This window comes from Mirounga leonina, unplaced genomic scaffold (assembly GCF_011800145.1).
Source record: "Mirounga leonina isolate KUSES-001 unplaced genomic scaffold, KU_Mleo_1.0 Mir_114, whole genome shotgun sequence".
Taxonomy (NCBI): domain Eukaryota; kingdom Metazoa; phylum Chordata; class Mammalia; order Carnivora; family Phocidae; genus Mirounga; species Mirounga leonina.
The window spans coordinates 15,819,054-15,961,065 of NW_023270265.1; the positions used below are offsets into that span (position 1 = coordinate 15,819,054).

Genomic DNA, 142,012 nt, shown 5'->3' on the forward strand with positions numbered 1-142,012 from the left:
GCAGAAGTGGCTTCAGAGTTAGATAGTGGTAATTGTTGATAGAGCATTATCAGGGAATTCTCCAGGGCTGCATGGTACCCTTGTCATCCCTGCACACCATGAGTAAGTAGCTACCACACAGAAATTCTCTGTGCACTTGGACTTATAATAAGAAGTAACAAATTCATTCCTAGCCTACCAGTGACTCCAGTGGGGATAAATTAGCTGATAATTAATTCTTCAGGGAGTACTTTTTTCATTGTTTAGTTCAACTTGAAAATATTCTTCTGTGAAACTTACATGCCTGTGGGAAATCATAAAATATTGCTTTCCTTGGGTGCCTGGGTGGCTCAGTTGGTTGGGTGACTGCCTTTGGCTCAGGTCATGATCCTGGAGTCCCAGGATCGAGTCCCGCATTGGGCTCCCTGCTCGGTGGGGAGTCTGCTTCTCCCTCTGACCCTCCCCCGTCTCATGCTCTATCTCATTCTCTCTCTCAAATAAATAAAATCTTTAAAAAAAAATATATTGTTTTCCTTGTCTCGCTGATGCTCTAAGTAATTAATACAAGATAGTAGTTATCAGGCATTTTCCCCTCCCCCAAACCTCAGTGATTCTGCCCTTTGAACTCAGAATGGGCCTAGGCAAGGTAGTTACAACACAAAAGGTATGCAAATAATTTAATAATACAGTGACTGAGTATTGGGCTTTGGTTGGTGAAGAAGGAAAATGAGTCAAGACCAGAAGGTGTTCAAACACTGGAGGTCAAAGATGGATGTGGGTAATATGCAGAAAAAAAATAAGTAAATAAATAACTATAGGAACCAGTTCCAAGTAAGTGGAGAAAACATGTTCTACCTTGTCTCCCTCACTGAAGGTGGATGGGGCAGCCATGAGAGGATTCTGCACTGTGGATCACAGCAGGACGACTGGAAAGAAGACCAGAATTTGAAGTACCACCAAATCAGTGGTATGTTTACCATGTTTTCTATCCTCTGGTTCTCTTGCTCCTTGGTCCAGTCACAAAAGTGAGCAGCAGAGAAGAGTAACTAAGGCCCCATGCTTCTGGCCACAGAACCTAAAAGAGGCACTTTGGAGACATGAGATGTACTGGGGAGATTATGGTGAGGGGGAACCAGAGGAAAGAAATCCCATTAACTTGTTCAATAACTCAAAGATGTACTCTCAAACTGTGCATGACTAGATCTGATCTTAGTCGGCACAATCAAGACTTTGAAAACTGAATTACCAGAAAGATTTCTGGCCCAATGCAGACTACCACTGGGTGGTGCACACGTGGGACAGATCTGAATAGCTTTGCAAAGGTTTTGTTTTTGTTTTTTTAATTTTATTATGTTATGTTAATCACCATACAATACATCATAGTTTTTTGATGTGGTGATCCACGATCCATTGTTTTCGTATAACACCCAGTGCTCCATGCAGTATGTGCCCTCCTTAATACCCATCACTGGGCTAACCAATCCCCCCTCCCCTCTAAAACCCTGTTTGTTTCTCAGAGTCCATAGTCTCTCATGGTTCATCTCTCCCTCCAATTCCCCGCCCCCCATTTTCCCCTTCCTTCTCCTAATGTCCTCCATGCTATTCTTTATGTTCCACAAATAACTGAAACCATATGATAATTGACTTTCTCTGCTTGACTTATTTGAAAACTGCACCAGCATTGAAACTGCAGCCTATTGGAGATGGGAGGGAATGTATGGCGTGAACCGAATCAGGTCCATTTCTTGCCAAAATAAAGAAATCAACGTTTTCAAAAGGATGTTTAAAAAGACTCAGAGTCTGAAAACATGATATCCCAATTCAAAATTACTCAGCATATGAAGAACCAGGAAAATCTTGATTCTCTTGGGAAAAGATAGTTAAGACACATCAACTTTACATGACAAAGATGTTGAAATTATCTGACACTTTAAATAAATTATTTAAAAATATTCCAACAAGAAATTACAAGCACTTGTAAAATTAGTAGAGTAATAGGACTCAGCAGTGATGTTTAAAGAAGTCAGTGGAAATGTTAGAGCTGAAAAATACAATGACTAAAATGCACCACTCACTGCCTGAGCTCAAAAGCATAAGTGGAGATGACATAAAATTGTGGGTGAAATTGAAAACAGATCTGTAGAAATGATCCCACCTGGAAAAGAAAGAGAAAAAAAAAAGACTTAAAACAAATTAACAGAGCCTCAGGGACCCGTGAAAGAATAAAAGGTAAAACTTCTTTTCATCAGAAGGACAAGCACAAAGTGTTCAGTGCTGAAAAATGTATTTCAAGAGTTAATTGCCAAAAGCTTCCTAAATTTGGCAAACCACATAAATCTACAGATTCAAAAAGCTGAACAAACCCTAAACAGGATAGACCCAAAGAAATTTTATGCTCAGACCAAACATAATTAAACTGTTGAAAACTAAAGACAAAAGAACATATTGAAACCAACCAGAAAAATAAAGGCGTATTACCTGTAGGGGATTATCAATTTGAATGACTGTGGATTTCTAACCAGAAATTACATAAGGAAGTGGCATGATAATTTTCAGTTGCTGAAAGGAAAGACCTACTGTCAACTTGAAATTTCATATTTAGCAAAAAACACCCTTAGGGGGGCGCCTGGGTGGCTCAGTCTGTTGAGCGGCTGCCTTCGGCTCGGGTCGTGATCCCAGAGTCCTGGGATCGAGCCCCACATCGGGCTCCCTGCTTGGTGGAGAGCCTGCTTCTCCCTCTCCCCCTGCCTGCCTCTCTGCCTACTTGTGCTTCCTCTCTCTCTCTGTCAAATAAATAAATAAAATCTAAAAAAAAAAAAAAAAAAAAAAACCCTTAGGAAATAAGGTAAAGGAAAGGTATTCTGAGACAAAGGAAAGCTAAGAGAAATTTGTTGCCACCAGATCTGCTGCAAAAGAATTGCTAAAGGAAATTCTTTTCATTTTTTAAAAATTTTATATATTTATTTAATCATTTATTTTATTTATTTCAATTTTAATTTAATTTAATTTTGTTATTTTAGCTAAAGGAAGTACTTAATGATAGAAGGAAAATGATACCAGAAGAAAATGGTACATTGGGGATAATAAGCAAGAGAAATGGTAAATATCTTGGTACATATTCTGTTTTTGAGTTCTTGAAAAATATATTTGATGGTTAAAAGGAAAAATAATAACATTACCTTCAGGGGTTTTTCAGTGCATACAGATATATAAGATAATTGTAACAGGGGTGCTGGGGTGGCTCAGTCATTAAGCATCTGCCTTTGGCTCAGGTCATGATCCCAGGGTCCTGGGATCAAGCCCCACATTGGGCTACCTGCTCAGCTGGGAGCCTGCTTCTCCCTTTGCTGCTCCCCCTGCTTGTGCTCTCTCTCTCTCTGTCAAATAAATAAATAAAATCTTTTAAAAAATGATAATTATAACAAACAAGAGGAGGAGAAAGGGATCCATGAGGTTGAAAGATTTCTAAATTCCACTTAAGTGTTGATTCTAATTAGACAATGGAAAGTTAAATATGTAAATTGTAATTTTCTTAGTAACCACTAAAACAATCTATACAAATAGATATTGTATTTAAAAACCTGATAAATTAAAGTGGGATAATAGCAATATTCAAAGAAGTCAAACGAAGACAGGATTTGGGGACATAAAGGAAGGAAAAACAGAGGAAAAAAACACATAAAACAAGTAACAAAATTGTACACCTAAATCCAAACATAACAATAATTTCATTAAGTGGAAATGACTTAAACTCACCCCAAAAAAGACAGAGATTGGCATAAAAAACACTGCAAGATTCCATTAATATGGGGTGTCTAAACTAGTCATACTCTTAGAAAGTAGGATGGTGGTTGACAGGGATGGGAGGAGGGGGAAAGGGGAGTTGTTTGATAGTTTGAGTTTTACAAGGTGAGAAAGCTCAAGAGATCTGTTACACAGCAATGTGGATATATTTAATGCTACTGTACTGTATACTGAAAAATGGTTCAGATGGTAAATTTTATGTTATGTGCTTTTTACCACAGTAAAAAGTCAGAGAACTGTCAGATTAAAAACATACAAATGAACAACTAAAACATGACTGAACTACATGTGTTTTACAAGAAACTAATTTGATATATAATGATACAGGGGGCGCCTGGGTGGCTCAGTCAGATAAGCGTCCAACTCTTGATTTTGACTCAAGTCATGATCTCACCAGTGTCGTGGGATCACATCCCATGTCGGGCTTTGTGCTGGGGGTACAGCGTGCTTAAGATTCTCTCTCCCCCCCGCCCCTCCCCATCGTGTTCATGCTCTCTCTCTCTCTCTCTCAAAAAACAAGAGATACAATGATACAGGTAGTTAACAAATAAAAGGATGGAAAATGACATAGCATGAAAACACTAATCAAAATAATGCTAGAGTAGCTATATTTATATAGATAAAATATACTTCAGGGCAAAGAGAATTACCATGAATTAAAGAGAAAAATTATATAATGAAAAAATTGTCATTTCCCCAAGAAGTTACAAAATTCCTAACTGTATAAGTACCTAAAAAAGACCCTCAAAATACTTGGAACAAAAAAATGGCAGAATTAGGAAAAAATAAATCTACAAATATCATTGGAGACTTTAACACTCCTTATTGGTAATGGATTTAACTGGAGGAAAGAAAATCAGCAAATATGTGGAGGAACTGAACACCACCCTTAACTAAATAGATATAATTGACACAGAATGCTTTATTGAACAATAGCAGAATCTACATTATTTTCAAGTGCACATGAACATTCACCAATATAGACTTTTTCCTGCATCATAACATACATTTTAACAAATTTACACTAATTTAAATCATACAAATCATATATATTCTCTGACCATAATTATATAAAACTAGAGATTAGTAACAGAAAGCCAGAAAATCTTCAGGTACTTAGAAATTAAATAGTACATTTCAAAATAATTTTTTGGCTAAAAAAAGAATTATTTATTCCAATCTATTATTTATTTATCACCAATAGAAGATAGGAAGTATGAAGGAAAATATTGTCATATTTTGAACAGAATGAAAAATGAAAACATAACATCTAAATCTGTGGGATGGAGCTAAAGTGGTGTTTCCAGGGAAATTTATAGTGTTACATGATGATAAGTAAGTTGCAAGTCTTGCCCATACTCAGTGGAAGGATATTACACAAGAGTGTGAAAACCAGGAGGTGGGGATAATTGGAGGCCACCTGAGAGTTTATATGCCACACCACCTTTGTAAGATTTCCATTGGAACAGAGTTGGAAAGTTAGTCCAAAGTAAATCTGTCCTTAGAGAAGGAGAATGGATTTTATTAGTCCTTTACTCAGAAAGTGTTTAGAGAAAAAGTGACTAATCTCTCCTTTCCTTCCCATCTCCTCTCTCTGTCTCCATCCGAACACAGTCCCTTCATGAAGCTAGTGTTAATGGTGGAGTTTGTAGTCTCCTTAAATACTCATGTGCTTGAATACTCATGTGTTAACTATACTCAAGTATATTTAATGGGTATTGGTATTTTCTCTTTATAAAAGTCAGATCATATGGATTACATTATTTTTAAACTTGCTTTATTCTCTTAAACTTTTTAACTTTTCACTTTGAAATAACTTCAGACTTACCAAAAAAAGTTGCAAACTGAACCCAGGGAATTCTCATATACCCTTCATACAGCGTCCTAAAATATTAACATATAACTAGAGAGTAATGATCAAAACCAGGAAATTAACATTTAATTTGCAGATCTTATTCATATTTTGTCAGTTGTCCTACTAAATGTCCTTCTACTGGTCCAAGATCCAATCCAGGGCATGTGTTGCATCTGTGCATAATTTCTTGCTTCCTAGACCTTCTCTGATCTGGGATAGTTTCTTCCATATTTCATTGCCTTTCATGACTTTGATACTCTTGAAGAGTGCTATTTATTCTATACAATGATGTTCAATGTGGGTTGTCTGATTAAAGTTAGATTGTGCAATTTTGTAAAAATACTATAGAAATCATATTGTGCCTTTCTCGGGCACCTAATGTTGCCATATCTTATTACTGGTGATGTTAGTTTACTGTTATTTATAGTAATAGTTATTGGCTAAAGTCATGTCTGTTTAAAATTAATAAAGTTACTATTTTTTCCCATTGTAATTAGTTTCTTATTGGAAGATGCTTTGAGACGATATATATATTCCATCCTTGTACTTTGCCCACTCATTTAGTATCCAGTAATGATTCTTGCCTGAAACAATTATTACTGGGGTATTTTTCAAATGGTGATGTTCTATTTCCATCATTCCATCTACACTTATTAGAATTATTTTTTTTTAAAAGATTTTATTATTTAGTTGACAGAGAGAGGGAGAGAGACAGCGAGAGAGGGAACACAAGCAGGGGGAGTGGGAGAGGGAGAAGCAGACTTCCCGCTGAGCAAGGAGCCTGATGTAGGGCTCAATCCCAGGATCCTGGGACCATGACCTGAGCTGAAGGCAGACGCTTAACGACTGAGCCACCCAGGCGCCCCTACACTTATTAGAATTCTACTGTAAGGAAGTAATTTTCCTTCTCCCACTGTTTATTAATTCAATTCTTTACCCATATCAGCATGGATGGACTCATGGATATTTGTTTTATTTAAGGTCTCTATCTATTAGTACCACTCTTCCTTGTGTTGCTCTAACTGTTCCATATATGGCCACTGGGAGTCCCTTCAAGTTAGCTCCTGTGCCTTTTGACATATCTCCATTATTCTGGGGGCACCTCCTAACATCACGCAGGAGCTCCAACCTCATTTGTTCTTTCCTGTAGCAACGTTGTAATCAGCCATTTTCCAAAGAGCTCTGGTTCCTTTTATTGGATTGACTTGGGCCATTTCAGCCCAATCACAATTGATGTGTGTCCCCATTGGTCATCTGAAGTTTTCAGTTCTTTAATAGAGCTTCTTACCAGTGAATCGAGCTGCATTTATTTTGTCTTCCTAGGACTGGTGGTGTGTAAGTCCTCACGCACTCCCACATGCTTTATTGGATTATTTAGTTTTTGAAAATTATAAATAGGAATTTGTGATAGAAACTCTCCTCCTGGGAAAAGTACTACCTTTCTATACTGTCATTTCCTTTCACTGTTATTAACCAAGTTCTGACATTATCTCTCCTTTTTCTTGCCTATTTTGTTTGACCCTAGCTTGAATGTTAAAAGGAAAGCTTTTTTGAGCCCTCAGTGATAGGGATTTTCTTACTCACCATTCAGCTGGCTTTGGGGAAGTTGCTGTTAGGCCAGTTTTTGCTTTTGTTTATTGTTGGAACAATAAACCCTTCCTCTAAAAAACACTCAGTGGGAAGTTTCTGTCTTATCTGTTTAGAAGAGAAAGCACTTTAACATAGGAGGTCTTCATTCTTAGTTTTCCTACACAAGAGCTAATGATTTCTAGGCTATTAACTGTGTAGTTTTGAAATCAAAAGCCTGACACACCATTTCATAAGGATCCACACCCCTGGATGTTGGCTATTGAGACTTGCTCTTTTTTTGTGCCACAAGGAGTCTCTCTGTACCCACATCAAACCTTCTTCAAGCAGAGCTCATATGTATTCTCACTATAATAATAATTCTTGTGCTTAAATTCTAAAATAGCACAATTTCACTATGTGTGATTTAGAACTGCAAAGGCCATTATGGGGAACTTTTCAAATGGCAAAGACAAAGCATTTTGGAGTAGCTTCTGGAAAGAAGGAAACATACCAAATATTCAGAAGGCAGTTTTTTGAATTGGTATGCTGGGGACTCAAAACAGAATTTTGACTCCATTACAGCCTTCCTCAAAAATTCTCTGGGAAAAGCTAGAGTTAAGAACACACTTTATTCATATCATCATAAACTGGTCCTCACTGTGATTTTACAACTTAGACTACTCTCCTCAAGGTCTTACCCAGAAGACTACTGATGAGTGGGTCATTCCTCATTCCAGATTGCCAGAAGGTAAAACAGTGGATGATGAATATAAGCTGAATCCTATCAGAGCCATAAAGACTTCCAAAACCTCAGAAAAAACAAAATATTGCTATGGGTTTTTGAATTCTATAATCATTTATGGACATTTAATCTTTCTCAGATAAAGACAAAATTTTTTGAAAACTATCATGTGGGAAAGTTAAAACAATTTTTAAAATTTCATCATGGAACACACTTACCAAGGCCTAGAAACAGGAAGAAAAGTGGGTCATTTTTGAAGTCTTTCCTTAAGACTAATAGCTACTGTTATAAGCAAAGAAAAGACAACACTAGAGAGGATTCTAGAATTCTGTTTCAAGAAATTTTAAACAATATTCTCGGGTGGACTCCCAGCTAATGTAAAAGGATCCCTGTCCTCTCTGTATAAATGTGCTAAAACCTGAAATAGGGAACTTGGTCAGAAAATTGTATGAGAAATTGTAGATCTAGGGAATTTCCAATATCTGGCTGAACATTTTCAGATGGACCTAGAAAAATTGATAAGCTTAGGGCCAACAACAAATTTATGCCATTGAGATAAAAGCACTGGCCCCTGAAACAGAAACTGAATTGAAAGGCCCTCTATCATCTAAGAATTATAGAACTATTAATGAGGACATGTGCAGCTATATAAGCGAATAAGTAATGGGAAGAGTCAATGTCCCTCATTATTTAAAAGCAAAACTAATCATCCCTTTCACTGGTCATTGTAATACTTCTGTTTTATCTACAAGGACCAAATAGACAAGACTGTGGCTCTGTTCAATATTTTGTGCAATTAATGCAATAGAATACTTTGTTTTTTGATATAGCCTAGTCCAAACAGCATAGTCTCTTTCCTTAGTTCTACCTGAGGATAATTTTTCTGTAACAGACTTGTGCTCAGCATTCTTTACTATCCCAGTAGATGAAGACAGTCAATATTTATTTGCTTCACTGGGGGGAAGTTACAAAGCACTTGGACAATGATGACTCCAGGATGTGTTACTGAGGCTCCATCTTATATCTCCTGAATTTTAGATCAGGATATCTAAAAAAGTGTCCATATTGATCTACGTTGATACAACATGTCGATGATCTCCTTCTGTGCTTCACTGATAGAGTCTTCTAAAACTGATTCTAAATATCTATTGACTAAATTGGTTTAAAAAGGATGCAGAGGGCGCCTGGGTGGCTCAGTTGGTTAAGCGACTGCCTTCAGCTCAGGTCATGATCCTGGAGTCCCTGGATTGAGTCCTGCATTGGGCTTCCTGCTCGGCAGGGAGTCTGCTTCGTCCTCTGACCCTATCCCCTCTCAGGTGTTCTCTCTCTCTCAAATAAATAAATAAAATCTTTAAAAAAAAAAAAAGGATGCAGAGTTTTTAAGGAAAAGCTTGTGTCAGCCAAAGGTAGAAGTTGTCTGGGGAAAGATTGCTGACTATTCGAAATCATCCAAAACTATTTTCTAAAAAACAACTGAGAGAATTTCTTGGATTGACTGTTTATTGCAGATGATGGGGTCCCAGTTTTTCTGAACTGTTAAGGCCTTTACATGAGCTTCACTCCTGTGGAACTCAGAAGTTAAAGATGCTTTTCGTAGTATCAGAATATTCCTTCAACAACCACCTTTGCTGGGTCTTCCAGATGATGATAAACCTTTCTTCCTGTATGTCCAGGAAAGTTCAGGTCATGGTCTAGAGGCCGAATGTAAATACACCCATTAAGGACACATTGTGTAAAGCCTGTCCCTTGACCCAGTAGCTAAGGTTTATTTTTCCTGCCTCTGAACAATTGCAGCTTCAGCTAAATTTTTCTACTAGTGAAACTGGCCACTCTTTTCCCCTTACCCAATGACTGGGCATGTTGTGTTTTTAATAGGATTATCTATGCCCACAGCTGGTCATCTGGATACCCCCTCTAAAATCTTGGTGTGATATTATTTGCTGACGGGTTTTATCTTAAAAGTGAAAAAGTCAATACCATATGTGGTTTCTCCTTTGCCCAAGCAAGAATTTTTGAAGTAACGTTGTTTAGGTTTGAGACAACTGTGATTTCCTTTAATAAACAGCTGCATAATAGCCCATCATATGACTGTGCCATACAGTTAAATATTAACTGAAGCCATAAAGTTAATTATTAGAAAAGAATGAAACTAGAAGCTTCATATTCAACTACAGAAATGATTATTAAGATTCTATATAGCAAAATATATTTTATATTTATATATAAATATATATAAACAAATAAGGTACAAAATGATAGATTGAAAGAAAAATATTTACATCATACCTGACAAGATAAAGGTTGGTATGCTTTTTTTTTTTTTTTTTTTGAGAGAGAGTGCGAGCAGAGGAGAGGGGCAGTGGGAGAGGGCAATGGAGAGAGAATCCCAAGCAGGCTCCATGCCTGCTGCAGAGCCCAATACAGGGCTCAATCCCATGACCCCAAGATCATGACCTGAGCCAAAATCAAGATTTGGATGCTTAAACAACTGAGCCACCCAGGTGCCCCAGGTTAGTATTCTTAATATATTAATCACTCCTAAGAGAAAGACAAACCATTCAATAGACAAATTAACAATATAAAGGACAATTCTCAGAAGAGGAAATGTGCATGTTAAATATACTAATAATCAAGAAAATGAGAAGTAAAATAATAGTTAATAGTGGAATAACATTTTATCTGTCATATTGGCCAACACTTAAAAGAACTACAACAGTTAGTGCAAGCTAAGGGCACTGGAAAAAGGCCCCATTCCTCTGCTGTGGTTGTGTGAATTGCTACAACCTTCATGGAATAGAACTTGGCAGTACCTAGTGACATTTAGAACACGCATACCCTTTGATCCAGCAATCACACTTGGGGGATCCATCCTACAGAACTTAAAGTCCCAGTACATAAGAATCTATGTGCAAAGAGCTGTATCCCAGACTCAGCATCCATGCTAGTAAGTTGATGATGATGTGTTCTTTTTGAGGCCATTGCGGGGATTAAAGATAATATGTAGGAAATGTATCTTGCAAATTAGTTATCAGTATTAAAATATGTGGCAATGTGGAAATAGTATGGGATTTCCCAAAGAGGACACCACCTTTCCAGTCTAACTCCTCATACATCATCCTCTGTACTTGGTGTTTCCCATAGCACAGCACCCAGCAAAAGCAGCAAGGAAAGAACAGAAGGAAATAACAGCATGGAACAGCAGAAATAAATTCAACAGTCACGGAGAGAAGCCTGTGCTTCCTCCGCCCAGGATGGAGACACCCTGGAGGCCCACCTCCTGGAACTCTGGTTGCTAGTCAATGTTTCTCTTGAGTATTAATTACTCCCAGAAAGTTTGGGGTAAGGGTGAAAAGCCACCTCAGGATCTTGGAGGCAGAGGCTGAGCCCTGGTCATGTCTGCAGGGATCCTGGAGTCTGGCCATTATCTGCTTGTCTCTGATGGCTTTGTTATCTCATGGAGGTAGGTATCCCAGTGGGTACTTCCAGAGAACCTGGAGGCTCTGGGGCAAGTTCTCAGGGACCATTTCTAGCCATAGGAGACTCTGGGAGCCTTTGTTAAATCTCCCCTAGTAGATTAGAGACATCACATTGGGCATTAGGCTTCAGCATATGAATTTTCGGAGGACATATTCATTCATTCTATAGCAACTGTCCCAAGGGCCTGCCTTCCACTTTCGGAGATTTCCTCCAGTAAATCCCCATAAATATGTTCTTGCTTAGGCTCTGTTTTTGGTGGTATCAGAAGCCAGAGTAAGTTTATTTTTCCTTTTTAATTCCAGGAGAGTATTTCCTTTCCATTATTCGGCACTATGTGCCAACGACCTGAATGACTTCGAAACAGATTCCTGTCCAGAGCCTCCAGATAATAACTCAGACTGGATGACACTTTGATTTTGGTTTTGTGAAACCCTAAGCAAAAAACCCAGTCAAGCCTATCCAGACTGCTGACCAAGAGAACTGTGTTGTTTAAGCTACTAAATTTGTGGCGCCTCGTTTTCTCACTGATCTTGAGTCAAGGAGCAGGTTGAGAGATAGAACCTGTGCTTTTTCAGTGTCTTTCCAAAACTCATATTCTTCTTGGAACCTCAGAATGTGACCTTATTTGGAAATAGGGTCACTGTGGGTATATAATTGGTTACAATGAGGTCATGCTGAAGCAAAGTGGCCCTTTCATCCATTATGATTGGTATCCTTTCAAGAAGAGACACAGACACAAACAAAAAAGGGAGAAGGCCATGTGAAGGTAGAGGCAGAGTTTGGGGTGATACTAAGGAGCACCAAGGATGAGTAGCAACACTGGAAGCTAAGAGGAAGGCATGGAGCAGATTCTCCCCTAGAGCTCTCTGAGCAAGAGCATGGCCCTGTCTACATCTTAATTTCAGACAGCTAGCCTCCAGAAATGTGAAAGAATCTAGTTCCATGGTTGAAAGTCACCCGGTTCGTGGTACTTTGTTATGGCAGCCCTGGGAACTCATACAGGACCTAAGTGTCTTCCTGCCATTTTAGGTGGTCTCTGTTTCATCAATCAAAGCCTGAACTTTCTATGAAATGAAGCCTGCGCTGTGGTTTCCTTAATTCAGCCTCATTTGCTAGCCGGTAGGTTGTCTATCCTTCTCAGGTGTTAGTGAGACTGGGTTTTTACCTGCACGGTGTGTTCATGAAGATGTCAGTGGGACGTTGTGGGAAGCAGCTAGAGCCTGCTAGGCAGCACAGCTGTCCTCCTTACTGTTCTGTTGATGCTGCAGAATTTTGAAAACCACCATAAATCTGTTCTGGAATCAGGTGAGTGTTAATTAATTATCAAGATAATAAATATTCCTAGAAGGTAAGAGAGCACTTCAATTCAATACGTAAACTTTGCCTTGGCTATGGGGCTTTGAAGGGTTAGAAGGCCAGCTCCAGAAAGGAAAGGCATAAGCCAGTCAATTTCCCTTCAGTCTCAAAAAGGGAGTAAAAGGATTTATGATTGTCAAGTGGTATCATTTGGAATAACACACCTTCAGCATCAGAAAGCGGGTAAGGAGAGGAAATTGAAAAGAATCTGAAACATACATCAGGCCACATCCTTGAGACATTCTTCTACGCGGCTGCCAGAAAAAGTCCATCAAAATGCAAATCTGATTCTGCCTTGTCCCTAGTATGGTACCAAACGGCCTTCAGGACATCAGGCCACACTTCTTAGCTAGGCATTCGAGCCTCTCCACGATCTGTGCCCTCCCTACCTCGCCATCCTCATCTCCTCTACTCCCCAGCAAACTCCCCAGCTCTCAGCAGCGGCCATGCTGGGCTGTGCACACCCCCCTGAATATCCATGTTCCTTTACCCCTCTGCCTTCACAGATGTTTCCACATGGGCATGCCTTCTCCTCCTCCATCCCTCTCCCACTCTACTGGCAAATCCTTCCCTGGCCCTCCCAACCCAGGTGGGCCCCCCTCCCCGGCCCCCACCCATAGTGCCTGCTGGAGCCAGCTCAGATCTCTGTTTGCACACATCCCTGTCCTATGCAGTACCTCATCTTATGGTTGACTTTTCGACTATGCAGAGAGCTCTGAGCAGGGGCTATGGCCCAGTGAACTCCCCCCTGGCACCACTGGTACAGTGCCCATCAGTGTCGGCTGGCTAAAAGACATAAAGTGGAGCACTGACTGCACTTTCAGAGTCACATCAGAGGTGAGCAGCAGCTTGGTGTCTATGTAGCGGAAAGCCATAGAGGCAGATACAACCTCCTAATACATGTTGAGCAGGCCGTGGCTACCTAACTTTTTAAGCCGAAAGAGCACACAGCCTTAAAAGGCATGCCTTTTCCATCTTTGTGACTCATGGGCCCCACAGCAACCAGATTTTATCTCCAGTATTATTTCCCAGTAAGAGAAGCCAAGATCCCTTAGAGAAAACTGATTCCATGGCTCAGAAAAATCAGTGGGTCTGGACGTAATGATAACATAAGGTCAGGATGCTTTCAAGATGTCAGGGGGATGGGCTCCCACGAGGGAGGATGAAAAATCAGAATAATAATTATAATGAATTAGAACAAGGTAAGCCAGTGAAAGGCCATGAGTTAATAAAATATTTAAAAGAGTTGATATGATGTGATAAAACAGTAGTTGTAATGTCAAAACAGATGAGTGTAATAGGATAAAAACAAATTTTTTATTTCAGTTAAGTATCAGAATATTAATATAAGGAATTTTTTCCCTCCTAATTATATGTTAGTAAAAGGGTTTTGTGTGTATATATACAAATATGTATTTTTTATCTAAGTAAACAGGAAAGAACAAAATAATGTGTTCAGGGTAGTAATATGCAATCTGAAGGGCAAGTTACAAAATATGTCTTTAATAATTCTGCCACAGAGAAGAAAGTTTAAAACTAGTACTTGAGTTAGCTTCAGATGTTTTAAGGGAAAATTGTCTTGATGAACATTTCTCAAGGTTAAAAACAAATTTAAATAAATTTACTCTTATTACTTCTGAGTAGACAATGATTTACTTACTGGAAGTCCTCAGAAGACCTGAGTCAATAAATGTGAATATTTAGTAGTATTTTTCTGTGCGAATGGATATAAACATAATACAAAAACAGAGATCAATTATTGTTTCTTTTAAAGTAGTCACATCAGAAAGTATGTGTTCATTGCAATGTTCCCATTACTTCAACTATTGTTAGATCACTAATTTAGAAATTTGGATATTGTTTTCAGAGCTAATTTATAAGTTTTAAGAATATAAATCCTATTCCTTTACTCATTTTTTCTTTTCTTGTGTCTTTTCTCTCTCTCCTCTTCTCAACTCCCTCCCTCCCTCCAGTTGCTAGAAATGGTATTACTCCTTCCCCTTGCAAAACACATCCAGTGGGGCCCTGTCATCACAGCCAGCAGGGAGATGGTGGCTAGACCTGAGAACTTCCAATGGCAGCCTCTTAAAGATCTACCCATGGCCCTGAGATCCCTAGGGCTGCCCTGGCTGACCTTCCTTCCTAAGGCCTAGTGGTTCAATTCTTTCTTTAACCATCTTTCTTTACTTCTCTTTGTGTTGTTTTAGCTAGCCAAAGTTGGCTTTTGCAGCTTGCAGCTATAGAATCATGACTGAGACAACAGGTTTACTTTTGACTTCATTTGACAGATGGGAAGACTTAGGACCAGAGAGGAAAATGAATTTCCTAAGGGCACATGGCTATTCCACAGCAGAGCTGGATCTGGAACTCAGGACTAATCACTCCAACTCAGAGATATTTCTCTTATACACACTACCTCTCACATTCAACACCCTTCTTCCCCTCTACCCCCACCCTAGGTGTACCCAACCACTGAACACAAAGATGTTCCCATACATGGGCTCTGTGATAGAATTCAGCCTTTTGGAAGTGAGAGAAAGAAAAGCACCAGGAAAACGACTAGAGAAGTAAGTACCAGATGAGATGGTAAGTTCATGAAATGCAGTGCTACTTAGGACTCCTCACCCACCAGGCAAAGGTGACAAAGCACCTAGGCATTGCTCTGGGACCCCCTTCTGTTTCCCCAGACTGTTCCCGTCACTGCCTTGCTACAGGAATGTAATTGGCTTTACGTTTATATTTTAATTGTAAGTATAATGCATGCACATTCTCAAAAGTCCAACCTCTGGAAAGCAAACTTCTCTCCCAGCTCTCAAGCTCTGGTGGCAGTCTCTACAACTGCATTCTGTTCCCCATGGGGTCTAGCCTTGCCTTTGAACCTTCTTCTCAGTGGCCCGTGCTGCACACATTTTCATGGCGAATCCTTGAAAAGAGTGTTTCTGAGCAGAGGGGCAGGGGAAAGCATGATGACTGAGGGGAGAATGCCAGGTAAGGAAAGGGGGAAAACAAGCACAGGCAGATCTTTCAAGAAGCAGAGAAAACAGCTATGGTTTGCTTAGCCTACACTTCAGAAGATTTTTTTTCCTCTTCTACCAGGATAAGAAAGGGACTTACTTATCCCTCTGTGCCTTAGAAGTTATTTAATATCCAAGTTACTGCAGAAATGGAAATGACAATCAGGTAATTTGACTGAAATGTGCTTAATTTTAAAAAGTATGCTTGCATTCCCAAAGACATTCTACTGAATCCCAGCTGACTGTGAAGAGTGGCCCCAAGTTTTCAACATTTTGAGTATGGTTTTTTCAAAGGAAAATACAAGTTGAATGTGGATCAACTACAGTCTGGTTCCTATTATATCTCCTTTGCTGCCATGCAGTGACAGTTCTAGGAAATACAAGAATCCCAATGTCCTAGAACAATGAAAACTTTTGTGACTGAGTACTTTCTATTTTCTTTGCCCATGCAGTGCCTTCATTGGGTGGAGATATTTCTGAGCCTGAGGATTTAACCTGCTGATTTGCATCAGTGGTGACAATCTCCTTGAGAGTACTTACTAAACATGTTTCTGGGTCCTGTACAAAGCAAGGGCAAGCCGACCCTTGAAAATGACATGTGGTCCATCTCTAGCTCAAATGAAAAGCCATGAGGCCATCATGAAAAATAAGCCCATCACTGAATACTTGGATTGCTTCCATATCTTAGCGATTGCAAATAATACTCACCCTTGCCCCTTTGTTCCAGAACACTCTCCAGGGCATACAGGCTTTAACTTGCATTAATAAACTATACAGCTTTCAGCATCAGAGAAAACAAGGGAGGGTTCAGGGAATGAAACGAGGAAAGAGGATTGGTATCCGTAATCCTGTCCCTTTGCTGGCTGGTCTCCTGTTGGCCTGTGAGGAGACCCAGCCAATAGGGGGCAGCAACAGCATTTTATTTTATCCTCACTTCAGAGTGAATGCTGTGTCTACTACCAAGAGTAAGGCCAGACCTGATCAGACCTTTGGTCCCTGAAATACTTTCCTACAGATGACGTCACCAGGCTCTTCCCACTTATGAGCAGATAGAGGGCAGCCTTTTGCCTCTCCCCAGACACCATTCATTTTTATCGAGTCTTCAGGAAAAACCATAGGTCAAGACTTGTAAAATTGTCCCTGGAGTAGCAGTGTTGAACCACCATGGTTTACATGTAAAACAGAACCTAGGCTTAGATCCCTTTGGTTCTCAAGGGGCAAATAAATCCAAATTTATGGGTGTCTATACTAAGATAGACCCAGGCACGGAACCAGGAAAGCTGGAAGCTGTGTGTAGTAGAGTCAACACTCATTCTGGCATTCTCTATTCTGGCAAGTCTCCTCTCTGTTTGAGGTCAAGGAGGTGGGGACTGTTACTTTTATTTTTGATAGCCATCTTTATAGATGCATTCATCTCACATGATCTAGGATGGGGTAACAAGATTTTTAAAAGAGACATCCAAAAGGCCATGGACCTTTTTGTCCTGTTTGACCTTGAGTAAGTTACTTGAACTCTCTCGGTCTGTTTCTTTATCCAGACAATGGGAATAATATCTATTGTGAACTGAACTCTGTCCTCCCAAAATTCATTATGTTTAAGCCCTAACCCCCAATGTGAATGTTATTAGTAGAAAGGGCTTTTAAGGAGGGAATTAAAGTTAAATGAGGTCATAAGGGTGACACCCTAATCCAATAGGACTAGTGTCCTTATAAGAAGAGGAAGAGACCCAGGGAGCATTCTCTTCTCAATCTCTCTTTCTCCATGCATAAGGGAGAGGTCATCAAAGAACACAGTGAGAAGGTGGCTGCCTGGAAGCAAGAAGAGTAAAACAAAAACAACCCAGCCAGGACCTTGATCATGGGCTTCTTGCCTCCAAAATAGTGAGAAAACATCTATTGTTTAATATACTCAGGCTAGTATCTCATATGGCAGCCCAAGCATACTAATACAATATCTAATGTTGGCACAGGATGGTGCAAGTATTAATTTCCTTCTTGAATATCTTCCATGCTTAGACACACATATTCAATTTCCTGTTACACTTGTTCACCCAGATACTACCACAAACATCTCAAGATCAACATTTCTTAAAACAAATTCATCAACTTCTCCCCCAAACCTCCTTGTTACCTAGGCTGGAAACCATTGTGTTTCCTCTCTTGCTTGCACCTTAAATCTGATGTGTCTCCAGGCCTGTCCATTCTGTCACCACAGTACCTCTTACTTCTCTCCTCCTCAGCATTCCCCACTCCAGAACCCCCCTTTAACTTCTTCCTTCATGGACTATTCTAAGAGTCCTCTTGACTCTCAGTGACAGCAAGTGGTCTCCTTGACCCACATCTCTACCTTTTAAATAATCTAGACAATATTCTTTCCAAATTAGCAATTTGAAATCTCTTTCAAAAACTTTTCAGACTTTCTAATTTTGGAGGGTCTGGTATTGCTTGGCCACAAAACCAATATTAAGAAAATGTGTGTGGGGGGGGGAGGGGGGGTGGGTTTGTTTTAAAGTCTGCAAGGTCCTTAAAATGCTCTAGATCTGGCTTTAAGGTGAAAAACACAGAGTGTTAGGTCATTTAAAAGTTGGAAATGGCAGTCTTCTAAAATGATATAGATTCTATGTATGTATATTTCACAATTCAAAGAGCATAAAAGAAGAATTGGGTCATTAAAAAATAATCGTCCAAGTTAGGGGCAGGTGAGGTAAGTGGCCTTCCATGTCCCTTCAGACCATGAGAACCTCTGATTCTTTAAAGGTTGATGCCATTTGATACATTTGTTTTTTCATTCATTCCTCATTCATTCACTCAACAAATACAAGTGTGTACCTTGTGCAAGGCTAAAGAATGAATTACACAATGGGCAAGGACCTCCAAAAGAATAGAAAGATTGAAGAAGAGGGATAAGGAGGCAGATGAGGGAAGAAAAGTTCTAGGTGGTACTCTCCAGCTAGGGTAGGTATGGTAGCTGACAGCCAGGCTAGAAACTCCCCAGAACGAACTCCTTACCTCTTTCTTTAACCTTCTTTCTGTACTTCCCTCTTGGTCATTCTTCATTAAAACTTTGACTTGAATGACTACTATAAACCAGGAGCTCATAGTCTAGTAGGAGAGAGGAAGAATTAGAGAGGCTGAAATGTGGATCATTACAATTCAGTTTAAAGGAAGATTTAAGGCTGACTTCTTGGAGGTCTCTCAGAGTAGGTATTGGTCAAAGCAGGATAAGCAAAGTTACAGAGCAGTTTGGAGTTGCTGTCACTTAGTGTGGAGCAGGGAATGAAAGGAGATGAGACTTGAGGCCCAAGGCAGGAAGTGAAGCCCTGTAGGTCCAGCTAGCCAAGTGGGTCTCTTCTGGGGGAGTTTCTCTTCTAGCAACTTGGTTGTTCTCTTTCATGGGATCATTGCCTTCCAAACTATGCCCTAAAAACCTTTATGCAACTCATCTTAACAAACTGTTTCACCCCTAAGGTGATTTTTAAGGCTCTCCTGGAGGCCCATTCCAGCCGTATCTTCCACATCTCTTGGATGAAACTGCACTGTCAATAAAGCAGCTACTTGCTGTTCCCTGAGCATTCTGTGCGTTGCAGCTTCCACTCCGTCATGTAGCTCTGCCTCTGCCCTCCTTGCTCCCCCTAATCCCCGTCATACACAGAGCCTTTACCTCCTTAAAATTCTAGTCCAAGTATGGCCAACTGGAAGGGTTGTGACTTAAAATCTGGATTTTTGGTTTCTCTTGGAAAATCAGGAGCTGGTATGCCTGGGCCCGAACCTCTGCATGGCAACAAGTGTCTGAAACGCAGTTTACAGTGCGGGTCACTCTGGCTTAGCTGCCTGGCCTCTATAGCCTTTTGGGTTTCCATTTCCTAACCTAGTAAATGTCATCCCTTTCGCGATCCCTTCCTTCCTGCCTTCCTGTACTAGATGTAAATTCTCCCAATTTGAATGGCAATCACCACCATGGTCATCACCTGTTTCAATATTACTTTAAAAAACAATGTAACTTACCTTTTTTTCTCCCAGTCTTTTATACATGGCCAGTTCTCAACAAATTTTTATTTCCACAACAAAATGAAAGCACTCTGCCTCCCTAATATGGAGTATAAATACTGTTTGTGGTTATGTGCTTCTATTTTGAAGAGGGACTCCTATTACCTGTCAAAAAATTCATAGATTCTTAAATTTCCCTTAGAAACTTACTACATGGTTCTTGCCCTTTATAGGCATCCCTTTCTCTGTGAGAGTCTTGACTCAACTGAAGTAAGAGAACTCACCTTTAAATTTATGGGAGTAATACCTTTGTCACTGACAATTTTAGGTTCTATGTATTAGCTTTTCTGCCTCTGGCAACCTAAGAAGCTAATCAGTAAATTCTTTTTTTTTTTTTTTTAATTATTTTTTAAAGATTATTTTATTTGACAGAGAGAGACACAGCAAGAGAGGGAACACAAGCAGGAGGAGTAGGAGAGGGAGAAGCAGGCTCCCAAGGAGCAGGGAGCCTGATGTGGGGCTCAATCCCAGGACTCTGGGATCATGACCTGAGCCGAAGGCAGACGCTTAATGACTGAGCCACCCAGGCGCCCCCTACTCAGTAAATTCTAAACAATGTCCCAGGCTCCATGCTAAGCTCTCTACCTGCATTAGTTCATTTAATACCCTCCACAACTCAACCATAGGTATCTTCTTGAATTTACTCAAGGGCAATTTTTCAAATTGCCCAGTTGCAAGGTAATTAAGATGTAAACCTAAGTGGCTGACCCCAGAGCTGTCTTCATCATTAAATCCTGCCCACCCTTAGCAAGGAATAGTATTCTGTATCTGACGTAGACACCATTTTATGCAAGCACATCCCTACCCTCCAGTAATGGGTTATAGCAGCGGTTCTCAAGTGTGTCCTGGACCAGCACGTCAGCATCACCTAGGAGCCTGTTAGAAATGTAAATTATTTGGCTACAGCCCAGACCTGATGAATCAGCAATTCTGGGAATGGGCCCAGAAATGTGTTAACAAGCCCTCCGGGGGATTCTGAAGCACCCTGAAATTGGGAACCACTGGGCAGAGGGTCCCGTCTCTGTGCTTGCTTGCACAGCACCCTGTACTTGCTTTCCTGGTTTCTCAGTTCCTCTACTTGACTACTCATTTAACCAAAGTTCCTTAAACTAGGGCTGCCTTGGTCAGTTTTATTTCTACCATACTTACAAAATGACTGAATGAATGAATGTGGCAGGCAAAGAAATTTAACAACACCCCTTATTCATTAGTGTAGGGTGAATGAAATTTCAGCGATACTTAAAAAAAACAACCTTGGAGCTTTTTTCCTTCCCAAGTAAAACATCCAGATTGTGTAAGAAAGGAGGCTGCCAGAGGAATAAAAGGATTCAGTTTAGTAAACCTGAGTGATGATGGAAATTCAGCAGAGTATTGAGGGGCAGCGTATTTTCATAGGAGACTGTATTCAGAGGCTGTGCCTATCAGATTCACATTCTCCTGTAACTCAATTTCTAGTAGGGGAACACATCCTTTGATTCATTAACTTAAAGCAGCTGTGGTATTTTCCTCTCATAAGACGGTCATAAAAGATGAAGGTTGCTGCAGTGCACGTTAGTTACTACAGAAGGCTACCATGGACTGACCTAGTTTTAGGGCTCTGAGAAGAAATGCACACCACAAACTGGGAATACATAAAAATCTGGAGTATTTGCTTTACTTCTATACAGAATATGGAAGTCATTCAGGGTAAAAACATAAATTATGAAATCTAACAATATACAGAGGTCTTTCTGTTGCAAGTTGCTGTCAAAATTGGCAAATTCTTAAAGTGGTGTTGGTCCCAGTCAGAAGTTATTCCAGACACAAAACTTCTATAAAACTGATGACAGATCCTCAAAATGGCCCTACAGCCATGTCCCTGCTACAAAGTGACTTGGCTGTGATTAATAGGACACTTGCTAAGTGGTCAAAGATCAAGTCTTTTGTAAAAGATAATTGCAATCACCTCATACTCACAAAACACTTTGTGGATACTTTGTTGGATGAAACTATTGTCAGTGAGACCATCTTCTATGACTTGCACTCAATGCAAAGCCAGGAGGGAGGCAAAGTTCAAGCTTGAGGAAATAAAAAACGGGCAAATCAAGTGATTCTTCCAAAAGCCGTGATTTTAGGTGTTATGTCATTAAAACCATTTTCCAGGAGCAAAATAAACAGAGGGTAGTAGTATGCAAAATATTCCATTTTGTTTTATTTTTATAGATAACTGTCATTAATACAGCAGGAACTGGTATGATTATAAAAGATACAAAAAAATCAGAAGAATGTTAGCATTCAATAGAAATTAAAACCTGAGCTGAAGGCTGATCAGAAAGTCTGACACTTGGCACTGTTCTGATAAAAGTTAAGAAACGTGTATGCTAGACTTCATAAATAATTCGTATTAACTCAGAGAAAGTTAGCGTACATTTCAAAATCTACACATGGAGCTACAAATGCACCAACACTTGAATTAAATGACTTTCACTGTTGACAAACATTTAAGATAACCAGTGTTACCTAAAACTCCCCAAGGGGGAAAGCAGGGAAGTGCGTAAATTGTAGATTTCTAATTAACAAGTTGAGGTGTGTTGGTATATGGTTTAATTATTTATTCATGTAGATCTAAAAGGCTAGCTCAGTTTGTCAGAGTATAAGAGAATACCAAAATACAAATGGGGATGGATCAACATAAGCCCACCCCAACTTCTGGAAAACAAGTGACACAGTGTAACACCACCTCAAAGAACTGTGCTTCTAAGAATAGGAGACTTGTGGTCTAATTCAGTTCTCACTTTGGCTTCTAGACTCTCTAAGAATTTGGTGTAAAAGAGGGAAATTCAATTCCTTTAATTAATAACTATCCATAAGCAGAAGGGGGGGAAAAAAAGCTAACAGAGTGATGGGGCTTTGTTGATTAAAAATCTTCGAACATGAATACATGTTAATATGTTGAATCTTGAGTCATACTTACAAACCAATGGTTAATATACTACAAAACTTTACAAACATAAAATCTCCTCATCGGTTGCAGAACTTCCAAACTAATGGGATTAATTTCTTCTCCCTTTTAATTACTCCTTCCACAGGAAGTCCTAAAGCTGAGGAGTCATCAGAATACCTGCACTTTTACATCTGTCATCAAAACATGGTTGTTTTTGTCAAAATGATGCAGGAAGCAGTATCACATGAGGTCAAGGGTCTTATATTCTCTCAAAACATAGTTTCAGTTTTTTGTACTCCAAGTTACATCAAAAAAAAAAAAGGATGAGAACAGCTGGACTCATAGTTTCTTTCAGCCCAATGTCATTACAATGTCTCCATGCTAGGAAAGGATATAGTATTTAAGTGCTCTATTACAAAATATCTCCAGTTCTAAAAGAGATAGCTTTTATTTATTTATTTTTTAAAGGCCAAAGCAGTGCCCTTTCCTTAGCGGAGACCAGCCACTGACTTCCTACCTGTACCAGCTTTCCAGGATGACACTAAGTGAGTTTTTGACCTAATATTTTTGCCCCGGGTTTTACGAGGTTTCTCTTCTTTGTGCACCTTCATGTGCTGCCTAAGATGAGAGCTCTGGCTGAAGCATTTGCCACATTCACTGCACTGGTAGGGCTTCTCCCCTGTGTGGGTTCTCTGATGTTGAATAAGGTGGGAACTCTGGCTGAAACATCGGCCACACTCATCACACTGATAGGGTTTTTCTCCAGTATGAATTCTCTGGTGCTGAATGAGATTTGAGCTCTGTTTAAACCTTTCTCCACACTCATCACATTTATAGGGTTTTTCCCCGGTATGGATCCGCCGATGCTGAATGAGGTTAGAGCTCTGAAAGAAACTTTTCCCACAATCGGTACATTTATGGGATTTCTTTCCAGTGTGAATCTTCTGGTGTTGAAAAAGAGTTGAGCTCTGACTGAAACTCTTTTCACATTCAGTACATTTATAAGGCTTCTCATCCAGGCTTCTTCTCAGTCTACTCAAGCTTGAGTCAAATCGAACAGTCATTCCCCATTTTTGCCGCTGCCGGCCTGTTTTGCGTGGGTTCTCATAGGCTTTTCCTTGGCTTGAGCTCCGAGAAATACTTCCCTTTGGTTTTCCTAGCCGCATGGTTATGAGCCAAATGTATTCTTAAAAGTCTGCTCTCTTCTTCTGAAGTTTCACTTCCTAGAGCTACACAGCTCAATTTTCTGTGCAGAAGAAAAAAATAAAAGCCAAAGTCAATCACTCATTATTGTTATTATTCAACTTTAACCCATATTATTCAGTCTTCAACCCACTGAAACTGCATCCATGTGTAAATTAAAAATGTATCCAATACATATGAAAACAAAGATAATTCTGGGGGGGAAATACTTGCAAAATAAATCTAATAATTCCCAGGGTTTCAACTTAATAAATATACCCAAATTTTGACCAAATTTACCTATGGAGTTTTTGTCTGTTGGGACAGGATAAAAGTGATAATGTGAAGTATAAGTTTTTATTAAGCATTATCAAATGATATAACTGAAGGATTAAAAGGTGGAGACAACATAATATCCTAATGGGAATAGAAGAAATAACTGAAAAGACAATCAAAATTTGGGTAATAGACTATCATTACATTTTAATATTTACTCCCCTGTTAAAATTCTACTTACTTACTGGTGACTATTTAAGGCATCCGAATTAGAAAGAATGACAAATCATACTACTTTATTAAATTATTTTTGTTTATCCTTACTTGTTTCGCCATTCTACTTTCACAGCATGGATACAACTTGGCTCTAACTTTGTAGCATTAATCGTTTAGAAAGTAAGAACTACCCTATAAGGAGTGGCAAGTTTCTGTGAGTCAATTCAGTAACACTGGATAAGAAAAATGTAAATGAAAAGATGCTTTTTTTTCTCCCCTAGATTCTAATAACCCAAGAAAGAGGACAATTCTCTGAAAACTTGAAACAAGTGAATTGTTTCTGGGGAAGAAAAAAAATTCAGAAGAACTTTTACTGTAAAGTGGAATGAAACTGAGTAGAAACAAAGGGTAGTGAGTAGAACACAAGAAGAGGAGGAGAAAGTAAGTTTACATGCAAAAACAGAAGTTTTAAAATACCCAAATGCTGCAAAAATTCAAAAAAAATTTTTCATTTATTTACTTATAAGGTTATTTAAAATAATGGCCATAAACAAACAAGCCACAAACTCTAAATAGGTGATAATGTGGGATAAGCTAGGTTGAAAAAGTAATTAAATTATTGAAACTATCTTCCACACCCTGTGTCAGGAAGTAGACTTTAAAATGGGAATAATTACCCTGAGTCTCTGCATAAAAGCTTATAAAGCAAATAACTGAAAATACAGATTACATCATTGTTCTTGCCTTTCCTTCATCTTTTTGTATAATTCAGACTCCAAACCTGGTAGTGCTGAGGACCTTATTTGGATATTTAATAATTATCTCTGTTGTAATTATGGTTAAGTATCAGAAAGAGCAAACTGCATACAATACCAATCACCGAGAGAGCACCGCTCATTAGCTTTAGTCAATATTTGCAGAGTATAATTACAGAATATTTATCTATTTACAGAATATCTGTTTCAAGGAGACATTTGTTAGGTACGTGGTGTTGATGTTCAAAAAACAGCTATAACGGGAATTATACATCGAAAAAAACATTTATTTTTTAATACTATGTAAGTCAGACCTGGTAGGAAACTCTGAGACTATGTAATCCACCTAGAACACTACAGATGAGGGAATCATACTAAGAGGCAGCCTTCGTGGTATGCCAGACACTGTTCTAGGATATTTAATTCTCATAGCAGCTTCACGCGATGCTCTTCATTTTACAGCTAAGGAAAGGCAGGCGGACTTCGGCCAGGCCCCCAACCCCTAGCAGCTCGATCCTAGAGCCTGTCCTCTCGGCGGCAGAACTGACGTGCAGCCACAACTTTCAACACCAAGTCCTGCGCCGTGACCCGGGCTCAGCATAATTTCTCGGCAGGTGCGGGTATTACGGTAGACCTGAGCGATGGGAGCTGCAGTCGTGCGAGCACGCGTACCCGGAATGAACCTGCTTTCTCCTACATAAAATCGGGAGGACAATAAAGCTGCGACATCCTCGGGGTGTCAGAGGTGTAAAGGAGTCAGGATCTGCAGCTCGCTCCTAACAGCCCTGTGCTACCCAAGCATTTGTTCGAAGTACTTAGTCCTGAAAAGAGGCGGCGACGGCCGGCGTGGGCACTGCGGCCCGACTCGCAGCAGCCCCCGCGCAGGCCTCCGCCCTCCCCAGGCCTCCGACGGCCGCTCCTCGCAGGCCGGGCCCGCCCAGCTCCCTCCGCCCCCGCCCCCGCCCGGCGCCGAGGCTTCCTAGCGGCTCGGGGAGCGGGGGCGCAGGTCTGCCCCGCCCCGAGACGGCCAACCGGCGCCCGAGCCGCCTCCGAGCACCGGGCCGCGCACCCCCGGCCCACTCACCGCGCAGCGGGCCGCCCGCCGCCGCCTTGGCTCGCTCGCTGGCTGGGCGCCCCTCGCGCCGCCGGAAGTGCGGGCCTCGCCGTCAGTCGGCGCCGCGCGGCCGCTCTAGGAACGTGGCGGGGCCGACCCTCTATGGTGCTGGGCCCACCGGAAAGAAGAAACCCTTCGTTTCTTCTTTTTGTTTCGCTCGCCCGCCGCGCCGGGGGCATCCCGAGGTTCCGCAGCATCACAAGACCTGTGGCCCGGTCCCTTTGTGCGCGCGCCATGGCCTCCGGGGCCAGCCGACTGCAGCCTGGTCAGTCGGGGCTTTTGAAAGGCAGTACCGGCCTGCCCAACCCCAAACGTCATTCTCTCTAAAGTATTGAGCACTTATTAATTATATAGAGGTACTCTGGAGAGCTGAAACTGTTATGATACAGTCACCTGTGTTAAAAAAAAGTTTTTTTTTTTTTAAGATCTCAGTTGGCTTTGTTAAGCCATCATGAATGGGCAGCATCCCGTCTAGGAAGTGGAGATGTTCCAAGGAGTTGTATAAAATGGAAGTTTAAAAAAAAATTTTTTTATTGTTATGTTAATCACCATACATTACATCATTAGTTTTAGATGAAGTGTTCCATGATTCATTGTTTGTGCATAACACCCAGTGCTCCATGCAGAACGTGCCCTCCTCAATACCCACCACCAGGTTAACCCATCCTCCCACCCCCCTCCCCTCTAGAACCCTGTTTGTTTTTCAGAATCCATCGTCTCTCATGGTTCGTCTCCCCCTCCGATTTCCCCCGCTTCATTCTTCCCCTCCCGCTACCTTCTTCTTCTTTTTTTTTCTTAACATATATTGCATTATTTGTTTCAGAGGTACAGATCTGAGATTCAACAGTCTTGCACAATTCACAGCGCTTACCAGAGCACATAACCTCCCCAGTGTCTATCACCCAGTCACCCCATCCCTCCCACCCCACCCCCCACTCCAGCAACCCTCAGTTTGTTTCCTGAGATTAAGAATTCTTCATACCAGTGAGGTCATATGATACATGTCTTTCTCTGATTGACTTATTTTGCTCAGCATAACACCCTCCAGTTCCATCCACATCGTTGCAAATGGCAAGAGCTCATTCCTTTTGATGGCTGCATAATATTCCATAAAATGGAAGGTTTTTATAGGAAGGAGGGTGGGACAAAGAGTTATTAGCAAAAGAAAAAAAATTGTTACATTTTGGTGGGGAGGGAGGGAAAGGCAGTTTTTGTCATAAGGATGAACTCATTAGTGCCCTAAGGAAATTTCAGATGTTACAAGGCCACATTCCTGGGATAGGTTGAAACTAACTAAGTCTTGGTTTCCTATGGGGGGGTGGTGAGTGGCGGGGGCAAATGACTCCATTTTGGGCTTCTTTAACACCTTAATTTTCACCAAAAAGCCTCTGGAAGAGGGAAATGATCATACTCTACAGATAAGGAAACCGAGGCTTAGAGAAGTTTGCTCAAATTCCCACAGTGTGTTAAAACGTGAAAGATCAAGGATGAGGTGGAGGGGGGCTTTTCGGAACCAGAGTCTCCTGATTTTCAGCGTACCCCCCTCGTTTCTCTTTAATAATGATCTCTCCTGGTTCTCCTCTCTTACAAGCTCCTCTTCCACCAGCCTGGCAGGTGCTGGGTCATCTGACCTCTCTTGCGTTCTCTGTGCCCTCGTTATCCTGTAGAGCTGCTCCAGTCTGACGGCTTCAAATACCAACAGTATATGCTGAAGACTCCTGACTTGGTAACTCTAGTCCGACCCTCGGATGCAAATATTATTGAACCCCAGAGCTGTGTATCCAGTTGTTTACTCAGCTGCCATTTGCATGCGTGATGGACATCCTGCACCTCACCTGCGCCAGCACAAAGGAACTTCTGACATTCACCCAACCTGTTCCTTCAACAGTCTTCATCCCAGCAGTTGATAGCAACTCCTTCTTTCTAGTTGCTCAGGCGAAAAATCTGTATGTCATTGTTGTGTCTTTTTTCACCCAAAACCCAAACCCAATCCAGTCCTGGATTCTGGTGTCTCTGTCTTCAAAATATATCCAGAATTGAGCTGCTTTCAATACCTTCACTGCTATAACCTCCACCAAGCTGCTGTCATCTCCTTGTTGGCTGGGGCTTCTCTGGGAAACCACCCAGCAGGGACCAGTGTGCCCTTGAGCCTGGTTGTATTTGAAGAGCTCATTCTAGGAAGAAGGGCGTACACACGTGACATGGAAAAGCCCCGTCTCAGCAGGGAGCCCTGCTGCACTTGGCAAGAACGCGAGCGAGGCTGGTCACATGTGTGGTCCAAGTGCAGTAACAGCAGTGGTCCATCTCCCACAAAGGGACCCCGAACAATGGTTCTGTCCACCAAGCCTGAGACTTTGCTTTCTGTTTCCTTTGGGTTCCATGGGAAAGGAAACTCTGGGGATTCCCATTCCTGGGTTTGCAGAAAACATCTTTGTTAAAAGCGTGACCAGGACCATGCCCCACCCTGCATGCTGTGAGTCCAGGGGCAGGTCAACAGCTGGCTTTCTTCCAGGCAGTCTCAGCTTGTGGGGCCGAAACACAGCACGTGTACATTTGCTGTTTTTATACTTAAACGGCTTGGCTCTCACTGCATTTCCTGCTTGATCACGGCTGAGGGACTGAGGCAGGGGGGCTGTTGCCCACCCGGGCACCTGAGAAGGATATCCCGCTCCTTCTCCACAGCTGCAGGGTGCCTGCGTCCTGCTCACCCTGGCACACGTTGTGCCTTGCTGGCTCCTCCGCAAATCACCTGGTCAGGCTGGATAAGCCTTGTGCTTTGTTTCCCTGGGACTAAAGGACCAGATGTATCCTGGGTGAGCACAGAGGGAAGGCCTTTAATCCATTTTCTGGTAAACATTCCTGCAGGTGGCATATGGCTATCACATGAGAAAAACAAGCTGTTTTTTTGGTTCTTTCTGATAATTTGTTCTGGGCAAACCACCCTGTTTTTCCCGAGTCCAGTCCTTCTTTTGCAATCATGTAGATTTCATCCTGTGTTTATTATTTTCTCTGGTTCCTGAGACCTGGCCTGGGAAGACAGTCCTGTTTTAGGAGAGGACATTGACTCACAGGAATCTGCACTTTGTTTTTGGATGCTTTTATTGCCTGAGATACTAGTTAGTGAGGGAGCATATGAGAAATACTGTCAGCTCTGTAGAGAGAGGAAAATAGAGCTCCCACATAAACCAGCAGAAAACCACAGAGCCTAGCAGAGAAAGTCTGCAATTGTGGTGGCACGGTGAGCTGAATTAGCAGCTTTTCAAATTGCCTCTGAAAAGCAAATATACTGTTGATAAAAAGATTGGCTAACTAACCCCTAGGATGACTGTAGAAGTGTACATTTCTCTCTTTCCTGTGTAACTTACTTGTGATTTTTCTTAGCTATGATATTCAGAAGTTAGTTTTGATAATATCTATTTCAAAAGTGATGCTTATCTAGGCAGGCCCTAAATAATATTGAAACAGTTGCAAAAAAGAAAAAAAATCCTAAACATGAAACAACTGTAAAACAAAACCAATGAGTGCTTTTAGAGGGGCTCCTGATCTGATAGCTTCCCATGTGCAGGGCCCCATCCTGCTCCTAAGCTGGCAGGTGTTTCTCAGGCTAGAAAGCCACCTATTCCAATCTGGGCTCAGCCTTCAGGCCTCCTTCCAGGGACCTACACCATCTCTATCCTCTGTTGGTCCCCTGACCCTCCCAGGTATCCAGCCTGCTTCTCCAATTGAGGATAACGCTGAACACCTCCTATTGAGGTGAACCGTGGCTCTGTCTTTGTCTGGCAAAGGACTGAGCACCAGCCTAGCAAGATTACTGCCGAATAATGGATTGGCAGTTGAACTAGACCTGAGCTTATAAATATGGGTTGGGGAGTAGAACAACCTGGGGAAGCCTGTTTGATTTGTTTTCTACCCTCTCTGAGGTGCTATTGCTGTCCCATCTGAGCCCCTGCCTGGAAGATTCCTATGGCCCTCCTGATGCTGAGATTCTGTGAATCAGGGTGATCCTATTGCTCATCCTCCAGGCTGCCCACAGACCCCACCAATGATTCTTCCTCTGTGCCCTTTGGCTGCCTTTGTCCTCAGACCCCACACTAGTCCTCAGGACAGGAGTCATGTTGGGGTCCAGAGCAGCAGGCTGTGGCTCAGCTTTGGCCCTTTTGCTAAATGTGGCCACACATGTTGTAGGATAAAAGTTTTGCAGGTTAGAGCTGGGAGTCAGGGTGGACACATAGGCAAAAAGAAGGCTTGGTCCGAACTCCTTCAGTTCAATACAGCGCACCTTTATTGAGCTCCTAGGAAACTAGGAAAGGGAGGGAGAGCAGAGATGACAGATACTGCCGGGGATCTCCCTGGGGCACTGCTGCATGTCTCTGTGACAATGGAGCTAGGCCAGGGAAATCCTGGCATGAAGTTCACCTGGAACAGTGGCTCCACACAGCATGGCTGCTCCCAGGCTCTGCTCTTTATGGGTGCCAGGAAGGAGCCATTGCATGGAGCAGAGCTGGACTGTCTTTTATATTTGGAAGACTTTACAGTTCTTCTCATTAAATCCACTATCCACAGGCCCCAGTGGGAAAAGAATTTGGTCTTTAACTTGCTCTGTTTTGGACAAACACTTCACATGACCAATGTAAACTGTTGCATAGTTTTGCAAAGGCCTTCCCGTTCATTCCAGAAATTCTCCATCAGCTGACAAATCCAAACTGTTCTGGCCGCAGGGAATTCAAAGCCCTTTCTCCTCAAATAGATATTTCTCCTCATTGTGCCCCCTTGACGGGAAGTGTAGAGAGTGAAGGAATAAGCCCAGGAAGAGCAAGAGGCACATGGGCATCCAAGGGACAGCTGTGATGGGGACTGAGCATTGCCTTCCTGAGCCACTGCCTGAGCCACGGACTCTGCTGCGCATGGGCTGGCACCCTTCCAGTGCCATGTGGGCCTCCTCCTCTATGTGATCGAAGTGCCATGTTACCTGCAGCAAGCTCCTTATAAGAATTCTTCAGGTCCCAAGAGAAAGTTAGAAGCCAGTGCTGCAGAGAGACGACAGGAGGCTCATGGTCTTATCCTGGGTCTGACCTCTGCTGCCAGGGTGCTAGGCTGCGTGATGCTCACAGGGTGGCATCAAAGGCTTGGAGGCCAGGGATGCCACGGGGAAGTGAAGGCCAGAAGCAGGGCACATCCCATACCTGCTGGCAGCCCCTGTTTTTCCCAGCACAGTCTTGAGTAGCAGCATGAGGGGAGGCCGGACACGGATCTCACGGTTCACGTGGATGAGGAGGTCAGGGGTTCCTGGCCAGGCAGAAACTCTGGGCCCAGGCACTGGGAAAGCAGATAGGGCGCACACCCCATGGGCGCGATCAGGTACTGCTCTCCTGAGCAAGAGAGGTGTGGCACGAACAGGACTGGCCGCGCCATCCAGCCACATAATGTGGCCAGTGCCCCAGCTTCAGGGCTGCTTACTGCCCAGGCAAGCCTCACACATAGACCCCACCGAGCAAATTTGTGGCTCCTCAGGCCTGGCTCTGGGCCCGGTGAGTGCTCAGCTTGGAGCCAAGAGCCAGGGACACGGGGCGCATGGTACTCAGGCAGATAGACAGGTAGAAGCGCGGGGGCTTGATTCCCCAGCCGGTGGCTCTCAGTCCGTGTGACCAGTCAGGGCCCGGCCCCCCACACTCAGTGCGCACTGGCGGTTGGGGGGCTTCCGAAGAGGCCGGCGCTGGCTGGCTACTTGGCCTCCACCAGCTGCTCCAGGCGCTGCAGCATCGTCAGACGCAGGGCTTGGAACCTGGAGGGAGACACAGCCAAGAGGACTCACTGACCCCGGAGGACACAAGGAGAGGGCGACAGAGCGAGGGAGCACATAGATGGCTGGGCCAGTAGGCCCAAGGCTGATTAGCGGCCACCATCTCTCCTCCGCCAAGGAGAGGGAAGAGCCAGGCCTGCACCCTGCAAGACCAGCGGCTTCGAGGAGCAGTCAGGGCTGCAGACCCTGTCAAGCTTCAAATGCGGAATGTGCTGTTTCTCTTCCCAAGGTTCTTCGGTACAGAGAGGAGCATGCTGGAGGGGACAGGGTGGCCGAGCAGGGATCGGGAAGCCTGCGTTCAGGCTCAGGCTCTTCAGTGACCTGTGCCGCAACCTTCCTTGCCTCAGGCCTCGGTTTCCCCTCTGTGCCCCGAATGGACTGGCCCGGTGACCCCCAGGTCCCCTTCCAGCTCCCAGACCCTACAGCCAACTGCATGGTGGACTGTCCCCTCTGACTGGGGACACTCTGCTGACTTCCCGAATGGGGCCTCACTGCACATTTGGAAGGCTGGGGTGGGGACCGGAGGGAGGGCTGTGGCTTTCCAAAACTCATTCAGCCAGAAACCGGAAACCAAACCAGTCCCTCGACGGCAGGCCCTCTCACAGTGAGCAGACTGCCTCCTTCCCTTCCTGGGGGGGACTCCGCCCCTGGCCCCGGCTGAGTGCCCCACGTGTTCCCCCTACCCCGTCCTTCACTCTGCAGAGGGGCAGGCCAATCATTGGCAGGTACAGCTTGGCTAGCCTCACCCAGCCAGGCCTGGCTGGAGCTTCCCCAGGAGCCCGGAGCTGACACCTGCTCACCTTTCCATTGAACACGTCCCCTGCACCTGAAACGACCAGCTGACATAGAAGGTTCCAACAGCCACTGCTTTTTGGCAGGCTGAGAATTCCCACTAGCAGGAAAGGCCCAGACCAGGCTGAATGTGCCCTGAGCAGGCCCTCTCCTCGGTTGCTCCTCCAGGGCTGTGTCACCAGCAGTGCTCATGACCCTGGTCCAGCGCCCACCCGCGCTCCTGCCTGACTCGCCCGAGCTCAGTTGCAACAGCGGCGCCCCTCCCGTGCTGCTGAGGTGCTGAAGCCAGAGGGGCGGTGTGCCCTGCCTCCTGACCTTTCTGCAGGCTGTCACCCCAGCTTGCCCTCACTACCGGGGGCAGGCCTCCCTGAGCCGGGCCAAGCGCCGTGGCCTGGAGGAGGGGAGAGCTTGCCCAGCCCCGGCCCGGGGCTCTGCCCTGCGCACTGGCCCTGGCGTTCAGGACCCCCGACTGGCTCTTTGTGCTGCTTACTTCGTGGTCAGTTTGATTATTTCTCTTTCCTCCTCTTCTTTTAATTTTTCAACAAAACTGTCCAGCACCGGCATTTCAAATTTAATGTACTGAGCGACCTAGAAAATCCAAGAACATTTTAATGTGCTTTAAATTAGAATCCAAAAATGTGTTTTCTTTTCCTCGGGGCCTCCACAAGCAGCCGATTCAGCCATGTCTTAGAGCCAAGGAAATGGCTGCCCTTCCCCCCACCCACGCCCAACTCTCGCTCTGTACTAGGACGGAGGACAGAAAAGCCCATTCTCGCCTCACAGCCTATTATCCCTGGGAGGAAAGCCGAAGCTGGAGATTAGGAAAAGTATTCAGTAGAGAGCAGAACCACACTGGGTCTTCTCCGGGGTGGGGGAGGGGAGCGCTGGGAACGCCATTGTTTCCAACCGTGGAATGAAGCCGCGCTAGTCTGTGAATGGTCCGAGGGGTGCAGGGTCACTGGCCTTCACCTTGGGTCCCAACCCTAGAGGCCTTTTCCGTGCAAGGGAGCTCGGCAACATGCTCCTTCCTAGCCCAGGACGCAGGCTGTTGTGGGACTTAGCCACGTTTCCCTTCCACAGGCCCGGGGAAGGCCCTAGTTAAGGGGCCCTGGTGTGGGTCTTTAGTGTAATGACAGCCGAACACACTCTAACAAAGGAAAAGTTTCTACGTGCCTGAGGGGGAAGGCACAGGCAATGGTTTTTTACGACTCAACTTCCTTTTTCCCCTAGGCGGGTGGCTGGGGCTGGTGGTCCTTGACAGGAGGAAGGAGGGCCGGAGCCATCCCTGTGCTGGGCCTGGGGCCCTTTAGGACAGCTGTGTGAGCCGCCACTCCACACGGCTCTGGCCAAGCTCATCTTCAGAGCTCTTGGGAGTCCCCCATGCTGTCGTCCAGCCCCTCCCTCAGGAGCAGGCCTCCCTGAGCCTCAGCCCAGACTCACATCGTGGGGAACTTCCTCGCCCAGGTCGGCTTCCATCAGGAATATCCTGGCGATCTTTTCACATGGCCCGTGCAGGATTCTGGAAATCAGTGGGTACTCACAGTCTTTTAATTTTGTTCGCTCTGAAAAAGAAGGCCATTTATAAAAGTCATGGGCAGTAGGATTGCCCCTCTCTGTTCCAGGATGGGAATGTGGTGGAAAATGGATGTCCAGGGGGCCCGGGAACCTTCTCCAGACCTTGAAGAGAAGGTTGCCCTGAATGATGTGTGATTGTGGCATTCAGCAAAGACAGGTCAGAGAGGAACGGGAGCCCAGGGAGTAGGAGAGAGGGGAGGGTGGACACGGGGAGGCCGGGCTGCTCAGTTACCATGGAGCGGAACCCTGCACAGAGGGACATGTGGGTTCTGCAACCGTTCTCAGGGGGTGAGGGGCTTCAGCTCCAGCTCACAGCCCCTGACATGCACCCCCAACCCTTCCCAACTGAGTGCGGTTGAAGACAGTGGCCTCCCTTGTGAGTTTCGCGGGATTCTGGAAGGGGCAGCGACTGTGCCTGGGTTTGGGCCTGGCAGAGCATTCACGGTGGCCCTCAGAGAAGGAGCATGGTCAGTGAGCTTGCCACATGGACAGAGACTTTGGTCTTTATGATCCGGGAGCACAGGCAGACACTTACCCCCAGACTCGTGAACAATGTAGAGCGCAAACTCACTGGGGCCGTTTTCCACCTGTACAGACAGGAACAGGAAGTCAGACCAGGGCTTTATGAGACAAGACAGGAAGGGATCCCTGGCAAGAACCACACCCCAGTGCTGTGCGCACAAGTCCCCAAAGATCCTCCCCTCTCTCTGCTTAAGATCCCAGAGATGCCGCATCAGCAGAGGAAACTTTTGCTAGACCTTCTAACCCAGGAACCACCAGCAGCTTCCCTGGCCTTTGCCAGCTTCCCCAACAAGACAGCAAACTGCCAGCATCCCGGAGCAGGGCCGCTCATAGCCAGACTTACTCGGAACTTGTTCAGCAGCAGGGTGAGCACGTGCACAGTTGTCATGGTGCTGTTGACCCTCACGTTGGTCACGGACCCATAGGCAGGAGTAAACACCGAGGTCTGCAGAGGGAGGTGGGCTGTTCAGGGCAGGGCCAGAGGGACACGGAGCTGACATCACGCAGGGTCTGGGCACACTGTCAGCCAGACAGTCTGGGGTGACAGGTGACCCTGGGCTCTGGAAGCACCTGTGCCTGTCCAACACAGATCGCACACAGCTGTGCCCACATCTGGTGCACTTGGAGAAGCCATAGCAACTCCTGTCTTACAGAGGCCTGTGAGAAAGATGCCTCCAAAGCTATCAGGGTCAGTTCTCTGACCCTAGGAGCCAATCCCATGGAAGTACTTCACAGGGCGTGTGGGGACCAGTCTCCTTCTCACTCTTTCTTTGGCTCAAATTGCCAAGTGTCTGTTGATTCTAAGACCAAAAGTTCTGGAATCTGTCTGCTCCTCCCTATTCTCCCAGCAGTAGAGGTTCTCAGTTTACACTGCATCAGCGTCCCACCTCTCCCCTTCCAATCTCAGCGCTTTAGTCTTGGTTCCCAGGCCCAGACTCCTGAATCAGAATCTGCATTTTGAGGAAACCACCAGATGATGCTCTCCATATAGTACAATTTGAGAAGCACTGTCTTCTGGCATAGTTCTAGTTAGAAGTATCTGAAGGCATCCCATAGCCTCAACAGTACCACTGCTTCCTCTTCTCACTGCACACGTGATACAATGATTCTCTCCCCAGTGCCCTGGGGTCCAACCACACAAGCTCTTCACTGTTTGGGGGGAGGGGGCATTATACTCCTGCAGGTATCTTGCCTTTGCCTGTGAGACCCATATAGACAGTCAACCAGGGCATCATCTGAGGCTTAATAAGTCCTCAGTGAGCACTGGCCAGGTTATAGACCTGCTAAGCACTTCACCTAAAATCTTTGACTTAATCCTTCCAACAGCTTTTTGAAGGACCCTTTTAAGAAAGGACATAGAGTCTTGGAGAGGTCAAGTAGCTTGTCACGGTCACCCATCTAGGAAGGGCAGAGCCATTGGAAACCCCATGCTTTAGCCCCGTGGCACTGAGATCTCCCTGTGATTCTCACTTCCCTAAGGTGAGCTCTTCCTCACTTTCCAAAACTAAATTCAGATTTACACATTCCTCCTCTATGGTCCTAGCTCTCCTTTCCCCAGGATATAACTGGGGCTCAAGAACATGAAGGACTCGCTCAGTGTCCCCAAGTACCGGAGTCAGACTCAAACCCAGACCTGCCTCTTCCATAGTCGCCATGCCGAATGACTCCGGATTACACAGAAAGCCAGACTAGGCTTTCAGTCCCCAAGAAATATGGAATAGAGGAGTCAGGCTGTTTCAAGGACAAGAAAGGTCTTGTCAACAAGACATTATTAGTGTTGCTTCTGGCTGGAGCCTTTTTTTCAAGATGATGCTGACCAGCTCCAAGTACGAACAAAGGCCCCCTGGCTGCTATGCCATCTCTAACCACAGTGGTTTCTCCCTGGTAGAACACATTTGAATCTAACAGCCCAGGACAAAGCAATGGGACAGGTACCAAGGTTTACTGAGTCTGGAAATCACATCAACACTACTGTGAATCAGAATAGTTTTGGAAAATGGTTGAGTGAAGTAATAGTGCGCAGTTCTAAGAAATAAAATCCAGAATAACAACCTCAGGAAGCCAATTCTAGGTATTTTTTTTTTAACTCGTTGCCTGTGATTCAAGTACCTTGTTACCTGATTTCTCAGGACACGGATTCCGAATGCACTGCCAAGTAAGAGGGAGAAGGAGCCCTTTACTCAGCCAGGAGATGGGAATCAGCTGTCCAACATGCCTAAGATACTAGTTCACATCCTGGATGTCAGTCAGTTTGCCTGGAGGAATGAACCCACCTTCTGTAGGTAAATCTGTCACTGGGAGAAAGAGCCGCTCTGACTGGATTACAGGCTAGTGGGTTGAGTGTCGAGCTGGCTGAGGAGCCCTTCTTGCCAGAGTGGCTCCCATGGATAAAAAGCTGTGACAAAAGTCCTCATTGTTCATTTCTGTTCATTCAAAAGTCTACAGAGTGCTCAGACATCTCCATGTCTCTAGGGCATTTGCAATGACTACAGTAAGGTTGAATGTGCTTAGAGATGAATGATTCCCTTAGAGGAGGGGGTAAATGCGCTGGAGATAAGCTCCGCTATTTGTTACCTTGAGTCATGGATCAAAAGCTTCCTTTTTTAGGATCACAGAAATACGAAGAACCTAAACTCATGCAAATATTCTTTTAAAATGTTTGAATAATTCCTCAAAATAGCATATACATAGCTAATATACTTACTGAACACTTTACAGACGAAACCCCTTTGGAACAAGTTTTAAAGAATATCCAAGTCAGATTGTGGGTCCTTTGGCTAATCTAAACGATTCTTAATCTCTACTTAACTTCAACCCTGCCCCCTCTAGGGAAACTACTCTCAAATAGTCCTGGGTTTCCCTGCACTTAGCAAGGATAACCTAGTGTCACCCGTGAACATTCACTGCAAACCCAGCCCAGAGTGGAAGGCGGCGGTGGGGAGGGGGGGGTGCCCTCTTAGTAAGGCAGGGTCCCTTCTGCTTGCCTTGCTGAATTCTTCACCCCAAAGTCCAGGGTACTCCCCAGAGCACTTGAATGGCCCCTGGCAGGCCGAACCTGGGTAACTGTTCTTCAGGTCTGACCCTGAGAGCTGCCTTTGCCAGGCCCCCTCCCCCTCCCGTGAGTCATCGCCTATCAAGATGGGCATCTGCTTCAACTGGAAACCTCTGCTTCCATTTCCCAGTGCTGCAGGATGTGGCCCTGTTACAGGACACTCCATCCAGGGCCTCACCCAAATTGCCACTCCTGCCATTTATAGAAACAATCAACTTCTCTTTTACAGTTTGGTTTGTTTAGGGACTGAAGTCATCTGGGGAAGGAGATCTTTTCCTCAGGTCAGTACAATACATACTCGGACAAAAGGCTAAGTGCTGGGAACCAGGAGTAGTGCGGGTTCTCTGGGGCCCAGAAACACGTGCCCCTGGGCACACCATAACCTAGGGCTTGCTCTATCCAGGGAGAAGGCCAGCAGCACATCACGTTCCCATGAAACCATCTGTCGAGCTCGGGTGGAAACCTCAGAGAAAATTGCCTAATTAGACATAAACTTGGCATTACTTTCCAAAAATCCATGCAACTTGTGAAAATGGATTGACAGTGAGTATGTGTTAAAAAACAAAACAAAGCAAAAAAACAAACCCAACAACAGGCTTTGGGGTCACCAGCTGGAATGTGTTGTGGGGTTTTTTGTTACTTTGATGTGACTTTGGGCAAGCTATTTCTCCTCCTGAGCCCATTTATCGGTGAGGACGCAGATATGACACACCAGCACACAGGGCCACGGTGAGGGTGACCTCTGACAAGACTCTGGTGGGGCCTGGCCTTCAGAAGGTCAACAGCTGCACCCATGCTTGGGGCCGCCTTCCTGTGGCCTCAACGTCGGGGCCCAGGGAGGAGGCCAGGCTGGAACATCACCTTGTGGTTGTAAAAGTGCCCATTGATGGAGAAGCGATGTCGCCGGATCCTCTGGGCCTCGCCGGGTGCGCGGGCCCGGGGCCTCCTCTGGATCACACAAGCTGCGTCACTCTTGGTCCGCATCAGCTGGGGCGTCTCCTCGTCCTCCTCCAGGGGCTCTGTAGTGAGGAACAGGTGAGAAGGTCAGTCCGGGGCGGAGCAAAGGGGCCAGAGAACTGCCATGCTGCGGCGCGTGGGGCTTGGTTCCCTGGAGCTTTGTGGTCACACCCCACTGCGGCAGACGGTGATGTGAAGGCTGTTTCCGGGACAGAGCTTGGGTGATGCCCACTTCGCAGACAGGAAAGGGGGCCCCAGACAGGACCACCTGTGTCTCCATGCCGTATGGCCACGGCCTGGGCCTCCGTCTCTGGGCGCCCTGGGCAGCTCCTCGGCAGCCCCACCCCTGTCCTCTGAGCCCCCACTGAGTGTGAGGGGAGGACATAAAGAGGACAGATGAGTAGTCTGGACTCCAGAGTGTGAGGAAGATGCATCCTAGAGGCCCACAGGGCCAGGAGGGTGCCATGCTTGCTGTTGCTGTTCTCTCCTTTCTATAAAGCAGGCGACTCAGGCAAATTACGTCAAACAATGTCACCTCTGCAAGCTTCTGCTTCCTTTTTCTGTAAGGGGGCAGCTGAGGAGAACGCCTTGTACTGAGGAGGTATTTAGCAAGTGTTGCTCCTGAAGACAAATAAAGCCACTCTGCGCTCCTCCACATAGCTGGTCTTTCTTTTTTCTTTTTTAGAGAGGGGAAGAGAGAAAAAGAGGGGGTGGGGCAAAGGGAGAGGGAGAGAGAAAGAATCCCAAGCAGGCTCCACATCCAGCAGGGAGTCCAGCCCGGGGCTCGATCTCACAATCCTGAGGATCGTGACCTGAGCTGAAATCAAGCATTGGACGCTTTAACCATCTGAGCCAGCCAGGTGCCCCAACACAAAGCTGTTCTTCAGAGATAGTGGTCATGAGCCAAGCCCCTTACCCCGGCTGAGAGAGACGGGGTCCCAGGTAGCTTGAGGCCCCGCTTACCTGAGCTATGTCTGGAACTCTCGGCTCTGGGTGCTGTCTGAGTACTTGGCTCCTGGGCAGGGACCCTGCCATCCTGAAGAAGTGGCTCCTTTCTGAAAAGACAGTCAAGGTGCTCATGCAGGGACAGAAAAAAGTAGCTCAAGTCACAGAGAAGAGGCTGGTGGCCTCTGAGGACGGGACACAGGCAAGAAGCAGGGCCGACCGAGGTAAGGCTCTACTTCACACCGAGTTAATGGAAAACACTGAAAGAAAAGCAAAGGATTGCCGGGGTGTCTGCCGGAAGGAGAGGGAGTGTACCCCGCAGACCTGAGTGGCATTGTCCCTGCTGCACAGACACACGGACATACGCCATGTGCCCATGCACTCCTGGGCACCAGGCTGAGGGAGGCGGTGTGTGCGGCTGAGTGCTGAGCGGGCTCTCCGGGCTTCCCTCAGGCCTGATGGAGAGTCAGGCAGGGGCAACCTCGAGGGGCCAACCTCTGGGCCTCTGGGCCGGGCGGAGTCCAAGCCAGGGAAGCTGGCGCCGGGCCGGGGAAGGGGATGTGTGTGATGGGAAGTAGCCCACAGCGTGAGGGAGCCAGGGAGGGGCAGGCGAAGAGCTGAACCCAGGCTGGGAGGCCTCTGAGGGTCCTGCTGTCTGGCCACTTCTGTGGCTGCTGCCCCCCTGGGGAGTGGGACCCTGAGTCCCACTCGTCGCCTTTCTACGAAGCCCGTCCAAACGTTATACTCTAAGTCTGTATGGGGCGCACGGGGGGTGTCAAGCTGCCCTAAGTGCCCTCAGAACAGCAACTTTGCTTGAATTTTTGAAGGGGAAAAGGTTTCACATTTTCGCCTCTTGGAAGGATTCATTACATGCAGAAGCGAGCAAAATTCAGCAGCTCACTGCCCTTTGTTGTGGGGGAGGCGCTGGGAGGAGGCAGATGTTCATTAAGCGGTAAGGTAGGAAACGGTTTCATCACGATTAAAACATATTTCTGATACTAAAATAAACCTGATATTAAGCTCTAATAAATTTATAAAACCAAATTCTGATATTAAAATGAAAGTAGAGCAGTAGGAGGTTAAATTTGTGTGAATTTTTAAGGTAGAACAGGAGATGCCAAGAAATGTTTGTTTTGCCCAGGATGTTGGGAGTCCCCCGGCCACAGCTCCTTTCCTTGCAGATAAGGCAGCTCCTGTGAATGTATGAGAAACACAACTGGTGTTGGGAGTCTGGAAAATCCTCTAAGAGTGAGATGATTCGGTCATCATCTAGAAAGACCACTGTTGGCAGGTGAGGCCACGGGCTTAGCAGTCACGGGGTGACAAGGATAGGGCGGGCTTGTGCTCTCATGTGCCCCATTCGGGAGCAGGGCTTTGCCCTGAGACTGAGGACACCACCCCCTGGACACTCCAAACAGTAAGCACGGGTTCAACAGGTGTCAAGGAGGGCACCTGGCCCTGCCTCAGCCAGCCCAGCACTCACAGGGGGCAGCCGGGCTGTCCGGGTGTCCAGGAGGCTGAGGAGAGGTGCACTCGCTCCCTGTCGTCCTGTATCTGGAGCCGGATAGGCCGCCTCAGTCCCCAGGCAATGTTGAGAAGTCCCTCGATGATCAAAGCGCCTTCTTCCTGTGGGGAACCCACACAGGTTAACCTCTTTCCCCACAGCAGCCCTTCTCAGGGGTCACTGCCCACCCTCCCTGAGCCCCCCTTAAGGCCCAGCCCCTCCCCCAGGGCACTCCCCTGAACACTCTGGCCCCAAACACACCTCTCCTCCTTGGGGTCCCGTCCTCCCCTGGGGGAAGGCACACGAGCCTCTATGTGCTCAAGGCGGGAGGCCATGGGGCTGACCAGAGGAAGCCTGAGGCATGCCCTTCCACCGCTCAGTTCACGTCGGGTCAGGGGCATGGCCTGGGACGGAGCGGCTGAGTCAGGCGTCCCACAGGAACCCAGCTGTTCTCCAGCAAGCACACCCACACGGGTGAGGAAACACGTTCCAGAGGAGCCAGGCCACATGGACACTGGTGCCAGGTAGGGGTGCCTTCCCGTACCTGGGGAGGGGGCCCCACGGTCACCAGGTCCCACTGCGAATGTGCTCAGGGCACTGGGTTCCATGCCCACCAGAGCAGGGGTGGCTACTCCTCAGAGCTGTGTCTCAGCCTCGCCCTTCTCCCCTCACTGCTCCCCATTGCCACAGGAACCACTCGAGTGGGCTGGTCCACCCCGATTTCTAAGCTGCCTTCTTTCCTGAGGGCCAGTCTTGCTTTTCTCACCACCTGCATGTTACCAGCCTCCACATCCCACGACTCGCGTGAACACTCCGAATAGCTACAACAGCTCTCGTTCTGAGTCCCCAACCAGCCTTGATCTCCCAAGGTCTGCAGATGGCCCAGCTACCACCCTCCTGCCAAGCCCTGAGGTCCTAATTGACGGAACTCTCCAGAGGCACCCTCAGCCAGTTTCCCCTCCCCCCCCTCCAGTCTCTGATTCTGTTTCTGACCTCTTTCAGGCTCTTGTGTATGCGTGACCACAGCCAGGCTCTCTGCGCGCAGCCGAATCGCCCCATGCGTGTGCCTGGCCAGGCTGCTTTCAGAACAGCTCTCAGCCCCACTTTCCCCAGATCCTTCCAGCTACCTGCTCCTAAGCTGCTTTGATACTAGCCTTTTGGCAATGAACGTTAAACATCATTCTCCCGTTGTTATGTATATATGTATGTATTTTTTGAGCACTGGGTGTTATACTCCCATTGCTATCTTGTGCACCACTTTAGATTTACAAATTGCATTTCTTTCTCCTTATAGGCTTTGAAAGCCTTGTGAGAATAAGGGACCTTGTAGAAACGTCTTCGTATCCCCAGAAGGGCTTACCCAGAAGGGTATCCTGCAGCATTGATTTCATGGTAAGTTAGTAATCGCTTAAAACATCCTGCTATCTACAGAGAAAATAGTTCCACTCTGTTCAAGGTTATCAAAAATACACATAGCTTTCTGGAATGACCTTGTACTGTTTGTTAAAAAAGAAAATGACAACAGTAAAAGCAGAGCACGTTTTGATGACCACTGAGGTTACACGGCCACAGACATGTAACTAACACTCCCTACAAAGTTAAGACTGGATTGATTCCCTGGAGTTAAAGGGCAGTAAGAAACCCCAAAGTGGGGTTCGGTTCTTTGTTTTCTGTCTTGGCCTCAGATGCCTCTGTCAGAGGTCAACATGCGGGGCGCCTGGGTGCCTCAGTTGTTAAGCACCTGCCTTCAGCTCAGGTCATGATCCCAGGTCCTGGGATCGAGCCCCACATCGGGCTCCCTGCTCGGCGGGAAGCCTGCTTCTCCCTCTCCCACTCCCCCTGCTTGGTTCTCTCTCTTGCTGTGTCTCTCTCTGTCAAATAAATTAAAAAAAAAAAATCTTAAAAAAAAAAAAATCTTAAAAAAAAAAAAAAGATGTCAACACTCTGCGAGAGAGAGCCCCCTGCCTCACCCGACACAGCTCAGCAAGTTCATTCATGGAGCCCCACTGCCTGCCGGCCCCACGTCAGACCCTGTGTGGAGGGAGATCAAGCAGTCATGGTCCTGGGCCCGAGAGTCAGGAGATCATTTAGAGCTCTGAGGGGCAGGAGAAGATAGCGCTGCTGGGCCAGGGGCAGTGGGGCTGGACACGCTGAGGCTGGGCCTTCAAACATGCCACAGGAAGGCTCTGGAGACCTTGCAATGAAGGAGGCAGGAGGAATTGCCCTGGGACTGGGAGCCAGGGGCAGGAGCAGAGTTGCTGCCTCTGAGGTCAGGGATCAGCTACGCTGGGGTCTGCTGGCCTGATGTGACTCGGGCCCCATGTCCTTGCACAGATGGTGCACAGATGTGTCCCCAAGCTGCCCCCCCCCAACCACTGTTCCTCTGTCCCTCAGCCTGGCCCCATCGGGATGGAGGGGAGGCCCTGTCAAGACTGCAGCTGTCTCTGGTCAAAGCAGGGGAAATTGAGGGCAGAGCAGAAGGAGCTCCAGGCTCCAGGGTGGCCCTCGCCGTACAGGTGGGGAAGGGCATGCAGGCTGAGGCAGGACTTGAATGTGGGTCCCACAGCCTCACATTTCCATTAAGTCGGGAAGCCATTCTGGGCCCTCTGATTCTGGGTCCCAGTGAACACGTCCCTCCTCACTGGAGCCCCCTGCCTCTCCCTGGGCTGAGGTGGCAGGAGCGGGGCGGCCCCTCCCCTGCCCTGGAGGGTAAACAACCCCGGAGCCTTCCACAGCTCCGGGCTGGCAGCGGGCCCAAGCCCGCCCGCCACGTTGTTTTCCCTCTGCGAGCCTTCCTGGGCACTGCTATTTTTGGCCCGCGTGACAGTGACTGATGGCAGGCGGGGAAGTATAAAAGCAGCTGACGAGCCTCCGGGTCCACCAGACAGCTCAGGGAGCCTTGCATGCCGGGCAGCGGCCCCACCGTTGCGCTCCCCGTCCATCTCCTGGCCATGCCAACGCTGGACACAGTGCTCTGACTGCGGGGCCCCCAACCCTCGGCCCCGAGCTCCCTGGGCCTTCCCAAGGACTGTCCTTGCTCATCTGGCAGGCCTATGATCCCTGGGTTCCCTCAGCTACAGGTAAGGGAGAGCAGCTTCCCTCTGGTTAGAGATGGGACAGAAAGGTTTTATCTTTGAGGATGAACAGGGCCTCACTGCGGGTTAGAGACCAGGGCATGCAGTCGATGGCAGGGATAGTAGCCGCCGAGGGCTTCGCATTCGTAGTGGGATTTCATTCCATGCTTTTCTTACAGCACCCTTTCCAGCAGGTACTTATAACCCTGTTTTATGGATGGGTCAGGGGAGGCTTGGAGAGGTGACTTTGCCAACGGTCCCCAGGTCAGGAAGCAGCAGAGGCTGGTTTTACACCCATGTTCCCTCTGACTCCAGCCCATTAGGCCGGGTTGTCTGATTTGTGCGGGTTCTTCAACAACAGTAAGGATAGATTCTTGAGCACGAGGCTTTTAGCGTTAGCAGGAAGGAAGAGTCCGGGAGTCCGAGCCCGGGCTTGGGTCTGCAGACTTCACTCCACTCTCAGGCCTGTGAATCCCCTGGGCAGCCTCAGCTGACAGAGGGGACACAGAGGGGTGACAGAATGGCAGACCCTCAACCCTGGTCCTCTGTCCATCAACAGGTCTCCGCCCCGCATCGCCAATGGCCATGAGGTCCCGGCTACTGCTTCCCGTGGCCCACCTGCCCACGATTCGGGAGACCCTGGAGGAGATGCTGCCCGGGGGGCCCGGGCAGGAGCCCCTGGCCTCCCCCAGCCTGAATGACTACGTGAAGTCCATTTGTCAGCTGGCCCAGCCCACTTCAGTGCTGGACGTGGCCACAGCCAGGGCCCAGCCCAGCAGAAGCCCTCGGCCAGCCCGGACCTTCCAGAAGAGCTGCCCTACTGAGTCCCTACGGGACATTACTACCCGCTTCAGTGGTCAGCAGCCGGCACCACCCGGGGACGGCACTGCTGACCCCCTGGACTGGCTCTTTGGGGAGTCCCAGGAAAAGCGGCCGAGTAGGAGGGACCCACCAAGGAGGACTGGCTTCTCTGCTGACTCCTGGGGTCTACACAGACAGATGGACAGTGGCAAGGCCCGAGGGACCCCCAGAGGGAGACTCTGGGATACCAGGGTTCAGGGACACTCTCCAGTGAGACCCTCAAGGGACTGGCACCAGGGCTCCGGGGCTTCCAGGCAACTCTGTGGGGCCGCGGCCTCCCCCCTAGCACCCCGCCCCAGCAGCACCCTCAGAACTCTCTATTTGCACCTTCCAGTGATCCATGAACTCTAACCCCTCCCCAATAAAGGCTTCTCTACAGAGTATGCTGGTCTGTGTCACCTCCCCACCCTCCTCCCCTGGGGTGGGCACTGTCCCCGGCAGGTCTCCAAAAGGGAAACACCTTTCTGCAGGGGCTGCCTGCCTGGGCATTTCATAGCGAGGCCCGCCCCCCTCCCCCTGAAGCCTATCTGGCCTCATGTGGTGTTACTGATCCTGCTTGCACTGTTCCTCACTGGCTGAGCACCTTGGGCAAGTTACTTAACATTTCTGTTTGTTGGTTTTCTCGTGGGTAAAATGGGGGTAATTAAAGGGACCTGCTTTCTAGGCTGTTCTGATGAGTGAATGTTCGCGTGCATCAAGGGGCGCATGTTACAAGCCCGCATGCAGGCTTATACCCACGTCTATGTGACTGCTTCACAGGCAGGGATGCGAGGTCGGTGGTGGATGAGAAGCGAAGCTCTCAGACATACAGGGATTTCAGAGGGAGGCCTGCGCCCTCCCAGGTCAGCCTCCTGGCCCCACCCCCAGAGCCCGGGCTCCATGTAGCCCAAGAGGAAACATACGGTTTCCCCAAATGTACCTGCTGAGTGTGGGGAGAACCTGTCACTGGGTCACCTGGGGTATCTCTGTGGCTCCAGCTCTCAAGTCCTGTTGTGTCATTGGCAGAGTTTTGCCCATGCTGAGGGTCAGGACAGACCCCAGACCAGCTCAGCAGGCAGGGTGCCAAACCACCGGGCCTGGTGGCCCTGTCCCCACCATCCCCATCCCTCCCTCCACACCAGGGGGCTTCTCGGCTGTGGGGCAAAGTGCAGGCTATTGGTCAGCTGCCCTGCTCTCAGCCAAGTCCAGTGGCCAGGGCCTCCCTCCCCAGGTCCTAAGGTCTGGGCCAGCCCTGGCTCCTCCAAGCCCAGCGCTGGAAGCCATCTGACAGGGAGGGAGATGAAGGTGAGGAATAGGGGCGAGGGAGGGTCTTCTTCCTCAGAGAGGTGGGTGAGACATCGGAGAACTCAGAAGAATCGGGCCTGAGGACCCATCACCCTGTTCCCTCAGGCCAGGTCAGAGCTGGCCAACCCTGGTCAGGGCGGAAGGGACAGAGGGGAGAGGAGGAGGACAGAGCTGGGGCCACAGTCAAGCTCACAGCCAGCTTCAGTTTCCTCCATCTCCTTGCTCTGAGGGCTACCCTACTATTTTCTTCCTTTCTTCTTCCTTTCCTTTTTTTTTCTATTTTAAAACTGCTTTGCACTTAAAAAAAAATGTTCATTGGCCCCCTTTTATGTGTGTTTTGTGGGAAGGCAGAACGTAAGCCATACATTTAAAAGTGTCAGACAAGTAATTTACTCAGTCTCCTTATCTGTAAAATGGGGACACCACCCTTGCCCTTCACAGCCTGCAGAGGTTGAGGAATGGGGCACATGCCCTTGGAGATGGAGTAGAAACACCTCAGAGGAGTGCTTGCATCTGTCACAACCCACTGTGTCTCTGGCCTGCTCAAACCTGCCCGTCCCTGACCTTTGCTGGCAAATAAGTGCGGAGCAGCCTTTAGCCAGAACACCCTTAGGAGGCGGCGGGGAGTGCTGATTTGGGAGGGGGTGCTGGCCAGTGACTGGGCTGGGCTTGCCTCACTGTACCCCTCTGCGAAGCTGTGTGAAATCAGGTCAGAAGGAGGCAACTAGGATGAGGTTGGCCAATCCCCCCCACCCCCCCACCACGCCCCGGCAAGCTCAAAAGCCACACGGCTGCGTTTGGGAGGTCAGACAGGGCTCTGGGCTCCTTTGCTCATCTCCCCTGATGTGAAAGAAGCTAATGGCACCTTCAGGAAATGCCCCCCCCCCCAAAAAAAGAAAAAAAAATTAATAAAGAGCAGGGGGAAGGGGCTTCTGTCATTATTCCAAGCTTCCCACGGGACAGAACAGCCTAGCAGAAAGTCCCCGTGACGGGGGTCCTATAGAGCAGTTTCCTCCTCACTCGCCCCTGGAGTAGGGAAAGGATGCAGTGCCCTGACCAGGGGGCAGCCTGGGAAGCACTTGGGAGCTCTCAAGGGAACATGTCCACAGCCGAGTACGCCCGGGTGCCAACGGTCTGTCAACTGCCCGTCATCCTGCCTCCAGGCGTTAAAAGAAGGAGGATCACTGTAAGAGGGAAGGGGATTCCTGACTTTCTCCACCCTGGGAGAGGCAGAGACCCTGAGAGAGGGGATGCTCCTTCCCTTACTCTGCGCAGGAGCCTGGGACCAAGGATGGGGACTGGGTGTGATGTGGGCTCACGGCCACCAGGGAGAGCACGAGAGGCCGGCTCCCCTAGCGGGCCACACGCTGGTGCACAACAGGAGGGCCCTACTTCTCATCGCAGGGACGTATTTACCCACCGGTGTTTCTGGGTGGTCCGTTTTTCTCTCTAGCAACCAAACAGCCTGGTTAAAATGATTTGCTATCTTCAAAAGGCACAGATTGCTCCAGGTTGCTCGTGCTCTCCTTTGTAATATAAGCACAAGGCAGAGTTTACGATAGAGGAGGCCAGTGCCTGGGCCTCCTCCGACAGAGGAAGCTAGTGTGGGAAATCCCTCGCCCTTCGTCCTTCGGGAGCTGGGGGAGAATTCGCCGGGAAACACTTGCCCCGGGGCATGGCCCTGCTCCCTGACACACTTCATCGTCCCACGTTCTATGGATCCCGGAAGGGACCGTGGAGGAGGAGGTGTCCCCAAACTGCAGCAGTCAGGCCATGGTCGCTCGGGGGGAGGCCTAGTGACAGCAGGGAGCGGGGTCTCTTCTGGAGCCCCACGTGGCTCTGCGAGGGCACAGCCGGTGCTGAGCCCCTCTGCAGCTGGACGGCTCCTTAGCTCGGTGACCGGAGGTGACAAACAGCTCCCTGCGTCTCTGAGGCTGGTCAAAGCTTAATGCTGGCACTGGGGTCTCTGTCTTACAAACTTTTGTGCTCGGGCCTTGGAGCCATGCTGGCATCTTCCACTTACTGCAGAGTTACCTTGCAGGAGAGCCCTAAGCTCTGAAAGCCTCAATCTCTTTGTCTGGCAAATGGCCATTCCCATGTCACACAGCTCTTGCATTACAGTGAAGAACACAGGGGTGAAGTGCCTGGTGCCTGGTGCCTATGTTCCCTGCCCTCAGGGCCCGCAGTGCCTGAGGAGAGGCCAGCCTGGGGTTGGCCCTGCGGCAGGTGCCTGAACTGCGAGTCCCCGAGGCCCAGGAGGTCCCGGATCTGCGTTCTGAGAAAGCACAGAGGCCTGAACACAGGCTGGTGGGTGGGTCACGGAGGCACTCAGTGTCCAGGAATCAGTCATGCGTTTTAGTGTCAGAACTCTGTGCTGCCCAGGCCTACGTCCTTTTGTGGTGGCGGTCACCCCCCGAGGACGCATACTCCCTCAGCCTGGTGCCCCTTGGCTGTTCGGGCTGAGGAAGGTTCCTGAAAGGTACTTTCTGGCTCCAGGGGGATCAAGTCGGATCCTTATCCCTCTTTAAGGTTAGGAACAGGAAAACCCCCGTCTGTGGGGTGTTAACTTCTCACCACAGGGGCTGTCAGGAACACCTCTTCCCCTTCTTGGGGTCTCTCACTTTTCCACATGGACTCTCCTGTCACACACAAACACAGGGCATAGGTTTGAGGCTTCCCAGCCCTACGCCCCACACGACTGTTCCAACAGAGGGGATTGTCTTGGGGAATCCCAAGGGCCAAGGCCAAGCTCTTAGAGTAGCAGTTCTCCAAACTTGACCTTCATCACAATCTCCTGGAGGGCTTGTTAAAACACAGATGGAACATAAGGAGTTTCTGATTCAGCAGACCTGGGGGCAGGAGGGTGACAAGAATTTGCATTTCTCACCAGTCCCAGGTGACCTTGAGGCTGCCGGGGCACAGACCACAGGTTGAGAGCTGCCGAGTCTGCAATCAATCACCGAACGGCCCAGGGCCGAGGAACGGGGCCCAGCCAGAAGACCCCAGCGCACGCCTCCCGCACAACGACTGAGGTGGGTCCAACTCTCACTTAGCGTAGACCAAAACTGTCCAGTGCTCAGGACCCATCTCCGCTTGCCCCGGGCCTGTGCCTGCTGGTTAGTCACCCAACACCTACGGTGGGTTGGCGCGCTGTGCCTGGCCCAGTGCCCGAAACCAGCCGGGCACTCAGGTAAGGAAAGAAGCAGCAAAACCGGAGATAGCAGGGGGGTGGCATCAGAGCCCCGGGGGGGAGCAGGGCTGCGGCGGGCTGGTGGGAGAGGTGTCAGAGAGCTGCTCTGCGGAACGAAGAGCGGGGCCGGGCCGAGGGGGCGGGGACCGAGGCCCTGTGCAGGCTGAGCGGGCCCAGGGGAGGTGGCGTGGGAGGCGTGTGCCCTCCCAGGCCCAGTGCTGCCTGGACCACGGGCCAGCAGCTTGCCTCCCACACCCAGGCTCCCGAGCCGCGTGACAATAGCCAGGCCTGGGCTGTGTTGCACCCACGGACGTGTTTTGTTTAGCCAGCATGGTGTTTTGAGGTTTGGGAAATTCCACATGAAATTCTGGATATCTAACTTCTTTTGAAAAATTAGGAAGAATCTGGCTGTCTGGAGCCCACGTTCCTGCACAGCAGCGTCTCCTGACGGGACGTGCTCTCCGGCGTCCTCCACCCCCCAAGCCTGCCCTGCCTCTCCCATTCTGAGCTGCCTGGCCCTGCGAGCATCCTTTGGGGAGCTCTCCTCCATTTCAAAGCTTTCCTCTGATGTTTATTCTGACTGACAAACACGGAGACTGCTTTTACTTCTCGATTGCCCTGTGACCTTGGGCAAACCAGAGCCCCGTGTTGAGTTCCTTATTTGTGCTGTGGGATGGGCAGAGAAGGGACTGGGCTGTGGAGTCTCGAAGATTTCAAATTCCAGTGTCCTGGCAGTTCATCTAGGCAAAAGTCCCAGGTGGAAGGAGGAGACCCACAGGCGATTATTTCTACCTGCTCTGAACTCTTGCTGGGTCTGTGTGTGTGGGGGGGAATGCTCTGACCCTCAGCACCCCTTACAGGACCTCCCAGGAGATGGCCTGGCTGCTGGTAACCTGGTCTCTAACTCAGAAGATGGGCGACCTCATAATTCATTATCCAAACTGGGACACTTCTGAGAGTGAAGGCAATGGTCTTAACAATGGCCCTGGAGTAACAGGTATAAACCAGGACTGTCTTCAGCAAACCAGGATGGATGGTGGCCTATGAATACAGAAGAGAAACAGGCCTTACCTCTCGGTGTCTCAGCTGAAAGCTTCTGCCCTCATGGTAGCAGTTGTAAGTTTTTAGCAAGCTTAAGAGCTCTGACCTAAAAAGGTAAAGACACACATAATAACCTTGGGGCGTGGCAGGGCTTTGGGACATAATGACAGATGTCTTGCCAGCCACACACAATCAGTTTAGAGACTAGACTCTGCCATCAGACACATGCATTTCAGTCTTCTAGAGGTTTCACATGTCAGCCCTTGTGGAAGGTGTAGGGGTGGGAAGAGGACGAGGAGAAACTCACAGACGGCCCAAGTAATTGTGCAAATTGTGTGTGCACACTTTCACTATCACAGATCAGAGGTCCTGACAACCTCCCTGTACTTTACTTCTGAGTCACTTCCTCAATAAATTCCCTGAGATTAGATCATTAGCCTTTTAAAGACTCTTGCTTTTCTCCCCCATATTACTTCCTATAAGGGCCTGGTGGGCTGCTGTGGGGGCACCATGAGGGTGCTTCTTCCTCGTCCTGCCTTTATGGAGGTATGATCATGAGATGAAGTTGACAGCTGTGAGAGAAGATCCTGAAGGTCTGTGCCCAAAACGCCTTCTCCCCGGAATAAAGGGAGGCCGTGGCAGAGAGAAGAGAGTCCCTGCACCCCAGCGGGGCTCTGCAGGGGCATGTGGTCCCGTACATAAGAAATGCGAGCCACACATGTAATTTTAAATCTTCTAGTAGTCATATTACAAAGAAAAAACAAACAGGGGAAATTAGTTTTCATAATACATTTTGTTTTATGGCACAATGTATCTAAAATTTTATCATGTCCACATGGAATCAATATAAAAACTACTAACGAGATCTTGTTCATTATTTTATTTTGTAATGAGTGTTTGCTACTTGTCTTTTATATTCACTACTCCTCTCCAGCTGTAAGTCATGCGCTTGGCAGCCACCGAGGCTCATGGCTCCCCTACTGGATGGTCCTGCTCTAGAATCTCTTCAGGCAGTGCCTTCGCTGACACTGGAGTCCCCCAGGGTATGGACGAGCAACACCTGCTGCTGGTGCTCGGGTGTGCTTCCCGATGTGGGGGTGATGGTACCTGACAGGGCAAGTGAAGCACTTGTGATTCAGTGAATGGGACGCCATTAACACAGCAAGAGTCAATGTTTCAGGTTCACCATGTCTGTAAGTATGTAAATGCTGAACATAAACTTGGTAGGACACCTATACATGAAATCAATCATGTTATGGTTCTGATTATGACGTTTCCCAAAGTTGCATTTAATATGATTTTCATTATAAAATTTAAACCAGGAAAATGATGGTGTGGGCAGCACTGTGCATGGAGTGCCGTCTGTTTTCTCAGGTCTCTGAGAGGGGAACCCAGGAAGGAGGTCAGCAAAAGCTAGGAGGCTGGCTTCTCTTCAACGTGGCAGATAGGAGCTGCCCAAATTTAGAAAAGATTTGGACTCAGGACTCAAAAAGCAAGATAACATAAAAAATACACTTTTCTTTAGTTGGGAAATAAATTTGAAAAACTATTCTAAACATTTTTTTTTATGGTAAGACAGATAGTAAATAAAATTAAAAATAAGCAGAGCTAAAAATTATTGTGTCAATAAAATGCACTTTTTTCAGTAAAAACTCCAAACCTATTTTGAGTTTTTTTTTCTTTTTCCCCCCTGAACTGTTTAACATGACAAGAATGTTAGAATTGCTCTAGTTTTTGACTCAATTAAATGCCATCTGTGCAGAGTCACGGCGGACATTGCCATGCTTTCCTGCCTTTGTGGGCCTGAGGAGGCAGGGGTCAAACCCACGCCCCAAAGAGATCCTTGATCTCAAAGGACACAGGCTTCAAAAAGAAGTGCCCCCATCACTGTCCCTGGAGCAGGCACATCATCATCTCTATGAAAGGTGCCCCGACTCCCTCCACCCAAAGTCTGTCCATGGCAAGGTGTGGCCACAGAAGATCCCCTCCCTGTACGCAAAGCCTTACTTCAGGATGGACTTGCTGTCGCTGATGGGGACGTAAGAACTGGGCGGACAGTCTTCCTTCATCTTCCCCTCTTGTCTGCAGACTCGGAAGTTACCTGCTGGGAAGAGGAGGAAGCACAGACAGGTGAGCCTGGAGAAGCGCTGGCCAGTGCAGTGTCCAGAGCCCTGGTGTGCCAGCCTGTGGCTTCAGGCTCACCTTCCACCTCCCATCCTGCCCGCACCCCTCCTCCCTCCACTCCTTGGCACAGGGCGGCCACAGCTGAAGGATCAGGCTCAGAGGACTTAATGGGGCTCCACACCCACCCGGGGCAGCCAAGCTCCCCTGGTGGGTGGGGGGCAAGGTCAGAACTGTGGAGCTAGCTGGCACCCAGTACCAGCTCTATCAGCCCCCCTCCCAGAATCTCTCCATAATCCCTAAGAATCTGGATCAGTCTCATAGATGCTTCAGACCACAGGCTCTCTTCCCTCAGCTGGGACATCCTGAAGGATGGTTTCCGCCTCCATTGCTCCTCCAAACCCCCAAAGCACCCTGGGCCTTTCTCCTCCATTCCTACCAAGCCCAGGCTGGTGGCCCCATTACTGCCTTTGGAATCGGCACACCAGGGCCAGCTCTCCTGGTGATGGGTTACTCGGTACTGTGGTCACCACATTCGGGAGACTGTGTTGAGCATTTTCTACGAATTATCTTATTTACTCCTTACAACAATAGTATGAGGTAAGTATTATCCTATTCCCATTTTATGGATGAGAAAACAGAGTCAGAAGTTGAGTACTTTGCCCAAGATTCCCAGCGAATCAGTGGTAAAGTCACTACTTGAACACAAGCATTTAGATCCTAGATTCTGGTCTCTTAACCCCTTCCCTGTATTAATCTTGCACAGTGACTTAAACCCTCCAGCCTTCTTTTTCTCATCTATGCAGTGGGGTGACCTCTGCCCTATAGGACTGTTAGTTGATTCACACACGAGACTGTGTCTTCACAGCCTGGAAAGCTTTGTGGAGCTTCTCAAACCCTCCTGGGGAAATCCACTGGTGCTTTCTCTAGCTTGTTGCCATCTTCTGCACAGATTTCAACTTTCTCCCTCTCCAACTTACTCTGGCCAAGAACTCCCTTCTTGAGGCATGCCGTGTGTTGGGCAGTGAGCCACAGCTTCTCTCCGCTGCCCCCCGTCTTGGCCCTGTCCCTCCTTCTCTTCTCTCAAGTTGCCGCTAGCACTCTGAGGGGTTAAGTCACGCTGGGAAATGGCCCAGAAAGGGTACACAGCTTGTCCTTCGCATTGCAGAGTGGCTCCTTCACAAAACCCCAACGTCTGTTCTCACAAACCTGGCTCAGTCAGGTCTTCCCCACGCGCACACGCGTGCACACATGTTCCTGGGGGTTCACGGTCAGGTTCGACTGCTGTTGTATTAATGTCCTCAGAGCACTCCATCCCCTTGGGCCCTGACTCTGACCAGCTGTACACCCTGTCTTCCCGCCATCCACAAACAAGACAAGCCTGCCTTCCATGATAGCATCAGGCTTGAACCACCATTTGATTCTGGAAGCAGGGAAACAGAGAGAACGGGAACAAACTGAGGGAGGTGGGCTTCTCAGTGACCTCAGAATCATCCTATAAACACTTCCACTCTGCCTGGGTCTAGACTGAGGCAAAACGTGGCCTAGAGAGAGGTTAGGCCCCCTGCTGTAGCCACAGTGAGGTCCTACCTCCAGAGGGCACAGGGTTCGGCACCATGGGGGCCTGGAGCGGGGGCCTTGCTCTTGGGCAACAGGATTTCAAAATCGGGTTTCAGTTCCTCAGGTCTTGAGGCTCCAGTGGAAAAAGTGATCTGCCAGGCTCCCTCTCTGGGCAGTTCCTCAAATACTTCCATGCAGAGCTGGCTTCAGCCCAAGAAAAGTATCTGGGTTTCTCACTCTCTGCTGCTTCTGTGGGCTCATGTCACTACTGTGTCTCGCTTTATGCAGGCTCATCGTGGGAAGGGCTGGATTTGCCCAGAAGTAACAGCAGGTGGTTTTTCCCCTTGTCTCCTCTGTAGCCAGCTTCTTTCCCACCCCTCCTCACTCCCTGCCAGGAGCTCTAGCCTCCCTGAGCTGCTCTCATTTCTCCTAACAGGCTTTCCGCTTTGTCCTCCTTCTGGGTCTTCATGGTGCTGTCCAGAAAACAGCCTCCTCCTTGTCCTATGCTCGGCTGCGAGCTCCCCAGGACACCCTTGCCAGAAGAGCCACCTTCTCCTGTATCAGGAGAGGCTCCCTTCCAGTCCAGCACCTGCTCTGGGCTCCTGGCTGTGCTGGGTCTGCAGGGCCTGGCCCGTGTGTGAGGGAGCTGATCAGAGGCTGGGGGGGGGGGGGCAGGGAGTGGGAGGTGAGGTTGAAGCTGCAGGCCTCCACACCAGGGACAGTACTTTTCTGGCTCACCCCATTTCCAGCCCCAAACCTGAGCCTGACAAATAGCAGGAGGCACATAGATGGCTGTTAAATTAGTGGATGAATTTGAGAAGCCTCACGGGGTCCTCCAAAGTCAGTTTTCCAAGAGTTGTGCATATCCAGCTGGAATAAAACATGTAAATGTCTCCAGGGTCAGGGAAGTGACTCCGCTGAGATACTGGTCAGTGGAGTCCATGGGGACTTGGCGGACACATTCCTTCTCTGGAGGGTCAGCTCTTCTGGAGTGTCATGAGAAGCCAGACATCTGGATTTGTATGGGCTACATTTCACTGTTTAAAGGTGGACACTGTGGCTGAGACATTGACCTGTGCTAGCTCAGATTCCTCCAGGCCCCCGTGGGGCCATGTGCCTAACACCTCACATGTCACACGCAAGAAGGGTTGTGTGTCACTCTCAGGCTAGTGCTTTCGAGCCGTGTGTGACCCTGGTCTCTGCCATGGTGACCCAGAAAGCTGCATGTGCCAATTGGTGCCGCTTCCAGATGGTCAGCCTGGGTCCCCGAGTGCCTCTGTGGAGCAGTCCTCGGCCAACCCACTCTGGATATGGACTGGGAAGAGAAATAATGCTCTGCTGGGAAAAGCTGCTGGTGTCTCAGGGATTTGTTACTGCAGCATGACCTAGACTATCCTGACTAATGCAGGAAATTATTCAGTTAAAAAATATATAGTTAAAAATAAAATGTAACCAGACAAAGCACACTTGCAAGACAGGTGACCTTGGTGGGGCTCCAGTGTGTGACTTCTGATTCACCACAGGACCCAGTTTACAATACTTTGATTCTCCCACACCATGTGGGGAATATGCCCATTTTGCTCTGTTTAGTAGGAATACTTATAAGTGGAACCTCTGTAAGTCATGCAGTGATTAGTTATTAATATGCTTTCTAAAGAGCTCTGGGCCAGGAGCTGCTAAAGACCCTCATGGCTTCAGTTGCCTGCCTTAGCCTCTCTGTGCCTTCATTTTCCCATCTGTGCAATGGGAATATTGATCTCCAATTTTCTCAACTGTAGAACTCTCTGTTCAAATGGAATATTTATGCAAATCAGATTAAAGGGGGCTGCTTGGTTGACAGTGAGGTGGGTGTTGGGGAATCCCATCCAGGGTTTTGCCTAGGACTCTGGATAATACTATTTGCAAAGCGCAGTACTAAGTAACACATTCCCTGCATTGGCTTTCCAGAGAGCTTCAGTGTCCAGAATCTGCTCTTTAGAAGGATGTGACCAACATGCTGAGCAGCTCCAGCTGGAGATGGGTGGCATCAGTTGGGGGAAGGAGTCAGGAGGAAAGTGAAGAATGGGGTGGCTGGGTGATGGACATGCGGGAGGGTATGTGCTATGGTGAGCGCTGTGAATTATATAAGATTGATGAATCATGGGCCTGTACCCCTGAAACAAATAGTACATTATATGTTAATTTAAAAAAATTTAAAAAAAAGAATGGTCTTGGATTATAGATGGGCAAGTGAAAGGAGAAAGAGGAAGGTGACCCAGAGGGTAAATAGCTTAGCTTGGCAGAGATGGAGAATGGGGCATGCCATCCCGGGGGAGTGCAGAAGATGAGTGAGCAAGGCTTCGGGGAGGCAACGAAGGGGACACTTCAGCCAAGGGGATCTCTTCCAACTTGTTGGGCTGGGTCTGAGCCTTATGGGGTAGGAACCTTGGCCCCCTGGAAAAACAGTCTCTTCTTTGAGAGAATCACACATTTCTGTGTCTTCTGACATTCATCATCTGTCTCTCTGATTCTCACATGTCCACCCTTCCCCCCCAAGTAGACAACATCTCCACCTCCCTGAGATCCAGAGCTAAACTTGGGGGTCACTCACAGACTTCCACTCCAAATCTGAACACTGTGCATTTGTGCCTCCTTTAGCAGACTGAACTTGAGATGCTTTTCACCCATTTTGATAATCCCTGTGTCTCGTAGAGTTCTAAAGTGAGGTACACGTGTGACGCAGGGGCACCCTAGAGAGAACTGCTGAATGAGAGAGCTGCAAGGCAGGGAGAGAGAAAGGGAGGGAGGGACAGAGAGAGAGAGAGAAAGAGAGAGAGAGAGAGAGAGAGAGGAGGAACCCCCCAGGAAGAAAGCAAACAGAGATCCCTCTGTTCAGAACGTGCTTCTGAAACTCCCTAAACATTCACTCTCCCTGTGCACTGGACAGGGCCTTGGACAATCTCTAATGGAATGCTTTTCAACCTTTAATAAAACAGACAATCTTATTTGTAAAGGCAGAAGCCCAATGCACAAATAGATTAAAGCAAGGCTACTTTGGTTGAAGCTGGAGTGGGGGAGAGCATGCGCTGGAGCCGGCCTGCCACCCAGGCGCAGTCCAAAAACCAGAGTGACAGATGCAGCTGGGCAGGCCAAGCCCTGCGGCTCTGGGAGGCCAGCCCTCTTTGTCCCAGCCTGCTCCCCTCCCCCAGCCCCCGGGCACACAGCTCAGGCCTCCGTGTTTTCTCCCAGGGCTGGAGGAGGCTCTGTTCCCAACTAGAGGACTCAGACTGCAGCCAGGGCTCCTTGTCCCCAGACAAGTGGCCCCAGGGCGACGTGCCAGCCACGGTTACCTGTCCCCAGTGAACAGGCAGTGAACTGTTCTTGCTTTCCACTTCAGCGGCTGCTCGGCCAGCCGTGCAGGGGGCTGCTAAGGACAGCCAGCACCACAGCCTGCCTTGGCCATTGTCCCTGGCCTTTGATTTGGGACAAAGGACACTGAAGCCTTTACAACTGCGAGGCTTGGCCCATATTGACCTTGTTTGTGGTCATGGAGCCGGTTATCACAGAAGAAGGCAGCTTTGTGGCTCCTCGGGTCACCACCGCAGCCCAATCCTGCTGGCCAGGGGCAAAGGAGAAAAAGGCTAAGGGGGTGGGGTATTCATGAAGCCAAACTGAGTGCATTTGAAAGCCTTTCTTTCCCGACTCTGTGCTGCCTACTTTTTCCTCTTACAATGCCCTCTCTTTTCATACAATGATGGCGAAAATAGATGGTCATTGTCCTCACTTGGCAAAATGGCAAATGCATCAATATCCAAATTTAAATGTTCTGGGGATGTCTGTGAGATCTGGTAACCTCTAATACTTTATAAAATTATGATGCTTATTTTCTTCTTAGGCATGATTAAAATTGAATGTGTAAATAAAGTGACATGGGAAGGGAAAGAAAGGAGGACAGAGCGGTGGGGCCCAGCTGGGAGCCTCAGACCCAGGCTGCTTCGATTGGAAGGAGGCAGGAGGCTCAGAGAGAGAGGGCAGGTGCAGGGCCACTGCCTGGCATTCCTGAGAAGCCTAAGTTCCCTACTCCAAAGCCCATGACCACAACTTCCGAAGGCCAGCCGGGGAGGGGGGGCTGGGCAGCAGGAGGCACTGAAAACAAGGAGCCCTAAAGGCCCCCGCAGCCCCCCTCCGGCACCTGTCAGCCAGCAAATGGCAGGAGCCTTAGTGCAGGGCTTGGTGCCAGTACCAGCTGCCTCTGAGAGGGGGCCTGGCTGGACACAGGCAGCCCCTCAGCAGCACATGTTCGCTGAGAAAGCCAGTTGTTGGGGTGCGGATGGCAGGCAGCGACTCAGCAGCTGCTGCCCCTGCCCCTCCATACGGCTGTCCTTCCCCCACTCTCCAGTTCCAACGGCCGTCCCCCTCCCTCTGCCACCATCTGCCTTGGGCTCAGCCACGCCCCTCCCTGCCTCAGCACGGTAGCTAGGAAGGAGGACCCGGGGGACACTGTGCACGGTCCAGATGGAGGTGATGGTGGCTGAGGGAGAGCAGGAGAGGTGACTGCAGGGCCGCCAGCCACCTCCACCACTGCCTTCTCCTGGGCTGACTCACGGACCCCAACTCGCCTTTGCTGCGTCCTCCCCACCTCCAGCGTCCTGGGCTCCCACCCACAGGTCTCCCTGAGCCCATCCTGGCACCCAGGCCTCCCTGACCCTGGTGCCCTTCCTCTGAAGAGCTTGGCCCTCCGCATCCGAGCAGGCTGGCCTTGCTCGCATCTTCCAGACAGCTCTAGCTCGGAGGCAGCGCCTCATCCAGGCCCCTGCGGCAGGATTTCTGGTTTCTGCTCTTGCTTTCCAAGGCACGGCAACCTGAGGCTCCCTCCTGCTCCCTCTCTCATACACACCAGAGGCCGGAGGGGCCCAACCTGCCAAAACCAGGCTCACCTCTTCCCTCTGGAAGTCGGGATCCATGCAAGCAGGAATCCTCTCAGCCATGCTTTTTGGGCCAAACAGGTGCTCTGAATGACCAAGATCCTGAGTGCCTGGGGCCAGGGGTGGGGGCAGTCGGGGGGGCAAGCCCTCCGAGCCAGCAGCTGCAGGGCTGCACCGGGGGCTCTCCGTGGCTGCCCCCACCTCTGCTGTCTACCGCACCAGGCCTGTGGGCCAAGTGCAGTTGCTGGGGGTGCTTTCTTGTGAGACATCGTGTGGCTCAGAATCTTCTGGGCCACAGAGCCCTTTGGAATCTCTTGAAAGTGTAACACACACTCCCCAGGAAAATGCACATATGTGCATGAGTGTGCAAGTATGCATACACCAAATTTGTATACCACTGCAGGGGCCTCAGGAAGCCCCTATTCGTGTGCCCCTGGATCCCCAGATCCCAGGTTAAGAACTTCTGCTGAAACGTGTCACAGTGAGAGACAGGAGGCAAAGGGGCCTCCCAGAGAGAAGTCTGGGTGTGGGTTTTGCTGCCGCATGCACCTGGTGTGTGACTCCAGCATGTTGTGCTGTCCCTTGGGCCTCAGTTTAGCCAGGATTGTACGGGCAGCTAGCCCAGAATGTCTTCAGGGCTCTTCCCAGCTCTGCAGCTATGGGGCTGCATGAGCTCCCTGCTCCCACCGCCCCAGAGTCAGGCGGGGCAAGCGGAAGAGGTTCCTAATCCTTCCCGCAGCAGTGCATCCTGGGGAACGAGGTCAGGCAGCCAGAAAAGAAAACTGAGCAAACTGTAAGTTCCCCTTTAATAAGAGAAGCAGCTCTGGGAAGAACAGCCACTTCCTATTTGATCTTAATTTACTTTCAAGCAATTCCAAACTATTTCCTTCAGTATACTCTGTGACCAGATAACCACCCAGCCTTCACAAGGATCTGGGTTTAAAGCTCTGCTCTGTGATTCGTCAGCTGTGTGACCTTAGGCCAAGTCCCTTTCTCTCTCTGAACCTCAGGTTCCTCATTAGCTGAATCGCTGACTGCTGTAAGATGGGCCTCACAGGGAGCTCACCCATAATAAGCCGAGGCTCCCAAGACAGGTTGCAACGGGGGTCGGAAGAGATAGCGGGGTTCTGGAGATGGGGATGTGGGACTCAAAGAGGAGGGCAGTCCTCCCAGCTGGACTGGCTGTGAGCAAGGACATATGGCTGAGTTTACTCTCCAAACCAGGGCCCAGGTCTCCTGGGGCCTCGTCCAGAGTGCCTTCTGGAAGACCTCCTAGTCAGGGTCTCCCTGTTAGGCGTTGCATTGACAGGATCTGAACTGCGACATGATGAGTTCTGCTCCTGCCTTGGTTCTCTGGCATTGTCCAGCTGACCCTGACCCAGGGGGGCCCTGGACCTTCACTCTGTTCTCCACCTCCAGGCCACCCATTGGAGTCTCAGGGTGGAAACAGGGCCTCCCTTCCCACTTTCACAGGGGCTGTCTAATCTGTGGCCTCACCCTCACTTTCACTGTCAAGTCTTGAACCACCAGCACCACACAGAGAATTATGACAAGAACTACGGAAAATACACTTTGCCACTGACAAAGTGCTGAAACACAACCCATTGCAACTTCCAGACAGAAATTTTTTGACCTAAGTTTAATGCGTTCCATCGTCTTCCCTTCTTTCCCTTCCCCTTGTCTCCTCCCCCTTCCTCTCCTCTCGCTCCCCCAGTCTCTCCTTCCTCCCTTCCTCCCTCTAGCACCTCCCACCCTGGTGGCCATAGCTCAGGAATTATACTGGGGAGCAGGTTCACCTGTTAGTTCTACCAATTTACTGCAATTTTTTTTTTTTTTTTAAATCATGGCTACTGGCAACAAAGCTTGGTTGCCCCCTGAACAGTTTAAAACTACAGAGAAGCTAGTAAGGGTTTCTTCAGCCAGTGTAAGTGTGTGGTTTTGGAGTCTAACCTGCTTGGGTTCAAATTCCAGAATCCCAGCCCCATTTGCTGTAACTTTATTTGTTTATGAAGTGAGATTACTAAAGATCTCCTTACAGTGTTTTAAGAAAGCACTGGCCAGCACTGGCCTTGCACTGATGGTGTGTGAGAGGGGGCCCTCCCTCCCACAGGGCTGTGTCAGGTTGTCAAAACTCTGAAGCATCTCTCCAGAATCAGAGTCAGGAGCATGGGGGGTGTGGGGGAGGGCAGGATGGCAGGCAGGGTGAACTCTGAAGTCAGTGGGTAAAATGAATGAGACCTGGCACAACAAAGTCTGAGTTCAAATCCTGACTCCACCACTGGGTGAAACTGGACAATTCCATAGCTCTGTAAGCCTTAGTTTTCTCATCTGATAATGGGGATAATGAAAATATCAGGGCTGTGAGAAGTAGGTGCCATATTGTGCTACCGCCCTTTGCACAGGTCTGGGAACCAGGCAAATCCTTTATAAATAGCATGGTGAGGCAAGCCCCTCCTTCTGCTACCTTCTGCTATTGTCTCGGCGCCGGTTTTCCATCTGTGAAATCTGAGAGTTGTGTCAGAGCCTCTTTGGGCCTCTCCCCCCAACTAAGATCAATGCCTAAGACAAGAGACAAGGTGAGCAAAGGTGTAGCCTGCGGCCGCTCTCACCTATCCTGCCCAGGTTCGAGCTCTTGAAGTGCCTTCCCCCTGGAGAAGGTGCCTGGCGCAGTGCCCGCTCTCAGCAGCGGGCCTGAGGCCCGGGCTGCGCCAGGCTGGCAGGGGGAGGGAACTCTGCACGCGGCAGCCAAGGGGCACCGGTGCCCGAGCTCCAGAGTCCACGGCTGGGGGCGGTTTCGGGCTCGGGGACAGGAGACGGTGCTCCCCGGACGCCCCCAAACTCCTGCCTGTGCATCACTCACCCTCCGCTCATCGCGCAGTCCAGAAGCCTCTGCCCATGCTGTGCCCTCGCCGGCACCCGAGCTGTGTCCGCAGCGCCTGAAGCCTCAGGTCCCCGGGGCTTGGCGCGTAGGGCCCGCCCCTCCCCGCCCCTCCCCGCCCCCTCGCCCGGCACTGGCCAATGGCCCGCCCCATCTGTCCCTCTCCGCCCCGCCCCTCCCCGCCTCCTCCCCGCCTCCTCCCCGCCCCTCGTCTCGCGCAGGCCAATGGAGCCGCCCCGTCCGTCCCGCCCCGCCCCCGGCACACCGCGAAGGGTGGGCTCCGGGTGGTGCCCGAGGGGCGGCGGGGATGGTTGGGGAGTCAGACCCTAGAGGTGTCCTCGCACCATGACGAGGGCGCCCGGAGACGCTTGAGGAAGCAGCCCAGACTCTGCCTGGAGGGTTCGGGGTGTGGGCGGAGTCCGGGACCCTTGGGTGGCCAGGACCCTTGGGCTTCCAACAAAGGCCGCTGAGTGGGCGCCGAAATTACTAGTGTGCGCTGGGGAGGACGTTATCCGTTATCTCTTTTGCTCACGGGGCACCTGTGTGTGGTCCTGCTGTTTGATTGGCGTGGCCTCTCAGAGCTCCACCGCGTTTAAGAAATCGGATCCGATGGTAAAGAGGAGATAAACTTCTCTTCCAGTCACCGCCAGCTGAATGAGGATTTGCCTGCACCGACCGAGGCAGAGGGGACTGAAGCCCACAGGCCTTTTGGGGAGCTCAGACAGTTTAGTTTCTGGGGTGTGGGGGTGGCGGGGGTGGGGTGGGGGATGGGGAAAGGGCTGATGGAAACATTTGCAGTTTCTGTTTTATATCACCATCCCTCGTCCTGACCTTTGGATCTCTTCTCCCCTACTCTCAACACAAATCATTTTAGTGTCATTCGATCTGTGGTTCTTAATCTTTGTAGAAACAGATGGCTATTTTAGAACCTGGTATGTACCTTCTGGAAAAATGCAGGTATAATCAGCCTGGGATTTGAGTTTATGGGCCCCTGACCCCCTCTTGAGAGGGGCTGTGCTAATCATTGTTGTCAGGGCTGGGGGATTTGGGGTCAAGAGATTGGGCTCTGCTGTCTATTTCCTGCATGACCTTGCCATGTTGCAATTGCCTCAATTTCCCCACCTGCAAAAGCGAGGGGACTAAAAATGACCAGAGATTCTTCAACTTTGCCTTTGCATGAATCTGTGAAGAATGACCCATCCTTGGCCAGCTCAGGGCTCCCCTGTGGTCAGCGACCCCCACTCCTGCACAGCCCAAAGTTCTGGTCATCAAAGCTGAGGCCAGTAACTGGTGCTTCTGAAAGTTTTTCGGAAACATTGGGCAAAATTCAACATAACCCTTAACCTCTGAGAGTATTCATTCTAAGCCCGGTAGGGTAAATAAACATAGCACCAGGGTAACATACAATTTCCCTGGGGCTTTCCAGCACTTGAGAATGAATCATTCTCTCTTACCTAGTTGATGCTATGTCTGGGGCCAGGACTAGCCTGGAGTGATGATTGTGTTTGAGGAAGCAGCCTAATGTGTCTTGCACTCCCACTGTGTGTCATGCACTTTGCTAGTGCAATACATCGGGGATCCCACACAATCCCCTCAACACCCCCAGGGAATGGATATTTCCACCTGGATTTTACACGGAACACAAGTGTCCATCATCAGGGTCCTTAGTTCCTTCAGAAGGAGGATCACCTTTTCCTTCAGTTTTCAATGAAACTGTATTTGCTCCCCAGCTCACTTATGGTGGGTGTTGTGGATTTTGTTAGTTGCCAATCCATTATCCACTTTCTCCTTTGGAAAAAAAAGAGAAAGGAAGGAAAGGAACAGAAAAGGAAAAAAGTTGGGGCGGCTGGGTGGCTCAGTCTGTTATGCATGTGCCTTTGGCTCAGGTCATGATCTCAGGGTCTTGGGATCAAGCCCCGCATCAGGCTCCCTGCTCAGTGGGGAATCTGCTTCTCCCTCTCCCTCTGCTCCTCCCCTCTGCTCCTCCCCTTTGCTCGTTCTCTGTTTCTCTCTTGTGCTCCCAAATAAATAAAATCTTTAAAAAAAAAATAAAAGGAAAAAAGTTGAGAGAGAGAGGGAGAGCCAGCACCATGCCAGTCCCTAGTGACCACTTGCATTTTTCCTATGGCACTTGCAACAACCCAACAGTAGGTCACGAAATTAAGTCAGTAGATGATGTGACTTGTATTTAGAAAATAATGGAAGAGAAAATATCAGTTTACAGCACACAAAGTAAGTATAAGTTGTGTCTTATGAAACTTTTCTTTGCATTATCCATGTTTCAGTTACATGCATTAGGCTGATATGAAATGTGTTTCTCACTGTGGGCTATGGTCAAAAACGTCTGAAAGCCACTGTCTAAGTCAATCTCGACGATCCTTTTCATGGCTTTCCCAGCTTCCTTTGAAGCTAGCAGGGCCATATGACCTACTTCTGGGTGAAGAGATAGGCAAAAATGTGCTGGGTGTGGGGTGAAGTCAAATTTTGCTTTCCTGGTAGAAGGAACAGATATCCCGTTCTGTCTCAAATGTGGATATCGTGTGTAATTTCTGGAACACTGGCAGCTATTTTGAGATCATGATAAAACATGTCCACATGCTAAGGCTAGTGGACCATAAAGATAAAAAGAATCTGGGTCTTATTAACATCATGGGGCTCTTGCACTACCTACTCTAGACTCATCTGGAAAAAAATAAACCCCTATTTGTTTAAGCCAGAGACTTGTGTTTTCTATAAAGGGCCAGATGGCAAATATTTTGGCCTAGTGGGGCTAAATGGTCTGTGTTGCAACTACTTAACTCTGCTGTTGTAGTTTGAAAGCATCCATAGACGACGTGTAAACCAAAGGGCATGGCTGTGGCTCTGAGAAAACTATTTACAAAAAGAGGTGGCGGGTCACATATGACCCTAGGCTATAGTTAGTTAACTCTTTTCCTAGATGATCTTGCCCCCTTTATTGTCTCTCTGACCTCATCTCCTCCTGCTTGCCCTCCTGCTCTCTGCTCTGGTGATACTCTTTTTCCTGCAAAGGCCCACTCCCATCACAGGGTCTTTGCCCTGTTGTCACCTCAGCCTGGGAGGCTCTTCCCCCACATGTCCACATGACATGTTCCTTCGCCTTCTTCAGGTCTTTCTTCACAAACCACCTTCTCTTCAAGGTCTTCCCTGGTCCCCTAACTAAAATGCTCCTCACTGGCTCACACATTCTACTCTCTGGCAAGCTGTAGGTTTCGTTTCTTTATCACGAGCTCCTTGAGGGAGGAGACTCATTAAGACTGTTTCTGTTCCCTTAAGATCTTGACTCTGTCTGCAATGGGTAGTGTTTAATCAATATCTAGTATATGATTCTTTCCCCCGCCCCTTTCTGCCAGATTCAGGTGAGAAAACAGACTCAGGAAGGCTCAATACCCTGTCCAAGGGGACACAGTGAATAAAGGGAGAGAATCTGGTTTTGCACTCTGGTGACCCCAGGGGGTCATGTTTGTGCCACCGAGGAATGAGGGTAAAACAACATCTACCTCTTTTGGACAATCGGGAGGGGACGAGCTGAGGCCCCACAGAAATTTCCGCAAGACTTCTTGCCCTAGTTCATCGCCCCAGTAGAGGGGGCCTGTGGGAGTCCATTAAGGAACAGGGCATTATCCTGTTCATCTTGGGCGATTCCACTTTTTATAGCATTCCTGCATCAGAAAGTCTTTAGAAAAGTCATTATTTTGTGAACAATACAGACTGATTTGTAAGATCCATGAAGAGCCAAATGGAAACACTCACGATCCAACATTTTTAGTCATTTTTAGTCAAGAAAGAACCACAGAATGAATTTGTGTTTGATTTGCAAGGGGCTACACTTAAAGGAGCCCATGTCTGATAGAACACATGTGACTTCTCACGCCAGATAAGGCTGCCCCCCACCCCCGGGCACGGTGCGGGGCTCAGCTTTTGCTTGCGGCTTCTTGGTACAGTGCAGTGTTCCAAGAAGGCTGAGAAATCACCTTCTTTCCTCAGGTGTTTCGAGAGGTAAGTTGTGAAAATGCCTGGGTATAATCACATGTTGTCGAGATGCAATTTAGATCTCTCTGAGTTTTGAAAGATAGGTTTATATGATTTAACATAAATGCTATTAATAATGAGGATCATTTTCAAGGCCATTCTCTGAAAACACTAAAGGAGAGTTTGAATTAAAATTGCTGGTTAACTGCCTGGATGACTTGGTATGGTTTCCCCCCCCCCCTTTATTGTCTCTGACATGAGATTCAGAACAAGTGACTTTTAAAAAGCAGTTTTTCGGTCTTCATGATTTTAAATGTATATTCTTTAGAAAACAATTGGATGATTGCACTAGACTGAGGTCTGTAAGATCCAGTTTAAACCAAGCAGCTTTTCTTTCCTTTAATGGGCTCTGTTTTATTAAAGCCACCAGTAGGAAGAGGCCACTTACAGAATGCTTCTTGCACCACTTGCTTTGATGGAATCCTTGGTAGTGAGGTCATCCCACTGCATGATCTTAACATATAGAAGGATTTGCCACCAGTTTTCAAATGATTTCTCAAATAATCTGCATACCATCTACCCTTCTTTCCTATGTGAAATGGTTTTCATTGACTCCATTTATTAGCAAATAAATAATAACTTTGGGTTAATATATGGAACTCTACAACCCATGCTAGAGGCAGGCTGAAAATGAGAATTTATTCACCAAATGGACATAAATTTGCATAACGTATGCCACATAACTGACTTCTTGTTAAACAGACACATACATACACACACACACATATATGCACATGCACACGTGCACTGTCCATATTACATATTATTTGTCCTTTGTGGTTATGTTTTGGAAAAGCTTTGTATCCCATGTCACAGAACTCATAAGTGCTTAGGCACGGGGTTTCCTCGGAGGGGGAGAGCTTGCTTTAAAAGGTGAGATAGCTAAAAATTGCTCCTGAAACTTCCTTTTGGGGAAAAATATTTGCCCTTTCTCTACTTGGTCTTGAGAAAAGGATGTCAGGTCCCTAAGTCTGCTCTAAAGACATGTGAGGACAAGGATGGCATGAATATCTCTAGGCAGAGAGCATAAAGACGTCTGGGTTGTAATGAGTCAAAGGTCTTTCCCTTCACCTCTTCTCTTCCGTAGTTTCCTGACATATATATACAGATATATACATATAAATATGGATATATATACATATAAATATGATTTGGTTCATCCAACAGTACAAATCAGGCTAAGGAAGGGACATCTTTTCCCTTCCTTAGGTTTTCCCTGCCTTCCCAAGCCTCCCACAGATCTATGTCACCTCCCCACCCACCCACACATCATACACCTTGCCATCTTCTACTTGGGCTCTGCTCCTGGAGGATGCTGACAATGTGGGGCTGCCAGAAACTTGGTGGTTATGAATTGATGTCGTAATGGCCATGAGTTGCTAACATCTCAGAAATAAGATGAAAATGACTATGGCAATGCAAGACGTCTGAATAAATTGCATTTTCAACGTAACTATAATTTTAATAATAGAAAATGACTTTATGCTCTTCAATATTTTGATTCATTTAACAAATGGCAAGACTGTTGGCTGGACATGGCCTGAAGCAGTACAAGGGCAGGATGGTTTATGGAAAGACAGTTTCTCAAAGTATAATGTCTTAAGTAAGGATTTCCCTCTACAAAGAGTCTGGTGTTGCCTGGGAGCCAGAATTCCTATGAATAGCCAGATACTGACTGAGATCCAAGGCGGCAAAATAATAAACGATTAGGACCTTCCCTCAAGCTAGGATATTAAACAGCCAAAGGAAGTGGAGACTTTCCAGATGGAAAAGAAAGGGACCTTGAGAGAGAGAGAGCACAGAGCATTTGCACAAACAAGGGCCATTTGTCCAGTTCCTGGGCTTTGTATTTCAAAGCAGATCATCCTCAGGGCGCTCTGGGGAGACTCACCAGCCAGAGAATGTGGCTGCAGCTGTGTTCTGGAGGGAAGGACAGCCCCTCTACCTCTTCTTCCACGCATGCAGCTTCTAAGGAATGTGAAACATCCTCAATGGGGAAGTGGCGTGCTGGCCAGACTTGACCCGTTAACCTTGTGTTTAAAAAAGATGTTTCAGCTAGGTTGACCTCACCTCTGAACCTGCTCTCAGAGCCACCTCTGTTTAGTTCTTGGTGTTCCAGGGGCCAGCTTTCCCAAGTTTCCTCCCCAACCTTGTAACTGTGAACTCAAGATCTGTGTGTCTAAGGCAGGGTTGTGCCCTATAATAATAAACGTCTTCAATTTTGTGTCCATTTGGGAATTAGCTCTAGCTTTTCACTTTGGAAACTCCCTCTCAGCATAATAAATAAGATATCGACCTTATAGCTGGGACAGAATTAGAATGCTCAGTGTATGAATCACAGTTCTCCAGAGAAATAGATAGGTAGATAGATAGATACGAGAGATAGATGTGATAGATAGATATATATAGAGAGAACAAGAGATAGATGTGATAGATATATAGAGAGAGAACGAGAGATAGAGATTGAGATTTATTTTAGGGAAGTGGCTCACGTGATTATGGGGGCTGACAGGTCCAAATCTTTTGGGCAGGACAGCAAGCTGGAAACTCGGATAAGAGTTGATATTGCAGTCTTTGAGTCTAGAATCTGCAGGCCAGCACAATGGAACCTCAGGCAGGGGTTCTCTGTTATATTCTTGAGTCAGAATTGCTTCTTCCTTGGGAAACGTCTGTCTTTTCTGAAAGGCCTCTGACTGGGTGAGGCCCATCCCATTCTCGAGGAAGGTAATCTGTTTTACTGAAAGTCTACCGATTTAAATGTTAATCATATCCAAACAAATACATTCACAGCAACACTTAGACTGGTATTTGACTATGTAACGGGGCACCGTGGCTTAGCCAAGTGGACACATAAAATTAACCATCACAATCAGTGAGTTTGGCCAACAGCTTATACCCCATCTTGTCCTTCTCAGGACAGTCTCTGTGGTCCAGGCTCTGTGGAAGATACGCAGTATTCTAAGACTCTTCAGCTCCTTCTTTCCCAGGGATTTCATGTTTTAATGTACCTATATAACCCATGGCAATTTTTGAGGAACTTTTGCTTTTCTATTGGCCTAATGGGTCTAAATTAGAAGTTGGCAAACATTTTCAGTAAAGGACCAGATAGTAACTATTTTCACATTTGTAGACCATCATACCATTTCTCTTGTCACAACTCAAGCCATGGTAATTTGAAATGAATGGTGTGACTGTGATCCAATAAAACTTTATTTACAAAAACAGGCAAAAGGCCGCCTGATTTGGTCCATGGGTAAAGATATCAGACGTTTTCTCCCTGCCAAACCTGGCAGAAGGGGTGGAGAAACTATACTCCTCAGCTGTGAGGAATAAAAAGCTCAAAGTGGGTTTTAACATCTCATATAATAAGAAAGCCGAGGAATGGGTAGTTCCGGGGTTAAGTCAAGGTCTCAAAAGGCATCTTCAAGGACCAAAGTTCTTGCCACCTCTGTACTCTGTCATCTTCAGCACAATGGTCTAGTTTCCCCTGGTATTTGCAAATGGTCCCTATATTTCCTGGCAGACATGACCATATTCACTGGAAGAAGAAAAAGGGTATGCTCCAGTGCAGCTCATTTTAGTAGCAAAGAAACCTTTCCCTGAAGGTACTGGGCCATCTCCCTCAGTTCTCCTTGGCCAGAACGAGGCTGTGAGCATGCTGCAGGGGATGGACCCTCTGTGACTGGCTGGATGAAACACATGATGGCCAAGGGGACGAAGGTAGATGAACCATGAAAATTCAGGCTCTACCAGCAAGCGAGCGATCAGCGGTGCCCCTGGGAGGAAGGCCAGCAAAGTGTACTCTAACTGCCCAGTCCCAGAAGAAGCCAGCAATGCCTGCTGTAAATCCTGGCTCTATCACAAGAGGGGGTCCGGAATGGGGGCAAATTGCTGCCTCGTGACAAGTGAGCAAAGTTTGAAGGGAGAGAAGGTGGGAAACAGCCTGGAGAGCAGTGCGGGAGAATGGGTGCCATGTAACGGGGCGGGGTGGGGGCAGTGGAGGCTCTGGGTAACTGTGAGGGCACCCTGGCTAGAGAAAGGGAGCCTCCCAAGCCAGAAAAATGGGAATTGAAAATGTCCCTGGAGAAATGGAGAGTGCCCAGGGAACCTGTGGCCAGAAGGCTCCCCTCTCCCTCACCCAGTTGCTAGGAAAGCCTTGGCCAGCAAACTCCAGGCTCAGGGGGGCCAGGGGCCTTGGGAGGCTGTGCTGGCTGGTGGGTCTGTCTGCTAACCTCCTTTAGAGCCCCCAGGGCCTGGAGTGTAGCAAGCAGGAGCTGCAGGAGACCTGGGCCCCAAGAAAGAACCTGGAGGGGTAACCTGGGGCTTTAAGCTGTGTTCCTAAGGCTCAAAGTGACATTGACTTAGCTATTCCTTCTTGCATGGGGTGGGGATGACCCTGCTAAGGCTGGGATTTTTGTCCTGGACTTGGAGGCAGGCCATGCAGGAGGGCTGGACACAGCTCTCAGGCTCTGCTGGGCCTAGCTCTGCTCTGGCCCATCAGCCACCCAGGGAAATCCAAAAGATGCCAGCCCCTCGCCCCGCTCCCCTGTGTGAGCGGCCCAATGCTGATCAGGTTGGGGTGGGGGGTTGGGGTGCAGAAGAGCCCATCTAGCATCCTCCTTTCCTTTCCTTTTTTTTTTTCGATATTGAGTTGTTTTTTAATGACACATGACAACGGATACTACACACACTTCATTCTTATCTATAGTTGTATCTGGTACCATAATTCAATTTAGATACATTGCATAGGATGTGCTAACAATCACACTAATAACCAAATAAACTCCATGACTTTGCTTGGGTGACACTTTTAACAGTGAACTCCAGGTCACAACACAGTAACTATCACCAAGGTTTTGGAAGATAATGACTTCTCTGCCCAAGCAGGTTGTAAATAAATTTTGAATGGAACCTGGCATCACCTGAAGGGATTCTAACAGGTAAACCGAGTCACAACCAAAGTGGGGAGCTGGTTTTCTGCCTTGTTCCACCTAAGTCATTTCTCCCCACTCTCTGACTTTCTTGACCCCTCCCTGTCCCTTGCCTCCTCTCCTTCTGTCCCCGAGAAAAATTAGTTTCAGATGACTTGGTTGGAAGGGATCTTAGGGTCATCTGGTCAATCTCTTCTCATTCAGAAGATGAGGGGGGAGAGGCCCAGAGGAAGGGGCACGATCGAGGCCACGGGCTGTGAGATCTGTGGCCAGTCTCAGACTTTGGTTTCCTGATGGCACTGAGAATTCAGGCTCTGGAGCCTGGAATGCATGCTGACTCTACTGAGTCTTCACTATATAGCAGTGTGCGAGGCACTAAATTCTTCATGCTGTGGTTTCTGTCTCAGACGCTGTGAAGATCAGAGGACATGAAACCTGCAAAGCACTGAATGCCTGGCACACACTCAGGTCTCAATTCTGTCAGGGGTTCAATTCATTGTTGTTGATACCACTCTTTGCCTCATACTCTTTCTGCTGCATAGAAATCTTTGTTATGTTTGGAAAATACATCTGCAGGCTTCAGACTCTGATGGGCGTGGCCACGCTTCCCTTGTCCCAGGATGGACAATTATGTGCCTGATAATATTCTAGTCCTACTTTTGAAGCTCAGCACAGATCTACCTTCATAGATTTCCTTCTGAATTCATCTCTCATGGCACATTGTGTGCAATTTCATTGTAGGGCTTATATCCGCCTCATGTCAGCCACACTTTGGGTCCATCTATGGGATCAGACAGCATGCCTGACTCACTCCTTCAGCCCAGCACTTTGCATGGTGCTTGGTTCACCAGTAGGTGCTTAATGAATATTTGTTGAGTTAAACTGACTTTTGTCTCTAGCAACCTATTTCTTAAGTTTCTATTGGTGCTGCTGGTTTCAAAGAAAGAAGCCATGTTCTACTCTGGAAAGAGGAACCCAAGACTTCAGGGCTATGAATATCTCAGCGAGTTTCCTGGGAACTAGAAACGGAAGTGATAGTGAGCTGTTGCACCCTCACTCCCCTCAGAGCCATGTGCAGCCTCACACAGAAGCAGCTGTTTAGGGACAAATGACTCATCACAGGCATTGCCCATCCACTTTACTTATTATCTTCTCTTTAAAGAAATTTGATTTGAGATTTGCAGAGGCTTTCAGTATCCATTAGGTGGTAAACATTCCATCGGAGGGGCTCTTGCGCCTGCCACAGTGTATTCCCAAGATACTTCTCCAGTTCTAATGCCCCCCTCTTTCCCAGATCATTGTCCTAAGAGATTAAATTTCCAGAAACCCACACTGTACAAAACATTGCACAGCCTATCTTTAGACTCAGAATTGGATTTCCCTTGGGCCTACTCTGAATGAAGTCTGGGCAAATGCTCCCTGTTAATGTGCACAGCTGGGCGTCTCTCTGTGACAGAGCCAGCAGGACCATTGGAGATGACCTAATTCCCCCAGGCCCCCCCATGGGAATATACGCTTAGCCTCCTGGAAGCTTCTTTCTCTGAAGCTCTTTTCACCCTTGTCATAATGTGAAATTGGAAGTGTGATGTTTCAGTTAAATGAAACTTGGCTTCTCCAAATTCCCCATCTCTTCCGTGCAAAGGTCTTGACTTATCAGTTCTTCCTTCTTCTCAGAACAGTGATAAGATAACCAGCCAGGGAGATCCCATGGGAGCAGCCCCTGTCCAGCCAATGTGGACAGTCCCTCGGTGTCTCCCAAGAGCATTATATTTCCTTCCCTCTCCAGGTGGCCAAACAACTGCCTCTCCACTAGCAGGCCAGCCGCTGTTCAGACTCTAGCTGAGCCCAGAGCTTTGAGGGGAAGATGCAGGCTGGATGACTGACCAGTGTACCGAGAAAGCTTGACATGCTGTGCAAGCAGGGAATGGGGCAAGAGGTTTTCCCATTTGCACTTCTTAATGAGTATGTTTCCTCTGAGAGATTAGTGAGGAATGGGATTGCATAGGACCCCAGGAAGAGGCTCAAGTTTGTTCCTAGGATAAATGTATCATTGGCAAGGGATGGCTCCAGGCTGAGCTGAAAGAAGTAGGTGGGACTGGCAGCCCACAGAGAGAGCTGCCTCCCAGCAGAGTTGACCAAGGAGGGAACAGAGGATACCAGAGCCCCTGCAGGCACCCATGTTCCAGAAAAGGAACATTCAAGGGGGACCAGGGAGCTGATGTTTACTGAGTCCTTGCCAGCTACCAGTTAGTTCTTGGAAGTAAGTACTATTATTATAAACTCTGGCCACATAGCTGGTTAAAAGAAGATCTAGGGTTCAAGCCTAGGTCTGTGCACTTGTTCTCATCAATGCACTCCATTTCTTCAAGGTCATGGCAAAAAAAAAAATTGGGAGTGAGGTTTCTGGACTGGCAGCTTGTGGAGCTCGACACCCTCTCCCCCATGAAACAGCTATTTAACTAGAGAAAATTATAAATATCAATTATTTAAAAATTTCTGGAACTTGTCTTAAAGGCATACAGCAAATGGAGAACCATTCATTTAAAGAAAATCTACTAAGTCTTGGTGAGAACAGGGAGGGTCTATGGCATTTGAACCATGACCCACTCTGTTATTGCCTCTCAGCTCCATCCCATGGAAACTCTATGCTGGTGCTCTACTCTGGGCCGGTATGGCCAATAACAAAGGGCCTGCCCCTCCCTCTGGTTCCCAGTCTAGGTTACAGTTTTGCCCCCAAAGGGGCAAGATGCTGGTGTTTCTCATCCTTACAGCCCCGTGTTGCCGAAGTTCTATTCTGAGGAGGCACAGCCAAGATGACCGAGGCCCCTTTCTCCCATGGAGCTCCCACTCCCATAGCAGAAGCTCTGCTCCAGGTACAGTGGGCTGAGAACGCTGGGACCTCAACTGTCACACCCCACTCACTCCCAAGATGGAGGCTCCATGCTGAGTGAGGCAAGCTGAGAGTACTGGGGCTGTCTCCATCTCAATACCTACTTGTAGAATGGGGTGTCACTCTGGGGCAGGTGATACCTGTCCCCATCTCTGGCTCCTGAGCAGTGCTACAGATGTTCTATCTGGGGAGAAAGCAGACAGTAAAGATGAAGAACTCACAGCTCTGTCTCAGGGGACTGATTTTATTTAGAACAGAATGTGGAGAATTCCATGCATGGGGTGGAAGGGAGCTATTGAAAACAATGGTGATCTTGGTAGAGAGCAATTAAAAGGAGGCTCGTAACTCCATGGCATTAGCAGCAACAAGCAAAAGAAGAACAGCTAGGAGTTTATTAGAGAACTGGGTGAAGAGACAGGCGGGAAGAGCCTTCTTGGGATCTCAGTCCATTCTGGGAGTCAGGAAAGCTGTGTGCCATTGATAGGCTGCACCTGCTCAGGCACGATCGGCAGGAGGAGGGGCAGACTTGAAATCATTCCCCAGTTCACACACAGATCCATCAACAAATGGTAGATGCCTCACTGGCACAAGAGGCTTAAGCACCAAAGGCTGGGCTAGCAGCAGCTGCTAGAAAGCAAGGCTCAGAAATAGAGCCACACGTATGCCTGATAGCCTGGCACACAGCTTTGTGTGTCCAAACTTGCACCCTCTCGGGAGAGATCAGGGAGGAAACATCCAAGCTACGAGTCCCTGGCTAAATATTGGGGGGAAATGTAAATTTCTAGAACTGTGATAGAAGTCTCCAAGTCTCACACACACGCTGGTAAAGGGTAAGTATCTAACTGGTCAAAGGCACTTAATCACACCTTTTGACCAATAAATGGCTTATGCTGACCCAGGGGAGACTCCTAGGGAATGAGGTTAAAAAATTAAACACAAGGAAAAAAAATCTGAGCAGGGACCAAAGAGGCTGAACACTGGGGGAAAACGGATTGACGTCACAGAATTAGTCCAGCCAACTTAGTAGACAAACAATGACAAGAGATAAACAAATAAATAAACAACAACAAGAGACTCAGGCAGGGAAGGGGGAGAACCAGTTTCCAGGGTAGTTATTGTATATTATCTAAAAAGTCTAGTTGTTAACAAAGTTTTTGACATATACAATGAAAGAACATGTGATACACAGGGGCAGAAAGCGGGCAATAGAAGGGGTCCAGAAGTGGGACTTGGTGACAAAGACTTCCAGGCAGCTGTTATAAATATGTTCAAAGGAAAACATGGAGAAAATTGAAATCCCACCAAGTGTGTTTTCCAGTCACAATGGAGTTGAATTAGAATATAGTGTAAATTAAATAACATAACTCCTATATGGCCAGGGGGCCAAAGAGGAAATCAAAGGAAACTAGAAAATACTTTCAGTTGAGTAAAAACAAAAACTCCACATATTAAATCATATGGGATGCAGCTAGAGCAGCACTCAGAGAGAAGTGTATAGCTGTGAATGTATATATTAAAAAATAAGAAATACCTCCTATCACCAACCTACCTTCTACCTGAAAAATAAGGAAGAGCAAACTAAAAGCAAAATAAGCCTAAGGAAAGAAAAGTGAAAGATTAGACAGAAATACATGAAATAGAGAATAGAAAAACCTTAAAGAAAAATCAATGAAACCAAATGTCGGGTTTTTTGAAAAGTTCAACAAAATTGACAATCTTTTAGCTAGAATGATCCAACAAAACAGGGAGAAGACTCAAATTACAGAAATGAAAGGGACTATAATGTAATATGAACAACATGATGCCAACAAATTAGATAATGTCGATGAAATGGACAAAATCCTAAAAAGGTGATAGATGTGTTAATTAACTTGACTGTGGAAATGATTTTACAATGGATATGTAAATTAATTCATCACATTGTACACTTAAATATATATAATTTTGTCAATTGTACCTCAGTAAAGCTGAGAAAAAAGGAAAACAATTCCATTTACAAAAGCAGGAAAAAAAGAATAAAATATTTAGGAATAATTTTAACAAAGAGGGGTAAAGCTTGCACGTAACATTGAAAGAGATTGAAGATGATCTAAGTAAATGGAAAGGCACCGTATATTCATGGGTTGGAAGAATTAATATTGTGAAGATGAAAATGCTCTCAAAATTGGTCTACAAAAACAAAGAAATCCCTATCAAAATCCCAGCTGGCCTTTTTTTTTTTTTTTTTGCAAAAATGGACAAGCTGATCCTAAAATTCATATGGAAATATGAGGGACCTTGAATAGCCAAACCATCTTGAAAAAGAATAAAGTTGGGAGCTCACACTTCCTATTTTCAAAACATACTTACTACAAAGTTACGGTGCTCTGAACTGTGGTAATGTCATAAGGACAGATACACAGATCAATGGAGTAGAGTTACAAGTGCAGAAATTTATGGTCTATACATTTTCAACAAAGGTGCCAAGATAATTTAATTCAACAAATGGTGCTGGGACAACTGGATTTCCACAAGTAAAAGAATTAAGTTAGATTCCGTATCACACCATGCACAAAAATTACTCCCAAACTGGTAATTCTAAATTTAAGAACCCAAACTATAAAACTCTTAGAAGAAAATGTAGGAATAAACCATGACCTTAGGTTAGGCAATGGCCTTTTAGATTTGGCCACAAAAGAATAAGCAACAAAAGAAAAGAAATAGATAAATCGGACTTCACCAAAATTAAATCTTTTGTGTTTCAAAGGACAGTACCAAGAAAGTGAAAAGGCAAGCCACAGAATGGGAGAAAATATTTGTAAATCATTTATCTGATAAGGATCTAGTATCCGGAATGTATAAGAAACTCTTATAACTCAAAACTGAAAGACAACCCATTTTAAAAAAGGCAAAGCATTTGAATAGGCATGTCTCAAAGAAGATACACAAATGATCAATAATGACATGAAAAGATGCTCAACCCCATGAGTCATTAGGGAAATGCATATCAAAACCATAATGAATGGCTGACTATAATAAAAAAGACAGACAATAACAAATGTTGGTGAGGATGTGGAGAAATCAGAACCCTCATACATTGTTGGTGGCAATGTAAAATGATATAGCACCTTTGGAAAACAGTTTGGCAGGTTTGCAAGAAGTTAAACGTTGAGTTACTATTTGATCCAGCGATTCCACCCCTAGGCATATGTCTAAGAGAAATGAAAATATATATCCACCCCAAAAAATGAATGTTCATAGCAGCATTGTTCATGATAGGCACAAAGTGTAAACAACCCAAATGTCCATCAACAGATGAACAGATAAACACAATGTGACATATCCATATAATGGAATATTATTCAGCCACAAAAAGGTGTAACATAAGGATACATGTTACAACATGGATGAACCTTAAAAATATTATGTTAGCTGAACAAAGCAAGTAACAAAAGGCCACATATTATAAGATCCCATTTATAAGAAATGTTCAGAATAGGAATATCTATAAAGACAGAAAGTGGATTATTGGTTGCTTTGGGTGGGGTTGGGGTAGTGATCATTAATGGGTACCAGGTTTTTTTGGGGGGGTGATGAAAATATTGTGAACTTTAGATTGTGGTGAACTTGATTATGAATATACTAAAACCCATTTAATTGTGCACTTTAAATTGGTGAAATTTATGGTGTGTGAATTATATCTCAATAAAAACATTTTAAAAACTAAAAAAAAAAAAAAAAAAAACCCAGCCCTTAGGGCTGATGGGAGACTGAGAGGACATACTGGATGGCCTGCAGGGCCTGGCTCCTCATGATCAAGGGTCCGCTGTGGCTCTCTGTCTAAGCTGGAGGGTGGTGGCTACACCCTTCCCAGGCCCAAGCACTGGAATCTGGAGGGAAGAAAGGAGCTCTTGGACCTGCACTGGCCTTGCTGCCGAGAGGTAGCTTGGTGGTGTTTTCTCAGTGCTTCCTTACTCTGGGACTTTCTTTAAGGGCACTTACACACAGCGTGAGGCCCCCACAGTGATGGGGACGCGCACTCACACCGACCTGGGTGATTTGTAATCTGAACAGCACTTTCGCCATCCTTTTCGGTTGAGTCGTTGCACCAATCCTGAGAGAAGTGCTGTTATTCCCACGTAATAGAGGAACCTGAGACCAGAGAGGTGAAGAAGGTTGCCAAAGGTCAATCAGCGTGTTAGGAGCAGAGCCAATGATCCCAGCCCAATGATTGCTCTGTTCCACGTCTACGCAACGTCTGGTCCACTTTCTGCTGAGAAAGGGAAAAGGACAGGACAGGGTCAGCCCTTCTGGTCTTTGCTTCTCATCAGGGATAAGGGTCATTGCAACATCTTTATGGAGATAACAGTGCGTAGGGATGTGGCTGTCGGGTCTACTGAGAGGTGAGGGCTCCAGGCTGTTCAGTGATCTCACCCCAGCTTTGCTGCTGCTGTTGTTTGTCGGCAGCAATAGTGTGTTGGAGAGCTTTACTTTGCTAAGTTAGGGGAGATCATAGTTGTTGAGCTTCTAATGCATAGTCAGCAAACTCTCGTTTCACTGATGATGTTTACCAGGAGCCCAGATGTCTCAGGAGGGCAGGCATGTCGTATCCCCTGGAACTCCCAACGTGCGCCTCCCCTCTAGAACCCATCCCAGACAATGCTCTACTCCTTGGGTTTACAGAAGTGTTTATTAAACAGCTCTGATAATACACTTTGGCGTTTGCTTCTTGTGACCTGGTCATCCATCCCCACTCTGCTGACTTGGGCTCTGAGAGCAGAGCAGAAGCATTGGGTTCCCCAGAAGCCTGCCATGCCTGTGCTGTGTGGGGGTCGCATGTGACATTCCCCTTCTGCATGTGACAGGTGCAGGAGCCCTGGCTCCTCTCCACGTGGGCTCCTTCTGTGCACAGGGGGCCTGCCTGGGACACCTGGCCCATTAGGAATTGGGTGCCATTCCCATCTACCAATAGCCGCATTGTGTTGTTCACTCTCCCCTGACTGTGGACCCTCGGATTCAGAAGCTCTTCCTCGGTGGCAGCTCGGGAGCTCCGCTGCTTCCATCCTTGAGGACTCATGGGAACGTATTTATTTGCTTGTTCTCACTTGGTTTTACCGGAGAACTGGGTTATTGCGGGGAGAGGGCTGCTCATTTGGGACAGCTGTTGGGTTTGGGCACCAGACTGATCATGCGGCTAGCCCTTATTCCCATGTTTGCGAAGTAACTCTTGGGGATGTTGAAAAGTGCACAGGAATGAACACATGTTTCTTATCTAGGCCTTAAAGCATGTGTTCTAAGGGTTGCTCTGCAGAACCCGGGTGCTTGCACACACACACACACACACACACCCGGGGAAACAATATAACTATTTCTTCAGATTGCTCGCTCATTGAGATTACCTATGAAGAATAATGTGTCTGCTCTTCTTGCGACAATCCCATGGACTAAAGGACACTTTTCAGAAACAAATACCATTTTGCAAATCTTTGAAGGAATATCTGATTGAAATTTCTGTGTTCATTCTAGGTTAACTGTCACTTCCCTAGCCCAGTGGCAGAGAGCTAGCCGGCCTGCCCACTTTCCTCCTATCCCCCCTCTATCCCACCTCTTCCCTCCCTTACATTTAAAACAAATGTATATTTATCACCCATTCTGCCACCAGGCCCCTGAGCATGGCAGGGCTGCCCCTCTGTGCCATGTGTCTGGGGAGCACAGCCTCCCTGGTCCCCCACACACTGCAGGGGCTGGGTGCTGTGCTGGAGCATGCGCTGCTGAATCCTTGTCGCCGTCCCAGATCTTTCGGTTTACATCATCTGCTTGGAATCTCGGGAAAGTTCATGTGGTGGGGATGCGGGGAGTCCTCAGCGATGCTTCTGGAATGAGCCTGGCTTTCCCTGCAGTGAGCACAGAGCGGCATTGTTTCCTGAAGGGCTCTACACCTCCTGTTGCCCAGCCCCAGAGCACGCAGAGAATGCGGCCCACAGGTCCCGCGGCTCCCATCCTGAGGCCTGGCAGCCTTGCCTTCCCTCTACATCGGGAGCCATCTCGCCTGGGGGTTGGGATCTAGGGCTACCTTCAACACCTGCCTTGGAGCTGCTCAAGTAGCCAACACATCCTTGGGATTGTTGAGAGCCGGGTTGTTGCATCAGAGACGGGATGGCCGAGGAGCCCTTGCTGAGCGCTGGGCCCTCGTGTCAGGAACAAGAGAAGCCCGTTGGCTTCCAGGGCTGAAGCAGCTTTATGTGAAGTGGGACTGATGGTCTCTTCTGGGGAAAGCACAAGGATTTCCCCACTCTGTCCAGGAAGGAGGAACCTCTGTTGGCTTGAGGCAGTACAGCTTCGTTTGTGCCTTCCTCCAGGCCTCTGCAGGACCTGCCATGCCACTCGATGGTCCCGGAAGCCTAGCTACCATGGGGAGGTCTGGTCACCCCTTGAAGCCCTGACCTGTGAAGACCCCAAGCTCCCTGGGGGGCCCTCAGGTATCAGGAAACTCCAGGCAGGGCCGTCAATCTCTGCAGACCCCTTGCTGAGTGTCCCCCAGGCTGGAATGAGCAACTCAGAATAGGTTGGCGTCCGTGAGAGAAGACAGGAAGATAGGGGCTTGTGGGGAAGGGATGATGGGAGTGGTGTCAGACGTGGTCTCCTCTGGCTCGCTGTCCCCATCATCCAGGCCTTCAGTGAGAGACGGGATGATTCTGACCATACTGTCTTCAAAGTGCACCTGCTTCTTCTTGACCAGCGAGTCGGCTGGCTCCAGAGTCAGCTCCGTCAGGGTGTCTGGGCACTGGAGGGCACTGGGCTTCTTGGTCCCCTTCAGGATGCTCTTCATGTGGATGAAGAGGGAGCCAGTCCCCTCCTTGAAGGCACCGTGGAAGGTGTAGGTTTGCTCGGTGTCCCCAGAGCCAGTGGTGCTCACGGTGCTGCTGGAGGGGTCCGTGTACCGCTCAGGGGGAGCCAGCACCTCCGGGTCGGCTTTGCTCTTCTTCCGTTTGCTCAGCAGGAAGTAGGCCAGGCCGGTGATGATGAGCATGGAGCCTGGAAGGAGATGCGGGAGGTCAGGATGCTGGACGTGTGCTGGGGAGGAGCCGGACAGAGCACTGTCCAAGCGCACTGTTCCAAAGGGGCCACCGTGGCAGGCTCAGGCCCTCTGGGCTCCAGCCTGCGCATCACACCCACTCTGATTCAGGGGAAGGCCTGGTGTCTGGCTAAGGGATGTCAGCGGGGCCAGTGCCGTGCTGGGCCCTCACCCTGATTGTTAGCCAGGGGGCCCTGTGCCTGAGGCCCCCCGCCTGTTGACAGCCGACCCTGGAGCCACCTGCCTGGCCTCTCACTGCCATGCTTGGCCTCCGTGTTAGGACCACGTGTTGGGCTGGACCTGCAATGCCTGCAGTGGGGCCTGCACCCTATTTTGGATACTGGGCTCCAGCTGCTGAACTGGGCTTCCTTCCATTCCCAGAAGTGGGGAGATGCTCCTTCCTCAGCCTCCCCAGGAAACATAGAGGAAAGTGTAAATCCTACTGGGTGGGGCTGGCCTAGCATGGGGCCCCCTCTTGGGTGCCCCCTCTTCCCCCAGTCTCCAGGCCAGAGGTCCCTCTGTCTCAGGCTGAGATTGCTGCTCTGGGGTCTCCTGCCAGGAGACCCGCCCTATCCAGAGGAAGCCTCTGGGCATCTCTCGCTCTCCGAGGAGTGGGCGGTGGTGGCTCGCCCTGGCCTCGGCAATGCCGAATCCTCTGGAGTCCAACAAGGGCCGTGCGGAGTGGCCTTGAGATGCAATGACAGGTACATTAAAAGAAACCACAGGAAGGAAGAGGAGGCTCTGCCTTTCAACTTTGTCTCCCTGAGCAGTCAGCTTCCTGGCATTTTGGGCGGGTCACGAGGAGGGACATGGTTTTCACAGCTAGGGAGCGGGGAAGAGAAGGCTACTAGCAGAGGAGGTCCTGGACAAAACCCAGGGGTGGGAGCACTGAGTCCTGGCTTCTAGCTGACTAGCACGGTCTATGAGGTGGAGGGGAAGATGATGAGGCTTTGAGGGTCCCATCACGGCATGCCTTCCAAAACCAGGCTGAGGAGTTTGGACCTGAATGGGTAGGCACTGGGGAGACATGGAAGGGTTTGCATAGAGAATTGACCATCTCACACCCTCTGAAGGCTCTGAACACACATAGGCATTGGAGGAAGGGTCTCCGTTTGTGGGTGCAGCCTCTGGACCTACATGAAGGGACATTCCTGCTACTTGATCAGCGTGAAGGATGCCTGACCCTTCCTCATTCTGTGATCTAGGCCAGGGAAGTCAGTGGGGCCATGGAGGGCCCTGGAGCTGGTGTTACTGAGGCCTGTGTGGGGGGATTCAGCCCCTCCTGCTCAGAGCCCAGGAGCCTGTGGTGGGGGCTCCCTGCCTCCACTAACTCCCGGAGCTCCTACCTGGGATGGTCACGTGCCAGACCAGGACAGGGTGGAGAAAGCAGGCCACAGACAGCAGCATGTACGCCAGGAACTTCTGGAAGCAGCCCAGCCAACGGGCTTTCTCCCTTGCTCTGGAGGCCAGGGACTCTGGTCGACACCTGGCGGGAGGGAGTCCAGGATTAGCAGGCAGTGGGAAACAACCCAGAAAGGCCCAGAACGTGTGAGGCTGGGATGGGGTCCTGCTGTGCCCATTTCTCTTTAGTAGCCTCTGGCTGAACTCTCCCCAGGGGCTGGAGTCCTTACCATGGGTTCCACAGTCCAGGGTCTTGCCTGAGTCCTTCCACAGGGCCTATAATTTTTCTGAAAGGCTGCCTTGCCCTGTCTTTCTGTCAGGGGTGAAGGGAGCTAAATGATACCAGAATTCAGCAAAGTCAGAGGGAAGGAGAATAGGAGACTCAGGGGCCCATTGGGAGGTCCCCAGTGGAGTGGAGAAGGCACGCAGTATGGGAAACAGCTGGCCGGGACAGCTGTGTAGACTGTGCACTGCACAAGCCGCCTGGCCACCTGAGTGAACAGGCTGGAGTCCAGCTCCACCTTGCTCACAGAGCCTCACTTAGGCATAAGATGGCATCAGCCCAGAGGGGCTTCTTTTTAAACTGGCCCGCAGGGACCACACATGGGCCTGGCAGAGGCCTGATGCCCAGCAGGTTTCCTCAGCGGTGTTGCCTCCGGGTTTCAAAGGAGAAAAGGGCTTCCTTTTAGGTCCATCTCCTTCATCCTGTGAGTTGGTCTGGAGCAGGGATCTGCCCAGGCTAGTTTGGGGGCAGTGGTGGGGGCTGGAGGATGATGCGCGCTGGTCACGAGCACGGCCCTCCTCCCGCACACCATGGCCATGGCTCACTGGTGCCCTCTGGTGGACATTGTTTTGTGACCAGACCCTGGCTGGGAGAGGAGGGAGTCCAGAGGGGGGGTGAAATGCTCCTTTGGATTCAGGGCTCCTCCCTCCCTGTCCCAGAGACGTTGCAAAGATCCCTTGACAGTGCCATTCATCAGAAAGGAGGAAGCCTGTTGCCTCAGGGCTGATGACCTTGGGAGGCAGCTGATGGCCTTGCAAGGTACTGGGACAGCTGAATTTGAGGCCTGGCTCTTTCTCTGACTACCTAGAGATGCAACTGTTGAGGTTCTGAGAGCTGTGGTCCAGGGACAGCCGTTGGCCACACTGATGACAGCTTCTATGAACTGAGCACTGCTGGACAGCAAGTATGGGCCTCCATGGCCATGTGGCTTCCCGAGATCCTTGCAGCCCCTGACTTGTGCCTGGGTCCTAGCAGGAAAAAGAACCAGTTCTCAAATCTAGCTCTGCTTACTCCGCAGGGTCCTCACCTCTCCATGGGTGCCTTGGATGGCAGGTGCAGCTACGGGCTATTCTTGGAGGTGGGGATGGACTCTGCGGGGGCTTCTGGGTGGGAACGGACCCTGCGTGAATGCTTCCCTCCACTCCCCTGGTTGGGAGCAGAGAAAGGGGACCACTGAGCCCTGGGGACCTGAGCCCATGTCTGGGCAGGGGCTGGCTGCACGGTGGAGAGGGAACCCGTCCGCAGCTGCTTTGGGAGCAGGCCATCACGTGGGCTGTGGCTTCACGGGTGGAGGAATCTGGGGGTGTCTGGGACTAGGAGGTGGTGGAAGGGCTGCTCTGGAGGCTACTTACTGGAAGCAGGCGGCCAGCAGCTGAGCCACAAAGTAGGCCCCTTCACACACGGAGATGACACTTCCTATAAACCTGTGGTGGAGACAGGGAAGGGAGGTCTGGAGACATCTGATCTGCCCTTTGGTCTCCCAGAGCCTGTTTTCCCACAGCATCCGGGACTCCTGGCCATACAGCCAACAGACTGACCAGGAGTTCCTGGCCTAATGCCGCCCCCCAGCCAGCATCTGCCAGGAGCTGCCTCCGTGCCAGGGTTGGGCTTCAGTGGAGGGGTGCGAGCCCAGGCCCAGAGATGGGTGAGAGGCTGCCTTGACCCCGGCCCCTGTGTGGCCACTGGCAGGCCCGTCATCCTACCTACTCTCACTAGCATGACATGCGCTGCTTGGTTGTACGAACTTGAAGGCTGGATCTGTTCCAGACTCCTTTCCTTCTCCCTCTTTGCCCACTGTTCAGTCTCTGGCCTCACCTATATGACCTGAGTTTGGGCACTGCCCCCTGACCCCTGCACTTGACTCCCCTTTTCCGCCTCCCTAACTCCCCGCCATCCCCTCTCCCTTTCCTGTTCCTCCACTCCATCCCCACTGGCTGCCCTGAGGCTCCTTCTTACACCTGAATATGACCGTGGTCTTCCCAATCCACATTGCTTCAAAAGCTCCTCATGTTCCAAGTGTGGTCCAGGGAACTTCCAACCAGAATCTTCTGGGAAAGATGTGAAATCATAAATTCCTGGGCCAGCCTCAGACTTTATATATCAGAATCTTCAGGAATGGAGCTTATATGTTTTATTGAAGGGTCCTACTGGCCTATAAAATTGAAATTTCTTAACATGCCTTTAAAGCCTTACATGAACATCCCTAGTCCTCTGTCTATACAGGAAGCTACAGGGCCTTTGCACAAGCTAGCCCCTCTTGGAAGGACTCCTCTTTCCTCCTCTATCTGTCTGGTGACCTCTTGCTTCTCCCTGTTTTACTGTGGTCCCTCAGTTACCAGTCTGTGAACTCCCTTCGTCAGCTCCCTCCCTAATTCTTCCCTGCAGCCCAGGCGCACTCTGGGAATGGCTTATTGTTAAGTGCTCCATGGACACCACTGGAGTGAATGAACGAGTGAAAGGGGGTACTACCTCACAGGAGAAGGTGGCTTGGGGCCACAGTTTCCTCAGGGACCTGGGCATTGCCCCTGCTACTGATCAGCTGTGTGCCTATAGGCAAGGGGCTTGACCTTCCTGTGCATCAGCGTCCTCATCTGTAAACTGACGGTAATTACAGGCGCAAGATTTGAACCCAGCCCTTAGACTCCAGAGCCTAGGTTCCTAACAAGCACACCAGCGTGCGTGCTTTGTAAAACAAGGGCCATTGCCTTTTTCTAGATCCTGGGATGGGGGACAAGGAGGAAGCTGAGGCTTGGGCAGTAGAGTGACTTGCCAGGTGTCCCGTCTGGTGCTGTGGAGGCTGTGCCTCTTGAGGCCAGGAAGGTCTGGTCACTCAGATGGGGCAGTGAATCCAAGCCCAGAGCCCTGCCATGGTAGCAGGATCCCACAAACCAAGCCTCTGCCTGGGGCGCCACACCAGCCACACAGACCCTTCAGCCAATGGTGTGGCTGCTGTCTGTGGGCGAGCGTGAGGAAGGTGGCGAGGGGCCCTGCGGGAAAGAGAAAGATGGGGAGGAAGCTGGTGCGCAGAGAAGTGGAGAAGAACAAGGAGAAAGCCCATGATAGCTCAGTGCCTTTGGGAGCCTGCTCTGAGCCTCGGCCCTTGCCGGGTCCCGGGGACACAGGAGAGGGAGTGACAGTGACACAGGGGTGTGCTACAATCGACCAACGTCCTGAGTGTGGGGGTACACGGAGGCAGGAGTCTGAGATCTGCAGGGGAGACTGCGTGTGTGTGTGTGTGTGTGTGTGTGTGTGTGTGTGTGTGTGTGAGGGAGGGCGGCAGACAGGGAGGAGGGAGGCGTTGCGATGGCCTTTGAGGAATGAGTGGGGATGAGTGAAGGAGGGATGGGCAGGCAGTCAGGGGCTCCCATCCCGGGCGGCTGTGGAGCAGTGCACAGGGAGAACATAAACTAGCTCACAGCGAGTGCTGGGGGGACCCTGAGGCTGGAAATCATGTCTTCTAGACTGGACGACCGAGTGACCAGAGGGGCCTGGTGTCCCCTGGGGACAGGGACAGAGCAGTCAGGAAGGGGCAGGGTTCTGGGCAGAACGCGGTTTGCATTAACTGGCTATGGACCTGACCTGTTACAGGAGGGCAATCACACCTGCTTCTTACTTGAAGTGAGGTTTGTGGGTAAGCTTGGTAGAGAGAGGAGAGGAGGAAGGCCAGGCTGGCTTCTGGATTCCGGGGAGACAGGGCGCGGTGGCCGGGGACAGGCTCAGTAAGACATGGAGCAAGTTCAGAGCGAAGAGAAGTCACTTCCAGGCAGGGGGGGCCCCAGGCTCGGGGCAGGTTTCCCAGGGCAGAATGCCAGGAAGGAATATCAGACTTTGGGAATGTCCAGGTAGATGGTAAGTCACCCTGGGTGCTCAATGGGATGAGCAAGGGCTTGGAGGTGAGGTGATGTAGGTGAGTTTGAGAAAGAGTCAGAAGCTCCTGAGGTGTAAGTTGGGTGACAAGAAATAAAATGGAGACCAGGAGATGGCAGAGGAATAGGGTCTGGAGGCCGTGGCAGTGGCTGAAGGTTCCGGAACAGCCCCGTGTTTCTAGGTGGCTAATTTCGTGCCAGAGTGGCAATGGGCTGGACGGGTGGAGGATGGATGGAGACGGTGGGCGTGGTGACCTAGCAAATCCAAGAGCTGCCCTGGGCAGCGAGGCAGGGATGAAGATGGATGTGGACGGGGAGGAGGCGGCTTGGTGACCCCGCAGGACAAAGCACAGGTGCCCCGTGTCCCTCAGGATGGGGCTGCTGAGGAGCCGGTTGTCAGAGCCGGCTGGAACCCCAGGCTGTCCCTCAGGCCACCACTGCACAGTGATGTCCTCCCCGCCGGCAGGCATTTGTGAGGCAGTTGGCAGGGAAGAGAGGACAGAGGCTAGGGACCTAGATGGACCCAGGCCTGAGTCTGGGCCCTGATGCTCATGAGTTTGTTGGGCTGAGCTGCTCACTCCCTCTGAATCTTCTAATCTGAAAAACTAGGACAGTATGCCCTTCTCCGGTGCTGTCAGAGTTAAAGGACAGACGTAAATAAATCGTTTTTCTGTGCTTGGCATGTAGAAGGGCTCAAATACATAGTGTTTGGATCTGATTCCTCTCTCTCTAAAACAAGAACTCAGTTCATGTTTGCTGAACAAAGAGATGATTGAAAAGATAGATGGGTGGATAGATTGCTGGCTGGCTGGATGGTAGCTGGCTGGCTGGCGGGCTGGATGGGTGGACAGACAGACAGACGGATGAATGGATGGATGGGTGGGAGGATGGGTGTGTAGGTGGATGGATGGAAGGATAACTGATTTATGGGGTGATCTGACCAAAGCCCTGCCCAAACCAGAGACTATCCTAGAAGCCCCCTCTACTTCTTCCACCTGAGGGATGTGATGGAGTTAGCATGGGAAAGGGGTGGGGGCTGCTCTGTGTTAGTCTGACAGACTCGGGGTGAGCCAAAGCAGAACGTGCAGGCAGGGAAGGGCACATGCGCACATACTCACAGCAGATAGAAAGCCAGGCTTTTGAACTGCCCCTGGAGGAAGGTCTCAGTGCCCACGCCGATCAACACTAAGAGGGGAAGAGGAGAGGGGAGAGTGGGCCCGGGTGCTCCAGCCACATGGCGTTCCTGTGGAAGGTTCCCTGGCTGGGGAGTGAGCCTTCTCCCTGGGGACTGAGAGCTAGGATAGGCTCTTCTCCACGTGGCACAGGGATTGGTGGCTGGGAAAATGCAAGGGAGCAGGGAGCCTTCTGGATTGGTCTCTGGAAACCAGAGAGGTTTCAGGCAGAACCCCAGAGGTCTTTTACTCCAGTCCCCAGAGCACAGATGCCTTTCCTTCTCTGCCCACATTGGTCGTGCCACCACAGAGAGCTCATGCTCACAGGTCACCAGCCCCTCTGCTCCACAGCTGTCCTCCACATGTCATGGCTTCAAGGGTCCTCACTGTCCTGCAGGCCATACCCGTATGTGCCGTGTGTCTGGGTTCAGTGCTTGGCCGTGGGTGGGACCTCCCCAACCCCGGTTCCCTTGCCCAGATCACTGTTCTAGCTGTTTCTGTGACCCCATTTTCACTTGCTTGTTTGGTGGCTGTATCACACAATCCTGGCTCCTTGCTTTGGACCCAGTGCTGGTTAAGCCCCTGGGGTTTGCTCTGACACAAGAAGCTGATCGGCTTCCTCCTCCTTCTTACCCGTTCTTGGCAGTTGGTATTTGTGCTCAAGCACCTGACCTTCCATTTGTCCAGGGTGAATATTGTCTTGGACCCAGCTTTCCAGACTTGCTGGCTCCTGGCTGTCTCCACTCTGGTGGGAATGGTGCTCGTGGGGAGGACATTTCCTGGGGGGCTCATGCGTATGGGGGGTGTCACATGGATGAGACCCTCATTGCCATGGCTGTCTCCACCATGTTTAATATGAGGGTGCTAGTATTATTTAGGCAAATGCTTATCTATTTAGTTTTCACTCTGTATCCTGTCCTGTTCTCAGCACTTAGCATGTATTAACTTTTTAAATCATCACAACAGTCCTAGGTGAAAGTATTATGTTATCCTCATTTTACAGAGGGGAAACTGAGGCACAGAGAACATAGGCAAAACCAACCTACCAACCTAGGTCATTCCAGCATTTCAGTCTCACACCTGCCAGTTAACAGCTGAGTCACTCAATCTCTCTGAGCCTCAGATTCCTCCTTATCCCTCTTGCACATAATGGTTATAGGGATTCAATCAGCTGACTGATGCCGAGCACCTCACACGTGCTCAGTCCCTTGCTCATGTTCCCGTGGGCAGTCTTTGGAGATTTGCATGGCCTTGCAGCGAGTGACCAGCAGGTGGCAGGAAAGGGTCTTGGGAACCCAGACCTTTTCCCTGATTTGTTTGGCATGTGGAGAGTTATTCTGATGCTTTTTGATGGAAACAAAAGGTCTATAGTCAAAGGGGCATTCTTGGAATGCTGTAGTGGCAGCCCTGGTTTGCAGTTAAAAAAACAAATCGATGAAACAGCAGAGAAGAGAGAGAGCTGGGTTGGAATCCCCATTTTGTGTGTTCTTCCCTTGGTAACCATGGGTAAGCACTTAGCACAGAAGGGGGTGCTGGACCGTCCCTGTGGGCAGAGGCCTGAGAGTGGCTCTTGAAATATCAGCCTCCACAGGATGGGCAGGGAGGGCCTTGAGTGTTTTGGGGAGGCTGAGTGACAAGTTCAGACTGGCATTTAGAGAGCGACCTGACCTCGGGCTACAGGGTAAGAGGCTTTGGTGACATTTGGCTGAGTTAAAGCGGCAGATAGGAGGTGGCGACCATGCTCCGGGTGCTCCAGGCCTCCCCATCTCCCAGCACACTGGTAGCCACTGGTTCCTTTGTTGGCCTGGCTTGAAGCAGAGTTCTGGTCGTGGCTCCTGAAGGTGTGCCCGGGTGACCTTGTTTACCGGCTTAATACGAGGGTGCTAGTAGGCACAGGAGCTCAGGAGGGGAGGGTTGGTTCTGCCTGAGGGCTCCAATGAGGAGGCTCCCCAGGCACAGAGAAGGGCCTGCCTTGCCATTGCAGCCTGTTTTTTGTTTTTTGGTTTTTTTTCAGGGTAGTGGAAGGTGGAAGCGTGGGACCAGAAGGCATCTGGGTTTGGAAGCCCCCTGGGTGTGCCAGCCCAGCTGCCTCTCAAGGAAGTCCCAGCACGTGCCGCACGCTGCACTAGCCCCCTGCCCCGTCCCCCCCCCCACCCCCGCATCTTGTGTAGTCTGCACTGCATCCCTAAAGGTGGGAATCATCCACCGCATGTTATTTATGGAAACATTCCAGCCAGGCCCCTGGAGGTGCAGCACCTTGCCCACAGCATGCTGGTGGGAAAGGGCAGAGGGAAGCCAGAAGCAGGACTGACTTCCGGGGGCCCCAGGAACCCCCAGCAGAGGAAGGACTCTGGTGGGAATGGTGCTGGTGGGGAGGACATTTCCTGGGGGGCTCGTGTGTATGGAGGGGTGTCACATGGATGAGACCCTCATTGCAATGGGCAGTGGACCAGCTGAGAATGGATTTTTGTAATGTCTGCCACAGGAAGAATCAGGAAACGACCATCTCACTCCCTCAGGGACCTGCTTGGTGCCTAAGCTGCGGGTGAGTGTGGTGACTGTCCAACCGCCCCTCACCCGAGGCCTCTGGCGAGGGGCCCTCAGGCTGAGCAGAGTTCTCTTCTGAATGTCAGAAGTCGCCACAGCCCAATCTCCTTGCCCAGGGCAGTTCTGCCCAGCAACCCAAGAGTTCTGGTAGGCCAGGGCCAAAGTCCCCAGCGATCAGCCTGCACCCTCGTTTATGGCACATCCCGAATGCTGGGCCTGGGCAAAGCAAGGCTCTGCGAAGGAACTATGCGCTGGAGCTTGGGCCGACTGTCGTGCAACCCAGAAGTGAAGAGCTGTGGAGGGTGGGAAGAGGCCCCGGCACCCTGCCTGCAGGCTGAGTGCAGCTCCATTCTGTCTGGGAACCGAGGACAGCTCCACAGACAAGGAAGGCAAGGGGAGGCTGGGAGCATGGGGCAGCGCGAATGAGAGTCTGGGGCTCCTGTGGCCGTGGTTCTGTGGGCTTCTCTGTGCAGTTCCTGAAACCGGGTAAAGTCACAGTTTCTGCCCTGGGGCAGTGACAAGTGTGGCTTCCTGGGCCCACACCCTCAAGTCTTTTTGCACCTTGCAACTTCCCCCTACCCCTCCGAGGGAGCCAAGTCCACTGAGAAAGCTGTGCCCTGTGGTGCTGGGGGAAAATCCCATCCCCACAGTCCGGGTGCTGACAAGTACCCTGGGCATTAGACCTGCTTTTTCGAGAACTTACTCTCCTCCCTAGCACTTATCTCCCCAGAGGTCTCCTGGGCTTCTGAACATCACACCAGTTGCCATGACTAAGGTAAGTGAGCCAGGAATGGGCTCCTTGTGAAGATATTCCTGCTGATCCTTGGGGCAGCTACACTCCCAGAGACCGGACCTGGTAAGCTAATTGCTGGGCTCTCTGGCAGAAAATGGGAATTGACTCCCATGTACTTAACACTGTTAGGTGAGAGAGATGGCCCTAATTATGGCAATGCAATTTGGGGTTTCTTTGTTACAGTAGGCTGCACTGATGGAAGCTGCCCAGCAACTCTTTGCAACTCCTCTCATCAAGAGGTGGAGTCTCATTCCCCTCCCCTTGAATAGTCTTAGTGACCTGCTTGCCCAGTAGAAAGATACAGACTTACACTGCTGATTCACAAAAAGCTTCCACCCAGCCCTCTTCAAATGCTTGTTCTGGGGGTAGCCACCCCCCTTGTAAGAAGTCTGATGCTCCTGAGACCACCATGTGTGAGGAAGCCCAAGTGAGCCATGTAGAGAGAATGCTAGAGAAAGAGAAAGACAAAGAGAGAGAAAGAGAGATTCATGGTCAGCGCCCCGCTGGCTCAGCCCTCTCCATCAGGCATAGACGTGTCAGTGAGGGAGCTTCTAGATGACATCCCAGCCCCAGCAGGTACGAAGCGGAGAAGAACGGATGAGCTAAACCAACAGTCAGAAGCAAAGAGCCATGGCAGCCACCCCACCTGAGATCTCAGCCCTCATGCAGCTGAGAGGAGCCGTCTCTACTGTTCTCTGCCTGAATTCCTGAGCCACAACATTTCAAGCATAATAAAATTGATGTAGCCTTAGGTCACTAAAGTTTGGAGTGGTTTTATTATGAGGCCACAGATAATTGGAAAAGCAGCTTATCCTATCCTCTTAACTACCTGAGATTTTTGGCCCAGAAGTCCCTGTGTCTGGTCTGGTCTATATTCTGACTCTCAGCAGGGAGCGTGCCCCCAAAGCCCCTTGGGCCTCTGGCCCTTCTCACTGGTCGCCAGCTTGGTTGTCAGAAAGCCAACTAGTGGGCTCCTAGGTCCTGCAGCACCTCTCCCCCTGCTTAAATTCAGGCACAGCCTGGGAGATGCAGTCTCCTAGGAGTGGGGTGGTGTCTGGGGACTTCTTTTAGGCTGTAGAATCCTATTGGCAGTATCCTATCTTAGGATTTCATGCAGGATTGGTGAGGCTCTGCCTCATCTAAAGCAGCTCCCTCTACAGATTCATTTCACAAAGATTCCCAGTGGAAAAAGTGAGGAAAGCAAAAATTGAGACCCTCTAATGCAGGAGAATTTTGTGAACTGCATCCAGTACTCACCCCGGACAACCGCAGAGTCATGGCAACTGGTGTGATGTTCAGAAGCCCAGGAGACCTCTGGGGAGATAAGTGCTAGGGAGGAGAGTAAGTTCCATGGCCATTGCCATGGAAGCTCCTAGCCTGCTGTTCTCACTGAACTGTGGGGGGAACAAGCTGACTTTGGAAGGCACCAGAGTTCACGTGACAGAGATACAGGACTCCAAGATGGTTTGACTGACGGTCTGGAGTTTCCTAAATGTTTTTCCAGGGGACTAGGTTCCAGAACTGGGGTATTTCAGAAGCCAGGAAATGAGCATAATGTGTGGCCTTAAATTGGAAGGAGTGTTAGGTGAAAAATGGGACTGGTATGTGAGAAGAGGTTTGGTCATCTTGTCTCCTGCATGTCTGCCTCTCCAGGACTATACAGATAGACCACCTGCTCTCTCAGAGGCCTCCTGTCGACCCCATGGATGAGAATAGGCTTTGTGGAATTGGCCCTAGGAACTCTGCCAGGTTTCCAGAGTTAGGCAGGGCTGTCTGTAAGACACAGAGAAGTTATGGCATCTGGCAGAGACTGGACGAGGGAGAGGTGAGCAGGGCACCTGGGCACAAAATTTAAAGAGGTGCTCACTCTAAGCTCAAGAAGGTGCTCACCCTAAATTTAGAGAGGGACACCCCAAATTTAAAGAGGCACTGAACCTCCATGTAAGGAGGCGTTCACTCCCAGGGCCATGCAGTGTGTAGCATTGGCCCCTTTGTGATCACGAGAATGAGTGCCTCCCACCCTGGCATCTGGAGATATTCTTGGCCCAGGGTTTGGGAGCCTCTAAACTACTCGTGGAATCTGGTCTGTCCTTCTGGTCCCCCTTCCTCTGTACCAGCTAGCCTGGCTGGTAGCTCTGATACTCCGCCCTCGCAGGGCTCTAGTTCAGTGTGCCATGGGCAACCGGTATCCACAATTCACTCACACAAATGACCCTGAGGCCTTTTCCCAGAGCTGGGCATGGAGACAGAGGAGCTAACAGTTTGACGGTGGAAATGAATGTCAGACATGTCCCCAGAATCAGGGCTTCATTATAATCAATTCTCCGTAAGAAGAAAATTGTCCCCAAGGACAGCCTTGATTCCTAGCTGTGTTGGTTTTTGCGCTGCAGGTGGGAGGGGTGCCGGGCAGAGCTGCAATGTAAGTACTTTTATAATACCACCATGAAGCGGCCCGTCGACTCCTTCCGTCCCTCCCTGTTATCTGTCCCTCAGGGTCCTGTTACTCCTCGACCCAGGCCCACAGAACCACGTTAGGAGCCCACCCTGGTACAGTCCGCCCCACCCTTCTGTCTCACCGCTCCTGCACAGCACCCCGGGGGGCTGCTTACTTGGTGCCGGTTAGAGTCAGCCCTTCCTCCACAAGCATTTGTGGACAAGCCTGGACTCCTCACCTTGTCCCCTTCCCTCTAGTCTCTGTCCCCCCTGTCTGGGCCGAAGCACAGCATTTTCTTCTCCCAGGGGCCAGGGCTTTCTTCTGAGTAGCCTTCCTGAGTGGCTTGTTCTAGTTCAGGTTAGCAGGGCCAGAGGTGCTGGACTGAGGCCCCGTGGCACACCACCTTCTCTGCATCCTCCTGGGCGTCCTGAAGCTTTGGTCTCAGAGTGTGGGTGGAAACTGCGAGGGTGCTGTGCTGTAGCAGAGAGAACGTGAGGCTCGATCAGGAAAGCTGAGTGCTGGTTCCTCAAGCAAATCATCACTCTCTCATCTGCTTCCTCTTCCAGAAAATGGGGATAATAAAAGCATGCATAAATGGCTGTGAACATTCAGTCTTAGTAAATTATCGAGGGTTGTGCAAATGTAGATGATGGCTAATAGAATTATCAGGAGAGGAAGGTTGCTCCTGCCTGAGAGAGGCAAACACTCTCAAGGGGGAGGAGAGGGTTTATTCTCATCCTTTCCTTCCATTAATACACATTTTTATGGTGGCTAAAGAGCTCTTCTCTATACACCGATGGTTGTTCATTGATTTTCCTGTCTTAGGTCCCTTCTGCAGGCCTGATTGGGATATCAATAGTCCAAAACCCCATCCACTTCAACATCTCTTGTGTCATGTCCTCTGTGCAACCCGCGAGGGATGCCAAGGGCTTGCGGCGCATGTGCTCCAGGGGATGTGGCCTGTCCGTGGTGCTGACTGCTGAGGGGCTATCCTGGCGGCCACATCCCAGCCTCATAACTCACCCTGTTACAATTATTGGTCCTCTTCAGCCTCAAGTATGGTGTGTCTCCTACTGGTCTTAGGGTCTGTAAGGATGTCTCAGGTAAGGAAGTACCAGCTGATGACAATGGCTGGGGATGGTTTAGGTTCTAAAAGGGTCATGGCTGGTTATAGAGGTAAAAGCTAGATTTGTACCATTTCTAAGAACATGAAGATGTTGGAGCCAGTTGCTAAGAATCCATTGAGATAAGAAGGTAGTAGCTGTAGGTTTCTTAGGTCGGGAGAAGCTGTGGCAGAGTCTAAGCATGACAGGAAGTTTTACCTATATGTTGAGGTGTTCAGCTGATACATATGAGCCAGGGTTCAGAGACACTGTGAGAAAAGGCTAAGATTTTATAGTAGAAAATTCTAGATATTCAAGTAGAAGAGATTTTAGAGTATAGCATGGCCCTCAGTACCCCTCACACCTCCCACAAGCCTGTGTGGGGAGAATTTCCTGAAGGCAAGAGAGTGCACCAATTTGGATTCTCTAAACTTGATTCTCTAAACATGAGTTATAGACCAAAGTTGACCAGCAAGGAGGTCTATTTTAATTGGCCTTGTAGAAGGCTTTGTGGTAGATTGCAATAATGCCCCTGTCTGTGTCTACACTTTTTGTTATGTGACTTTGCAGTCCCCCACACTAAAGTGAAGTCTGTTTCCCCACCCCTTGAATCTGAGCTCAGCAATGTGACTTGCTTTGGGCAAGAGGATGTTATCAGGTGTCATGCAAGCAAAGATATGAAATGGGTTCCTGAATAGGGCCTGCTCTCTCCTGCCTCTGCCATTATCATGCACATCTGCCTGAGCCAACCTGCCAGAACATGAGGGACACAGAAAGCAGAATGGTCCTTGTTTCCTTGTAATACTACCTTCCCACACTTCCGTCCACGCCCAGACAACCATTGATCCGCTTTCTGTCACTAGAGATTAGTTTAAATCTTCTAGAAGTTTATAAAAATGGACTCATACAGCAGGTGCTCTTTTTTGGCTGTCTACTTTCATTCAGTATAATTGTTTTGAGGTTTATCCATGTGGTAGCATGTATCAGTAGTTATGCCTTTCTATTGCTCAGTAGTATGGATATGCCTTCAGTAGTTTATAACTCATCTGTTGATGGGCATTCGGGTTTTCTCTAGCTTCTGGCTATTACAAATAAAGATGCTATGAACATTCATGAACAATTTTTGTATGGATGTTTGCTTTCTTTTCTCTTGGGTATAAATAGCTAGGTGTGGAATGGTTGGATCATGTGGTAGGTATATGTTTAATTTTTTAAGAAACTGCCAAATCGTTCCCAAAGTGAGTGCACCATTTTACATCAACATCAGTTGTGTATGAGAGTTCCCCATCCTTGCCAACATTCAGCACTCAGTATGGTGAGTCTCTTTATTTTAAGCCATTCTAATTTTATGTAGTAGTATCTCATTTTACTTTTGATTTGCATTTCCTTCATGACTGATGATGTGGAACATCTTTTCATGGGCTTATCTGCCATCATATGTCTTTGTTAACTTGTTTTTTCATTTTCTTAACATTATATTTCAAAAGGTGAAGTTTTTAATTTTGATGGCATACAATTTATCATTTTGTTCTTTTATCTGATTGAACTTTTGATATTGTAAATAAGAAATATCTGCCTAACTCATTACAAAAGTTATCATTACTTTTAGGTAACAGGATAAACCTGTTTGTAGTTTTAGGAGCGTGCCTGGGTGGCTCAGTTGGTTAAGTGTCCGACTCTTGATTTAGGCTCAGGTCATGATCTCAGGATCTTGGGATTGAGCCCCATGTTGGGCTCCAGGTTCTGCACAGAATCTGCTTGTCCCTCTCCCTCTGCTCTTTCCCCCAACTCTGTGTCTCTCTCTTTCTCTCAAATAAATAAATAAAATCTTTAGAAAAAAAATAAAAGTTTTATCATTTAGGTTTCACATTTAGGTCTATAATCCATTTTAGTCTTTTTTGTGTATGGTACAAGGTATAGATAGACATTCATCTTTTGGTAAATGGATATTGTTCAGTACCCTTTGTTGAAAGTTATTCTTTCTACACTAAATTGTCTCTGTACTTTTGTTAAAAGTCTGTTGTTTATATATGTATAGGTCTATTTCTGGACTCTATTCTGTTCCATTAATCTACTTGTCTTTCTTTGTGTCAATACTGTATTGTCTTGGTTTCTGTAGGCTTATAATAAGTGTTAAAATCAGGTAGTGTTAATGTCCTTTGCTCTTTGATTACAAAATTGTTTGGGTTATATTAGGACCTTTGCACTTCCATGTGAATTTTAGAAACAGGCTTCAAGTTTTAGAAAAAACTCTGTTGGGATTTTGACTGGGATTGCATTTAAACTGTACAGCAGTTTTGGGAAGAATTTACATCTAAACATTGTTGAGTCTTTTGACCATGAGCAGGATATATTTCTCCATTTATTTAGGCCTTTTTACTACCTATCAGCATTTTTTTTTTTTTTAGTTTCCAGTGTACAGGTTTTTATTTACACTTTTGGGGTCAGATTTATCCCCAAGTATTTCATATTTTTGATGCTATTATAAATTATATCTAAATTTTTTCATTTTCTAATTTTTTGTTGCTAGAATATAGAAATATGATTGTTTGTTGTATATTGATTTTGTCTTCTGCAACTTACTAAACCCTTTATTAGTTCCAGTAGCTTTTCTTGTAGATTCCATCAGATTTTCCATAGATGACCATGTCATCTGTGAATAACAAGTTTTTCCTCTTCCTTGCTGATCTGTATGCATTTTATTTCTTTCTCTTGTCTTATTATACTGGTTAGAATCTTTAATACAATGCTGGCTAGAAATGGTGATAGTGGACATCCTTGTCTTGTTACTAATTTAGGAGAACATTTGATCTTTTACTTCTAAGTAGCTGTAGGGTTTTTTGGCAGATGCTCTTTATAGGCTGAGAAAGTTTTCTTCTCTTTCCAGTTTGATGATAGTTTTTGTCATGAAATAATGTTGAATTTTGTCAAATGCCTTCTCTGTACCTATTTTTATAATAATATAAGCTTTTTTTTAGTTCATTAACAAGGTCAGTTATATTAATTGATTTTCAAATATTAAAGCAACCTTAATGTTTCACTTGTTTATGATATACTATCCCCTTGACATTTATTTTTTTGATTTGCTAAAACATTCTTTGGACTTTTACATCTGTGTTTTGAGGGATATATGTCTGTAATTTCCTTATTGCTTTCATCTGGTCTTGGTATTAGAGCAATGCTAGTTCTAGAGAATGAGTTGAAAAGTACCCCTTCCTTTTCAGACTTCAGGAAAGTTTCTGTAGCAGAGATGGTATGCCGATATGCTACTTTTGGTGATGACATCATTTATAGCCCTGCAGGGTTCACTGATACTGTTGAGGATATTGCCTCTAACACAGAATAGCATCTTTCTTGTAAGGACTTATAGGGGAGATTTCTTCTAGGTCTTAATTTCAGGTCAAAGTATTTGCCCAAGGTATTTGCTTCTTTTTTTTTTAAAGATATTTTTTATTTATTTATTTGACAGAGAGCTAGAGAGCACAAGTAGGTCGAGCGGCAGGCAGAGGGAAAGGGAGAAGCAGGCTCTCTGCTGAGCTGGGAGCCCGATGTGGGGCTCGATCCCAGGACCCTGGGATCATGACCTGAGCCGAAGGCAGCCGCTTAACTGACTGAGCCACCCAGGTGCCCCGGTATTTGCTTCTTATTCTTTCTCACATTCAAAAAGAATGCATCTGCTCACCCTTCTGCATGACAGCTTTCCTGGTGCCAGAAAAAATGACCATATCTCTGGGTACTCTCCATCCATGCCACATAACCCATGTTTCTTCATCAGACCTTCTCCTGGCCTCTGTAATCTAGGAAGGTTCAGGGGGAGCCTACGGAAGGCTCTCTCTCCTCAGCATCTGCCACTTGTATATAAGAACAATCCTTTTTGGATAATAGCCCTCTTCAGATGGTTGTTCAGAACTAAGAACAATTTTAAGAGAATTGTCAGCCCTTAAAAAAAATGAGGCTACCATCTTCCTTCTGATTTGGTCACTACATATAGTATAGAAATAACCAATTTCCTGTGGGCTGATCCTAATGACCCAACCTCAAAATGTGAAGGCAAAGGTTACTCAGTAGAAGACTTCACATTCTAACTCCTTCCTCACTTTGCAGTTTCAAGGGTCATAGATTGCCATGTTCCTTTCCTCTGGTCTTCCTTCTTTTTCCATCTCATAGGAAGAGCCCATCACTCATGCTATACAGTCCCTGGGTTCTACACATTCCTCTAAAAATTAACCAGCACTGACTGAGAATCTATGTGCCAGGCAGCTTTCTGCTTTAGTCATTGTTTTGTTGAATGCTCACAACCCCAGAAGGTAGATACACTCATTATCCCCATTTCACAGGTAAAAAAACTGAGGTTTAAAGTGGTTAGGTAACATGCCTAAAGTCACACACCTAGTAATTAGTAGAGAAGGACACAAATTCACCCCTCCAAACTCTACACTGCAGAGCGTCGTGCTAGAATGTGTAATTTTTGGCTTGTTTCCTTGGTCAGACCATGTGCTTCTCTCAGGGAGGGGTCACACTATCCTAATCTATGTGTCTACATTGCACAAAGTGGGAACTCAGCAAATATTTGCTGAATAAATGAGTCCTAAATGGAGTTACAGATTTCTTGCTCTAAATCTAAGGAAGATACAAGCATAAGGAAGTAAAGAAAAAGTGTTTGAACCAAATCCTATGATCTTTCAGTGGTAAAAGTGTGGAACAGAGGTAGGGATATTTCATCTACTCATTAGGACAATCAGATCAGAAAAGAAAAACAGTCAACATCCATTTGGAGGATCTGAAAACAATGTGGTCTTGCTTGGGTAATAAATCCACTTGTGGACATGTTTAAGTGCATGAAGCTTCCTTAGATGGCAGGAGATGGTCACGGGGATCCACATTTAAGAAGGATGGAAATTAGCATGGAGGGCCCAAGATGGTTGTCTCAGAAGCATTAGTTTAGTGTTTTGTTTTGTTTTTTTTTTTTTTGAAGTCTTTGATAGGGCTAAGGTCAAACTATGCATTTGCTGTACTCTTTAGCACTCTTTAAAAAGTAATGAGAACATCTGGGTTTAAATGCTTCTTTTGTCTTAAGGCTATATTTATAAGCCAAATCTCCATTTTGAACTGAGTATTGGCAAGCAGTGGAGCTGTTGGGAATGTGGCTCTGTCCTTTATGTAGAGAAGAGGTTAATGGGTCAAAAACCTGGAACAAAACAAAACCCCTAAGTGATTCCAGGTTGATCTAAAATCATTGATTTGTGAGAAAGAGCACATTAGCCTGACACACGGGGCTCATTCAAAATGGCCTTGTCTCAATGCCAGCCCATTTCCTTGTGGGCTGTGTGGTGCCCTTCTCTTTGGAGCAGTATGCTGCTAGCCCCTGGATGCGCCACTGCATCACTGCCCTGTGAGTGGGCAGACTGGACCTCTAATACCAGGGAGGTAGTGGCTGTCTAGTGGCTGTGCGACCCATGCCAAGCTACCTGGACATTTTGAGCTTCAGTTTCCTCGTTGGTAAAATAGGTCTAAGATCAGCATTTGGCCCTCATAGACACTGATGGGGCTTTAGCAAGATTAGGACTTTCTCTTACTGTTGTCAGTTGCGCATCTCCAGACCCATAAATGGAAGGTCCTGCTGTGATAGCTCCCTCTGGAAATGGGAGCAGATTTGTCTGTCCTCTGATGAGGTCCAGGAGTGGATTTGGCTGGATGGTTATGGTAGTGCCAGTCAAAGTCTACACGGCAATTATTCAGAGAGAGAAAATGAGCATCTGGATCAAATATCAGAGTCTTTAGATTTAGGAAGTGTTTGGTCATGCTTACTATGCTTTGGTGTAACTGTGCCCAACCTCACCATGACCCCAATTGCCTGAGCCTGTGTATGGTATGGCCTCAGACAAACCTCTTTGGTACCCTCTCTGTGTTTTGTATCCTGCATCTTGGGGTTGCCAAGCCATAAAAAGACATGTCCTTTAGCCTGATTTAGGTGGAGGACACACTGATTAAGAGAAAGGTCTCAGTTAGAATCTTGCCTCTTTGCTTCCTGGTTGTGGAACCCTGAGCAAGTTGTTTCACCAAGCCTCAGTTTCCCCCCACATACAGTGGCGGTGACGATGAGCATGATGATGCTTCACCCGGTAGTTATGACGGTGAAAGGAAATACTACATTTAAATCATGTAGCACAGAGCTTGGCTCACAGTAAATACTCAAATAATGTTCCTTATCAGCTGTTACCCCAGGGTAGAGCTGGAAGAGTGAAGAAAGCCCTCAAGCGTTGGCAGTGAGAAGCCTCAATCTTGAGCCTCCTTGCTCTGAGGAAAGTTGCGGGGGTCTCAACAAAGGGCCGAACCAGTGGGCTCTTTCCATTCTCTTCCCCACAGACTTGGGGCTGGAGCCGAGGAGTGGTGAGGAAGTGCATGGAGATTCTCTCTCAGTGATTAAGAGAATTGTGGGAGGTCAAAGGGAAGCCAATCCTGCTCTCTAAGAACAAGGATGGGGACCAGTCCTGTGAGACAGACGCCTGTCTGTGCTCTCATGTCAGTAAAACCCACTTCCCAGCTTCCCTTTTCTGATCGTTGGTTTGTAGTGACAATAAATCACAGGGCCGAGCATCCTCTGGGGCCTGAGTCTCTAACTCAGGATGTCATGGCCCTGCCTTTATGTGGACACAGTGAGAACCTGCTTTGAGGTTTAGACCAGTAGGTGTCTGGCATCTGTAAGGGAAGGTGTGGAGTGCTCACAATCTGTGTGCAGTTCCCAGTTGTGTTTGCTTCTTCAGGTGACTCCTGGAGCCACATCTCAGCAGGAGGGACACCAGTGCATGCACACACACACACACACACACAGCCTTCCATGCCAGGGAGGTAATGCAAATGAGTGAAGCTAACCAAGTGTAAGACAAATGTTGGGGAGAAGCTCTGTGATGATCTGGAAAACTTATGACTGGCTCAAAGTCATTAAAAAAATGTCTCATGGGAGAGAATTTTCTAATTTTAGAAACACTTCAGCTGGGTGCTGTCTGCTTGTGGCCTGTCTACCCCTACTTAGCAGTGGCAATGGTGGTCAGTGCCCACTGGTGGTGTGCCCACTGGTGGTGTGGGGCTGGGCATGGGAGTGGGGCAGCACTGGCCTGTGGGACCACTGGACATCCTGATGAAGCTTCATCCAGAGAGGCTGGGAGGTGAAGAAGAGATGAACTCAGCCAGCCAGGCCATCGCCACTAGGTCTTGCCATTCTGGCGGAGTCTCCTGGGGTTTGGTACCCTTAGAACTTCTAGTAGTCCCAGATCCCATCTACAGAGCAGAAGGGGATCCAGGGAAGAGGCTGCTGGATTGGCAGCTGCCTGGTCTCTGCAGGTGACGCTCTGAGCAACCTTGGGCCACATGATTTTCCTAGCGTCTGGAGAACTTACACTTCTCATAGAAGGACCAGGGGCTACCTTAGGTCTCTTGGGGTTTCTGTGAAATGACAGCCTCTGTATCAAGTCTTACTTCCCTTCTAGTAGCAATGCTACTGTAAATGAGGCCTGGACTTCTCAGCAGATATTTCAACAACAAGAGGCTTAAGGGAATAAGGAATTTGCAAATCTTAAACACTGGAAACAGGCCAGGAGTTTAGTGACGCTGGAAGAAACTTGAGATTTGCCCAAGAGCACCGAAGCCCCTCTCTCTAGCTTCCCACTTGCTCCCAGCACTCTAGAAATCTCCAACAAGATTACTGGAAAGCCTGGCCATTAAAAGGCAACTCATAGCCTCTTTTTAGCCTGGATCCTATATCAAAACCAGGCGGAAGGCCCGTCTTCAGCATTAACAGCGGCCCTCCACACACAGATAAGAGTTGTGGTTAAGAGGAACAGTGCGTGTGTGTGTGTGTTTGCACGTGTGTGCGTGCACGTGTATGGCTGCAGACCCTTCCACGGGCTGAGATAAATCAGACTTTTAAACTGTCTTTTGCTAGGCTATTAGAAAAATAGATATCTCTTCAAACAGCTCCCTGACAGGAGGCAGACCTCAGCTCTGGGCAGAATGTAGCGGCAGGAACTATCACCAAGTTATCTGATAGCTGAGAAGGGTACATTTTGCCTATCTGGAAACCGAGGGCCAGAGGAGAGCAGGGTGGGCTCAAGATCAACAGGGGTAGACCAGGACTTGGACCCCAGACACAGAAACCCTATTCAGGTTTACCTTCTTCTCCCCAGGATGGGAAGTTGTGGGCCTTGGCAGTCATTGCCTTACATGTAGGTGACAAGGTGCTTCTGGTGGAAGCTGGAACGGGCTCCCCCATCAGCCCCTTTACTCAGGGCCCTCAGCAGAGCAATTCCAGGCCCTACCTGGTGTCCACTGGGCGGGGTTTCCTACTCTGGGAAGCAAGGAGTTCCTTGGCCAGAGCCCTGGCCTTTTCAAAAGTTGAGGCATCTGGGCTCCAGACCGGCTGTTCCTCTGATCTGCAGTGTGACCTTGGGCAAGGTCGCTGCCCCTATTTGGGCTCAGGTGCTCCATCTTGCAACAGGAGGAGTGTCATTAGACCTTCCCCCACAGCTGACTTCTTGTGCTGAGGACCTAAAACTAGAAGACCCCGCCAGCCAGCCTCCCTACCGAGCTCTGAACAGGTCATGCGGGCTTCTCCCAAGAGGTTTATGCCTTCAGTTCCACTGAGCTTTGCTCAGTTTGTGCATCTTCGATCCTCCAAAACACCTGGGCAGCAGGTCCCGATCAGAAAGTGCCATCCTAGAGGGGCTGGGTGGCTCTCCCAAGGTCACACATCAGCAAATGACAGGGAGGGGGCTGGAACCAGCATGGCTGGAGTCCAAGCTGGGGGACATTTCCTAGTTGCCAAGACTCATACTGGATGTTTTCCAGTGGCAAGGAAGGACTTGGCGAGCAATGTATGTCTCTTCCTTGTTCCCAAGGGACAGTGGAGCCTAGAGCTGAGAGCTGTGATCTCTCACACAGGCTCAACAACCCTGACCATGTGGAGGGCGTGGGGGCCTAAGGTTGGAGTCTGCACTGGGGAAGGGAGCAGGCAGAACTCAGGATCGTGGCTGCTTTGCTTCTCTCTGTCTGAGGGTCGAGCAGTCCTGTGATCAGGCGGGTGAGGGAGAGGAGCCCAGCACAGGGAACCACCTCTACGCCAGACCCACGGTGTGTTCTTGCGGTCAGATCACAGAGAGGGGGCCTGGTTTTCTACAGGACTTTCTGTTCATGGGGTGGGAGTGAGCCAAGGGAAGCCCAGGACCTCCCCGTCCAGTGCTAGAGCTCGGCCTCTCCCAAGTGCTGGGAATTCTCGTCCCTTGAAATGGAGCTGTGGTTTGGGTAAAACATGATGAGCTCTGTTGGCCATCTTCGTAGCTAAACAGCGAGGCATCCGATTCTCACATTTGCCTGGTCTTTCATACCTTCAGCTTCGGCTCTCACTTCCACCTCATGACAGCCCTCAAGGAGGTAAGGCAGACCCTCTCTACTCATTTTCCAGATGAGGACACTGAGGGCTCCCAAGGTCACATGGGTGGTGGCTTGCCAAGGGGAGATTCAGCACCAGGTGCCCTCACCCAGGCTCATCCCACTGCACCTGCCGCTGCCCTGCAGAGCAGTGTTTCTTGAAGCATCGGGAAGAAAAGTGAGGGCAGATGTGGCCAGATGTGTCCATCTGTCCCCAGCTGGCTGGCCCCCACCCCTTGAACAGCCTTGTCTGCTGTGCCCAGTGCATCGGGGACTGCAGCTGGGAGGCGGGGTCTTACCTGCAGCCGTGGTGATGCCCAGGAGCCGGCAGGTGTATTCCAGACCAGTCCAGAACATTTGCAGCTTCATGATGCCAGGGTTGAGGGCAGAGTCCCAGTAGGGCAGGCAGCAGAGGCTTCGGCCTGAGATGCTCCTGGATGCCCGTGTGTGCAGGGGGAGGCTGTGGCTGTCGGCTCCGGGCCCCCGTGCCCTGGGGCCCTGCCTTCCAAACCAGTCTTGGCCACCACAGCCTGGCTGAGGTGTGGATAGGGCTCACCTTCCCGGCTCTGCTGCCTATGCCCTTGCCAGACGCTTAGCTTAATCATTACCTTGGAAGAATGCCCCTGCCACTCCGTGCAGCTCCAGCCTGGCCTGGAGCCGCTGAGGCTCCCGCACGGCCAGCAGCTTGAGATCAGGCCAATTAGGGCTGGGCTGGAGGCAGCCTGGAGCTGGCAATTAACCATTTCTGGGCGGGAGGAGAGAGCCGAGGGGCCAGCCCACGCCCTCCCTTCCTGGTCAGCTCTGAGGAAGCCACACCTGGACCTCAGGCCCACTGGCTCTAGGAGAGGTGGTGTCTAGAGGTGGCAGGTCCGTGTTGGTCTGTGTGGGGGAAGGAAAGATGTGTCTTTAAATCACGAGCAGAAGCAGCTTTTCGAGCTTCTATTCTTCTGCATATAGGTGGAAAGCTTTGCAGTCTGTGCTGGATTTGGACTCGACCAGACATGCCTATAGCTCAGGCCAACCCCACACACGGCCCCTCCTTTATCCCTGACAGGCATCCCTGACGTGTGATGTGGGAAATAATTATGATTCTTTGGGAGCAGAATTTCTATGTCAATAATTAACTGGGTGACCTTGAGGAAACCCAAAGATATTAGTAAGCCGTAGTAACTTTTGCAGAAAACAAATGGGAGGGTTTGGCTGGATTGGTGACTCTCAAAGTATGTCCTGAGAGCAGCTCCAAGAAACCCAGCCTCTAAAAGTTGACAGTTGTGGGCTTTTACTAATTCTCAATTTCCTCATTGACGCAAGGAATTGAACGGTATCAAGTTTTAGGGTTTCTCCCAGGCCTTTTTCTGAAATCTTTTATTACCCCTGTGCTCAAATGGGATAGACGGCAAAACAACCAAATTAGGTAAAAAAAAACAAAAAAAACCCCAAAAAACCCCAACCCAAATTCGAATAATAATGAAAAACTCAGGCATAGTCTGTTTTGTTTATTGCTTTGTGAGGATCATACACCCTCATATAATGAATAGATATTTTTCTCTATTAAAATTATGCTAAATTCCCAGTGAAGGAGATAATCAACAAAACTAAAAGAGAACCTACTGAATGGAAGAAGATATTTGCAGATGCCATGTCTGATAAAGGGTTAGTACCTAAAACATATAAAGAACTGATACAACTCAACACCCTAAAAACAAATCCTCCAATTTAAGAACGGGCAGAAGACATGAACAGATATTTCTCCAAAGAAGACATCCAGATGGTCAAAAGACGCATGAAAAGATGCTCAGTATCACTCATCATCAGGGAAGTGCAAATCAAAACCACAAGGAGATATCACCTTATACCTGTCAGAATGGCTAAAATCAAATACACAAGAAACAAAAGTGTTGGGGAGGATGTGGTGAGGACGCACGTTGGTGGGAATGCAAACTGGTGCAACCACTCTGGAAAATAGCATGGAGGTTTTTCAAAAAAATTAAGGATAGAACTACCCTGTCACTCAGAAAGCACACTACTGGGTATTTAGCCCCGAAATACAAAAACACTAATTCAAAGGGATAAACGCACCCCTATGTTTGTAGCAGTATTATTTACAATGGTCAACCTATGATGCAGCCCTAGTGTCCACCTGATGATCCATCCACTGATGAATGGATAAAGGAGATGTGGTATAAATACACAGTGGTATTACTCAGCCATTAAAAAGAGTGAAATCTTGCCATTTGCAATGATATGGATGGAGCTAGAGCATATCATGCTAAGTGAAATAAGTCAGTCAGAGAAAGGCAAGTACGATGTGATCTTGCTCATATGTGGAATTTAAGAAACAAAACAAATGAGCAAAAGAAAAAAAAAGAGGGAGACACAAACCAAGAAACAGACTCTTAACCATAGAGAACAAATTGATGGTTACCAGAGGGAGGTGGATGGGGGGATGGGGGAAATAGAGGATGGGAATTAAAGACTGATTATGATAAAAAAAATTAAAAAATAAAGTTATTCTGATGTGATTGATTAATGTGATCAAGATTTCATAATATTCCATAAAGACTATCATTTATTTTTCACCCCCCCCCCACCTTTGAATGAGTTTAAGAATCTCCGTGTTCATGGGAGCTTTAAGATCAGGTTTAAAAATGTGTGGTTTGACATATTTCTTTCTTGGGTCAGCTGACTGTGTTTAATAGCAGACTGCATTTATTAACTCCAAATCTCCCAGTTTTCCACAGGTCTTGGCACCCGTGGCTCCATGCATCCCCTCTCCTCCATGCTGGTACCTGGGTCTCTGTGGCAGACACTGAAGCATGCGGATGTTGTTGCTGGGGGCCAGGGTCTGCAACCCTGTGGCTCCATGCCCTGCAGGTGCCTGTTCTCGCTGAGCTCCTTGGGAAACTCTGGCCAGCCCCGCAGCATGCCTTGCTTCCTCCTTGCTCACGGCAGCTGGTTTTCTTGGGTATCTGACACCTGCCTGCTCAGAAGACATAAACTCCTTCCAGGCCTTGGTTGACAAGGTCTGTTTAGCTCAGTCCTGATTATAACCTCCCCTTCTTAATGCCGTTGTTTTAGGAATGAGCATGAGACCCAATTCTGGTCAAACAGCCTGGAAGGGGCATGTGCTGATGCACTTCTGGGAAAGCGTCCCTCACTTTTAATAAGGGGCCTGAAGATGGGCTGGGCTCCCCCTCTTTGGGTGCCCCTGTGTCAGGATGGGCAGCTCTGTCGTGATGAGAGGGTCAAGGCAAAGGGCACAATCAGCATGTGGAGTCTGCCCAGTGATACGGCAGCAACACAGGGCACCAGCTATGTTTAGGGAGCTGCTAAACTTGCCTGTTCCTTATTGTTTTTGTTTTTATTTATTTATTTATTTATTTATTTATTTATTTATTTTTTATTTTTTTATTCTTATGTTAATCCCCATACATTACATCATTAGTTTTAGATGAAGTGTTCCATGATTCATTGTTTGTGCATAACACCCAGTGCTCCATGCAGAATGTGCCCTCCTCAATACCCACCTCCAGGCTAACCCATCCTCCCACCCTCCTCCCCTCCAGAACCCTGTTTGTTTTTCAGAGTCCATCGTCTCTCATGGTTCGTCTACCCTTCCGATTTCCCCCGCTTCATTCTTCCCCTCCCGCTACCTTCTTCTTCTTCTTTTTTTTTTCCTTAACATATATTGCATTATTTGTTTCAGAGGTACAGATCTGAGATTCAGCCTGTTCCTTATTAAGCCAGTTGACCTAGGTTTGGGTTATAGCCCAAAGCATTTCGCCTGACATGGTGGGTCATGCCTGAACTGAGTTCTTGCCAAGACTTTTCCTCAGGAAGCTCTTTCCTGCACACTGGGCTTAGATTGGGGAGACTCAGAACCAAAGCGCTCCATCCCTGAGGGTGCCTCTGCTTCACCGGGGCTGCTGCTAAGATGGATGAAGTGGGGTACTGGGCTGGTGGTGGAAGGAGGGTACTGCCTGTTGCAAAAGCACAATGCGGAGGAACCCCAGGGTGTGTCATCTCAAAGAAACTCTCTAGAGGGCTCTGGCAGAGTTTCTGGCCCCTCTTACTACCATTAAGCCATTTGTGGAGATCCATGGGGAAAGGAGAAATCTGGCTGGCAGACAAGGTCCTCAGACATCACAGAATTCAGAGAAAAGATTTCCAGGAACCAAGGGCCAGACACCCTGAAATAGAAGCTAACTGTGAAGGTGGTGGAGCATTGTAGTCACCAAGGGCCCAGAGGAAAAAGAAAGGGCCATTTTCCTGAGAAATCCCCTGCCCAGGGAACTCTGCTTCCAACAGGCTTGAGAAAGGATGGAGGGAAGGACCCAGACTGCTGATGGCTGTGAGGGACCTGCATAAAGAGTGTGGAAAAGTACACCAAGCAACAAGAAGGGAGCCTCAGATTCCAGCAGTAGAAGAAGCAGAGTGCTAGGGACCCCACTGCTCCGTTCAACGGCGTGACGTGCGTATCACATGGAGAAAGCACACTTTCCACTCCTGGTGCATTGGAAGGGTCTCAACTTGCACTCATGGGTGGGAGTTATGGGGAAAAGCTCACAGTAGGGGAAGGTGTTCTATCCATCATCCCCCCACTGATAGGATGGGCTAGTGCAGGAGGTCCTGGAGCTCCCAAGCACACCGTGTGTGTGTGTGTGTGTGTGTTTGCATGGGTGGGGAACACTGTGGGCCATTCTCAAGCACTGATTGGATGGTTTGGACCCGGGAGTCTGTGATTCCAGATGGCTATGATTCCTAAAAGTATCCAGACAGGTGCTCTGAGAAGTGCCAGGGATGCACCGAGAATGCAAAGGAAGAGAGCCGGGATCTTCTACCTTGCCTGGTTCCTCTTCTGCCCGCCTAACCACAGTCCCTGGGTGCCTGGCCAGGGCCGAGAAACAGTGTAGAGAGGGAGAGGGGGGATGCCAAGCTCAGCCCCGCGGTTAACAGCTGTGTGACCTGGGACATCCTTTATCCTCTGTCAGTCCTCACTTCCTTATCTGTCAAATGGGTCTACAAGGCATCTCACTGGGTTGGAAGTATGGTGTCAAAAGACTGTCTAAAGCAGATGCCAGGAAATGGGGTCTAATATTATAAGTGAACAAAGAAAACTGTCTGCACTGTGGCCAACCTTTTGTAGGTTTTGTTACAACAGGATTCCACCCAGTGAGCCGACAACACTCCAAGTTCAGGGCACAGCCCGGCCCTGACCTCATGGAAAACCAGGCTAGAGGGAGTAGTTGTTCTTTGGGACAACAGGGCTCATCCGGAGCTTTATTTACTATATTGTTTCATGTGCCTGCACACTGACCAGAGGGCCTGTGTGTTGTAACCATAGGAAGACAGTTCAACTCAATGATTCAAGCGGCTTAATAATAAGTGTCCTGCCTCCAGGGCTGTGAAAACTGGTGTTAATGTCGGTGGCAATGATAATAGCTAGTGTTTGCTCAACGTTAACTGCATTCCAGGTGCTGTGCTAAGCGCTATATATACAACCCTATTCTTATTGTTTGCATTTTACAGATGAGAAAGCAGTCATGTTAGATTAAGGGCATTTACTCGAGATCACACAAAGCAGAAATGAGGACACGATGAGCCCAGTGGTCTCAGCTGGGCTCCCTCTGCTGTGCCCTCTGGTTTTCCAGGTGCTTCCATCATAAAGCTGCCCAGTGAGAGGAGCCCATCCCAGCAGGCCCGCAGACCATTCCGGAGGGCTTTTGTCAGAAACTGGGTATTGATTTCCTCACTGATTACGGACTGGGTGGAGCTCCCCTCTGTCTTCACAGGGTGGTTCATGGGAATGAATGGCCCCAGGGCCTGGGCTGCAGCTGCCCCAGGCCTTGTCTAGAGCTTCTGTGTGTTGCTATGTATGGATGCTTCACAGATGCGCCCTGCCATATGGGATGGTCATAAATTGTGTGCCATTAATAACAGCACAAAACTTCTAGATGCTCAGGATGGCTCTGGGGAGCGTGAGAAGTCAGGAAGAGATAAAATGTGGGTGTATGTTAATCCTCATCTGTTGGGGGTGAGGCGGCTTGCACAAAATAGTAGGAAGCCCATGCGCGTAACTCAAAGCCAGTGCCTGGCTCTGGAGACAGATCCCTGCAGCTGGTCTAAACCTTTGACCTCCTCAGACCCTCATTCCAGTGTCTGCAGAAGAAAACAGAGAGCTTCAGACCTGCAAGTCCCCAGCAACCGGCCACACTGTATTACCATTTGCTGAGTTAGTGTTGGCCTCTTCCACAGGCTGGCAAGATTTATTGACTAAGGGATGGTGGATGCTTGAGTGAATGAAGAAGTCTTGTCCAAGAGGACCCTTTATTTATACTTTAGCTCTTTAAAATCAATTTAGCCAAAGCACAGGAAGTAGGCAAAGCCACATACCCAACAGTATAAAGGGCACAGTGGATGCAGTTTCAGGTAAACTCCTCTTTGCCCTTCACCTCTTTCTCTAAGTTTGGTGCCATCTGTGTTTGCTCCCTCACAGTGCAGGGGGTACTAATTGATCCGTGCAAGGCCTGTGTTATTGTAAGGGGTTGCTCACAGGGAGGCAGAGCTGCCCAGGGCCCACCAGGTATTGGTCTGTGCAGGGCAGGGTGGACACCTGCTCTGGATTGGGGTGGGGAGGGCTACTGAGCCCCGTGGTCTGTCCTGCTGTAGCTCAGGGAAGGGCTTCACGACTGTCATTTTCACAACCTGGTTCTAGAGGGAATGGTGCAGTAGTCTTCAGGCCAGGTTACCTGGGGGCGAACTCCAACTTGCCTCTAAGGGTCAGTGTGAACCAGGACAGGTCATGCTTCTTGGGGACTGGTTTTCCTGAGCTTATAAATGAAGCACTTGGACCCTTCAGATCTTTCCAAGTCACTGAGGCCGTGGTCTTTATAACCCTGAATTCCATTTCAATTAAGCTGTCTTGAAAGGGTAGACTGACAGGGTGAGGGATTGCCTGATGGGGGCCTGATATGGGGACCACCTGCTCTGCTGAGCAACCCTCGTAGGACGTGGTCAGACCAACCTGCCGGTGCAGCTGATTCTCTGGGGACCAGTTGTCGAGACACAGATTTATGGTGCATGGCCAGAGGAGGTTTTAAACATTTCACGGGCTTGGCCCTCTTGATGACCACAGATTTTGGGAAATTGGTCTCTGACATCAGTCCTCTCAGGGGACACAGAGAGACTAAATACCTGTCCAGGTTTGTAGCATTTAGGAGGTTAAATCCCCAATGCTCCCAGGAGTGAACTCCAACATGTGGAGGAAATAATATTTTAGTCAAAGGCGCCTAGTTAACTCAGACAAGGTCCCTCTCTGTTGTTGCTATGAGGAAGGGGTTTCCTCATCAATCAGAGCCCCAAGGGGCGCTCAGGAGAAAGAACGCAGGCTCCTTCATGAGGGTTCTGGTTGTGCTCCCCCAGAAAACCACACCCGCCATGAAATGTAAGGGCAGGGGTGAAATTAGGAGGGGAAGCTACAGTTTCCCCTCCATGTCAGGGCTTTTCGTGAGAGTGTCTCTGAACGTTTTGATTTTCTTGTTTAAATTAATTCACAAAAGATGTCTAAGGCTCTGTCAGGTGAATCCTGTCAGTGAATTTTGTTCGGAAGTCAAGCAAGGTCATTTTAACTTCTCTAAGTGCTAAAAGCATGTTTTACTCATTTGATTTCTTTCATTCACCCACCATCACCCACTTGCTAGTCCACATACCAAGAAAAAATTTTTTTTCTGATGTAACTAAACAAAAAAACACCCAGGTTTAGTTTTGAAAACATGGGAGCTTCCAGATGAATGCAGTTTTTTTTTTTTTTTTTTTTTTTTTTAGTGGTAAGCATTTGGCTCCTCCCCACTAAGATGGAGTGTGAGAATTTAAAAACTGTTTAGTCCAAGGACACAAGACAAGAGCAGACCGGGGAAATTCAAGTGAAGGGGGATGGAGGAGTGGCAACTGATTTTGCAGAACATGGGAAAATTCAAGCTACTTGCCTGCAGTGTTTCCTGTGAGCAGTGAGTGTTTCACCCTGCAGATCCTGGAGAGGCTCAGCACCCAGGGACAGCACGGACCAAGGAGCCAGGGTCAGACTGGGGGCTAAAAATGAGGGAATAGTCAAAAGTCTGGAAACTGAGCAGTTGGACTCTCAGGTCCTTTCCCTACTCCACACCATCTGGGGGTTCCCATCCCTTCTTTCTGCCCTGCTTGGCTCCTGTTCCTCCCTCCAATGGAGACCAGAGGTTTATTGTCCAGATGAATGGAATGGTGATGTGTCAAGCTCTGGGATGCGAGGCAAGCCATTAAAGTCAGACTGTGTTGAACTGTGGGCTCTTCAGCTATTACCCTGATTTGACTCTAGAACAGCAGAAGGCAGCCCTGTGTCCTCAGGGAGGAAGCCAGAGGACTTTCCTGGGGAGTGTGAATAGCCCCAGAGAAGGGCTCAATATTAACTTGTAGGGGACCAAAAGTCTCAAGACCTTCTTGTGAAACCTCCAAGTCCTCGAAGTTTCCACATCATGTTTCTAATCAGTTTTTTAGTACCTTATTGTAAGTATAAAGTAGTATCTGAGGAGAGGTTCCAACATGACAAAGTCCAAGACAGAGAAAGAGGACCCAGAGAGAAGGTACAGACCATGTAAGACACATGGAAAACTTAAAAAACAATAAACCCTGTAATTGCTATCCTGAGAGACATATGAGAAGGTATATCATCTAGAAAACAAGGACAGAATACACTGAAAAAGAAAAACCAAAGCAAAAGAATCTCAAAATGAAAGACAAACAAAATCCAAATAAAATATAAACAAATAGAACAATTAGAAGCTAAAATCTAGTACAATAAAAAGACAAAGAAAGGGAAATCGAGGAGAAAGGCTAAGGTTACAGGAGTTCCAGAAAGGCTGACAGAGGGGAAAAAAGTATGGAAGATGTAACACAAGAAAATTTCTGAGAACTGAAGAAAAGGAGTATCCACAATGATGTTTTAGGAAGATGGAAGGAGAGGTAGTGATGGGGACGTCAGAAGCTAATGCCTACAGCTGATCAATCAAAAATTGCAACATGAATATATTAGCAAAAAATAGGACCGTGAATATCAGAAGAATTGACAATGTTTATCTTTGGGGAGTAGAACTGGGGAGAGGAATTGGAGAAATAGGGGACAGCTTTTTGTTATTCTTGTTTTTGTTGATTTGTTGCTTTAAGCCTCTTATCATCTCTTGAAATATTAAGTTGGTTCCTTTTTTATTACTTGGAAAAAAAATACACTTTGAAAAAGGAAATAGGGATAAGAATTAAGAAAGTACCTCCTCTCCAGATGTTAGTTAATATATTAGAGTGTATTCTAGATATACTATTCTGAATATACGGAAAAACGTGTTTTCTTACCACAACAGGATAACATGCATGTTGCTCAATAATTGATTTTTTAAACTTAAAAATGTCCTGGAATTATGCATCTGCCAACAAAGATATATAGAATGCTTATATAAGGAAGGCCTACTACTTGGTACTGCAAAAGAGAATGAAGCTGTATACAGCTAAAAACTATAAAAGCTGCATGAATTTAGTGCCAGGGGAGAGAAACAACAGGGAAGCTTCTGAGAAGAAATGGTTTAGAAACACTGCAAGCCACAAATGTGGAGGCCTCGGTGATAGAGAAGACACAGTGTCTCAGGACCATGGCAGCCCCATGCCATCCACTGCCAGTGAAGCCCATGTCTGCCGCTGGCTGGAAGGCTGGGCCCACATCAGTCATGGCTGGGGCCCAGGTAAAGGCTGAGGGACAGGGAATGCCCAGCTTGGTTATAGGGAGCTCTGTCCCCAGCCCGGAAGGAGGGTGAGTGGGGCAGGCACCTTCCACATTTCCGTGATGACATTCACCAGATGCAGCAAGTCTCCCACTGTGAGCTCTCCAGTGATGAGTGAGCCGAGCTCGGTGAGGTCCCGTCAAGGGAGGATTCCAGGGAGAAGCCATTGCGGACAGAGAGGATGCCTGCAGAATCTTCTGCTTGGGATGAAGTCGCTCACTCTGACGGCCTCCTTCGTCAGCTCCTTCTGTGTCTGTTCTCAGTTTTCTTTTCCCGTGATACCTCACCCCTCTCTCTGCTCCTTCCACCTACAGTTTCTGCCTGTGTAATTCTCACCTGTTTTACCTGATCCAAAGACTACCTTGGAACGGGGTTCTGGAAGCTCTGGGAGGGAGGGGATTGCACCAGGGCACACACATAGGACAGAGGCAAGGGCAGCACACAGGGAGGGAGCACCATAGCACTCTGGGCTGCAATGGGGCTAAATCTGGTGTCTGGGCTGAAGTCAAGGTGTGGCCTCTTTCCAGAGCCAGAAAATCGACCAGGAAGAACTAAGAAATCTCTGACAGGGTCTCCTGGGTAAAGAGCTGGGCTCCCGGCTCAGACAGGGATGCGGGAAGTCAGGCCTGCAGGGGAAGGGCCCCAGAGATGGCTCCACGGCAGGACACAGGCCGGCCTGAGCTCTGGAGTGCTGCCGGAGGCCTTCTCTGGGGGCGGGATGTTTGAGGAGTGGGTGACACCAGAGATTCTGACCTCAGAGAATGGTGTGGGTGGGTCCCTGTGGGGTGAAGCACCCAGCTGATGGGGTCTTTTGACCTTTCTGAGAAACCCAGACTCACTCTTTCCTTAAGTTCACCTCAGACAGTAGGTCTTAACTTGACTGCTCATAGGAATCACCTGGGGAGGCTGAAAAAGTCCTGAGGCCCAGGTCACACCTCCGACTAATTTAATCAGAATGTCTGCGGCTGGGACGCAGGCTCCATATCATTTTTGAAGCTCCCTAACTTTAACGTGCAGGTAATGTTGAGGACATGCCTCACACAGTAACTCTTGATCCTGACCACACATTAAAATCAACTGGGAAACGACCAAACGAAAAGCAGGACACCCAGCGCCATAAACCAGTCCCTGGGGGGCCAGCTTGGGTGCTGTTTGTGTTAGAACTCCCCAGGAGAGTCCTGTAGGGTGCAACCAGAATGAAAGCCCTGGTCTAATAAGAGCAGTGCTACCTCTTGCTGGTTGTGTGTGGTCTTGAGGTTCAGCTCAGTGTCCCCCGCCAACTGCCCACCTGTGGGGTCGGGTCCTCACCATTTAATTTCACAAGGCATGCAGCACCTGGCCCAGCCTTGGCACATGGCAGCGTTCAGTGAGGGTCCCTCTGTCCTCTCTTAGACAGGCTCCTCCTTGTGTCCAGCAAGGAAACCTGTGTCAGAAGAAAGGCTTGGGCCCCACATGAGACCCGAGAGCTGTCCTGAGGTGACCCATACAATCTGAGATTGGTTTTAATCAGAGCTCTTTTTTTTTTTTTGAAGGGAAGATCTAGTCCTTATATTTTGATGGATTGCAAAATTACTTCCCTCATTTCCCCTTCTCTGCTCTTCTGTTCTGGCAGCTTTATATAATGTACAGAGAAACCCGACAAAAGAGCAGAGAAGTTGGCTATACTCCTCAGGGACTGCAAGTGCGACAACGCAGAGGCCACGCGTGCCTTCCAGGTCCCGGTCTGGGGAAGGAGGTGAAGCGGCAGGGGCTAGACACCCAGTTCCCAGCGCTCCTTTCTTCCTCTCTGGAGTGCCCAGGGCTCATTCTATAGCCTCCTCAGTCAGTGGGCCATTTTCCTTCAGCTACAGGCACCCAGGGTACCAGGTAGTGTGCTTGATAAAAGTGAGGTTGATGGGCAGTTCAAGGTTCCGCTACTTACTGGCTGTGTGACCCTAGGCACGTGACTTAGTCCCTCTGGGCCTTTGTCACTTCAGCTGTTTTTGGTGAGTACAGATGTTGGTCCATAACACTCAAGCACAAGAATTGTCACATTTCTCCGAGGTAGATAACCTGTGCCAGCTTCTAATGACCAAGCCAGTGGATGATGCATTCTGTCTGGTTGGAGGGCCGCCGTCTGCATAGGATTGAGCAACAGTGTCGGGGATTTAAATGGCCCAGACACTCAGAAGAGGCCCCCTGGTATTCATTCCACACTAATCCCCACTGAGACTCTCTTTGTTCAAACCCTCAGCTTTCTCAAGGGCAAGCAGTTGTGAACCAGCTGGACCACGTCATGGGGGTGGTGGCAGAGTGCAAGAATGGCCACAGTCCTGTGCTCCTTCCTGGACCCATGTTCTTTGCAACGTGCCTTTGCGGCTCCTTCTCTCCCTCCCAAGTCCGGGCTGGCCTGTGTCTTGCTCTGGCCAATGGAATGCAGTGGAAATGAAGGTGGGCCAGCTCTGGACCTCGGGGTCTTGCCCACATCGATGTTCTCTCTTTCTCTTTCTCTGAGCTCCTCCAGAGTTGGAACACTCGCCTGCTGCTGCTGGAAGCTGCCCAGGCCAGCGTGCTGGAGGACAGGAGCTGAGATGAGCTGTTCTAGCTGAGGCCATCTCAGACCAGCCAGCCCCCAGCTGCCCCAGCAACAGAAGAGGAAATCGTGTCGCTGAGCCCAGCTCGAGCTGCTGACCCACAGAGTTGTAAGATAATCAGTGGTTGTGTTTTAAGTCACTTAGTTATGGGGTGTTTGTGAGTCAAAGCTGACCAAGTAGCCTTCCCCACTCTGGGACTGCAGAGTGAGATATCGCTGTTGCTACTTGTTGAAAGAAATCCGACTCATGCCCAGACTCAGGAGACATTTGCCCCCCTACATTCTCTCTGCAGGTTCCCCAATTCTCTCTCAGCCTAGGCCCAAATGCCATAGATCTCGGTGGGCATGCCAGGCCTGAGGGCTGGCCGGGAGTGACAGGCTTGGGGCCAGCTTACCTCCCTAAACTCCTGGCCGTGATGATCTCATCTGTATGGTGAGGTGACAGTGTCTGAGGGTCACAAACATTCTTCCAACTCTGACACTCTGAGATTGTAAAACGAGGTGAAAACTTGCTGAGGAGGGGGATGATCTCTAGCCAAGGACACAGACATGGGGATGATCTCTAGCCAAGGACACAGACATCTTTCCTCCAATCTCTGCCGAGCCCTTGCTGAAGACGCTAAAAATGCTCAAGTTCAAGACCTAACCATTTGGAACTCTTAGGAAAGCATCTTCTTGCTCGTTGTTCTTTTTCAGACCACAGAGAGTCCACATATGAACAAGGTGGGATTTATATCCATAGAATCGACCTCAGTTTGGCACTTGTTTGGATTTTGAGATATAAATTACTCCTGTGTCTTCTGCTCCAGGACCCATGTTATTTATTGTTGAAGGTTCAGATACGTGGAGGATCAGATATGGGCGGCCGGGTCAGTCTGGCTAGGGGCAGTTTGCAGACCTTGCTTTATTTCCCCTGTTTATCCACTCCTTGGTTCCGGTCATTTTGAAACTGAGCAGTGGCCCATAAATATGAGTGTGAAGGCCGTATGAGTTGCCCTTGCTCCTGCCCTCCTCCCGGGCACTGATTTGTGACATGCACAAGGCTGGTGGGGGTGGGGGGAAGGGAAAAGAAAGTACCGGAACCGACTCCTAGACTCTCTAGGTCTGACGGGGATACATCACCAAGGTTCCTAGGCAGGCTGCCCGTCCCCATCACCACTCTTGCTAAGGAAAGAAACATAGACAAGGTTATAAATCTGTTGAGATTACCTTTAACAATGCCTTAAATTGCCCATATGGCACAGAGTACATAGACTGGTATATACAACCCTGTACAAAAATGTGTCCTAAAAATAACTAATGTAGAGAGCAATGGAGGCATGTAATGGGCCTATCTGCAGGAGGCAATCTGATGATATTTCATTGTGATTACATAAAAGAGAGCAAGAGATCACATCCGTTAGGAAGGCTATTACTAGAGAAACGGAAAATAGCTGGTGTTAGCGAGAATGTGGAGAAATGAGAACCCTCATGCATTGCTGGTGGGCATGGAGAATGCGCACCGTGGAAAACAGTTTGGCAGTCCCTCAAAAAGCTAAACATGGAATTATCATATGATCCCGCAATTCCATTTCTAGGTGAAGCTGAGGGAAATGAGTCTAACACGAAAGGACACATACTGTATGATTCCATTTATGTGAGGTAGCTAGAAAGAAATTTATGGAGACAGAAAGTAAAATAGCGGTTACAGGGGCTGGGGGCTGGGGGGATGGGGACTTGAGGTTTCATGGGGGCAGTTTCTGTTTGGGATGAGGAAAAGGCCTGGAGGCAGATGGTGGTGATGGTTACATAACATTGTGAATGAACTTAATGCCTCTTAAAAACAGTTAAAATAGGGCGCCTGGGTGGCTCAGTTGGTTAAGCGACTGTCTTCAGCTCAGGTCATGATGCTGGAGTCCCAGGATCAAGTCCCGCATTGGGCTCCCTGCTCAGCGGGGGGTCTGCTTCTCCCTCTAACCCTCTTCCCTCTCGTGCTCTCTGTCTCTCATTCTCTCTCTCAAATAAATAAATAAAATCTTTGGAAAAAAAAAAGAAAAATGGTTAAAATAGTACATTTATGTACATTTTCCCACAATAAAAAAAGAAAAAGAGGGCAAAAGCATTTGTGGTTTTAAAAAACCAATAAACAAAAAACCAAAAAAACCCAGAGCCGTCTTTAGCTCCTAGTTCTCCCTCAGTCCTTCCCAGTGCAGCATAAGCCCCGCCGTTCCCAGTTTCCTTCTCATCGCCCCTGAGGCTTCGCCAGGCCCAGGACCATCCCGTCTATCCTGTGGTGTGGACCATCAGCTGTTAGCTGCTCTGTTAACACCTCTGGAGCCTCCTCTTGCCATTGCAGATGCCACACCCCAGCCAGGGGAGGTCGTTCAGAGACAGAGAATGAGCCACGTCACTCCCCAGAGTAAACTACACCACACCTCTGTGGCCCTCACCAGGCTTGGTGCTGGCTGGTAAATGTTTAACGACAGTCATCCAGGGAAACAAAAGCCCCCTTATTTGTAGCATTTGACAACTTCTGTGGTGTAGATACTCCCACCGTGGCTGCCTTCAAGCTACTGTCAGGACGCTATTGCATGCAGGGCTGGGGACACCCCGTAGGACACCGCTAATGACTTCAAAAACAGAGATGAGAGTAAAATGCAATAAGTTAATTAGACTGTGATGAGTTTTGAACATTTGTTACATTTCACTATATAATTACTTGACTATAACTTAATTTTAAATGGTGGCTTGAACAACCAGCTCTTTAAATACCTGGCAATGTAACCATTAGCTCTCACAAGACGATGCAAGTCAACTCTAGCACAGAACTGCCTGCGACCCAGCTGGTCTCCGTCTTGACTGGGGCTGTAATGAAGGGCTTTCGGCTTGGGAGTCGAACCTCATCAGCGTGCACATGGATTCTTCCCTGGTTTCTGATGACCGAGTTCTGCCTGGTTGGTCCTGTCCTCCTCTGGGCTTGTGCACACTTGGGAAAGCTGTACTCTGATTTGGAACCAGACAGAAGTAAGTGCTAGAGGCATATTCCAGAGTCTGAGAACCTGAAGGACAGATCATGTTGAAACGTCAGGATGGAGAAAGTTATCTGTGGAATTGAGATACAAAGCATCACATACTCAATATACAAACTTTAATCCATGCATCCTTTTCATTTATGGAAAACAAAGTGCAGATGGCGTTGCAAAGCGCCTGGAATCTAATAGAATGCCATTTGCCATCATTCTGTGGTTTTTCATTATGTGAAGTCCGAGGGATTGGTGGGATTTATGGTCGACATTGCACAGATCACTGTAGCAGAATTTTTCCTTGTTGTCAGTCATCCTTCATCTCTGATAGTCATTTCAAAGATGTGGAGTGGAAATGGGAAGGAGCCCCTTTCAAGGAGGGAAAAACAACAACAACGTAGTTTTCCCTGAAGCCTGCGCATAGCAGGGGTGCAAGTTCGCATGTGAACTGGCCCGATCCTTGGGCCAGGATGCTGGGTTCTCAGACCATCTCTTCAGTTCTCCATAAGGGACTCTGAGCTCCCAGCAGTCTTCACAGGCCCTTTGCAGTTGGCTTGGACATTCTTCTGGTCCGCTGTATCTTGTCTCTTCCTCTGCTCACCAGCTTGAGCACCCCTTCCCTGACCATCCTGAAAGACTTGGTCATTCATTTTCTATGCTGCCAGAAAAGCTCCTCTGGACCTCTACGGGTGCCCTTACCACACTATAATATCATCATTGTCATCATCATCATGGCCACTAGGGTTTGTGAGTGTTTGCAAGGTGCAAAGCACAGAGCTGGGCAGTCTGAGGTGCTTATATGTCTGTGTCCCCCTACCCCTTGTTCTCTGAGCTCCTGAGAGGCAGGGATCATGTTTAAGACACCTTAGTCCCCTTAGTCTAGTGGCTAACATAATGTTGAGTTTACAGTAGATATCCTATAAATATTTGGTAAAGGACTCTGGAAAACAGTATGGAGGTTCCTCAAAAAGTTGAAAATAGAGCTACCATACGATCCAGCAATTGCACTACTGGGTATTTACCCCAAAGATACAAATGTAGGGATCCGAAGGGGTACATGCACCCTGATGTTTATAGCCAAACTGTGGAAAGAGCCAAGATATCCATCAACAGATGAATGGATAAAGAAGATGTGGCATATATATATATACAATGGAATATTATGCAGCCATCAAAAGGAATGAGATCTTGCCATTTGCAACTACGTGGATGGAACTGGAGGGTGTTATGCTGAGTGAAATAAGTCAAACAGAGAAAGACACCTATCATATGACCTCACTGATATGAGGAATTCTTAATCTCGGGAAACAAACTGAGGGTTGCTGGAGTGGGGGGTGGGGTGGGAGGGATGGGGTGGCTGGGTGATAGACAGTGGGGAGGGTATGTGCTATGATGAGCGCTGTGAATTGTGCAAGACTGTTGAATCACAGATCTGTACCTCTGAAACAAATAATGCAATATATGTTAAGAAAAAAGAAAAGAAGAAGAAGATAGCAGGAGGGGAAGAATGAAGGGGGGGAAATTGGAGGGGGAGACGAATCATGAGAGACAATGAACTCTGAAAAACAAACTGAGGGTTCTAGAGGGGAGGGGGGTGGGAGGATGGGTTAGCCTGGTGATGGGTATTAAAGAGGGCATATTCTGCATAGAACACTGGGTGTTATGCACAAACAATGAATCATGGAACACTACCTCAAAAACTAATGATGTAATGTATGGTGATTAACATAACAATAAAAAATTTAAAAAAATATTTGGTAAAGGAACTTACATGAATTGATTTGTAGCCATGCCCTTTATAAAATCAACCTCATTTCTATTTAATATTCTAAAGATTTTTTTTTTTTATTTGAGAGAGAGAGAATGAGAGAGAGCACATGAGAGGGGGGAGGGTCAGAGGGAGAAGCAGACTCCCTGCTGAGCAGGGAGCCCGATGCGGGACTCGATCCAGGGACTCCAGGATCATGACCTGAGCCGAAGGCAGTGGCTTAACCAACTGAACCACCCAGGTGCCCTCTATTTAATATTCTAATAAAATGGCTTTAGTCATTTGTCTTTTGCAAGAAGGTCCTTCTCTTCTCTCAAGGTCTGTTCTCCCTCAATAAATGTAATAGGTCCACAGATACTTCCTCAGGTCCGCAAGCCCAGCCCAGTTTCTCCTTCCTTCCCTCTGGGGCTGAGATTGGAGGACTCCATCGCTAAGATCAGAAGCTATTACCTGTGAATACCCACAGTGCAGTCACGCTGACCTTATTCTTGCTACTGTGACGCATGCCTCATCACTGGCTGTTCCTGTGCCCCCCCTTATGGTCTCCCTCACGGAGGTGAGGGATTCAACTTGGATAATCAAAGTACAGTGTATGTACACCATGTAGGAGGATGTCATGGGAGTGTCATTAATAGGTACTCCCAATTGCCGACCTCTAACTTCAATATTGGATTTATAAGTGGTTGCTTCTGTACATCCCCATCACCCGAGTGGATGGTATGACCACTTACTTGTTAACTAAAATCATCCCTTTATCACTCCTCTTCTGACTCTATGTAATTCTGACTTGTTTTTGAAACCTAGTTAACTCGACACCAGCAGTTTTCGATATTTCCCAGCAATGGAGATGTTTCCACAGTGATGCTGGTAACTTCAACCTGACCTACCCAAGGGATTTATCTGGGGGGGTTCTATCTTGGAGCCAGTGGGTCTAAAGCAGGAGTTATAATTCCCCCTTCTAGCTCCTTGTTCTTCAGCTCAAAAGACAGCTGGAGAAAACAGAAGTGAGGTGAATGAAGGAGAAGGACCTCATTTTGCTCTAATAAATCACTTCACAAAATACATATGTAATTGTTCCCATCAACATGGCAACATGCTGGAATTTCTTGCAGAGAGAGAAAGACAGAGAGAGAGGGGCACTGCCCTATTTGTCTGCTCCCCATAGAACACAATTTCTGAGTGAATGGTTTGTATTTGCTGTCTCTTTGGTGTGTGGCATGAGAAGAAAGCTATCCTGCTCCCACCAGAAAATTGTAGACTTATGGTTACTATAGTCAATGCATGTTGACAAACTGGGTACTTTGGTGTCTAAGATTGGGTTTTCTGAATCATCCATAACCAACCCTGATAGCTAGTGATTCAGTGCAATTCAGTATTTATAGAGTACCTATGGTCTGCTATCCCCAACCAGGAGTGAGGGATACAGAGATGGGTGACACGCTTCACTGTGTCCCAGGAGTTTCTGGTTTGGGAGCTTGGACTGGGGGAGGCAGGCAAGGATCATGACTCAGGGAACACATTTCATAGACCCTAACTCTGGTGGATTCAGGGAAAGGCAAGGTTAGACCAGCGTTCATGCAGACATTGGAACCTTTCCTTAGCAAGTCCCCAGCAACTTATGCAATTCTGGAATTCCGGGTTGGGACTGTAGGATTGGATAGATTTTTCCTGAATAGCTCAGGGTCCCCTCTTCCCATATAGAAACAGACCTTCTTAGGCCCATGATCTTCACTCAGAGGGCTTTAAACTTTTTTTTTTAAACTGAGGTACAAGCAATAGACAGTAAAGTAGAAGATTTTAAACTTTCAGTTTGGAGAATTTTGATAATCATATATACCTTAGTAACTACCGTTCAAAACAAAATATAGAACACTTTCAGTCTCCAAGAGAGCTCACTCATACCCCTTTCCAATCAATTGCCAACAACCATGTCCCTACCTTGGTTTCTCTAGATTAGTTTTCATTATTCTAGATCAATATACATGGGATCATAAAGTATGTGCCCTCTTGTGTCTAGCTCCTTAAAATTTTAAGATTCATTTGTTTGGGTTTTTCTATCAGTAGTTCATTCCTTTTTATTGTACGACAGTTCATTTATCCAATTCACCTTCTGTTTCTAGGTTTTTTCAATTATTATGAAAAAGGCGACAATGACCATTCAGGACAGTTCTCTTTGGAGACATAGGTTTTTATTTCTCATGGTAAATACCTATGAGTGGAATTGCCAAATCATAGTGTAGATGTGTGTTTAACTTTATAGAAACTAACAAACACGTCTCCTTCATGGGTGTGCCAACCTACATTCCCATGTGAAGGTGAGCTCTGGCTGGTTCTGATTCGAGCACCGCTGGTGCTTGTGAAATAGTATCTCATCATGGGAGAGTTTTGACTTGTTTGCTGCATTGGCTTGGCTCCTTTCACACAGTCCTCCTGAATGCACACAGCCTACCTGTTAGGTAGGTTTGAGGATATCTTGGGATGTTTACAGCTCAGGAAGCTGATGCTTGCCCAGTCGGCCAGGTGATGCAAGACAGCACCAGCTAGGGCTGTGTGGTACAATAAAAACTAGATACTTGATCTTTCTCCCTGGTTCCTGGCGCAGAGCTCCTAAAATCCTTGGAATTTCCTGAGCGGTAGGAGTGTCTTTTATTATTCATAATGAGTCCCTGCTTTTGAACTTAACTGAGTTTAGCTAAAGGAGGTGAATCTTGGCAGTTCTCTAGAAAGCCTGAGGATGGGGGCTGGTTGCCTGAGGAACCAACCACAGGATGGCGGTGGGCGAGGATTAGAGGATTAGAATTTCCAGCCCCACCCCCAGACCTCCAGAGAGGAGAGAGGGGCTGGAGATTGACTTTAATCACCAATGGCCATGATTTAATCCATCATAAATAAATAAAAAAAAATACTCAGATAAAAAAAATACTTGGATTAAAAACTCTGGAACAATGAGGCTAACAAACCTTCTGTGTTTGTAAATACATCAGGTGCAGGGAATACATCCGAAGAAGGCATGGAAGCTCTTTACATGCCGTCACGCCATCTACATACCCTGCCTTATGCGTCTCTCTTCCATTTGGCTGTTCCTTTGTATCCTTTATGATAAAACTGTAACTATAAGTAGAGTTGTTTCCCTGGGTTTTGTGAATCCTTCTAGCCAGTTACCAAGCCTGCAGGGGCATTGTGGGAACCGGGCGGAACTGCGGGTTGCCTGGGGGCTCCATTTACAGTTGGCATCAGAAGTAAGGACAGTGTGGTGGGACTGATCTCTTAGCTGGTGGGGTCTGCCCTAGCTCTGGGTAGTTAGTGTCAGAATTGAATTGAATTGGTGGATCCCTAGCTGATGTTGGAGAATTTGAGACACAGTGTGGAAACACTGTTATGCTACTTGAGTAAAAACCCCACAGGTTGACCCTTAGCTACCCCTCTGACTGTTCCTATGTTTTCTGTGGCCACATAATACTAAGGTACCCTTGAAAGGGTGGGACCTGCCAGTGTTAGGACTGAAGAGTGAAGAGAGAGCCCTTGTGGAGCTCTGTGAGAAGCGCCCATGCGTGTGTTAAACCCATTCCCATGATAAAACCAGACAACTCCATGGATTTGCCAGATGCTATTTATCAGGCTTTTCAGGACTGGCTCTTAGAAGGGCTGAATTCCAGAATGTGTCACAGAGCCAAGGAGGAGAAGCAGACAACATAAGCTGCCAACTGTGAGTTGAGGAAGATGACATGGAGAAACCTTGTAAGAATATTCTCACAGGAATGGAAATGTCATCAACAAGCAAGACTAAATGACAATGGGGTGACACTTAGGGATGTTTTGTGAGGTTTTTTTTTTTTTTACATTTTGTGCATTTTAAAGTACTAATAACAGGAAAGGAGGGACACTCAGAATTTTTGTCTCTCATTAAAAATATCCATTAATGTTACTTAGACTATTTTCTAGTTTTAATTTTTTCAGAAATGATGTTTTCCCAGAAGTCTAGGACTTCATCTCTCTTACTGAGTTGTTGAGCCCGGAGTCTGCCACGGTTTAGGCTCTGAAGCTGACCTTATCACCAGGATATCTAGGTAATCACCCCAAGTTGCTAAGGCAGCGCTTCCTGTTATGTGCCCACGAAAGCACCAGGGGAACTCCTGGGATGTTGAGACTCCGCAGGTACAGACAGAAGCATGTACTGTAGAGACTCACACAGTGTTGGACTCAGAGTTCTGTAGATTTTTGCAGCAAGCATCCCTCTACATCGTCTGTTTCCACCACTCATTGGTAGACAAGAAGTTAAACCAGAGAGGTAAAGTACTAGCGTTAGGTCTAGCTGGTCACCAGCAAAACGGGGAGGAGAACCCCATCTCCTTGAGCTTTTGCTGCTAGAGAGAAAGGCAAAGAGAGAGTAGTAATGTCTAAGGAAAATGAAAGCTACTGTCTACTGAGCACTTGCTGTGTGTCAGCACTCTGTCAGTGCTTTCTGAATACCCAGCCCTAAGGAGAGAAGGAAGCTGAGCCCGAGAAAGGTGAGGTGAGTTCTCCAAGGTCAAAGGTCAAGCACGTGGGCCTCTGCCATGTGGACAGGCTCTGCCTAGGCAGCGGCCCAGTGTAGTAAATGCTGCCCTCCCTCCACTTTGGACAGTCTCCCTTATCATTGGCCAAGCGATGACATGATTTGGGGCCTTTCCAGCCTCAGTATTCTAGAACGCATTGGCTGCTCTTTCTTTCTTTCTTTCTTTCTTTTTTTTTTTTTTAAAGATTTTATTTATTTATTTGACAGAGAGAGAGACAGCGAGAGAGGGAACACAAGCAGGGGGAGTGGGAGAGGGAGAAGCAGGCTTCCTGCTGAGCAGAGAGCCTGATGAGGGGCTCCATCCCAGGACCCTGGGATCATGACCTGAGCCAAAGGCAGACACTTAACAACTGAGCCACCCAGGCGCCTCCTGGCTGCTCTTTCTAAGACTGGTCCCTGACCACCCAAGGACTGCTCCCTCTTGTCCTTGTGGGGGAGGCTCAGGCTGGTCCTGAATTATGTGCGTCCATTTCTTCTGGGCTTTACTGTAGCTCTGAAAACTGGATGCCACACATGGAAAACTACTATTCTAGGGTTACAACGTCAATCATGTCTTCCATTCACCTAGAGCGTCTGCAGCTTCACCCCAGTCTGCTCAATGGCTCTGCTTTCCAGTGACTGGAGAACAGGTGCCTTCTTTTTCATTGCATGTTCTGTGCCCTCCACCAAGTCTCCTGGGCCACAAGTGGGTCTGGGAACTGCATGGTCCCCCAGACCCCGAGAAGTCTTCCAGCCACAGGCAGCCAACCTCAGAAGGGAACACCCCTGACTCTCAATGAGACTTTGCTATCGTCCGGAGTCCTTCTGGTATCCATGCCCAGAGACCAGAGCAAACCTGTCTTTAACCAGACTTTCCTCGGCTTGCATTTAAATTTGAAAACCTAGGGAGAAAAACGGTGGGTCCATAAGGACTTGGAGGCCAGAGCAAGTATTTGATAAGCTTTTGCATTTAGTTGAGAAGAGAAAGAAATGCTACATTACCCAAGGTAGGCCAGACTCAGTAAAATGGTATGATAGCACTGTGTGTGAAGGGCCTTCAGCTTCCTCCTCTTCCTCCCTGTAGCCCCAGCCCTGATCATGACCTTACTTGCCTATAGAACCATCTCTATTCCCATAACCCATAGGCCCTCCCACACTCATCATTCGCCCTGCTGGGAGGGTGAGGGAGCTGTTTTCTCCCCATTCTACAGATGGGTAAACCGATGTTCAGAAGCATTGAGCCTTTGAGCCTTGCCTTTAAGGCCACAGGGTGGTGGGGATCCTGACTTGAGGCCAGGTCTTCAGACTTCTCCTCCAGGGATTCTGCCATCTCACTCTGGCTCCTTGTCCAACCTCAGCACCAAAGTTCCCCACCAAGTACCTGCTCTGCACTCGGAGCCCAGGCAGGAATATCTCCTCGACATCCTTGGCAAATAATCTGTTCTTGAGGTGATTTTTCAGAACCATACAATCCATTGCTCCTGGGGTTTCTTGCTTGGGTGCTCTATAAGCAGATCAATCCCTCTGTGCCTGAAACAGATCATATCACCTCCCTCTCTCTTACCTGCTCCCTTTGCAAGAGCCCCACCTTCCATCCAACACCCTGACCAAGAGCCTGGTGGTGGGCTCATCCTCCACATCTGAGTCCAGAATCCTGCCTTCTTCATAACTCTTTAATCCATCCCTCTCTCTGCACACACACAGCTCCTGCCTCGGGTTGAGCAGTAATCATTCTCACTGCTACACCTGGAATAGACTCCGACAAGGTGCCCCTGCAGCTGGTGTCCTGGCTGCCTTGCCCTCTGTCGCTCATGAAGGGAGAGCTCTTTGGCTGGAGGCAACAGGGACCTATCCTAGTAACCTAAACAGAAGGGAATGCATTTGCCCACAGGATTGAAGGGAGGGCTGGTGAGCCTGGCTTGGAGCAGGCAGATGTTGAGGGTCTCACTGGAGAGAATAAACCCACCTCCTCCCACTTTACTTCTCTAAATCTACAGTTGCCACCTGTATGATAGTGTCTAGGAGGTCAGGGAGCAGAACCTACTGAGGGCATGACTTCCCAGGGCCCTGAGTGAAGAGTTTGGGAGTAAGGGGATGAGACAGTGGGCAGTGTCTTTGAAAGTCAAATGAAATCAAAGCTTGGAAGGCCATGCAAACAGTCACTGATGGAGAAGCAAGGCAAGGGGAGATGGGGAGGGAGGAGGGAAGAGGGACAGAGCGGGAGGAGGGAGGGAGGGGAGAAGAAACGAAGGAGGAAGAAAGGGAAGATAAATGCACAAAGAGGAAAGAAGGGAAGGTGGGCAGGGGGAGGAAGGAGGCCACGTGAGATGTGACCTGTGGCTAGAACCTAGGAAACCCAGACTGACGTCAGAGCTTTGAAGCAGAAGGTGGGAGATGGTTCCTGGGGAACATTCTTGAGCTGTAGGGAGTGGCCTCTGGAGCTTTATGAGGGGGATTTGAGGCCTCGGTGTAGGCAGGAAGAAATTCTCTGAGGACGCTTACCTCAGCCACGTGGGGCACAAGGGGAGTCAGAGGAACGAGCCCCAGACTGGTCCTCAGTGCCCCCAGACTGGCAGGGGCCCTGAGACAGGCTAGGAGATTTGGAGGCAACTGGCCAGGAGAGGATGCAAGTAGTTAAGCGTCTTGATCGTGAGGTGGTTCCAGGTCATCTGTAAGGTGGATGTCACTATCCCCCTCACAGATGAGGACGTCAGACTCGGAAAGATTGAGAGCCTTCCTCCATGTCATAGCTAGAAAGTGGGGACCTGGGATCGGAGCACAGAGCTCTCTGTTCTCCTCCATACTATGTATGCAACCTTTCTGCGTATGGATTCAGGACCTGAGACTCAGGGAGGCTGGGGGAGGTCGAGGACTTGGGCTGGTTGCACAAGGGGATGTTTGCACTGAACAGAGATGTTGCTGCATCATGGCCACTTTCCCACCCAGCCCAGGCTTGCCCAGGCTCCACCTCGGCCATCCCATCTCTGCAACTGGGGTGGGCAGTGTGGGCGAAGGGGTGGGGGCTGCTTCCCCACCTCCTCTGAGCTGGCCTTTCAATGTCACCAGGCTGCTCCCTCCCAGGTTTCTAGTACATTCCCAGCTGTTGATTGCTCCAGGGCCTGCAGGAATGGGTCCTGTGACCTGGCTGTTTTCTCAACCCCGCACGGTCACAAGGGGTTGTTTTTTTTTCGGCACTGCTATTAAGTCAAACCTTGCTGTGCGGCGTCTGATTTTGGCCTTCAAGCACCCTTCTTTTATCTCATTTCCAGGCCTGCCTCCATTTGTCGTACCTTCCAATATGCCATCTGGAAATCCTATAACCACTCTGAAAGACAAGAGACCTTGTTACTTGGAATTCTCTGCCTGTCTCCTAAATAGGAGTCCGTGGATCAAAAACAAATGAGCCATTAGATCAATGGAAAATGCCAAGTTCAGATGGATTTGTTTTCATTTAGATATTTTCTAGATCGTGGCCCAGCCCTGCAAATAAACACTTGAAAATTATCCAGTTATTTGGCTTGCTGTGGTCAGATGGAATACCGGTCTCACAAATGGTCATTCAGGCCTTGGTGCAATTTTAGTGAATTCTCTGATTCGCCTATTGCTATGGTTAGTAAGATAATCGCTAGCTTTTCCTTCCTTTTGGGAGGGTCCTGGGAAATGCCAACTTTCTCTATGCCTTTGAATGTAAAAAGGAACTTGTGACACGGAGCATCATCACTCCCACTGCTGGAGAGGGGCTCTGCTCCCGGGGTCGCCTCTGCCATGTGGGAGTGCTGGAGCTCTGGGGACTGGAGAGAGGAGCAGCGCACAGGCTTACTACGGGTGGCAATTTGGAGCCGAAGCCTTTCCACCTGGTAGATGACTGTGAGCTGCAGTGTATGGAGCTGGGACTGAGCCCTCGAACGCTGGGCCCCACTGGTGGGGTGCGGGACATGGTGGGCAGCAGAAGGAGACCGTCCCGCCAGCATGGGGGTGGAAGTTGCCCTGCCCCAGGACCATCGCCCCACACTGGAGCAGCATCTGCATAGACACAGCAGTGCCTGTTTGTATTTTATGCTCCCGTTTTGTACACCGTTTGGTCGAGTGTGTGTGCAGTAAGATCTGCCCAGTCGATTCTCTTGCTTTTGCTTTGCCATCCCCGTACTTTAAGGGAGTGACAAGGACTGGCTACAAACCATGGGTGTTTCTCAGGCACCGTCCTGCCAGGGAGGATAGGCCACCTTTCCCATAGGTGCCATTTGAGGTTCCATTTCCAGGCCAGGACCTTGGCTGGTCACCCACTGCTTCCATCTTCCCCTTCTTGGCCCATCCTCAGGACCATGGCATTCTGCTGCATTCTAAAGGCTCACACCTGCAGCAACCCTTGCACACCCCAAGTCTTTCCCTCTCTCCCCTTATTGTCACCATCCTGCCTTTATGAACACGGCCTCTTGCTGTTGTGCTTTCTCAGGTCATATGAAGAAACCGAAGGGCAATTTCTAGACAAAGTGGATGCACCGTAAGGAATGCGTATGGGAAGGGAAAACCATGCCTTCAGGTAATAAGAGGAGCTTCATTCCCTGGGGAAAGGGGAGGGAGAAATAGCCAGAGCCCAGTATGGAGGCCCAGACACGGCTGAGCGCCAGGGTGGGGCCAGGCCTTATCTTTTTAAAAAATCTTTTATTGTTATGTTAATCACCACACATTACATCATTAGTTTTTGATGTAGTGTTCCATGATTCATTGTTTGCGTATAACACCCAGTGCTCCATGCAGAACTTACCTTAAAGCTGGATAAAAGTTCTGGTTTTCTGCAACGCCGGTCGACCTCCCTCCCCCAACTCATTCACGTCATTGTGAAGATACGGCTCATCTGACAATGGCTTTTGGTGTCATCTTACAGTCTAGGAACACAGGGGAAGCCCACCCTTCTTCTCTGTGCCGTTCTCTTCATTAATTCACATTTGCTGATCCTCCCTGCTTGCTGCAAGAGCAGAGCTCACGAGAGACAAAACCACTCTCTCTAGCAAGATGGGGCTGTGTCCACTTAACTGAAACATATGTGTGTGTGTATATCTATGTATGAAGATAAACGTGCATTGATGTCTCTGTGGGAGCATGCCACCATCCAGACATGACCACAGGGCAGGCTCTGACGTCAGAGTCTGTCCTTTTCCCATGCAGCCAGGAGGATCCAGCCTTTTCCCGTGGACCTGACACCTCACAGCCTCCCTTAGCTGCTCTAATCGGACATGAGAGTCTTAGACTCACTCTCCATAGGGAAAGTGGCCTGTGTGTTCAACATTCAACGCTGACGGGGGAACAAAGTCTCCACTTTGCCCAGTACATGGAATGAAAATGTACTGAATATGTGAAAATGTTTTAGACATGATAGAATATACAGGAACATCGACCTTGTTATTGTCACGGCGCCTACATGTGGGCATCCACGAACCATCGCCTTCACCCGAAATGACTCTGGAGCGACTCTTCATTTGAGCACACACACCAAAGACTATCTGGGTCTGCTTGCTGGCCTTAAGGTCCTGTCCTAGCACAGCAATGAATCAAAAGAAATGCAGTTCTAATTCCAAAAGCATTGCAGAGTAGCGTAAGGCTTGAATTTGTCTTTTGGAGATTTGCAGGGCGCGCACCATGCAGGAGAAGGTCTCACAGCTGGCATTAGGAATGCTGCTTCATTGAGATCCCTGTCACCAGCCCCTGCCTCCTCACCCCTGTCGTAGGCCACAGTCCCTCTTCTGGCCTCCAAGCTCCAGCCAGCCCCCCTTTCACGACCACTTCCCCCCTCTTACAGCTATCCTCTTGGTCCCCTGGCTGAACGCCACAAAAGATTTAGGACCCTGCTTCTATTCATGCTTCCGCTGAAGGCCACGGAGAGGAAAAGTTACGAATCTTCTCATCTTTGTGACATATGCTATAAAACCCATTTAAGCTGGGTCTAAAGCTTGCTTTGGACCGTACTTCCTGTAGATCTTGAACAGTGTGAGAGGCTGCATCTTCATAACCCTGGGCTCCCGGTGAGGAAGGAAAGGTGCAGGTGGGTGATATGACTCACCTAACTCACAGCTTCCCGTGGGAATAAATGTCATTTTGTTTTGCTGCACCAGTTGGTGGCCTTTCCAGCAGTGACACTGGCAGAAGGATGAGCAGGGCCAGGCTGAGACTGGGGGTGGGGAACTGCCTTTGGGATGCCGCTGGCCGACCCTCACCTCACTTGTGCTGCTCGAGCCCACCCTGAGGAGCACCATGGCCTGGCTACCCTGATGGGGCCCCATGGAGACGACTGGTTCCTCAGCACCCAAGCCGCTTTTCTAGATGGAATGCAAACCATTCCCTGCCTGGGGCCCTGCCAAGCCTTGGCAGGATTAAAGGTGACATTCAGTTCCAGATTAATCCAAGTTGAAACATTTTTCCTACAGGTGTAGAGACCTCACTTTATTTATTTATTTTCTGAAACCCCAAAACAGCTTTAACATCATGATTTTGGGTTTCTTTTGTTTTGTTTTGTTTTGTTTTGTTTGTTTGTTTGTTTTTTTAAGATTGTATTTATTTGCGAGAGAGAGAATGAGAGACAGAGAGCACAAGACGGGGGAGCGGGAGAGGGAGAAGCAGACTCCCCGCTGAGCAGGTAGCCTGATGCGGGACTCGATCCTGGGACTCGATCCTGGGACTCCAGGATCATGACCTGAGCCGAAGGCAGTCACTTAACCAACTGAGCCACCCAGGCACCCGTGATTTTGGGTTTCTGCACATCAGATGCATGAGCCCGATTAATATTTTTATAATGGGTATCTGTAATCATTCTAGTAACAATGGCACCTTCTTATATTTAAGGTGTGTTTCTTTCTTTTAAGCTCCTTCCCAGGAATTTGGGCTGGGATTCAGGGATTCATAGAATTTTATAGTGTGAGAGGGGAGGATGTATCCAGTCTGCTCTCTGAATTCTCTCTATGAAATTCCCACCAAGCATCTTCCTGCTTGGACTCCCTCATTCAAGGGCAACCTCCTACCTTACAGAACAGCCCATTTCTCCCCCGACAGCACTAGCTGTTTGAGTGTCTGTATTGAACCGAATCAAGATGTGTAAGACCTGGGTGGAAGAGTAATTAGATCTGGAGAGACCTGGCGGGACCAGGAGCTCTGGCTTTGATCAGTTTTCCAAACTGTGAGCCCCATGACCTTGCCCACCCAGATGTCCTGACTCCTGGTGCCCCTCCCCTGCATTTCGACCATGTCCAGGCTGACCAGCAGGCATGTGTCTCTACTGCTTTGGAATAAATTAAATAAATTTAAGTTAATTAAGTTATCAACTGATTAGAGGTATGTGAGTAGTCACATAACTTTTTTTTATATAATCGTATGGGGGGCTCAGGGCTGGGTAGACATTTTTCTGGGGGTTAAGAAAGTCCTTGTTGAAAACTTAAATGTTGGGAAAACTTCAAATAATTGTTATTATACAGAGAATATGGATCGGAAACATGCATTTCTATAACGGTGGTTTATGATGCTTCAATGTCGTCCGTTAGAGCAAAGGAGCAACACGATGTAACGGGTTCTCAGTGTGGTGCTTGGGTCAGCATCATCAGCATCAAGGGGACTTGCTATAATGACAGCCCCGCTCTACTGAATCAGAAGCTCAGACTTGTGTTTTCACAAGTCTTCCAAGGGATTCTCATACATGCTAAAGCTTGAGATCCACTGTTGTACAGAATATTGTCTTCCTGGTTTATGTGTGATGGTTAATTTTATGTGTCAACTTGGATAGGCCATGGTATCGAGTTGATCGGTCAAACACCTGTTTAGATGTTGTTGTGATTGTATTTTTTAGATTTAAATTATAGACCTTGGGTAAAAAGATTACCCTTCATAATATGGGTGGGCCTCATTCAATCAGTTGAAGGGCATAAAAGACTGAGCTCCACTGGGGAGGAAGAAATTCTACTTCTAAATTGCCCTAGGGGCGCCTGGGTGGCTCAGTTGGTTAAGCGACTGCCTTCAGCTCAGGTCATGATCCTGGAGTCCCGGGATCGAGTCCCGCATCGGGCTCCCTGCTCAGCAGGGGGTCTGCTTCTCCCTCTGACCCTCCTCCCTCTCATGCTCTCTGTCTCTCATTCTCTCTCTCTCAAATAAATAAATATAATCTTAAAGAAAAAAAAAAAATAAATTGCCCTGGAACTCAAGACCTCAACATCAAGCCTGCTGGAATTTCCAGTCTGCCAGCCAGCCCTTTCTCTCTCTCCCTCTCCTTCTTCTTCTCTCTCTTAATCTATTCATCCCATTGGCCCTGTTTCTCTGGAGAATCTTGACTAATACAAATGGTATTAGAATCCACTCTCCGCAATCTTTCTCTCTTAGCCCAAAATCAGCTGCACAGTTTTCCTCAGTACAAGACTGCAGACAGCTACTTCCACTAGGCAGGAGTTCGGACAGACATGAAACTTAATAGCTATCCAGGAATTAAAATACTAACAAGAGCTTAAAATTTTGTAGGTATACCTGATTCGGCAGAAACCTTTTGGTTTGGGTCATTCCTTGGAAGCTTCTTTATTGAAAAGAATTCCAGCTTTCAGTGAGCAGTTTAAAACCAGATGGATCTGGGGCGCCTGGGTGGCTCAGTTGTTAAATGTCTGCCTTCGGCTCGGGTCATGATCCCAGGGTCCTGTGATCGAGCCCTACATCGGGCTCCCTGCTCCGCGGGAAGCCGGCTTCTCCCTCTCCTACTCCCCCTGCTTGTGTTCCCTCTCTCACTGTGTCCCTCTCTGTCAAATAAACAAAATCTTTAATAAATAAATAAATAAATAAAACCAGATGGATCTGAATTTGAGTCCCCACTGTTACTCACCAGATGACCTCAGGAAAGTCATATGTGAGCCACATTTTCCTAATCAGTGAAACAAAGTTACTAAGATTTTTTCCTTCTTTGGGTTTAATAAAGCTTCTAGCATATCCAGAGCACCAATTTATGTCAGGCTGATAGTAGGCATTCGGGAAATGATAGCTATGATTATTCAGCTGATTACTTCTAAAAGTGAAGGTATACTGGAGACCTATTACCATCAACTGGGAGTTCTAGGCAACTGTTCTCTGGTTAATCCTGGATTTATTTTAATGTAGAAGAGATAACACTTCCAGTTGTAATCAGTACATCCACGTGATTATTTGGGCAATGCACTAGGCACTGAATGGGAAGGGATACATCTTAGGAAGATGGAAGACAGAGTAGTAGTCTTTGGTGGAATGAAATACCAAAGGCAAGGAAGAAGAGTGTGAAGGATCCATCTATATTTTTTGTAGAAAGAACCCAGGCATGCCATAGGTTCTTGAAATCCTATTAAAACAACATAGACTTTCAAAGGAGGACAGAGGGTGCACAATCTGTTGGAGACATTATTAGTTGTAGACAATTCTAGAGATATGTATGAACATTATCAAAGAAAATGATGTTTCCAACTGGGAAGAAGGCTGGCCTATGCAAATAAGCATAGGTTGGTAAGTGAACTTAACATAGCCTGAAAAGGCTTAAACCCTCTTGTTCCTTGAAACACTCACTATATGTTATGTTTAGTTGTGCTAAAAACTTTAAAAAAACCAAATGCAGGGCGCCTGGTGGCTCAGTTGGTTAAGCGACTGCCTTTGGCTCAGGTCATGATCCTGGAGTCCTAGGATCAAGTTTCGCACTGGGCTCCCTGCTCAGCAGGGAGTCTGCTTCTCCCTCTGACGCTCCTCCCTCTCATGCTCTCTGTCTCTCATTCTCTCTCTCGCAAATAAATAAATAAAATCTAAAAAAAAAACACAAACCAAAAACCCAAATGCAATGAATGAAGTTTTAGAAAAATAAGGGCCAAAATTAGTTCATGAAGAAATGAGGAAAGTTATAGAAACCAATAATTATTAAGGAAATTAAAGTGGTATTTAAAGACTTCCTATCTTTAAAACCTCAAGTCCAGATGGGTTATAGGTGAGTTTTATAAAACTTTCAAGGAATAGTTAATTCCTAATTTTTATAAGTGATTCCATAAATAGAAAAAGATAGTTTTCTGGCCTGTTTTATAAGTCTAATGTAATTTTTAATTCAAAATTCAGATAAGAAAAATAAATGTAAAGAAAACAGTACTCCAATTTTACTTATTACTTATTAGCTATTACTTAGCTAAGTGAGTGAAATAGTATATTAAAAAACATATCATGATCAAGTAGGGTGTAACCTATAAGGGCAGTTCATCATCCAGAAAATTATCATAAAACCTTTGGTAAAACAGTGTTCACTACATTAAAAAACTTACTTTTCTATTATTTATTTATTTGAGAGAGAGAGAGAAAGAGAGTGTGCATAAGCAGGAGGGTCAGGGAGAGGGAGAGAGAATCTTAAGCAGACTCCTGCTGAGCATGGACGTGGGGCTCGATCTCAGGACCCTGAGATCATAACCTGAGCCGAAACCAAGAGCCGGACGCTTAACCGACTGCACCACCCAGGCACCCCCACATTAAAAGACTTCTAAAGAAAATCACATGATGATTCAAATTAATATAGAAAAGTATCTCAGAAAGTTTAACTTTTATGGGGATTAAAAAAACAGAAAACTAGGAATGGGAGAAACTTTTCTCTACTTGGCAAAAGTTATATTCAAAATCCTACAAAAACCTAATCTTTAATGGAGAAACATGAGACTCATATTCTTCAAAACAAGGAACAAGATCAGGATACCCATCATCACTGTTTGACATGGTGTTTGGGGTTCTGGCCAGGGCTGTGAACAAAGAAAAGAGAGATATCAGTGTTGATATGGACGAGATATTCTGGCTGCCAGACAGTTCAGTGAAGGGACAGGGCGGGGGAAGCTAGGAGATCAGAAAAGAGGCTAAATTATCCCAGTGAGTGGCTGGGGCCAGGCTAGCAGCAGTGTCAGTGGGGAGAAGTGGTTGGATTCCGGAGGAATTTTGAACATAGATTGATAAATTTGCTAAAGGATTTGGAATTGGGGTGTGAGAAAAAGAGAGCCGTCGAGGGTAATTCCAAGTTTTCTGGATTTATTTTACCCGAGCAATGGGTATCACTAAGATGGGGAAGATGGCAGAAAGAGCAGGAGTTTGTGGGGAGGAGCCAGAGCTAAGTTTGAAAATGCTAAATTTGAGATTGCTGTTAGATATACAAGTGGTGGAAGTTCATCTAAGGTTCAGGTAGGAGGTCTGAACTAGAGAAATAAATTTGAGAGTTGTTGGTGTATGGATGATAATTGAAGCTTCGAAATTGGATGAATTCACAGTAGATTTTTTATAGAGGTCCTTTATCAGGTTGAGGAAGTTCCTTCTATTTCTAGTTTTTGGACAGTTTTTGTGTGGATTGAAGGTTGGATTTTATGAAAATGTTTTTTACTGTGTCTACTGAGATGCCTATATGGTTTTTCTTTTTCTTTTTTAATTGATAATGCGGTGAATTACACTGATTGATTTTCAAATCATAAATTGACCTTGCCTTCGTGGAATATCTCACTTGGTCATGATGCATTATCTTTTTATATCACTGGATTTAATTTGATAAATTTTGTTTGGCTGTTTTTTTTTTTTTTTTCCCTGTTTGTTTTGTGTGTGTGTATGTGTGGTTTTTTTTTTTTTTTGTATCGATTTTCTTAGGGATATTTGTCTATAGTTCTCTTTTAAAAAAAAATATTTTATTTATTTATTTATTTGAGAGAGAGAATGAGATAGAGAGAGCATGAGAGGGGGGAGGGTCAGAGGGAGAAGCAGACTCCCTGCCGAGCAGGGAGCCCGATGCGGGACTCGATCCCGGGACTCCAGGATCATGACCTGAGCCGAAGGCAGTCGCTTAACCAACTGAGCCACCCAGGCGCCCTGGTCTATAGTTTTCTCATGAAGTCTGTCTGGTTTTGGTGTCAGGGCAACCTCTTAGTTTGGGTTGAGAAGTATTTCCTCTGTTACAATTTTCTAGAAGAGTTATATAAAATTGGTATGAGTTCTTTCTTAAATGTTAGCTAATGTAACCATATGGGCCTGGAATTTTCTTTGTGGGAATATTTTAAAGTATAAATTTATTTTAAAAATAGATATTAAAGCTCTATCAGATCATCTGTTTACTTTTGAGTGAGCACTGATAATGACTTTCATGGAATTTGTCCATTTCATTTTACTTGTTGACTATGTTGGTCTCAAGTTTTCCACAGTATTCTCTTTTTTCTTTTTAACAGCTGTAGAATCTATATCAAATCTACCACTCCTGACATTAGTAGTTTGAGTCTTCTTTCCGATTTTGTGATCAATCTGACCAAGGGTTTATCAATTTTTATTGATTTTTTAAAAAACCCTACAGCTTTTTAATTTCACTGATTTTTCTCTCTTGTTCTTCTATTTTCTATTTCTTTGATTTATGCCCTGATCTTTATTATTTCCTTTCTTCTGCTTACTCTGGCTGTAATTTGCTCTTCTTTTTTATTTTTTTAAGATGGAAGGTGATAATCATAGATTTGAGATTTTCCTTGCTTTCAAACCTAGTTAGTGCAGTAACTTTCCCTCCAAGTATTGCTTGATCCCCATTCCACCAGTTTTGATATGCTGTGTTTTGGCACTCAATCCATTGCTTGAGTTTTCCTCTCATTATGGGTTATTTTCCCTGCTGCTTTGCGTGTGTGGCCATTTTTTTTTTTAATCGATTGTGGGACATTGTTACTTTTTATCCTTGTGTGCTGGATATTTTTGTTTTCCTGCATGGTTTTTTTTTGGAGCTTTGTCCTGGGATATAGTTAAGTTACTTAGAAACAATTTGACCCTTTCAGGTCCTGCCTTTAAATTTCTTAGGGGGGGTTGGAGCTGTGTTTATTCTAGGGGTGATCATTCCCTACTCCTGAAGCAAGATTCCACCTAATGCCTCATGGTTTGTGAAGGTTTTTTTTAAGATTTTATTTATTTGTTTGCCAGAGAGAGAGAGCGAGAGCACAAGCAGGGGGAGCATCAGGCAGAGGGAGAAGCAGGCTCCCACTGAGCAGGGAGCCTGATGTGGGACTCGATCCCAGGACCCCGGAATCATGACCTGAGCCGAAGGCAGACGCTTAACGGACTGAGCCACCCAGGCGTCCCAGTGTGTGAAGTTTTTAGTCGGGCTTGTGGGAAGAGACGCTGTTCTGGTGCTGTGTGAATGTTGGGTACCCCTCCCTCCCCTGTGGACAGGTGGTTCTTTCCTGCGCTCTTGTAGTTTCTCCATACACACGTGCTGATCGGTACTCTGCTACATACTTAAAGGGGACCCTTTCTCTGGAGTTCTCTTGAGTTTCATGAATTTGTGTGTCATCTTTACCCAGGGACCAAGCTAATCTCTGTATCGTTCCAGTTTTAGTGTATGTGCTGCTGAAGTGAGCACTGGACTTCTCTGGAGTTGTCTCTTTTTGCAGCTCTCTCTTGCTCCAGGTCCTCAGTATTTGTCTCAGTTTCTTTGGCCTCTCGGCTTTGTCTCCTCAACTCGTGGAGTCTGCAAGCTGGGCCAGGGTCCCCTCCCTGTGCTGTGGAAACTCTCTGGTCAGTGAGATGGGCAATCGTGGGGATCATTTGTTTCCTCTCTCTCAGGGACCCCTATAGTTCGTGTCTGATGTGCCCTATGCTGAAAACTGTTATTTCAGATATTTTGTCAGTCCCGCCCCACCCCCATCCCCACCCCCCAGGGGTTCTTGCGGGGGGGGGGTGGGGTGTGATCGGGGGAGGAGGATACATCTGGTCCCTGTTACTCCATCTTGGCCATTTAAACCTCATAAACATCTAGATTACCCCGCACTTTACAAATGAGAACTTCTGCAGGGCTGTCTTCAATAACTTCCCAAGGTCACCTACTGGAAAGTGGCAGCGTCTGCCGAGGAGCCCAGCGCCGAGCCTGCTCTCGCTGTCTGCGCTCCCACGGCGGAGGAGGTGGTGCGGCCAGTGTCTGCTAGAGGGCGGCAGAGGCCCAGGAGTCCAGGATTGTTCCGCTAAACCTGGCGGCTTCCCCCCGCCCCCACCCGCACCCCGGCCCCGTGGCTTCTTTCACTTGATCCTTGTTCTTGGCTCCTATTCTGTCGCCGCTTTCGTGTCCACTCCTAGTGATTTCTCAGCTCTAAGCTTTGTTGCCCGCAACTTTGCTTCTTGGATGGTGGGCTGAGATGCAACCCGAGAAACACCCTCCCCGGGAGTGGGGTGTCGGGGGTGTCGGGGCAGGTTAGGAACTCTGGGCAAGGGATCCATCAACAGTGGGACTGTTCCTCCACTTATTAAAAAAAAAGTTTGCTTTCCAAGGCCTTGATGAAATATATGAAAATATTTAAATGCTGTCAACTCAGTCTTTAAGTGTGCTGTTCAAGGAACAGATAGCAATTGGTTACTCTTGTTGAAAGTTCTGAAACTAAAATAAGCCATCTGTTGAGTCTTGACATCTGGGAGTGGTCTCCGTCCTGGCATTGCTTTTTCTCCAGGCACAAATACGGATCCTAGAGGGCCAAAGGAGGCAGAAGTCACCAGAAACCTTAACAGAATACAGCTGCATGGAGACCACCAGACCCCTCTATATGTTCACACCTCCTGGATGTGGGCTCCTGGTGGGCTCACCTTTGTACCCCATGGAGCCCACCCAGCTCAGAGTCTGTGCCAATATACATTCTTTAGCAGACTTCAGGGATTTGAGCTGCATATATTCTTTCCCTATACCAGGCATCATGATCTCAAGCCTTTTCGACACTTTTTCATCTATTTATTCATTAATGAATAGGCCCAGGGCTGGTACAAAGGCATGCAAAACAGACACAATTGCTTACTTGTAGAGCTTGACATCAAGCAGGATGTTCAGTGCACAGGGTGCAGCGAGCATGAAGCCAGGAGACCTAACTGGGTCCTTGAGTCAAGAAAGACTTTCTGGAGAAATGAGCTCTCAGCTTGCCTGCAGGTGGAAAGGGCTGGGCAGTAGGGAGAAACCGGTGTGAGCAAGACCTGCAGAGGGTGTGCAGGGAGGAGAATGGATCGTCTCTCCAGCTGGCAGTACCTCGGACCCTGTGGGCTGTAACTGAGGGGCTTTGCTCAGGGATTTGTAGGGAAACAAAACTGTGCCAGGTCATCTGAGTAGAGAGAGATTTAACCTAGGGAACGGGGGGGCTTTTTCCACTGTGTGAGAGCCTAGGGAGTGGAGGTCAGGAAGACTCCCTCGGGACTTCCAGAGCAGAAATCAAAGGGAAGTCATCACCAGTGACTCCAGGGCCTGCGGCACCAAAGCAAGTGTGGCCAGGAGGCCACCTGGAGACCCGAGAGCTGCCTGTCCGCAGATGTCACCTCCCTGCGGCACCCAGAGGCCAGGGACCGCAGCTGCGGGACAGAGAAACACAATTTCTCTCCTGCTGAACTCCACATGCCGGTGTATATGCTCACAGACTGACCTAACCTGGACCCGGGGGGCAGTGATTCTGGGCATCCAGGCTTATCTTTGAGAAGCAGAGGACAGTGCAGCAGGGACAAGGAGATGCTGATGACCACAGACAATCCAGAAAAATCAGTTTTGGAGAAGGAACTAGGTGCGTGTCTTGCCTCTCTCACTGGCCATGTGTTGCGTCCCCAGGTCTCAGTTTTTTCCCCTGTAAAGTAGAGCGACAATACTACCTGCTTAATGTGTGTCATAAAACATCAGCCACGGCCGCAGAAGTCAAGCTCTTAGCACAGTACTGGGCATGCAGGTGTCAATAATTTCAGATCATTGGCATTATAACCATTATTATTGTTAGTGATGCTTCTGTTATCGTGTGTCGAAAAGAAAATTGAGAGCCATCAAAAGATCTGAAAAGCAGAACAGAAAGATGCTCATCTTTGAGAGAAGTCGCAGCGGCTTCGGGGGGTCAGTGGGAACGACAGCCACGCGTGCCAGGACCACCAGAGTGAGGCACCGAGTGCATCCCACTAGCCATTCAACGCCCACATCTTTGTCAAGTTACTGTGAATCTCAACACATTCAAATGGGCCATGTGCATGATGTACGCAGGGTGGGCGGGATCATTGCCCCAC

At 48.0% G+C, this 142,012-nt stretch overlaps 3 protein-coding genes, 1 long non-coding RNA gene and 1 other non-coding gene across 8 annotated transcripts; 1 reads left to right on the plus strand and 4 right to left on the minus strand.

Moving 5' to 3' along the window:
• Positions 1-22,007: 22,007 nt before the first annotated feature.
• LOC118023031 lies at positions 22,008-26,547 on the minus strand. Its single transcript, XR_004682641.1, has 2 exons — positions 26,280-26,547; positions 22,008-24,012 (listed from the first exon to the last, which is right to left on the minus strand). It is a non-coding gene; the product is annotated as an uncharacterized LOC118023031 (long non-coding RNA).
• A 2,722-nt stretch (positions 26,548-29,269) lies between these two features.
• On the minus strand, positions 29,270-62,445 carry RASSF4 (Ras association domain family member 4). Of its 4 annotated transcripts, none has more exons than XM_035024104.1 (11): positions 62,352-62,445; positions 52,914-53,010; positions 50,937-51,012; positions 41,436-41,578; positions 39,971-40,062; positions 38,912-39,069; positions 35,342-35,443; positions 35,012-35,063; positions 34,342-34,463; positions 33,392-33,489; positions 29,270-32,091 (listed from the first exon to the last, which is right to left on the minus strand). In XM_035024104.1, exons 2-11 carry the CDS (start codon positions 52,973-52,975, stop codon positions 32,031-32,033), a joined length of 966 nt encoding a protein of 321 aa, XP_034879995.1. In that variant the 5' UTR covers positions 52,976-53,010; positions 62,352-62,445; the 3' UTR covers positions 29,270-32,030. The 4 variants fall into 4 exon arrangements, with proteins under 4 accessions (XP_034879995.1, XP_034880004.1, XP_034880021.1 ...); XM_035024113.1 differs by having other exon boundaries at positions 52,914-53,007; positions 62,352-62,443; XM_035024130.1 differs by lacking the exon at positions 33,392-33,489.
• Positions 44,324-45,774, plus strand: DEPP1 (DEPP1 autophagy regulator). Its single transcript, XM_035024141.1, has 2 exons — positions 44,324-44,536; positions 45,090-45,774. Exon 2 carries the CDS (start codon positions 45,110-45,112, stop codon positions 45,740-45,742), a length of 633 nt encoding a protein of 210 aa, XP_034880032.1. The 5' UTR covers positions 44,324-44,536; positions 45,090-45,109; the 3' UTR covers positions 45,743-45,774.
• An 18,175-nt stretch (positions 62,446-80,620) lies between the features above and the next one.
• TMEM72 (transmembrane protein 72) lies at positions 80,621-104,685 on the minus strand. Its single transcript, XM_035020451.1, has 5 exons — positions 104,616-104,685; positions 87,963-88,029; positions 84,331-84,402; positions 82,641-82,780; positions 80,621-81,254 (listed from the first exon to the last, which is right to left on the minus strand). The coding sequence occupies exons 1-5, from the start codon at positions 104,683-104,685 to the stop codon at positions 80,776-80,778; spliced, it is 828 nt and encodes a 275-aa protein (XP_034876342.1). The 3' UTR covers positions 80,621-80,775.
• A 34,575-nt stretch (positions 104,686-139,260) lies between these two features.
• LOC117998974 lies at positions 139,261-139,364 on the minus strand. Its single transcript, XR_004676173.1, has one exon. It is a non-coding gene; the product is annotated as a U6 spliceosomal RNA (small nuclear RNA).
• Positions 139,365-142,012: the final 2,648 nt, after the last annotated feature.

Bases quoted from the DNA above. Each gene is read 5' to 3' on its own strand.
- DEPP1 (XM_035024141.1), top strand. From the start codon at position 45,110: ATGGCCATGAGGTCCCGGCTACTGCTTCCCGTGGCCCACCTGCCCACG.
- RASSF4 (XM_035024104.1), bottom strand. From the start codon at position 52,975: ATGAAGGAAGACTGTCCGCCCAGTTCTTACGTCCCCATCAGCGACAGC. The intron at 34,464-35,011 runs GTAAGTGTCTGC...CTTCTTTTTCAG, and splicing joins CATTGTTCACGAGTCTGGGG to AGCGAACAAAATTAAAAGAC. The intron at 33,490-34,341 runs GTGAGTCTGGGC...TGGATTTTCTAG, and splicing joins GCGAGGAAGTTCCCCACGAT to GTCGCTCAGTACATTAAATT.
- TMEM72 (XM_035020451.1), bottom strand. From the start codon at position 104,685: ATGAAGCTGCAAATGTTCTGGACTGGTCTGGAATACACCTGCCGGCTC. The intron at 82,781-84,330 runs GTAAGTAGCCTC...CCCTCCCGCCAG, and splicing joins CTGCTGGCCGCCTGCTTCCA to GTGTCGACCAGAGTCCCTGG. The intron at 81,255-82,640 runs GTAGGAGCTCCG...ATCTCCTTCCAG, and splicing joins CTGGCACGTGACCATCCCAG to GCTCCATGCTCATCATCACC.